The sequence below is a fragment of the Styela clava genome, chromosome 5 (genome assembly GCF_964204865.1).
Source record: "Styela clava chromosome 5, kaStyClav1.hap1.2, whole genome shotgun sequence".
NCBI classification, from domain to species: Eukaryota; Metazoa; Chordata; class Ascidiacea; order Stolidobranchia; family Styelidae; genus Styela; species Styela clava.
Genome location: NC_135254.1, coordinates 9,221,442 through 9,365,620, shown reverse-complemented (window position 1 = coordinate 9,365,620; position 144,179 = coordinate 9,221,442). Strand labels below are relative to the sequence as shown.

The 144,179-nt window shown below is 34.5% G+C and overlaps 9 protein-coding genes and 2 long non-coding RNA genes across 17 annotated transcripts in view; 8 read left to right on the top strand and 3 right to left on the bottom strand.

The window, feature by feature from the left end:
* The first annotated feature begins 3,758 nt into the window (after positions 1-3,758).
* Positions 3,759-5,675, top strand: LOC120344792 (putative V-type proton ATPase subunit G). Its single transcript, XM_039414100.2, has 3 exons — positions 3,759-3,986; positions 4,284-4,384; positions 4,599-5,675. The coding sequence occupies exons 1-3, from the start codon at positions 3,905-3,907 to the stop codon at positions 4,767-4,769; spliced, it is 354 nt and encodes a 117-aa protein (XP_039270034.1). The 5' UTR covers positions 3,759-3,904; the 3' UTR covers positions 4,770-5,675.
* A 494-nt stretch (positions 5,676-6,169) lies between these two features.
* Positions 6,170-9,266, bottom strand: LOC120344790 (uncharacterized). Its single transcript, XM_039414097.2, has one exon. It carries the CDS (start codon positions 9,105-9,107, stop codon positions 8,016-8,018), a length of 1,092 nt encoding a protein of 363 aa, XP_039270031.2. The 5' UTR covers positions 9,108-9,266; the 3' UTR covers positions 6,170-8,015.
* Positions 9,267-20,896: 11,630 nt separating this feature from the next.
* Positions 20,897-22,682, bottom strand: LOC144422952 (uncharacterized). Its single transcript, XR_013475479.1, has 3 exons — positions 22,171-22,682; positions 21,873-21,948; positions 20,897-21,415 (listed from the first exon to the last, which is right to left on the bottom strand). It is a non-coding gene; the product is annotated as an uncharacterized LOC144422952 (long non-coding RNA).
* Positions 22,683-32,873: 10,191 nt separating this feature from the next.
* LOC120345047 (uncharacterized) lies at positions 32,874-44,930 on the top strand. The gene is made up of 16 exons (XM_078113049.1): positions 32,874-33,167; positions 33,371-33,461; positions 33,947-34,214; positions 35,111-35,269; positions 35,595-35,669; positions 36,248-36,422; positions 38,332-38,390; positions 38,888-38,995; positions 39,323-39,484; positions 39,873-39,902; positions 40,009-40,110; positions 40,540-40,767; positions 41,418-41,867; positions 42,571-42,685; positions 43,161-43,219; positions 43,670-44,930. The coding sequence occupies exons 1-16, from the start codon at positions 32,905-32,907 to the stop codon at positions 43,717-43,719; spliced, it is 2,394 nt and encodes a 797-aa protein (XP_077969175.1). The 5' UTR covers positions 32,874-32,904; the 3' UTR covers positions 43,720-44,930.
* A 3,684-nt stretch (positions 44,931-48,614) lies between these two features.
* On the top strand, positions 48,615-75,812 carry LOC120343835 (uncharacterized). Of its 4 annotated transcripts, none has more exons than XM_078113014.1 (27): positions 48,615-48,900; positions 49,490-49,580; positions 50,289-50,502; positions 51,558-51,653; positions 52,375-52,416; positions 52,749-52,811; positions 52,892-53,020; positions 53,461-53,532; positions 53,855-53,918; positions 55,041-55,104; positions 55,322-55,457; positions 55,872-55,979; positions 56,274-56,435; positions 58,067-58,123; positions 58,398-58,592; positions 59,357-59,431; positions 61,410-61,508; positions 61,756-61,929; positions 62,277-62,424; positions 63,577-63,614; positions 67,661-67,759; positions 68,102-68,275; positions 68,640-68,787; positions 70,003-70,034; positions 70,476-70,539; positions 71,020-71,060; positions 71,923-75,812. In XM_078113014.1, exons 1-27 carry the CDS (start codon positions 48,677-48,679, stop codon positions 71,988-71,990), a joined length of 2,877 nt encoding a protein of 958 aa, XP_077969140.1. In that variant the 5' UTR covers positions 48,615-48,676; the 3' UTR covers positions 71,991-75,812. The 4 variants fall into 4 exon arrangements, with proteins under 4 accessions (XP_077969140.1, XP_077969141.1, XP_077969142.1 ...); XM_078113015.1 differs by having other exon boundaries at positions 58,076-58,123; positions 71,923-75,811; XM_078113016.1 differs by lacking the exon at positions 53,461-53,532 and having other exon boundaries at positions 71,923-75,811.
* A 796-nt stretch (positions 75,813-76,608) lies between these two features.
* On the top strand, positions 76,609-88,604 carry LOC144423046 (uncharacterized). 2 transcript variants are annotated; one of them, XM_078113218.1, is made up of 11 exons: positions 76,609-79,693; positions 80,366-80,456; positions 80,906-81,131; positions 81,606-81,725; positions 82,899-82,997; positions 83,291-83,464; positions 84,016-84,163; positions 84,749-84,780; positions 85,119-85,182; positions 86,947-86,987; positions 87,304-88,604. In XM_078113218.1, the coding sequence occupies exons 1-11, from the start codon at positions 79,395-79,397 to the stop codon at positions 87,375-87,377; spliced, it is 1,368 nt and encodes a 455-aa protein (XP_077969344.1). In that variant the 5' UTR covers positions 76,609-79,394; the 3' UTR covers positions 87,378-88,604. The 2 variants fall into 2 exon arrangements, with proteins under 2 accessions (XP_077969344.1, XP_077969345.1); XM_078113219.1 differs by having other exon boundaries at positions 76,615-79,956.
* A 658-nt stretch (positions 88,605-89,262) lies between these two features.
* LOC120345123 (uncharacterized) lies at positions 89,263-99,776 on the bottom strand. 3 transcript variants are annotated; one of them, XM_039414520.2, is made up of 14 exons: positions 99,656-99,776; positions 99,114-99,383; positions 98,665-98,737; positions 98,240-98,384; positions 97,637-97,741; positions 96,847-96,975; positions 96,405-96,469; positions 95,432-95,534; positions 94,793-94,894; positions 93,882-94,043; positions 92,821-92,853; positions 92,454-92,546; positions 91,112-91,300; positions 89,263-90,728 (listed from the first exon to the last, which is right to left on the bottom strand). In XM_039414520.2, exons 4-14 carry the CDS (start codon positions 98,358-98,360, stop codon positions 90,643-90,645), a joined length of 1,188 nt encoding a protein of 395 aa, XP_039270454.2. In that variant the 5' UTR covers positions 98,361-98,384; positions 98,665-98,737; positions 99,114-99,383; positions 99,656-99,776; the 3' UTR covers positions 89,263-90,642. The 3 variants fall into 3 exon arrangements, with proteins under 3 accessions (XP_039270454.2, XP_077969145.1, XP_077969144.1); XM_078113019.1 differs by having other exon boundaries at positions 98,240-98,362; XM_078113018.1 differs by having other exon boundaries at positions 99,672-99,737.
* A 3,106-nt stretch (positions 99,777-102,882) lies between these two features.
* Positions 102,883-110,714, top strand: LOC144422677 (uncharacterized). The gene is made up of 6 exons (XM_078112370.1): positions 102,883-102,998; positions 104,051-104,305; positions 105,005-105,084; positions 105,237-106,760; positions 107,441-107,579; positions 108,350-110,714. The coding sequence occupies exons 4-6, from the start codon at positions 106,616-106,618 to the stop codon at positions 110,166-110,168; spliced, it is 2,103 nt and encodes a 700-aa protein (XP_077968496.1). The 5' UTR covers positions 102,883-102,998; positions 104,051-104,305; positions 105,005-105,084; positions 105,237-106,615; the 3' UTR covers positions 110,169-110,714.
* Positions 110,715-116,959: 6,245 nt separating this feature from the next.
* LOC120343837 (uncharacterized) lies at positions 116,960-126,252 on the top strand. Its single transcript, XM_078112624.1, has 18 exons — positions 116,960-117,032; positions 117,504-117,575; positions 118,123-118,290; positions 118,648-118,809; positions 119,107-119,154; positions 119,498-119,599; positions 120,236-120,397; positions 120,733-120,762; positions 120,853-120,957; positions 121,563-121,721; positions 122,154-122,288; positions 123,153-123,287; positions 123,631-123,786; positions 123,901-123,988; positions 124,213-124,274; positions 124,968-125,072; positions 125,367-125,534; positions 126,101-126,252. The coding sequence occupies exons 3-18, from the start codon at positions 118,185-118,187 to the stop codon at positions 126,250-126,252; spliced, it is 1,875 nt and encodes a 624-aa protein (XP_077968750.1). The 5' UTR covers positions 116,960-117,032; positions 117,504-117,575; positions 118,123-118,184.
* Positions 126,253-126,833: 581 nt separating this feature from the next.
* LOC144422793 (uncharacterized) lies at positions 126,834-128,224 on the top strand. The gene is made up of 3 exons (XR_013475394.1): positions 126,834-126,967; positions 127,344-127,384; positions 128,093-128,224. It is a non-coding gene; the product is annotated as an uncharacterized LOC144422793 (long non-coding RNA).
* Positions 128,225-142,608: 14,384 nt separating this feature from the next.
* Positions 142,609-144,179, top strand: part of LOC120344247 (xaa-Pro aminopeptidase 1-like) — a 2,710-nt gene continuing 1,139 nt past the window's right edge. The window contains exons 1-2 of the mRNA XM_039413365.2: positions 142,609-142,839; positions 143,426-144,179. The exon at positions 143,426-144,179 is cut by the window's right edge and continues 1,139 nt beyond it. Of these exons, the coding sequence (XP_039269299.2) occupies positions 142,668-142,839; positions 143,426-144,179 (926 nt within the window). The 5' untranslated portion in view covers positions 142,609-142,667. The remainder of the gene's footprint in view (positions 142,840-143,425) is intronic.

Sequence of the window (144,179 nt, the reverse complement as noted above, 5' to 3'; positions counted from 1 at the left end):
AATTTAAGTGCATGATGCATGGATGCCTCATTAAGCTTATGAAGAATGGAGTCTGACATACTTGATAAAAGTCTTGCCTTAACAGCTTCGGAAATGCACTGATTTCCTATATCAAATGTGTAACTGTATACAAAGTATTTTTGCTTTTCGAATAGATAATCGAAAGCTATGTATAATTTGACTCTCACACTTTTGCGCGATATCAAGTTTATAAAACTTTGCAGGCTTTTTTTTTTGAAAAAATTTCTTCTGAAGAATTGGTATTATCTTTTTTGTCTTCGCTGCTTCTGCGACAGCAAATGAAACGAACATACCTTATACCACATTTTTTAAGTTTAGTACATTTCGTAAGTTTCGGTCATTTAACTTCTTAGGTTCATATTAAATCAGAAAAAAAGTCTCACTAAATGTGTGCTAAATTTCAATGCATTGACATTTTCTATAGGAATTTTTTTGTCTCATGTATTGCAATAATTAATAAGAATACCGCAGCAAAGTGCCGGGTTTAGATTAATTTTTCATTTTAATCGAGCTTATCCATTCATCAGTCAATGCTTCTGATACAATTTTCACGTATTTTGTTGAATTATTCACGATTATCTTTCTGCAAAATGTGACGGTAGAATGAATTAATCGAATGGTTTCTTTTCTAAGCGGATATTTCTATCTTGAGAAACATTAGACATTTTGTTTTATATCTTTTCTTTATATCTGATAAGATTATGGGTAGTACGGGGAATGCTAGAATGTGCACAAAACCAGTAATCCTCCTACGTTAATCATGTTACTGAATAATAAAATCCTGAAACGCCAAATCTAATTAAAAGAAATTATTAAAAACTAGCAATTTTAACAATTGATTCATACTATGTCCAGAGCCTCACTTATAATTGAACATATGACATGAAATATATGGCCACACTCTAACATCAATATCTAGGCGTAGGTATTAATTTTAAATTAGTGACATCGGCTAACAAGTCTTTTCTAAATAAACTCTACTGCTCGAGAATCTTATTGCTTGGTAGAAAACAAGTAAACACCGAGATTACAACATAATATAATGCTCCGTGACTATGTATTATTATTCGCTTATTTACAAGAAAGTCTGCTTTAATTTTCTCTTATTTGTTTTTAATTCATCGCGATTCCTATAAAACCTGTAGCAACAGTAATACTACTGCTTCACCTCTTGAATATTTTCATGAATATATGTTTTTGATTTCTTCTTTTATATACAGTACACCTATAATACCTGAAAGCCGTATCCACCGAAGCATTGGAAAAAAATCTTCTCCACTGAAAGTTCGTTCGAAACTATTTTTATCCGCGCACACTATCGAAAAAAGTATCCTTTTTATGCAAACACATAATGAAACAAAAAAATCTCCGGTGCACTTTCTACAATAACTCATTCAATTCATATTAATGCCATTTAAACAATACCCGTAAATGCGATACAAACCAAACGAAAATCACTCTCGTGCGCACCGGAAAACGCCGAATGACTAATGCTTGATGATGACATCCAGCGGATGCAGGAATTAGTGATTCACGTTTGCTTTGCGTATATGATTATGAAACTATTTAATTTAACGTTTAATCTCCGTTTTGATCATCAGCCAAATTTTGAACAAACATCAGTGACGATTACATGTGTTAAGTACTTGGCTAAAAGTATATTATTTTTCGGCAGTGGTGACGTCATTAAACGTGGAACTATTTTCCCGACGTACATCACTCGTGTTTTTGTCTTCATTCATAGTTATTTCGTTGGCATCATCATATAATTCACTATGCTCATTCATTATATAACCCGACATGATATGTATTATGTTGTATTCTTCTAAGGATATCTATTTAATACAAACTCTCTAAGAACGTTGAGCATTCATGTGATTATGTTGCTTTTTTGTTGCGGAAACGCTAATCTGCTTGTCTTGTCTAGATAAGATAAGATTTTATTTCGATTCATTCGCAAAAACAAAATAAACACATATACACCAAAGATTAAGGCGAAGAATCTGGAAAGTGAACAAAACCTAATAAAATAGGTTTAAAACGTATTAAACGCGTTCACTTACCAAAGTATATGGTATACTGATTGCTATATAATATATATATCCATGTTTCATTGTTGGTAAACACCTACATCACTATGTCACCTCATTGCTCACATAATGTCCAGTGGCAAAAACGTTTTGTAAAATCCCTTAATTAAGAAGTACAGTTTCCCTGCGCTATTAGTCCACAGTCTACATGCTTGAGTATATGAGTGTAAATAGTTTAAATACTTAATATGTGTTTTGAGTGTTTATGTGTATTATGGTCAGGTATGATTATTAAACTTACAGAATCAAAGTTATGTGGGTATGTAAGGTTTACGTTTAGTTGGAATCTAGAATTGAATCGTTATTTCCTGACGCTTATCTAGAGATACTACTACCCATACACATAATAATTAGGCGAGCTTTGTTGAAGTAAGGGAATCGGGAATACTAGCGCAACGATGCGCGCACACATGCGATTCAAGGGTAAGAAAATCACTACCAAATATTATGCAGTTTTTTACCAAGTTTACGAAATCTTGTCTGTCATACCATCGATCAACCATGATGCTAATTGAAAACTCCGTTATGCAAAGTCTGTGATCTGATAGAAAATAAAAAGTAAAAATGCCTAAAGATGTGAAAACTAGGGTAGCGTATTGTTACGAGTAATACAGTAATATTTGAAGGCACCCAGTTTGTCGAAAAACGGCGGTCGCAAAAATACAAATTATTTCCTTTTATTTAAAATAAAACAGTTTAATTTAGGGTGAACTATCAGGCTCCACATGAATAAATAAAAGCAATACCGTTTTATCAACTTCTTCCATTTTCAAGTACTAAAAATTTGGAATCGATTGGTACATATATATGTTGGGCAGAATATCGATTTTTTTTTCTATCAATAATAACACCGCAACAACAAGAGTACTAACAACGCTAATAATAACAAGAAGTTATCCAAACAATTCACTAACTCATTTATTTGTGTACAAAGTTTTTATAATCTGTAGGGCTGAGAATGATTAACTGGGTTATCGGTTAACCGATTTTAGATGGTTAACGGTTATGATTTATTTTAACTGTTTACTAACATTTCAGGTACAAATCATCTTCACAATGTACATTTCTTCAAAAATGATTACGTTGTCAAATATTTATCTCATGTTCAATTCAAAAGAATATTACTAACTGTATTGCTAAGGACCCAATAAATGTGAAAAATACTTGAAGTACCAAGATTGCTGAATATGAAAATTTGACAATGATGAATTCAGAAGCAGTTTTCCGTAAAAATACTGTATTTCAAAATTGTCTATTCAGTTTGCGCAGTCAATGCTGTTTTTCTATATGATACCTCAAAGTGGAACAATGAATACCGGAATCGGGTTTTACTAAAATACTTCCAAATGACCGAAGAACGCTGCTTAACTTTGCAGCAGAGCGATCTAATCACGAAACTATCTCGATTCGTGAATAATTTTGAGAGATACCGGGATAAGATCACGCGAAATTGCTTTGTCATTATTATGACGTAATAAACAAGAATTATTATGTTAAACTTCACACTGCGGTTAACCGGTTAATTTTACTCGGTTAACGGTTAAAGGGGTTACCCTGAAATTCCCAGCCCTTATAATCTGGCATCATTAAGATTGGAATGCTCTCCAGCGCCAACTTACGATAATCTCTGTCTCGTGATTAACCCGTGACGCGTCTTTTCAGTGACAGGATCGATTTGTAAGATTGATGTTTCGTGGTTTTCTGCATTGACGTTTATTTCATTCCGACGAACGACTGTTCTTCTACTCAGTTCAAGGCTTTATTGGATACGTTTATGAAAGCAGATCTCGGCTATGGCAAGTCAAACTCCTGGTATTCAACAACTTCTTTTAGCAGAAAAAGCGGCATCTGAAAAAGTTGCAGAAGCGAGAAAACGTAAGATAGATTTTTTTTCAATATTGCTGGTACGGTACCGGTAGTTGATCATATCCGTTTAATAGACATGCGGTTATGAGCATACAATTCATTAGTTATTGGCTATTTTAGTATTTTGAATTCACAACCAATTACGGTACAGTACTTAATTCTGTGATTAGCCTGTGTCAGAGTTTGACACTTGGTGAATTGTTTTTTTGTGTGCTCACAAAACTATTGTAATATGACTTGCTGACTTATGACACAATTGTGGTGATACCGGTATGATATTATAACCATTCAATTTTTCTTCAACAGGAAAAGCAAAAAGATTAAAACAAGCCAAAGAGGAAGCAAAAACTGAAATAGAAGAATATAAAAAACAAACAGAACAAAAATATAAACAGCACGAGTTTGAGGTATACGATTCTACTTATAAAATACAAATTTGGAAAATCATAAATAGCTCATTCTGTTTTTCTATACATTTGACTTGATTGATTGACTTGCTTAAGTTTTGAGCTTGTTTTTCTTTTGAGATATCCGCATGTATCGCAGCCTACAACAATTCATATTCCATAATATGTGTTTTTCGAACCAAACATTATAATTATTTTTTTATATAATTTTTAGATCCTAGGTTCTAAAGACGACAGTCGAAAACATATAGAAAGAAATCAAGTTATCCAGATGCAAGAATTAGATAATTGTGTTCAACAGAATAAAGGCAGAGTTATTCAAAGAATTATGGAACTTGTTTGTGATGTTAAACCTAGTTTAAATGAAAATTATGTGAAACAGTAATGATTATAAACATTCATTATTATTATTCGATGTTTGTTGTCATTGTGTCGAGACTGGGCAGTCTTAATTGAATTTTTTATACAGTCAATCGTATTTGTAATCTACAAATTATTAGGTTTAATAGACAGATTCAATTTTAAAATTTTCATAATTAAAGTCATCCTTTCACTACCCAAATTTGCTTCAATTTCAATGAAATAAGATTTATGATAAATTTATGCAAGATTGATATGTTTCAATTATTCAGAATCGAAATTATCTGACCTGGACATTTTCTTCTATTTTCATTAGCTGTATAAGAATGACAAAGGATTTAGTCGTTACATTATTTATATTATTAATGTATGTACCTAAATATCTATCAGTGTGATTGTGAAAAGTTTAAAAATAAATCCCATATTTTGTTATGTCAAACTGGAGAAATAATGCTGTTGCAATTGTTTCTATGCTACTTCACAAATCACATTAGTGTGATCTTTTTGTTTATCGATGTTATTGTCAGTTACTATATTCAATGACAAATGTACGGTATATACATAAAAATATTTGAAGACAATTTTCAAATCTTCAGTCACACTAAAAGCTGAGAAATGTAGTATATGGATTAGATTCTATAAATAGCTTCGGTATGTACAATCTATAACTCGCTACCATTTGGCCTACTAAGCTATGGGAATTTATATATACCGTTTATCCTCGCATATATATATATACTTTGAAGTGAACCAATCCCTGAAGTACACTAATGTCAAATACATTGGTCTCTGTTTGTGTTAAATTGGTTCTCAGTGATTTCTTACTACTCAAATCTTAGGAATTATCTGGTGATCGTCATATTATTGTATTACACAAGATATATATCATGTTATTGTCTCGTTCAAAAAATACAATTTCTCTCTTAAGCAAGTCTATGGAATTTTATTTGTATTTAATATAGGCATTGATGTCTTCATCTCTCTCTTGTGAATCCTCATAAGACTTGCTCAAGTAGTGTAACTGCTTCTAAGGTGATCCCAAATTCACTATTAAGTCGTTCCATATAAGATTCTAGTAATTGCCATAATTAAATGGAATTTATGTTTCCTGGAAGGCTCATTCAAGAACCAGGGCCTGAACCCCCTGAATTTGTACCAAAACATTATTAGCATACATTACAATGGAAGTAGATCCATATTCCTGAAGAACAAGGATGGCCGTGCATCAGTGCTGGATGCTTACGCAGGGCCTGGTTCAGAGTGTAAGTATTTATATATGTATAAAAAAAGAATACACGTCATCAGCTTCTCTTTCTTCTTCCTGAACAAATTCCCAACCTTTGAAAAGCGAGTCCACATGCTTATATGTCTAACACATCCCCTACGCCATATTTCATAACATTTTCAATTCAGATCAACAACAAGTTACATTATTGCTTGTATATTGAAGATGACGTAAGTGAGCTTGCAGTGCACATTATTGCAATATGGTAGAGCAATAATCTCAGAATTGAAATCGCACGCTTTAAATAACAGGTAAAATAATCCTGAATGAAACAAACTGCCGGTAAATACAACAATATTGTTTAAAGAATATATTACCCATATTAAGGTATTTTCTTTTCCCCCAGGATTACTAAGAAAATCTTATTCCATTTATGTAGGAAGTTCATGTACAGCATTATGTTGATCACAAAATTTTAATGCAGTTGCTAACTTGCTACTAATATACATTGTCATGGATCTTTTATAATTAAGGTAAATAAAAATTGCAACGAATGAATCATGGAACTTGTAGGGTAAACATTAGATGATTGCAACAAAAGCAAGTGTAAAACGGCAAGAAATATGCAGCACTATTATAAATGAATTGAAATAATAGGATGAAATAAAATCATGTCAATATTCTTTTTATGTACAGAGCAGGGCTATGAAGTAGGAGACATATTTCCGAATTCTAATGTTGATGAATATCAAAATTCCCAACCAAACTAAAAAAACTTTCACTAAGAATTCTCAACTGAAAATTAAAGATGAATACGTGCATACTCTAAAGTTGTTTAAAACTAAAAGCTCCTTATTAAAGTTTAAGTCCCAGTTAAAATTTTTGCCTAGATTAGAGCGACATGGCTGTTTTATCTAACTAGCTAGGAGTTTGGAGTGTAAATTTTCTATGACGTCACAGCCCTGGTGTGAAAACCTATGTTTACTATTTAATATTTATATGTGTAATGTACAATATGGCAAGATGATACACTGAGATTCAAATACAAAAATCTAGTTAAAATAGGTAATATTGACATTTTGTTATACGCAATAGCCTGGATACTGTAGAAATAATCCCTAAAAGAACGCAACACCTCATAAAAAGAATCTAGTCATGGGCATGAAAAGCCAATATATTAAAAATGATAATATGTAAAAAAGGGAGAAATAATGAATGATAATAATAATCTTCATTGACGCAATAATTTGGGGAGGCACTGCTAAACTGAAACGATTATTCCTCCGAAAATGGTGCTTAAACTGGTCATATACAATGAGTGGTTGCACTTGTAGAATCTGGTTTAGGACAAAGATTACGATTATCACATAAAAAAACTGTACTAAGTTATCTAATGAAATTGTTGCTACATGTAACCAGGTAAAATATTTGTGTTTGCACACTGCCATTGATTTCAGAAAACCTTATCGCAAAGTAAAAATTAAAAAGTATTGACAATTTTAACACAAGAGTAAAACCAGTAACCATAAAAAATAGTTATGCAATTTACGAAGAATTATTTCAATATAAATGCCATATTCCGTTTGCAGTTTCACATAAAATGAGATTAAAATCGATAATCTGTCATGATAAATTTTAGCGAAATGACAATATTAGAAAAAACATTTTGTATATGATATATATATCTACATGCAGTTCGGTGAGTATGAATGCGATTGTTTGTGTATACGTATACGATTTACAAAGTACTTTGATATATATATCTACATGCAGTTCCGTGAGTATGAATGCGATTGTTATACGTATACGATTTACAAAGTACTTTGATATATATATCTACATGCAGTTCCGTGAGTATGAATGCGATTGTTTGTGTATACGTATACGATTTACAAAGTACTTTGATATATATATCTACATGCAGTTCGGTGAGTATGAATACGATTGTTTGTGTATAGGTATAGGATTTACAAAGTACTTCCATCGATGAATTCCATCAAGTTTTAAACCCACACGGACTCAAAACTTCATCTCCAATCTCCTGTTTTAAACAGAAGGGTTGCAGGCTGGTTGTCTCGGATATGTAGAAGGGTTCAGGGGTTGGGTGACTTGCTGAGGCATCGTTGGGCAGGGAGCATTCGGTTGGATTTGTGTAGTGAACGCAGGAACTCCGGGCTGTGACTGTGAGTACATTGGCGGTGGTTGATTTGGAGGCATTTGTCCTGCAGGAATAACTATTGCCGGTTGAGAAGGCATTTGTCCTGGTGGGTAATACTGTGGCCCTTGTCCTGGCATTGATGGGTAGGGTTGAACTCCTGTCACTGGTTGAGGAAACACCTGCCCTGGGGGAACAACAACAGCTTGTTGCGCAATGGGCATTCCTGGGTAGTTCTGTGGTGCATTGATAGGTACCATCATATATTGACCATTTGCAAGTCGAACCATTTGTTGTCGAGAATATGCAGGTCGTGGAACACGGGTGGTCTTCGTGCGACAACAAATACCAGCGCAACAATATGCTGAGTGGACAATACAGATAATCATGCCAACAAATCCAATGATTGCCAAGATAGTGTGGTAAGGTAGTAATATGTATATGTAACTGTGAGGATATACTGTGATGGTGCTAACACCAGAGAGAATACACAGAATAAACATAAAAAATGAGGCTATGATGCTGACGGTCATATTAGCCCGGTACATGCAAACTGTGGGGTAATCTCTTGCTTTTATTCCAAGTATCCCAGATGCAAGTATTACTACACCACACCATATTCCTTGTGCGACAACATTAGATCCATATGTGATTCTGTTTTGATAATATCTTTTCTCATAATCATCATAGTACAGATAGGATGAATTTTTGTCAGCGAGTATCAGTGTAATGACGCATAAAATGCATGATAAAACACCGAAAATTACTTCAGCAATGCCAAGTTTGAACAGAACATTTTTGTGCGTTATCCTCGGCTTGATTTGGGCTGGAGTTGTTGTTTCTGGCTGCGGTGCAGGTGCTGTAACTTGTGATTGAGTAGCTCCATCAGGTTGTTGCTGTGGTTGTATATTCGTTGCAGTTGCTTCAGTTTCAGGTGCAGCAGAATCAAGCTTCACATATCCAGAATCAGTGTTATGAGCCATTGTTTTCAAAAAACTTGAGTTGTCAGCTTTTCTTCAATACATAAGATTTCAATTAGTCCTTACTTAGTGGACAGATTATTAGCAACCGCTGTTTAATCTATATCGCTGAGAAATTAGTAAATATATACAATGATCTAGGTCCATAAAGTATCTAAAGTTGCCAGGTATTTAACCCTTCTGGTTCAAATAAAATGACTTACCATTAGCAAATTATGAAGATAACTGATAAAAAAAAATGAACAATATCATTAAAAGCTTCGTCACCAATCGTTCTTCCTAGAAATCGGGTATTTTTATAATTTTTTAATAAATTTCCAAGGGGCAAAATATATTTCCTGCAGTTAAATTAATGAAAGGCATGATGTTACAATATTGAATTGCTTGCTACATCTCTAAGTTCTAACATTCTGAACATTACTGTGTTGCTACTTATTTATGAATATGTTCATAAAGATTTGTGTAGACCAGAATGTACAACCACCAATGCCAACCAACCCTGAAATCATGAAAGCACAGAAGCATGAAATAGGGGTAAAGTAATACATGTTTATAAACAGTTTAAAGCGAATAAGTGATTGCGTAACTGTTTTTTAAAACTGGGATATGTTAAGTTTTTAATGCTGGATGGTAGATCATTCCGAATTTTTACACCAGTGTATCTGAGGATGTCTTGGGCCCGCTTCGATTGACATCTGGGGACAAAAAGGGACCCTTGAGATGATGATCGAGTGCGATGGCTATGTATAAAATACTGAGCTGTGAAATAATTATCAAAAGCCCTTGGTGCTACTTCAAAAAAGCATAAGTCTTTGAACTGGAATATTTACTTTGTGGCAAATAGAGGGTACAACTAGTACGAGGTGTAGAACTGGATAATATTGTTACAGCTTTATTTTGCAAAACTTCCATTCTTCTAGACAATTCGCTGGTAATTAAGTATCCCCATGCACCAAGACCATACTGAATGTGAGTTTGAAAGAGGGAAAAGTATATCATGCGCAGAACTTATGTGGGAAGAAGCTTGCCAACTTTACCCAGAATACCAATAGCCTGTGACAATTTTCCAAGCACATCTTTCACATGTTTAGTCCGATTTAGTTTTCGTCAATATGTATGCCTAGGTATTTATAGAAGTCTACTTTTCCAAGAGATTGGTTGTCAATTGTAACTTGGAAAGCTGTAAATTTGAATTTTTTGTTTCTAGAAATTATGAGAAATTTTATGTCCATCCAGTTTTGAACTTTAATGAGTACCTCACTTATTTTTTCCTGCAATGATGACATTGATGGGGTGGACATCAGCAAAGAGTTCTGTGAGCAAATTGGAGGCATTTGGAAGGTCATTCACATATAAAAAACAAAACATCGAGCCTTGTGGGATACCACAGGTAATAGAGGGTTTTGAAGATTTTGTGTCATTTGATAATTGAAAAAATTGTGGTTAAATAGTTGGCTAGGAGTCGCAGTGAATAGGGTTGCCACTTCTGGATACATTTTTTTTCGAATCGAATCTCGAATCAAAACTTTTCGAATCGAATCTTTCCGAATCTGATTCCATTAAGCTTTTTTTTATTACATGCGTCAAAAAAGCTCAAATCTAGAAGAAAAAAATTTGAAAATGGAATAGGCTATATAGCAAGGATGATAAGGGTTTTTCAGTGAATTAGCCACACTTATTTTCATCATGATAAAAAAGATGTAGGTCATAGATATCACTAATAAATGCATTGATGAAAAACTTGCTGTTGCAACTTATCTGTGAGTCTTACAATACTGAGTTATTGTGTTATACTTGTATCAGGGCTGAGGCAATTTGATGGAATTCATATGAGAAAATAAGCAGGGAACAGTTGTACTGTTATGTCGTAAACACAGTAACAGCACTGTATTTCCTTGTCCCACACCAGTATATGTGATCGTGGTATTTCCCTTCTTGTTATATTGAATTAAGGCCGGCCTTATTACCGATTCTTTATCTTCAAAATCTTAGTACAATATTTTATATTTATGCTAGCAGCATAGAGTAATACGACAAAAACATTCTAATTGCATCTGAATTACTATAAATGGGAAATGCTTACAAGAATATGATTGAAGACGATAAAATTAACTACGATTAAATTAAATTCGATAAAAACAATCGTTCATCCGACTACGATTGCGAACAAAAATTTCCATAAATATTAGAGAAAGTTTTATTTGTGGCTAACAGCGTTATTGGCTAACTCGGGCTTCATTATTAATGTGGACTACGTTTAATTTCGTAATTCAGAAAGTCCAAATGTGCATAATGAACGCCGCGCTGACGAGCGATAATTGGTTGCCGCTTTATCTCGATCGGACATGGTCGCTGGGGCTAAAGTAAGACGACATTCGCACAGTATGCTCGGTCTGGTATGAAATCTGCCACGTGTTGATGTAAAACAGTGCACAAGTTGCCATTCCTCAAGTATTATTTACTCCCACCTGTCCGTTATGACATTTGCTCGAAATAATTCGAAATGTTTTATTCGCTTGTATCGCGCTAACAAAATTAAAAGTAAATACTACTTTTTTTCGTAACAGCTGAAAAAAGACGTGTATGTACTATTACATTATGTCCCCCTGATTTCGTTTACCGCCACTCGAGTGGAAGCCTGACAAACGCAAACAAAATAAATATATATTTTAGGATGAGAAACATGATTGTCAATTAACATTGCCGGCCGATGAACTCATTCAGTAATAGTTCTCCTCAAAATATTGCTCTCAGAACAAAGTTTAAATTAAATTTCAATCAAAATTAAACATTATCTAGACGTCGGTGGCCGATTCTTTATCCAATCATGCCAGGGCGTACAATAACTTAGTCGCAGCGCAGGTGTGCTGTTGAAAATTTTCATCAAAATTGTCACGAATTTTCAGGTATACGATCCATTTAAATTCGCGCATAATGGAAACTTCGGTTATTTAGTGGAAAACTGAACTCGCAGTTTGCTGGTAATTACGCCACACATCATCTCGAGTGATGCGTAAAAGAGTGTGTTGTGTCGAACTTGAAACAAATGACGGCAGACAAGTAAAAAAGTCGATCACGAAAAATTCATTTTCATTTATTTACGTCCCGTAATTTGTTGCTATTTGGAGTGCCGCATAAACGCATTCGGCAGTTTTAACGCCACCGAAAACAACGATTAACAAATGTTCAATGTTTTTCTTTCGGTCCCGTAATTTGGTGTTATTTGGAGTGCTGCATAAACGCATTCGGTAGTTTTAACAGCGCCGAAAACAACGATTAACACACGTTCAATGTTTTTTTTTCGGTCCCGTAATTTGGCGTTATTTGGAGTGCCGCATAAACACACTCTGGCAGATTTTAAGCCGCCGAAAACGACGATTTAACAAACGTTCAATGTTTTTTTTTTCGCTAAATCGCTCTCTTTTTCCGAATCGCGTAAATCTGATTCGAATCGATCCGGAAAAGATGCGATTCGAATCGATCCGATTCGTAAATCCAAAAGTGGCATCCCTAGCAGTGAAATACCTCGTATGCCGTAATTTGATAATTTGTGCAGAAATACTTTGTGGTCCACTGCGTCAAACGCTTTTTTTAGGTCAATGAATATTGAATAGGCAACAGATATTTGGATACTTGGAAAAGTACAAAGAAGACGTTAATAAATTAGTAAGAACGGCAATTGAAGGTTAATTTTACCATTAAGTGATACAGAAGCTAAATGATTTTCGATTCCAGCATATCAGTCGAGTTTGTCCTATGTAATCTAGAGTAAGACAGATTTGACAGCTAAGCATTTGGAAATGAATTTTGGCGATTTTCAAAAAACATCTCTACCAAGATAACTTTCCACATTTCGATAGTTTATTTTGAAAACAGAATTCTGCCGAGTGATCAAAACCTTTAAAAATTTTAAAACATGATAAATATCATATGGGCCTGCTAACCAGCACACACTAACAAAAAATCCTAAACCTCGTAAAAAAGGCTTGTGCCAGCAATACAAACACAGAAAATGAGCGAATGTATTGAACTTTTGGGTGTACTTCTAAAATATTTATGCTAATAAGGACCAATTCAATCTGATACAAAGATACCGTGTGGAATACAATGTGATAAGGTGACAGGTAGAGCTCGACCGATATTGCGTGTTTGCCGATATATCAAACCAAGTTGAAACGGGCTAGACAAATATTTTTGTCAATGCAATACAATAAATTACCAAAAGTTGGGAAATCCATTCAACAATATGAATTTAATATTGAAGACGCAGAATGTAGATCAAGAACATCATAGCAGAACAATTGCATGTAAACAGTACAAAAGTTACGTGACTTGTAAAATGCGTTCAACGTCCAGATTTCGATAATTTATTTTCGTCGTGCAAGAAACATTGTAAACACAATCATAGTAAATCAAGGCAAAAGAAACAAGAGAGCAATGCTCAAATATATGGACACGTCTAACTCACAAATGTAGTAACACAAGCGATCAGAGTCACTACCGGTAAACACCATATACTCACTACCGGTACGGTACCGCGCAGAGATTTTTTTTTTTTTTTTTTGTGCCAAATAAATTCCAATGCCAAACGGAATTTTCGTATTAACATTTTGGTATCAAATCATTTTATTATAAATATATAAATAGATATTTTTTTGTTTCCATGTTTTTGTTTATCATTTTTTAATTTAATCCCATTCCCCCCAATACATATGAATAGTAAAAATCAAAATAAAGACAAAATTCATACCATTACCATGATGTCATTAATTTAATATAATCCAATATAATATATGTCCAAAAAAGTTGAGTTAATCCACATGTAATCCACTCAGCAGTTAGTTGAATATAATTTTAATTTACAGGTAATCAGTTTTTATTTTAATTTTTTAGTTAGCATGAAAAATACAAGAATACAAAAATTAGACAGAGAATATGGAAAAATCCACGCTTTCATATTGGGTTTTTCCCATTCGCCATCTATGTTTCATAGTCGATACATCTTCCTCTTATGAAAATGATGTACAGATAACATACTTTCAATGATTTTCACAGAGTATGGTGTTGCATATAAACTTACATCATGATTGACCTATGTAAAAGATCATCCATGTGCTCATATAACAATAATTCATTTCTTTCGCTTTCTTTTAGTAAATTTAAAATCCCTACCAGTTTACACTTGAAAATTGAACGCATACTACTTTTCATTTTATCTATTTCATCATATTTTACTGAATTTCGATATTCCCAAATTGTTGATTTCCCGCATAATATTGTGATTAATTTTGATTTGCATTCCGAATCATTTGCTATAATAGTATTTTGATTAATATCTATGCAACACCATTGCCAAAAATCAATAGACCAGTCACATTCTAAAATTAAATGACACACAGTTTCTTCAACATTATTTTCGCATAAGACACACTTTCCTGGTTCATCAATGAACCAGTGTTTTATTTTGTCTCCAGTGGGCAACCCATTATGAATTAACTTCCAGCATAACTCTTTATACTTGTTTCCAATATTTATTTTCCATATTTTATTCCAATTAATTTCCTTAGTTAGGTGAAATTTATTGAAGATGTATTCCTTATGGTTTTTCAAAAATGTATCATTTTTCTTACTTTGTAAAATCCTATAAATTTGATTAGTGGTCAAGTCTTTCGACCCATTGTACCTATCAATTAATATTCTTGTTTGACCAAATTCCCTATTCCTTGATAAAATCTCTCTCCATTCTATTGGAAGTGCTTCCCATATTTGCCGTAATTCATTTTTGCACTTATTTATCAAGCAATTTTTTCTTAAAGTACTTATTGCAGAGTTTTCTAGCTGGGGGTACACTCTTTTGGAAATATCATATATTGTTTTGCCAAAGATATCACTAACAGTAATTATTTTTGCCTGAACCCAATTTGATTTAGCAGTTATTTCAATATTATTTCTATCTAATATTAGAGGATTGTGCCAAATTATTTCCTGTGATATTTCTGCTATATTTTGTGGTTGATTCCATTTTAAGCCAATTTGTTTGAATGAGTTGATTATACTAGTATAAAATTTCGGTATATGTATATTGGTTTCCAATTTAAAGTTCAAATACAAGCATTCTAAGTTACCTTTCGATAATACATCAAAATAGTTATTTACAAAATACTTTGCTCTCTGAGACCATGGATTATTACAACCTTCAAGCAATTTTAACACCCATTTTACCTGTAAAGCTTTAATTTGATTCCTAATGTTCATCATTTTCACCCCTCCTTCGAAAAATTCGCTACTGCTGATATTTCTATTAATCATTTGTGCTTTATCATTCCAAATAAATTTCCAGATTATCGTTTCGATTTTTTGAATATATTTTTCCGGCATAAACTCAAAACTAGCCATATACCATAATTTAGACAGCATCAAAGATTTTGCGACAACAACTCTTCCTACAATGGTTAGATTTCGTCCCTTCCATAGGTTTACAATTTTTTGAACATTTGCAAGAATATTAGACCAGTTTTTGTCTCTAGACTTTTGGGAGTTTCCTATATATATTCCTAATAATTTTATCTCTTCCCTTTTTAAAGCAATATCCTTATAGGTATTATTTATTTGCCAGCTTCGAGAGGATCCACATAATAATATCGTACATTTATCCCTATTAATTTTTTGACCTGTACCACTTTCCAACAACTCCATTAATTTTAATACTGAATCTACAGACGCCATTGACTCAAGCATGAGTGTTGAGTGTTATGTCGTCTGCAAACCCATTATATACATCTCTTTGATTCGTGCAATTCTTGAATCCGATAATGTCTCTATTGCATCTTATATTGGTTGATATTAATTCTGAAATAAATAAATATAACAATGGAGAAAGTGGACATCCCTGCCTTACCCCCCTTGACATAAAAATTTTTTCTGATAAATATCCATTTACATTTATTCTAGAAGACGTGTTTTTATATAAAGTAATTATCCAATTAATAAGGTATTTTCCAAATCCAGATTTTTTTAATAATTTAACAAGTATATCCCTATCTACCATATCATATGCTTTTTTTTGATCTATCGAAAAAATAAGTAATGGTAAATTTTCTTTATTTGCCCAAAATATATCGTCCCTAATCGAAAGAAGATTTTGATGAATTGATCGTCCAGGAACGAACGCAGTTTGATTGATGTCAATTAGGTCTGGTAATACAGTTTTAATTCTGTTCGCAATAATTTTAGCTATTAATTTGTAATCAAAATTTAGCAATGTTATAGGCCTCCAATTCTTTATGTCCTCCTTTTCTCCACTTTTATATATTAATGTTATGACTCCCGTTATTGTATCTCGGGGCATTTCTCTCAGCTGGTGATAACTTTTATATAGCAACATTAATATGGGTTTTAATTTGTGCCAAAATTTAGAATAAAATTCTTTTGTTAATCCGTCTAAACCAGGAGCTTTATTTAATTTGAGTTCTGTCATGGCATATTCAAGTTCATCACCCGTTATTTCATTTTCTAAACTATTTTTTTGGTCATCTGTTATAAGTTTATGATAATTCCCAATTAATCTTTCTTGTACACTAACATCTAATTCAGTATCCTTGTGATATAGATTGCGATAAAATTTAACAATCTCATTCTGAATTTCCCCATGCTCATGGACAAGAAGACCGTCACATTTTCTTATTGATTTGATCATTTTAGCTTTAGCTCTTATTTTTTCCAAATTCAAAAAATATTTTGAGGACCTCTCTCCCTCCTCTGTCCGTTTAATCCTAGACCGAATTATTGACCCTCTTGTTTTTTGTTTTATATGCTGTTTTAATTCAGTTTCAGCATCTTGTAATTTGATTTTAGTTTCCTCATCCTCCGCATATCTTTCCATTTCTTGGAAGCATTCCCTATATTGATTTAGTAATAAAGTTGTTTTTTTGTTTTCCTCATCTTTTTTCAATTTAGAACAATGAATGGCCCAATTTTTGATTTTCTTTTTACAATTATCCCAGAAAGAACCTCTTTCTGTTTCATCAATGTTTTTTATATCAAAATGCCATTTTTTCAATATTGCTTTTATTCTTAGGCAAAAATACTCATAATCATTCAACTGAGAATTGTATTTCCAATACCCGGGTCCATGTTTTAAACAATTCATTGAAGCAATTTTTAGATATACCGGATGATGATCCGACATGACAGCTTCCGTAATCTCAATTTTACTAACATTCGCAATTTGGCATTTCGAAATGTACCATCTATCTAATCGACTCTTTGAAACAATGTTTTGTATATTTTTGCTTTTTTGCCACCATGTGTATTGCTTTTTAGTTTTATTACTGTTTCTCCAAATATCTATCAAATCAAAGGTTGTAATAAACTCATAAAGTTTTTTAATGCTATTATCTACTTTGTATCTTATACTAGGATATTTATCTTCTTTGTTTAAAACACAGTTGAAGTCACCTCCAACATAAATTTGGTATGGTGAATTGGGATTTTGGGTTATACAGCTTTCTATTTTATTTTGCACTGCCAAAAATAATTCACTTCTTTCCCTACATCTATTTGGGGCATATATATTTAGCAAGGTAAAATGTTCATCGAAAGACTTCCACCTAACCAATATATATCTACCAAATTCATCTAATTGTACGTCATCAAAAGTTGCTTCTATTTTATTTGATAGCAGTATCCCTACCCCACTAGAAAAATTAGAAAAAGTTGTCCAAATTGCATTACCTCCCCATTCTTTTGTCCATTTTTTTGCATCGTCTTCACTTCCGCAATGTGTTTCTTGAATGAATGTTATGTTTGATCCAATATTCCTAATGTAATCAAAAATGGATTTGCGTTTCTCGAAATTCCTCATTCCATTTACATTATAAGTTAAAAGAGTAGTGTAGCTGGCTAAATTCATAATTGGTCTCCACTAAACAATACATCCCTAACCCAAATTTGGCATCGTTCCAGAATGAACCTTCTAAACAAAAAGAAATTTTTTCAAAAGTACAAACTATTCTGATTGTTCCATATTACTGTTGTACCACTCTTTTGGTTCGTCTATTTCGTTATTGTCCTGTATAATTAGAATGGGTTGTGTGGTATCATGAGGTTCTTCTTGATTTATTTGTTCAGGTTGTGGGGATTCATCATTTTGTTGTTCTTTTTTCTTCTGCTTGGTTGTTTGGGTGGGGCTTTTCTCATGATGTCTCTTGAGATTTACTTCTGTTCTTGTATCACATATATTAATCACACTATTAATCTGTTGAACTGTTATGGCAATACCCTCCCCCTTCAGATGAATCAAGTCACTTTCAAAATAATTGTCAATAATTCTATCTTCTGATATACATTCAGGTGGAGTTATGTATATCACATTTGCAGCCTTTGATTGTTCTTTTATAACGTTATTTATTCTATCACTTCCATCTCTTGCTTTGTTAAATCCATTCTTCGGCACTATACCACATAAATAGACATTTTTCGAAATTTCTTTCGCTCTTTTGATCACACATCTCACATGTTTTTCCAAATCATCATAGGGTCCTTTATAAACATCGTTTGTACCAGCGTAAATCACCAAATCATTATACTTTTCCTCATGCTTTTTGAGAAATTTTTCCAAATTTGAAAACCTACCTCCCTCCACATGAATAGTTTTGACTTTATTGGTATTCACTTTTGATTTCATTCTTTTTACTTGTGAGTCTCCAATGAATAATATTTCTTTTTTCTGTTCTAGGGTGTTTTGCTTTGATGTATTCGAATTTACTAATTTTTGCCTTCTGTATTCTTCCTCAATCTCTTTTAGTACTTCGCTATTTTTTTCTCGGGGGTTTATTTCTTTTGTTGCAGCAGATCGCATTGAATTCTCATTTTGGTTTTCTGGTTGTGTTGTTTCATTTGTAACTTCCATATTTGCATCATTCGACATGTCTTTCTTTTTTTTCAAACAGTCCTTTTCTAAATGTGGTTTACCCTCACCATTGCAATATCTACATTTCCTTCTCCTTGGACAGTGTTCCACGTCATGCTCTACTGAATGGCAAATATAACACCAATGTTCAAATTTTTTGATGTTTCTTGGCCTTGTTGGATAAAAAATGAATATTTCGTCTCCTGTGTATTTGGCCGGTAGCCTGATTTTTGGAGGTATTTCATTTTGTAAGATTATCTGACATCTTAGTACCCCATTTTCCACTCCATCATCATCCGCCATTCTTTTTATAGTTTTAACCTCACCAAAATTGGAGAGCAATTTTGAAACTTTTTTATTCGATATTTCGTCCGGCATTTTACTTATTGTCACATTTGTAACATTGGAAAATACTTGTTCAATTTCCGCTTTATATTCCACTTCGTTGTGTTTATATTTCATTCCCTCATTTAAAGATTTTTGGAAGGATTCTTCATTGTTGAATTTCACTCTCCATACTCTGTTGTCTAGAATATACATACTTTTTATGGTTCCCTGACCAATTTGTTTATATATCAATTCTTTTATTTGTTCTCGTTCGAGCCAACGGCTGTTATTGAATCTTATATTTACGGTGTTTATTTGCTCCACATATTCATCATCGTCATCATCATCATCTTCACTCATTTTGGTACAACACTCACTAAACTAGTATTACTATATTATTGGCCTACAATGCAACCTTAATCAAATAGCGAATAATCACCATTCCCCACAAACAAAACTTAGCGAAGGGAGGATTAAGGGTGGAGATCAAAAACTTCACTTAACTTAAACTTGGATTAAGACTAATCTCGGGTTAGTTAAACTCGGTTTAACTTCGATAGTTAACCGGAGATCAAAAACCTAGTTTAGCGGTTACTTAACTAATCCTGGTTTAAGTCCGACGCCACGAGGCATTTCATTAAAACGTCGTGGCATGTTGCTCTTTGACCCCGTATTCCCATGGCGATGACAACGCGAACCCAATTTTGTTGTAATTTGCTGTCTTTGCAAAGTCGGTTTTTGATGTATTTCGTTGAATTTGCCGAAGCAAAACAAGCTGGGCGGTAGAACTACGAAGAGCTGACGCGCATTACAGGAAATATCAAAATAATAACACTTTATCATGAATAGAATTCTTCCCACTACTGGTACAGTCTACAACTACAACAGGGTCGGGCCACATGTAATTCATTAATAATTGCGCGGGCCAATTGACATGGTAGTTATGAACTAGTTTTGCTACACTACTACAGGTTAATAATAAAAAAATACCCTCACATCAATTTTTCACAATTATTAGAACAATAAAACTTATGTTTTCCAACCATTGACGGGTCACCATCAGTGGTTATTCCCGAAAGTTTAGCCAAAGACAAGACGCTTAATCATTTTTATCACAGCTGTCGAAAAATCAATGCCTCTAGTCAAACCCTTAACAGGGGCAATGGCTGCGGTCTCCACGGTCATTTTATATCATCATTAACTACCCGCAAAAAGATAGCAAGTCACCAACTGAGCAGTAAACTTAATGTCAGCGCTTCCTCAAGCGCCAAGGAATACAATAAAAAATATCCCGCTTTTGCGATTAAAATTCTCGCAATAGAATTCCCAAGCTCTTCAACAAGACGAGTTATGGTCTGTCTTGACAGGCTATTTTTGCAAACACCTAGAAATGCTTCTACATATGGCCCGAGGGCCACGAGTTGGACGACCCTGGTCTACAACACCAATTGAATCTAATATTTTCTCCCTAAACCTCAGCGTAACAACAAACAGACTTCAATTATAGAACCCACATCCTACTTAGAGTGAAAACAGACGAAATGAACACACTTCAGCTGAAAACCTATCCCTGGCAAGTTCTGGGCCACAGGCTTCTACATATTTAACATTATATTATTTTGAAAATTTGTATTGCAAAAATAACTAATATTCATTTGTTCAAATGACTGCTAAAATGTACTGACATTCAAGAAATGGAAAAAGTATAGAATCAATTCGGAAGAGGTGCTGAATTTTATCCTGGCTCTACAGCTTTGAGACAGATGCACACAGACACAGGTGCAATCATAGTTGTTGCTTTCGTTGCTATTTAAAAGTTTTATTTATTTCTTCTGCGAAAGACTCGCCAAGTGACGAAAAATCGACATAACTACGTTTGCTTCAAATGTTTTAGCATGCAAGAATTATTTGTTTGTTAAGCTTAAGTTAACCGGGTTCCACATATTTGTTGGACACAAAGGCGGGTTCCACATATTTGTTGGACACGAAGTCGTAAAATAAAGCACTGCTGCAACCTTGACTTGACAACACTTTTACTATAATCCTATCCATAACAGTTGTTTGTCTTCATGACCTGAACAGTATAAATGAAAATACAGGGTTAAAGATAGTATATTGATGAAGTGCGCTAGATATTAAAGAAGCAAATTCGACCTAGGCAATGACTAAAACCGAATAATTTGTATTCGAATTTGTACAGATTTTTTTGTATTCTGAAATTATATTTTTGAATTACATAAAATCCAATGTATATTTAATTATATGAATTTGGAAAAGTAAAACAGTAGAGTATTTTTAGTTTTGAGATATTAAATGAAGGCTCTTTTGTCTTCGATTGTGATTGCATGTCGAACAACTTTGCTCTACTCTAAAATCATGTGACACTAGTTTTGCCTGCATGTAACAAGAAATGACTAATGGGAATGATTTTGAAAAGTTTGTCACATCTGATACTAAAGAGGCTGATACGAACATGAATTTAGGACAGTTTACATACAAATAATATGACATTTAAATAGTGTCAAACTCACAAATTTGCTCTTCCAATAGAGCTAATGAAATTGATCATCATCATGGCACTCAGACAGTTTACTTGATTTGAAACAGCTGTAGAAATGAATGAAAAATCAGAAAACAATGTTACATTAAAGAAATGTTATGATAGCATGAACCATTGCATTCATGATAAGTTATTGGCAATATATAGTTATCAATATACTCATTCCTGCAATCTAGCATTTGGTGAAATTCATGGTCACGGTACTACAATATTCTAGTTTCATTTTATAAGAGCAAGAGTCAGAATCATTAATACCATAAATATCGTACATCTGTGCAAACAGCATACCAATAACATGCAATATGATTTTACATTGGTGTACATCAAAATATCCAGTCAACCTTCTGCTATCTACTTCGGGAACTTGCAGACTTGTGAATTAGCCGATGACAAGATACATACACCGGGGCACAGTGCAGTAGTGATACATGGATATCGTAGGTAAATCTCAGTTCTGCTCATACACAAAATATATTTAAAAGGAATCTTTTGGGCACTGGTAGATCTAAATATCTGAAAATATATCATTTTTGTTAAAACATTTTGAAGTTTATATTACTGTATTAGGACTAGGAGTATCTGTTCGACGGTACCACTGCGCAACTGCTTATCAACGAAACTATACTAAAATACTGGGCCCTATGTCTGTTTATGACAAGAACCCATATAGCAATAGGCTACTGGTATAACTGTAGTCTACAATCTAAGCTAAAATAAATCTTCACAAAAACTGCTAGGAAAATTAAAAAACGCAAATACAGAAATGTATCAATACGCTGGGTATGTATTTACCTTACTAGATTTATTATAGTATAGCCCAATTCCACGTTGTAAATAATTTTGTTCGGGCGTAGTACGGTAGGTACTAGGTACAGCACAGGTACCACCGCAAATGCTACATATCGCAGCCTCGTGGTACAGGTATACAATTATTTATTCGTCGTGACGCTTGTACAGAGCTCCCTGCTACTTCTTTCGCCGCCCCAGAATACAATATAGATTGTACGGTAAGCGATAACATCCAACACGACAAGCGCCGCAATCCAAATGCACTCGACAAACCGAGTTAAACCACCTCCAGAGCAGGTTTGAAAAATCGCCGATTTTAAGTCGAGATTTACGTCACAGAAAGTTAAACCACCTTTTTGATCCGGACTTAAACCGCCGATCCAAAGTTAAACTCCGATTCGAGGTTAAACTACCTTTTTGATCTCCACCCTAAGTTGGCTTGTCAGCTGATATGCATTTGCGGAATCGCCATAAGGTGCCGCCATTTTTTATTCTTATCACATCTTCGCATACAAGAAACGAATACAAAAAAAAAAAACGAATCTCTTGAAGTTCACAGAAATTTTTGAAATAAATAAAAATATCAGCCTTCTGGCAAAATTTTTTACCCACTGAAATTTTCGAAGCAATTGATCCAATAATTGAAAAGCAAAGCGACCTTTTAAAACGTGTCAAAGAACAACAACAGGTTGAAGAAGAGTGCCAGCATAAAATGCAAAACGATGTTATGTCCATTGACGCGTCCAAAAGAAGCACAACAGGCACACAATGTTTCGACTGCAATTAACGAGGGGCCGCGAAAGACTATCAAGTCATCGTGTCAGCGACACCATTGATGCTAAATGACGTCAAAAAACGTCAAATAATTAAGCTGGATTTAAATATGTTCAGGGGAAAATTTAGGAAACGAAGATCGGACCGAGAGAGTAAGCCAAAAGAGAAAAGTTTGAATAGAAAGTATATATGGGACCAAGAGAGTGAGTCAAGAGAGAAAAGTTCAAACATAAATCATGAATAGAATCAAGAGAGTCGAGAGAAAAATGTTTAAATGAGAAGAAATATCCATCGTGTCGAGTAAGTCAGAAAAGACGCTATAAAATCAAGATGCATACAAACATAAATCAAAACGATGATAGTAAATTCTATAAACAATTATCAGTAAAAGCACTAACTGACTTATCACACGTAAACATTTATGTAATAATTGAAGCCAGTGTTCTAAAAACAGTATACACAGAAACAAAAACAATAATACGCCATGAAATGAATGTGTGAAAATGTTGCAAATGACCTGGTTATGGGGAATCATGTTGCATTACACCTCTCTCTCTCTCTCCCCCATTCTTTCCGGTGCAGGCAAAAAAGCCCACCGCCCCACATCGCGAATTAGCCGCCGTGGCATGTTGGACGTCAACCTTTGTGAGGTTATGTGAACATTTTTTTCTAAAATATGCGTCATGAAATGGCGCGGCTGTGTGGTTTATCGAGCCATATGTCGCCACCTCACTTCTGATCACTCTGCGTGGGTTCGCAGGTTCGCCATATAGTTAAGCTGGCCCTCATGTAAGAAAGGTTGCACACCCTTGGTGTAGGAAGACGTTTGTTCCCAAACAAGCAAATAGATTGGTATCGATGTTCTTAGATTCATTGCATGCCATTCTTTATATTTCCCACTTTGTACGAATTATCACTTGATTTGCTTTTAAAAAAACGCAAGTTATTATTCAATTCCAACGTGATGTGTCCTCGTATATATATGGTACAGTGATATAAACATTGGGCGTTTCACTTGATCAAAAATTTATTTGTCATTGTTGACGGCGGAATTTTCTTTGATTGAAATTGTGACCGCAAATGTGTGACACTCCACATTGTATTACTAAATATTGAGAATTGTCCGAAGAGGACTACCATGCCCCGACCTGTTTCGCTTTGTCAGTGATATTTCCTTCCTCTTTAAATACTAGTTCACATTTCTAAAAGTCGCGCTCGTTGTTCCTTTGTCAATAAGTTAGAATTAGTCTAGTTCCAGTAGTTGTGACTTACTATATTGTTGCATTCGACATTAAGATTTGCTGCGCGGAAGGAAAGGCGATGAGACGACTTATTCATATGGCGTACCATCGCACCTCCTTGGAAGGAGGCCGTAACCAACGGGCTACCGCAGGACTGGGAATTTCAGAGAAAACACTTTAACCGTTAACCGAGTAAAATTAACCGGTTAACCGCGTCATGACGTTTCACGTTATAATTTATAATTTTAGCTTGTTACGTCACAATGGTTACAAAGGATTTTCGCTTGATCCTATCCCGATATCGATCACAAATATTCACGAATCGAGATAGTTTCATGATCGCTCTGCTGCAAGAGATATGCAGCGTGGTTCGAACATATGGTAGTATTTCAGTAAAACCCGATTTCGTTATTTAATGCCATGTATATGACAAATTTTCAATGTTCGGTGTACAAATTCTATTTGGAGATATCATAAAGAAAAACGGCACCAACTGCGCACTTGTTGGATGACATTGAATATACGATTTTGAAATAAAATCGTGAACAATATATTTTTATCGAAAACTGATTCTGAATTTATCATTGTCAAATTTTGCATAATCAGCCATTTTGGTACATAAATTATTTTTTACATTTATTGAGTCCTTACCAATACAGTTAGTGATATTCTTTTGAATTAAACTCCACAGGAGATAAATTTGTGATGACGTAATCATTTTTGAAGGAATTTTTCATTATAAAGATGATTTGTACCTGAGATGTCAGTTAACGGTTAAAATGAATCGTAACCGTTAACCATTTGAAATCGGTTAACCGATTAACCATTCCCAGCCCTAGAAGCTTGCCAACTTTACCCACAATACCAATAGCCTGTGACAATTTTCCAAGCACATCTTTCACATGTTTAGTCCGATCTAGTTTTCGTCAATATGTATGCCTAGGTATTTATAGAAGTCTACTTTTCCAAGAGATTGGTTGTCAATTGTAACTTGGAAAGCTGTAAATTTGAATTTTTTGTTTCTAGAAATTATGAGAAATTTTATGTCCATCCAGTTTTGAACTTTAATGAGTACCTCACTTATTTTTTCCTGCAATAATGACATTGATGGGGTGGACATCAGCAAAGAGTTCTGTGAGCAAATTGGAGGCAGAGGCATTTGGAAGGTCTATCACATATAAAAAACAAAACATCGAGCCTTGTGGGATGCCACAGGTAATAGAGGGTTTTGAAGATTTTGTGTCATTTGATAATTAAAAAAATTGTGGTTAAATAGTTGGCTAGGAGTCGCAGTAAAATACCTCGTATACCGTAATTTGATAATTTGTGCAGAAATACTTTGTGGTCCACTGCGTCAAACGCTTTTTTTAGGTCAATGAATATTGAATACGCAACAGATATTTGGATACTTGGAAAAGTACAAAGAAGACGTTAATAAATTAGTAAGAACGGCAATTGAAGGTTAATTTTACCATTAAGTGATACAGAAGCTAAATGATTTTCGATTCCAGCATATCAGTCGAGTTTGTCCTATGTAATCTAGAGTAAGACAGATTTGACAGCTAAGCATTTGGAAATGAATTTTGGCGATTTTCAAAAAACATCTCCACCAAGATAAAGATGTCGTATAGACACCCACGAGTGAGGCTTCCAGTAGTCGAGTTAGAGTCGGAAAAGTTTTCTTTAACTTCAAATCTGTCCATGATGACTCAAGGAAATGACATCTGTAACGAACCATTTTCAGCTAGTCTCATACTTTCCTGTATTACTTCTACAACCATACCAATATAAGAGAAGAACATTGCACTTTTATGTTGTGGCCTAGTAGTTAAAGAGAATGGCGGTTTTTCATAACGATAAGAAGAAGATATCAAGAAAAACAACAACAACATAATAACAAAAGGATCAATAGGTTGATTTCGTATCCAATAACCACAGAGCGATGCTTACATATATGGACATGGTGACCAATGAGAAACAGTTACGGCTTCCTCTACCATCAAGTCCATGCTTCCGAAAACAAAAAATAACTACCTAATTCCATACCCGAGATGCAATGGTAACCGGACGAGTGGCCGTGGTTGGCCATATAGATAATACGTCTTATCGGCTTTCCTGTCCCCGGGATGCATATGTACACACTATTCTATCCTGTAGTCTCTACCAGTGAATGGATCCCAACCATTTTTCCTCGGCGGACCGTTAACATCAAATATATTGATCTCGCGGACCGGCCACAAAATATTGAAATGATTGAAGCAAAGCAATAAATTAAGAGAGGTAAAACGTGGCCTTTATATTGAGTGCCTTTTATGTAGGCTTACCATTAGGGTTGCCAACCGTCCTTTATTTCAAAGGACAATCCTTCATTTGAGATTTCTGTCCTTGTACTTTATAAGATGATAATTGTCCTTTATTTTTTCTAATATCGATAGTTATATTACTGTATTTGATATTGTTCCGTTCTTGAATCGCTTCCGTTTATTTGTAGCTTTGAATTATTCTTTTTAATTTCGCTTTGGTCCGGCTCAAATAGCCAAAGAAATACCAATTTTATTAACATTTCCAAATATTTTACATGAATCTTTCGAAGATGGCAAGAGGCAACACTTCAAGATTTGAGTAAATTCTAGTTCAATATCTGAAAATTCCGTTATTTTTTGGCATTCGAACTGATCCTTCAAATCACAAAAACATGAAAATGTTTCCAGTCTGTGTTCAGTATTTTAGCTTGAAACATGGCACAGTTACTTATATTATTGATTTCGACAGTGTTTCACCCCTCCCCCCAGGGGATCCCCCCCCCCCCAAAATATGGAACCAATATCACATTATATCATTTAACAAATGAAACAAGGATCGTCACAAAGCTAAAAGATAAAGTTAATTTGAGTATGAATACAACAACTAATGAAAACTGAGCTTTTATTATACTTCAACTTGAAAGAAATGTGTCGTGAATTTTCGGAAAAAATAAAACGTGACCCACAATTGCTGAAGTCAGCAAAGAGTCCGAACTTTAAGAATTAAGAACAAATTAAGTATCACATGTAAAATCAATTATATTTGGTCCTGTTCGGACGTTCACGTGAATGTAACAATGAACAACGTCAACAGAAAAGCATGTCTGGGCAAATAAGTAAATTCTCAATGCTTGAAAACGGCAGACTATTTCATTATCCTTTTGATGTACATAAAAAATCTAAATTCGGATCATTTGTATCGTTAGCGATGACAATATGGTCAATGAAGACAGTCGGGAAGGCTTTAAATGTAGGCATATGTAGTAAAATCGGAAACTGTAAAGTTAAGGGAGGCGTTCCGCTTTGAGACCAAAAATATACGATGTTTTTGACTGCGTGAAGCACATGAAGCATATACCGATAGTAATTAAATATCAATTTGTCTATAAAACAGTACCTGCGTCTTTATTATGCATTCTGAAACGAGTTTGTAAAATCATAGGAACGTGAAATATCGACGTATTGAAAAACAAACACATAGATAGCGTTGCGACGTAGGATTCAAATGTGAAACCTAATATGCATTTAATAGTAGCACAAATTTTGGAACAAGTAATGTTCTTATCTCCGCGACACTACTTAGGTATTAGATACTTGGCGTACAGTGCGGGCAATATCAAAACAATCCATATGTACATCTCGTGTCCAATAATACCAAGAAGAAGGTTAATGCAGTGTGGAGAACAAATAATGAACTAATCAGTAAAAACCAAACCAGTTCTTGCCCTTCTGTGGGACTCGAATGTAGTAGTACACAAATTGCAAATAGATTCAGTAAACACTTTTCCCAAGGGGCACAAAGCTTGCTTGACAATATGCCGCAACCAGCTAGCTGTGATAAAAATCGCTCATCATATCTAGGGAAGCAAGATGGCTCATTTGTGTTTTTAAGGCCAACCACATCATTAAAAATCAAAAACATCATAAACGAATTGAAGCCAACGTCCAGCTTTGGAATTGATGGTATTCCATTCAAAATTTAGAAATATATTCCAGAACATATTATTAATATCCTGACATATATATTTAACCTCTCTCTATCCACTGGACTATTCATTGAAAGCTTTAAGACGGCCAAAGTTCTCCCTCTTCTTAAAAAGGGTAATGTTTTTGATCATAGAAACTATAGGCCTATCAGTCTTCTTCCATCGTTTTCCAAAATCCTTGAAAAAATAATGTATAGTAGGATGTCAAATTATTTTAAAAGCACTAATATTCTGTATTCGCATCAGTTTGGTTTCCGCAAGCAACACTACACTGCTATGGCTGCTAATGTCTTGGTACATAAACTAACGAAGGCGTTTGAAAAAAAGCAATATGCTATTGGAATATTTCTAAATCTTTTGACACCATTGACCATTCAATCCTTCTAAGTAAGCTCTATCACAATGGAATAAGAGGGATCCCACTCAATTGGATCCGGAGCTACCTGCATGACAGAAAGCAAGTCGTACACCATGACAATTCATTCTCTACTAATATTTGTGTAATGAAGCACGGAGTTCCCCAAGGATCTTTACTTGGCCCATTGTTCTTCCTAGCCTATATATACGACACGCCTAGGTGTCTGGACTCATCTGGGTCAATCATGTTTGCTGATGGCACAGACTTGATTCTCTGGGGAAAATCTGGAAGATCTATTCGCAGTTGCGAACCAAGAACTAGCCAACATTCACAGTTGGATGCTGGTTGATAAACTATTTCTTAATGCCAACAAGACTAAATTTGTACTATTCCATCCTAATAAACATAAAAATTTGAATTGCTCAAAATCTTTATCACTCAATGGCAAAGAAATTGAAAGAGTGAGTGAAATAAATTTGGGAGTTATCTTTGATGAAAATCTATCTTGGAAATCACAAATTACACATGTTATTGGTAAAGCAAAAAAAGTTTGGCAATTCCTGCCAAGGTTTCCCAGTGTGTCAATCAATCGGCTTTACTAGCAATGTATCAATCATTATTACTCAGCCACATCCGATACTGTTGCTCAGTTTGGCTTCATTGAAACAAAACACTAGTCTCAAAATTGCAAAATACGTGTAATAATTTTTCAAGAATTGTCTTCAAGAAAAAAAGTTATGAAAGTGTAGACCATTACTTCAAATCACCAAATATACTTAAGGTTGAAGATATGATGAAATTTGAAGTATTATCATTAGCTTATGACTTTCATAATAACGCACTACCAAATTGCTTCGACGACATACTTATCAAAAATACCTCCAACCGAAGAAGTAGCTCCTTTCATGAGTAAATCTGTGAGCCAGCATTCCCTGTGTTTTGATGGACCCAAACTTTGAAACTCTCTTCCCTCAAATTTGAAAACATTGAAGTCTAAAAAATCTTTTCAAAAACAAGTCAAGTCTTATCTAGTCTCCAAATATTTTAAATTACTGTTTCAAAAACTCACTGATACGTGTTAATAGTTTTGAAGCAATTAAAACCTTAAAGAAAATGAATATCTTTTTGACGATACATGACAAAAAATCGGGACATTCCTCACTTGCACTTTGTTTTTTTGTCAGCTATGAACAGCTATGGAAATCCTGTTATAGTTCCTGCAGCTACTACTGTGTAGCTCTTTTATACCTGCTTCAAATTGTAATTAGTCTTGTTCCAATCGCAATCTGGTGAAGGCACTCTTATCACTGTGTATGTATATATATATACAGTATATATGTTGTTTGCTTTGTCAGATGGTAACTGACATACTTGGACGGTGTTTTTTATGAATAGCTGTTCACTTTCTGACAATTGCATGGTCATGCTTTTTTTGGTGTGGAATTATTCTTATTACAGGTGGATGGCTTTTGTTTTCGGCATGACTGGTGATATATCCAGATGAGGGATGTAGACAGCATGCTATAGTTCCTGCAATATACCAAGTATTGTAACTGGGCGAGCAGTCGAGCTATATTGGATTCTCCCCAGTCCCCTTTAATAAATTTTTAATTTTGTGTTGGTGATTTTAATTTGATGTGGTTTTCTACCTCTCAATGTAAGCATGTACTTTATGTTTAGGTAAGCTATTGCTGTGGAGTTGACTTGTTGACCAAAGTGTAGATCGTGTGATATGATCAAAATTGAGTGTTTTTGCATGGTGTGACAATTGTGTCCCAAACAGAAATTGCTTTTGGATCCTCCAAATACCAATATAAAGGGATACGAATTTAATGGTCCATACCTCTTAAAATCAATTTAACAATTTCATTTATCTGCTAATAATTAATAGCTCAACATATATCCATATATGCAATCTTTTAAACACCTACTCGCAGATCGTTTTTAGGCTACGTCACAATCATCGAATGACGAGAAATATAAGTTTCCAAAGACTGACTCTGATGAATCTTCCGTATTAATCTCAAAGGATCCTATGAAAAAAAATCTTTCATTCCTTTATTCTTGTTCCCACTCACCATAACCAATAAATTACAATACCTACCTCAGTATCAATCCCCTAATCTAATTATATTATACTTAAACTGTTACCAGTAGTATTTAATAATTGATGTAATCTGGACTACAATTTGGCAATATTTTGGCATGTGTTTGGTGAATGAAAAAGTTTGGCCCACTTCTTCCTACACTCAACTTTGGTTGGGCAATTTGGCCTTTTGACTTCAATTATATTCAGCTTGGCGAATCATTTTTTGTCCTTATATCAAATACTGTTCACTCTTCTTTGGGAATATTTATAAAATTATCAAAATGGTGTGAGAAAACAATTTTTTACATTCCATCTTTTAATTTCTTGGTTACCATATAATTTATCTAAATCTTCTGTCTTTTTTCTAATTTTATCACTGCTCTATGGTTGTGTGTGTGTGCGAGTGTGAATGATTTGATTCAATAGTTTTAGGTGAGTGAACACGTACCACTTCTTATTGGCAATACCTTCCATCTTATATCTTGTACGTTTTGGACTTTGTCCAAGGTTTGTTTACTCTCCTGATTTCATAATCAGTTTTTATTATTTTGTAATTAATTGGTGAACCACGGCCTCTCGTCCGGTTACCATTCCATGTCGGTATGGGATTAGTTAGTTATTTGTTTTCGGAAGCATGGACTCGATGTTGGAGGAGGCCGTAACCGACTAGCGTTTACGTTAACCACCTTACGGCTGCGAGGAGTCCAGCAAGCCTTCCGCACATAGACACCCCCGTATGGGATTCGAACCTGCGAAATGCGAACACACGCAGGGTAATCAGAGGTGCGGTGGCGAGCGTATTCCTAACGCTTGGTACGATCGTACGATGAGTCATACCGCCGCGCTACACCTGGCAACCGAAACAACTACATGGGAATTCCCCAGATATTTAAAAAGACAGCATTACGTCACTATTACAAATATTAGTTCCTCAATTGCAGCCTTTCAGGGCTTTTCTTGTCATTTTGTATGTTTGGTATAGATATCTCATAACTTAGTAACATTTCTTGGGCAAATAATATTGTTTGAAATCTATGAAAAAACTTACTTGGGTATACTTACTTCTGTACTTACGGTCAGGCTGCCCAGCTGTCTATGCTGCTAGAGTGCTAAGTGATATCAACAGAGAGACGTGCATACTGTCAGACTATGGTGTTTTTCCAAGAGGAAAGGCCTTCCAATAACTAAATTAGTACACTTTCAAATTGTCACAATCGAAGTTGCACATTTAAATATGGTTTATATTGGTATAAATGTTTTATTTGCTTTGCTCAAATATATAGGAAAATGACGCTTTATACTGTTAATAGCTGTAGGTTTGAATGTATAATGAATGATTCATACTATTATTTATCAGGATTATTGATTCATGCATATTGAGTCAAAATAAGGTTAGTTGAACTACTTACTAATAAACAAACAAACTTAAAATAAACGGATTTATTTATTTTGAAGAGTACCGGTACTGTACTTCAAGTGCGAGTAACACTATGTATGGACACTGTAGTACAGAACACGGCTTTGAAAAATTTGTCATCTAAATACATTCGCTTACGACCCAAATTACCTTATTCCCATGTAGATCTGATTTGATGAAGCATGAATTGCACTATGCAAATCGAGAGTGGCAGAGTAACACTCCCATAATTTTGTTCGGCTAAAAATATCATGTTATGTGTCCTATCAGTTCTGTTCCAAAATGATATTAATTTACATTATTTGTTAGATACATAAGAAGTCAACATGACGGTGTCTAATTGTTTAATACCATTGGTAATAATTTTAACAATTCTATGCGTTCCATCTAAATCAAGTGCTTTGAGACAAAGGCCAAATGATTGGCCAAAATACCAACACGAAGCTTCCACTGCATATCGAGTTCAGTTATGCTTCAAATGTCCACCAGGATTTTTCATGGTAGAACAATGTGAATTTACGAGAGATCCTTCGAAAAATCCAGGACAATCAGTATGTCTTCCCTGTCCTCCAGGACAATTTTCTCAAAGGTATCAATAGTACTATTTGTCTTTAACTCTCTTCTATTTCAACCAGTAATTAGAATAAGAGAGGAACGATATATTGTTAATATGACTTTTTTTGTTTATACATACCATACTTTTTACATCTATGTTAATATGAATTTACACATTATTTTACACTATTGCAAAAATATAATTTTACAAATAATTGAAATTTTATATTAATAAAGGTGGAATACGGATCAAACTTGTTGGGATCATGACACTTGTTCAAACGACCAGGATCAATTATATAGTGGGGGAAGCACAGGACCGACAAAGGTTACATTTATGAACATCTTTGATCTTAACAACATTAGCATTAATTTCAGAGTTCATTGGTCTTTCAAACGATATTTACTTAAAAATTGCCGAAGATTATGGCAAAGGTAAAAGTCATACTAAACAAACATACTCATTAATAAACAAACTATATATATATAGGCTGATATTGTATCTAAAAGAATCTGTTTGAAGCATTTAGTTACATTAGCACTATTTCGGAGCTCATTGGTCTTCAAAACAACCTTGACCTAAAAATTGCCAAAAATTATGACTTATTTAAAACTTGATTTTAAACAAACAGAACGTAAATATTGGCTGATATTTCATCTGAAATATTTCAGTGAATATGGCGTGGTGCAATCACTTCAATTATCATCTAAAATGAAATTCCTAGAAAATCTAGGCAAATATTTCCGACATGCATGTATAGATTTTAATTTGATGACTATTCAAGAAATCTTTTAAACTTTTTAAATTTGTAGTGTGTTTGTGGGCCTTCAAAGTTGGTTGAAAATGGAAAATGTATTGATGGAATTTCGAAGAGGAAACATGATTCACTAATGAATGACCAAAAGATGGAATATCTCATGAAATTGAACGAACAATCTTTAGAATATCTCCGAGCGAAAACTAGCTCTACAACAACGACAACAACAACTATCAAAGCTAGCACCAAAGGAAAAACAGTGGAAGCTCCACTTGAAGTTCCTTGTAGAAAAGATGATGGTATATCATTATCTGAAGCTGAAGGTGTGTTCTTAAAAAAAATAAAAATTCTTCTTTTTTTGTTAAAATTATTTTTAAATAGACATAAGTTAGTAGTATGGTACAAATAGTAGATTTAGTGGTTAAAGTTTTCACGTCTTTTGATAGCCCGGAATCTATATAGACAAGACACAATGAAAACGTATTGAACGCGCCACTCTCAGCCCCTTTGTCCACAAACAAGACACGTGCATAAATCAGCTTCTTCTTTATACACTTGGCAAAGAACATCGGTTTTCTTAAATGAATTAAAACAATTGGTTAACTTAAGTCACAAAGCATATGAACAACAAAAAGGCTAATTTCTTACCAATTGTTTTCTGATCCGGTCGGCTAATACAATTACAGATAAGTAAACAGTCCACAATACGGACAAATATCTGCGGCTCTTACACGACGAATACGTGATGCGAAATGACCGAAAGAAAAACGCTAAACCAGACAACAGATAAAATTACTAATTTACGCTACAAGCAAAGGGAAAAAAGGGTAATGATGGTTCTACAATGATTGGTTACAAGGCAGCGCACGATGCACTGCATACAGAGGCAAAATGTGCAATAAAATTGTAAACAATGTACGTTTACAACGTAACATGTATTGATGTCCATATTCAAATGCAGTTAATCATCATTTCAAATATTTTAAATTACAGTATTTTTATCAAAATATTTATATTAAGTAATTTGGCTAACCTATAGTTAAAACGTTATTACTACTATCAATGGAGACATAAGTGGAAAATGTGAAATTATTGATCTTCATTCCTACAAAATGAAAATCTTTTTGCTTGAAAACCTTTTTAACATCTAATGTTTTATGCTTTTTATCTCTATGGTTTTTCTTCAGCATGTTAAATATTTTTCTTTTATTGCTTCTAGTTTCGACTGCTGTTAAAGAAGAATCAAACTCTTTGAAAGTTCTAAGTGTGGTTTTATGTGTGGCACTGATGATCGTGGCAATATTAGCTGCAATATTAGCTGGTATGTTAATACTCAAGCACAAACAATGTAATGGGTTACTCAAGAAAGGTGGAAAAGGTAAGTATGTTTACCAGATACCAGTTATTACGCAAGTATTGTATGCCTCTAACTGGCTTCTCATGGCTCCCCACTGTAGATTTTGTTAAATATACAATATGTAGCCTATCTCATACATGAGGCAAACTAGGCCCAATATATGAAGTTAATTGTTTTAGGGCTGTATATGGGGGTATTCTTATTTCAACTCACAAAATGATAGTTTTAGACAATTTTGTGGTAGAATTCAAATCTATGTTTTAGGTTACTACATTATGAGTTGATTCATAGCTACGAAACAATGATAGTTCATTTTTTAAATTTAATTTTATCTTTGACTTTATAGAATTTCTGGACAAAAGGAAATACCATAAAGTGTCTGAGGGATCACATGATTCTCATGAAGATATTGCACCTACAGGTTCATAGATTTTTTCAATAACTCCTTAACACCTTTTACTCTGAACAGTGAACACGATTCTGTACATGCAACCATAAATATGTAACGCAGTGGTTCCCAATATTTAATGGCTCGTGGCCCCCTTGCGGAGGTTTTTGGCACTCATGGCCCCCATTTTTATCATTCCAGTGGTATTTATAGTGGTATTGTGTTTAGTAGATTTCAAATCTCATTATGTTCAAACTGTTCATTCTCATTATGCTCAACAAATTGAAAACGTCCTGTGAAATAACTTTATCAGGCAGTGAAACTAAGGAGAATGAAGAGTTTCCTCGTGAAGTGAAATATAAAATGATTTTTTCGCCCCCCCTCAAACTGCTCTGTTGCCTCCTTGTGAGGACGCCACCAGTTGGGAACCGCTGATGTAAGGAGTCAACATCTTTGAAGAACCAGACAGAATATTTCAGATTTGTCATTGCCAACCCAATTTGTAACTTCCTGGCTGTGGTGGGCGATGGATTTGATCTAACTCAAGTTTGTGCAAAGCTTTGATTGCAATGCCACTGAGTTGATGTCTTAAATATTTTGTGTTCATGAAGATTCAAAGACAAGTATTCAAAATTCTGCAGAGAAGACTAAATCTATTATTGTTGGAAGTTTAAAAGTTGAAGATGAAATTTCTCTAAAAAATAAAAAGAGGGAAGAACAACGAGAGTTTGTGGATATTAACTTTGTTGATGAATCCGCAAATTTGATGGGAAAAGCAGAGCTAGAGTGAGTATTGAGAAACGAATTTGTGTCGTCATAAAATGACAAAAATCAGTATGAACAAACATGAAGATACAACATGTTGATGGTAATTTTGAGGATTGCTTGTCTCCTTTCCGTCATGAAGTGATTCGTATAATGGCTTTCCTTGCATCCAAAATAAATTGTTTTTCAATTACTGACATACCTGACATGGACTGATAACCAGACGAGAAATTATGCTTACCGTATATTCGCGCATATAGGCCGAGTTTGAAACTCAAAATAAAAGTTGCCAAACTAGGGAACCGGTTTATTCGCGCATAACGCAGATCAAATCAAAAAATCGGCTCATTTGCGCATGACTTTGATCACTATCGAGATCTTATTATGCTGACTTGCCAGCTGCAGCTACAAATCATTTAGTTCTCACGGCAAACAGCGTGCAGGCACACACAGTCACACACAATCGCTTGTGCAGGTGTGATTGTTTGATCATAAACATGATCGCTTGTATTTGATTAAATTTGATTTTATTATTTGATTTTATTATCTGGAGCGCTATCGCCCTAACGCAAAAACGCCGCCCGACTTTTAATCACCTCTATACTCGTCACCGCTTGTACTTGATTAAATTTGATTTTAACTTTCACTTAAAAGATCAACAGCGTTGATTTACGCCAACTATTTCTGGTCAAAATGTTATCATTTGGTGGGCTATGGGCCTATCGCCGTAACACAAATAACGCCGCCTGACTTTTAATCACCTTTATACACTGAACGCTTGTATTTGATTAAATTTGATTTTAACTTTTACTTAAGAGCAAAAGCGTCGATTTACGGTCAGCCGTGTCGCCTTCTTTATAATTGAATTATTTATCTGTACATCATGCATGACATTGCTCACGCTGTTGAAGTAATGACACTATATTCAAAATCAAATGATAAATAAAAGTATTCATATTATCGAATTACCGAAGAATTGCCAACTGTAGCAACATCGAAAGAATGGGTCATGTAAATATGCCACAAAAAGACATTCATTCTACAAGGTTTGAAAATCCCTTTGATAGCGATTTCCGAATCAGCGATTAATAAGAATGTGTTAAGTTAATACAGGTTATTTCTTTCCTTGAAACAGACATGGAACGAAATTAACCGCCGTTGTGGGCGATCAAAATAATTTGTTTCATGCGGATTCAGGAACTTTCTTTTAAACTCCCGACACAATCCCTTCCATTAAAACGAATCACAACGCATTGAAAAGCAATATAGACTTTATTAACATAAATTTATAAGTAAGAGTTATGAGTAACAATCTACCTACAGCCCTCGCTAACAAACAGAAACGATAAACATTAGAAATGTAATTTTGTTTTCTTTCTGCGCCTTGCTTAAGGCGTCCGGCCGACGTGTTAACGATTTGACGATTTGTAGCGATTCATACAAATGTGTTGATACAACATTATTTCTTTCCTTGAAACAGACATAGAACGAAATTAACCGCCGTTGTGGGCGATCGAAAGAAATTGTTTGATGCTGATTCAAGAACTTACTCTTAAACTCCCGACACGCATTGAAAAGCAATATAGACTTCATTAACATAAATTTCAAGTAGGAGTTACAAGTAACAATACACCAATGGCCCTCGCTAACAGGCAGAAAGATAAACGTGTTAAAATGTTTGCGTTACAGTAATTTTGTTCTTATTATACACCTTTCTTAGGGCTTTCGGTGTGTAACGATTCGTAGGACCGGCTTATTTGCGAATTTTTATAAAATCGTCGTTTTAAGGCTGTTTTCAGGGAGTCGGCTAATTCGCGCGATAGGCGTACTTTCAAGAATATACAGTATGTCATGAATATGATCAAGTTGTCTCAATGATTTTTCTCTCTTCCGGATAAATATGAAAGTTGTGTTATATTTTTGTTTTCAGACAAGCACAGGATACAATTGTTGTACGTGGCGTGAATGTGAAAGATAAATGGGACAAAGGTAATTGATATATATCATCATAACTTTTTTGCTTTAGATGATTTTTTGTCTTCTTGTATCAAAACAAAATTTCGATATTTTTATTTAATGATATTACATTCAAAAATAATTTTAAGTTATAGAGCAGCAATCATTTTGGACAACCTATTATCCCGAATGTTGAAATAACTTTGGAATTTGGTGCGATAAGTACTACACTGTACGTACATGGGTTAGTTCGCAGCCGTGTTTTCCTGTCCCTGTCGTTTCCTGCTAAATCGGCAGAACAAAAAGGTCATAAAACACTTTATCTCGGTTGCCGCCGAAACGGCCCTGAATAGGGAGTGCTTCATGACACCAGTCAGCCAACTTATTGAAACATTGGAATTTGAAATACAGTTGTTTACTGGTTCTTAACCTTTTTTTATATATTTTACCTCTTTATTAAACAAGATTAATCTGAAATTAAATTCGAAACACTGAAATAGATATTCAACTTTACCATTTTTTTTTTCTAGTTTCTCGTATCTTTGAACATCGAATTTTGACAAAAGATGACCGTTATCTATTATCACGTCATGTTTTGCAACTTCACACAGATATTCTCAACAAAATTGATAATATGGGTTGGTGATGTTTCTTAGCAGCTAGAATAGATAGATAGCAATAAATTTATCTATGTACACTTAGCTCCTAGATTTGAACTTCTAATTTATTACTCAACCATATTTGGAATGGCTTGATTGATAATTTCGCCCCAACCCTGGTCGTAGTCTCTTGGTTCAGAGGGAAATCTCTGTTGTCCAAGCATTATTTATAATATAAAAATTAATACACTCACTATCGGATTATGAGGCACATTTTTTCAGTTTCCTCTTTTTAGCACTATTTTGTCTATGAAATGCTATTAAACATATATTTTGGTAATTCACTTTCATTTCAACAATTTTCAGGTATTGACCGAGCAGCAAAAATTCGAGAAGCTGTAAAATGGTTCAAGGAATCCAAACCTGTTGATGCCACCCTTTTCAATGTTCTGGCTTCATTACGTCGACATAATTTCAACAGGATTGCTGATGAGATAGTACAAGAACTAGGATTCACTGAAAACAAAGGTAAAATTTCTTTCTACATATTTTGCTTTATACATTACTGATTCGTTTATGTTGTTTTCTAATGTTAAATTATGTCAAAAGCACCCATTCGACGAAAAAAGAATCCCCAAAAAAGAAATATGTTATATACATTTGTTTTGGTTTGAGAGGAAAGTTGATGAGGTGTCACACCTTAAAAGGGCTCTATGTGTGCAACATCTAATTCTACCAGTTTTTCTTATTTTATGCAGATTATTAATTAACGTCAATGTAATGACCATTGGTCGTTGCAATTTAAACTGTTACCCGTCTAACTAGGCCTAATGAGGTAATAACTTACTAAGCAATAGAACAATAAATTGTTTTGATTGAATATTGTTTTTAATATAATATTCTTAATTTGTTACAGAAAATCACAAGATTGATAGACTGGATCGGGGTGAGTTAATTTATCTATTCAGATTTTTTTCTTTCTATCTTATTGATTTACAATATCCGGATTTCACCGTTAACTGTTTTATAGAACTTTCTTTCATGTTTTTTAGCATTTGCTATTGTTGAGTGGAAAATGCCACCAGAAAGAGCTCGGAACTTTTGTGTAGAGTATTTGAAGCTGAATCAGACGCAGATAAAGAAAATAGAACAAGGTACAATTGTTTGTTTCTTGTTCTTATTGTTATAACTTGAGATGTTGGGCCAATTTAGTTTAAATCAAATTATTACCTATTGCTATATTAAGATTTCAGACGATCAAAAATAGCCAATGGTATAATAGAATACCCATAACCCATAATTATCCCAACTATACCGGCTCAAGTTATATATCTCAGGACCCAGTTGAGTGTAATACTTTATGTATGTGAATTCTGGGCTGTAACAATTCTTTTTTGTTTGGAAAGTATAGCAAATCCCATGATACCAGTAGCTACTTATTCCGAGGTTTGTTCAAATCAGAAAAAACTAACCCATTTTTATTTCTGTATGGATGAATTTTGTGATAATACCACATGGATAAACTTCACATACAATGTCTATTTTGTTCAGGGATATTCTAATATTTTAATTCCATATTCCAGGTAAATCAAATCTGTACATGAGAGATGGACTTGCCTTATGGCGAAGCCAAAATATCAAACCTGCAACTCTTGAAGACTTACTTGAATATTTGGTTGAATCAAATAATGCTGATATCGCTGATATAATTTGCAAGGAATTTGGAATGGAATGGACTGAAGCCATGAAGAATGCGAGGATTATTGCAGTGGAACATCACCATGCTGAAGAGTCACTAAAAGATAATAAAGGTTTGTAGTGTATTTTATATGCAAGAAGGTTACGAGCCAGTCAATGAAAATATATTTCTTATAGACAAATTGAAGAAAATCCCATTATATTCTAAGTGCTTCCACCTGTTTTATGTAAGTAGATCGCCTGGACAAAGAAATTTTATGTCAAAATTAATTTCCAAAAACTTTGTTCATGTGGAATTCATGAATCATAGATGTTTTCCTGATTATACTGAATGGAATAGCTTCAAGTCTTGTGTCAATCAGCATTTGGAGGCTTCTAATGCACTACCTTGAATCTATATTGTTTAGTTTCATTGGCTCTTTGCAATTCAGGAATCACCGATAACTTCAGAGTTGAGTTTAATTCTGAGAGCTTGCTCTCTACCTTGATTTAAGAAAATGCTACATTTAGACCCACTTGTGCTATAGAACTATCTGCTTTAGGGTTTAGTGACACTTGCCTATTGTGAAATATCATACTCTGTTAGTTTCCCATTTTATAGCAAAATGGGATATTGATAAATAGCTGAATAATATTTTACTTTCTAGCATATTCAACAATTTTTTCTTGGGGTGCCAAACTGACTATCATTGCTAATAACTATTTGAACAGTTTAATATTCATTCTGCTGTTTATGAATAAATTTTCTTGTTCTTTCAAAAAGCCGGTCCTATTCATGACGGAATTACAATCAGTGGACCGACTCGTGAAACAGCTGACCCTCGCCCTCCCTCGACTGATACAGTAGTGCCACCCCAAGGAGAAGCTGCCGATGGATTCCGTTATCCCGAACCGATCGCTGGACCAAGTACTGAACCTAATGATAATGGGGCAGTTAGAGAGACTGTCCAATCTCTGCAACCCCATGGTGATACTGGAGCGCAACCAGAAATTGGGGCTTCTGGGGGACTACCGTTCCCCGAACCCGTCTCTGGACCAATTACTGAACCCAATTATAATGGGGCAGTTGAAGAGACCGTCCAACCTCAGCAACCGCTGGGTGATACGGAAGTGCCACCCCAGAGTCGAGCTTTGGATAGACCCCATTGTTCAAAATCGATCCCTGGACCAAGTACTGATCCGAATAATGGTGGGGCAGGGGAGGCACAAGGAGGTAAGTTTTTTCAAATACATTTGTTGCTTTGTATCAGTGATGTGTGCACAGTATAAAATAGCGATTAATGAAACAAATTGCACAGTTTGGAAATAAAGCTTGTACAAATTTATCTATATTTCTGAGTGATTGTTAGGAGCATATTTTAGCTCCTTATTGTAAGGCTTCTACCGTTGCGGTTGAACAACATATGCCGGTACCTAGTAGACTTCGTTCTATAGTAGCACCAGTTATCATATATATTTCTAATTGATTGTCAATGTTAACGGTTGTTCTACTTATACCATCATAATATTAAACTTATCTTAACCAAGGATTAATAGATATAATCTGAAAATTTTTTGTTGTAATTTAATATGTCACTCACAATAAGTAAAACCCTTAAAATGGAATTAAAACTTATATGTACAAATTGTATTTTGTATAATATATTTAATAACAGATATATTTTATTTGACCTGAATGTGGGCCAACCTTTGTATGTAGGTTGTGGTGGAAGCTGTAACTTGAGGAGTTAATCAATCCTTTCACACATAATTATTCCCTACAATATTTGGTAATTAAAGGTGCAAACGGCAAGCATATCTCTGACGTTTTGCGATGCTAACCACATAGCCCTGTTCTAAAAGTAAAGCAACCTAATGAATTTACAAGGCTGCTTAACCGATGAACAAAAGATAAACTCGGTGATTTTTTCAAAAAGGACGACTGATGTCTGACTCAGTGGCTAAATCAGAAGATGATAAAGAAATTATGGATATTGATGTAGTTGATGATAAACCTGATCATGGAGGTAAAGCCAGTGTGGAGGATGAAAGGTATTTTGTTTTTCGACATTATTTTATCATTATTCAAAATAATTGTCCTAATTACCTCAACTTTGTCCTATTTTTATTGACTTTGCCTCAACCATTTTGTAGGGACCTTGGGTTTCTTTATATATTTGATTATGTGAATATTTGAGCTGGATTCCAGAGTAACAATTGTTTATTATTACATTTGTGGCATCATTACAAGGTATAGCAAATCAGTAGTAAATGTGTCATTTGGGTGAATTCTGATAGATAATTATTTTAAATAGGATGTGATGCTTATACACCAAAGATTGTTTGAAACCGAATTCTGTGTTTTCAGTGGTAGAGACAGCAATTCTCTTACATATAACTAAACTTCATACCAATACCATAGACCCCCCTATCAAGTGTTTATCTTACGCTATGTATTCTGAAACTTTCTATATCATTTTGTTTAACATGTGCATTAATAGTAAAACCTGCTATTGTTTTTTTTTAGTTATGGACAAAATGATTCATTTAAAGAACATAAAAAAACGTCAAAATCATCTGGAGCAAGTGAGTCTACTGAGAATTTTTTTTTCAAATTTAGATTTCAAAGTTTTCAAAAGGGAGTTTACATTATAACAGCATCCTCCTAGAATTAACTGACTGTCACAAATTTCAGGAATAAATTACTAAAAAATAGTCTTTTGCTATGAATCAATCTTTTTTCTTTGGTGGCCAACTTTTCTTACACAAAAAGTTCCGTGGAGATATTCAAAATAAAAATGACCATTGGGTAGCTAAAAAATGTAGTATTATTCATTTACAATCCAATTTAAATAATTTATCAATAATGTCTAGCAATTTCTAATAGGTTTGTGGCCCACCTGGAAATGTTCCTGTGGCCCAGCAGTGGGCCATGGCCCAGTGGTCTAATCAAAAGAGCAATCTTGCCAAAATTTCCCAGTGTTCAAGTCTGTCTCTCATCAGACATGAAAATTCAAATTTAAAATTTTTTTACAGGGCCGATAGTTGACGAACACGAAGAAGAATCATCCACAAATTCTGAATAAAGAATAATGAGTACAATGAGATGATATTCGATGATTGAAGTTATCTTTGAAGACTCTTCAATGATCAGGATTTCTGCCCAGATTTGGTATACTCTCGTGATGTTATTGCGATGTATGGGAGGCAACAGCGACACTCATATGTTCCTCGAAAGCATTGATTTTTCCGTCTCTACTATAAAAAGTAAATTCATATCCAGACATTTATACCAAATCATTTCTTGGTTGGAGTGAAATAATTGCTGAATTTCTCACTATAACATGGTGGTTCATGTAAATGCTAGCTGGTTACAACTTCTTCAACCATCCAAATCTTTGCATCTGGATTAATCAACAACTCCTATACCCAAATAAACTGACAATTGATCTCGCTATTCATTGGCCAGCTTCTTTCTCCTTTATAATGAAAGAAAAATCCTTTATCAGAATAAGAGCTTTTTTTTTTCAAGTGAGGGGTAAGGTGATATTATCCTATATAAGTTAATTAGTACCGGTAATTAACTACACCCCAAACAAATATTGATAAAAAAAACACAATTCCAACTTTTAATCTTTTTTTGTTCAATACATCTTCATATAGTAATTCAATATAAGTTCAAGTACTTACCATTACTACTATTTTTTGCATTATGGTGCATCTAGTGCATATAGACATCAAATACTTGTAAATATCTTTTTATAGTTGTTTCTTGTTTTTTATTTACCTTAACAGCTTCCTTCATTATGTAATTCAACATTTTATCAAATCTTGTAAAATTTTGGTGCTTTTTCTTTTTTGTCTGGCTACGCAACTGTTTTGTTTTTATTTTCTCTTATTTTGATTTAGTTTTTTTCATATTACTCTATAATTCGTAATACTCTCATTTTTCATGTTTTGTGTTAATCGATTTGAATCATAATCTATTAGAAGAGATGAATTTTAATGATTTTTCCCTTATTTTATTTGTCTTGATGATGATGATTTATTTTTAATTTTGTAATGTTATATTTCAATACAATATGTATAATTAGACAAAGATTTTCTATTCGTTTAGAAAGGATTCAGTTATATTGTAGGTTGCCATCAACATCATTGTTGCGATTGGATTTGTAGTACGGTTACTCACTAATGACACAGTCTCGTGTCCTTCATTTGCTGGGGTCACATGTAGTATTATGAGGTGTTTCTACTCCATGCAAGTCTTTAGACGACCAATACTGATTCATCATTTCCTACCCAAGTTATTACTCTCTGGATAAGGTGGTTGAACCAAACATCTCCGAACCTGTGATGAAGGATCTGGATGACTGTCACCAGAAGAATAAAAGCTTCATTTACTACCATCATGGTGTATGTCTTTTAGGATCCATGGATAGCAATAATTTTCTTCAATCTTTGAAGCAGGCCTTCGCCACTGCAACCCCTACGACATGGTGAGCCTGCAATACAATAAACCTCATCTGAATTATAAGGGATTAACCGCTTTTCAAAATACTTTCTCGCACTCATAAAATTTTAGAAATTTCTGTAATTTTTTTTTATTATATTCAAAACATCACATTTATATAGACACAATAATACATAAATATCAATGCACTTGAAAAAACGAGCTTATGATAATTTTCCACTTCTTCATATGGATTGACAGTTTATCATTTCTAGTTGCATTGATCTTTTCACAGTTAATAATGTTTTTTATCATATATAAAAATCGAGGCCTCATTACAAAGTTTACATTTGTATATGAAATATCTGGCACATAATAAAACACAATTTATACCTTGGTTTTGCCCTACCCCCAATAAAATTTCTCTGTGTCAAATTGTGGTTTAATCTATACTTCAACAGTTAGCCATGCATTGACTCTTTTCCAAAATTCACAGAAATAAAATGAGAGTAACACAGTTTCCACATACATATCCCAAAAGTACACTTTGGACATGGTGTCTCATTTATTCCATATAGCAGGTCATTCGTGCGCACTGCTCACAAAGCAAATTTAACATGGTAGGAGCAGAGTTTCGATTATTAGAGCAATAAAAAATTTTTTCATACAGTGCCAACCGATTATCCAAGTTCCTGTAACGTACTACTTCTTCTTGGCAAAACCTTCCATCTTACCGTATATTCTGTAAGTTTCAAACTTTATCTAAGGGTTTGTTTGCTCTCCTGATTTCATAAATCAATTTTTATTTATTTATTTGTTTTTATTAATTATTTTATTGCCTGTTACGATGATCATGGAGTCCAATTAAACTTTTTGGTTCCAAACACTTGAGTATACAATTCACAAAGTTAGATTGAACAACATGGCAATTCTCGCAAAATAAATTGTGAAGGTGAAACCAAAACCACCTTTTATAAAAAATCAGGGGAATCCCCAGGGTAATGTTTGTGGGAGCGATGTTAAAATGAATTGTTTCGGAGCTAAGCAGTGAAGTTTGATATTAGTGGAATGAAGAGGTATTATCCGCATAGCATGTAGTAGAATATAAAATAAAGTGATAACGATGAAATGCGAAATTAAAATGGTGATAATAGGGACAAGACAAACAAAACCAACCTCGCATGGTATTTAGTATTGACTAACAAAGGGTAGGAATGGTTGATAACAATTATTATTATAAAAAGGTTTATGCTTAGAAATATTATAACAAAAGTGTTTTTTCCAAAATAATTCACCATAATTCAATAAATTTTGAAGTTAGACAAGGTTTCTCCCTCTTTTGTAGATTGTATAATAATAATGTCCAACATCAGATAGAACTGTAGAATGATATAAAACAGGGTGGTCCAAACCCAGGCCCGCAGGCCACATGTCGCCCACCGCTTCATTATCTGTGGCCCGCGTCACATTCGGAGAGTAATCATTAAATCGCATTTCGTGTTGTTTCGTAATAAAATTGCCCAGAAAAATCTTTTGACATATTGTTACATCACTAATGTCACTGAATTGACTAATGTTATGGCTAGCCGAGGCAGATAGCGAAGTTGAATGATGTGCTTGGCAGTCCAAATTTATATCTGACTTTCTATTTTTTTGGTCGGGAATATATGCTAACGATATAGGCATCATAGAAAACTAAAAATCGAATGCGGATTCTATTAGCCTGGGATGGCTATGTCTGATAACGATTCGTTTGCACAATAAAAGTGTTTGTTTTGTGTTGCACTGTTTATCTATTCTTGGCACTATTGTGGCCCGCGAACAATGAAAAAATAAATTTGTGGCCCTCGGAGCCGACAACCTTGGACTACCCTGATATAAAAGATGATTGCATGAGTGCCCAAAATAAATATACTTAGCGCCACTGTGAAAATTAAACACTGTCAGACTCAGACTGGTCTATCCGTGTATGAAACAAGTGAGAGATTTTGAAAGAAAAAGTGTCCAAATGTAATATTATATCATTATCACATTATAGTATAGGACCCTTGTATAGGGGTATTCAGATCAAGGAAGAGCAAAAACTGAAAAAAGGAAAGACGAATAATAATAATGTAATAGGAAAGTACTACTAATAGCATGATAAGTTTTGTCATCTCTAATTTACTTCATTTTGTTTTCTATATTAAATAATTATCATCCCCATAATCACATTGACAACACACAAAATTTATATACAATGAATTGTCTACGCTGAATAGACACAGTATGTGTGTAAACATCACTGCGAGCTTGGTAAACAAATAAAACTGACTGTATTGTCTGTAAAGCAAACAGAAACTAGATAATGTACAATAAAATGGGGAAAGCATAAGAGTTTTGGATTATAAAAGTAGAATAGACAAAGAAAAGTCATGCATGACTACAGAAGTTTCAGGTATAACAAGATTATTATTCTATTATTCTAAGTTAATGTGTCTCACCACTCTTGTCACACACTTTTCTAAAGTGTTTGAATATCTCTTCATATACTTTCCAACTTTTTGAACAAACTATCTAACTCAGAGTGAAGCATGAATCCCAATTCATTTGCTTACTTCAATCCTTTGCCCCGCATCATATATCTATCTTACAGAATTTACATATTTACCCAAGGGGAGAGGAAAGTCGATAAGATGGCTTAATTATATGGCAAACCATGGCTTCTCATCCAGTCACCAGTCCATGTCGGGTATGGGATTAGTTAGCCAGTTATTATTTTTTGGACCTGATGGTGGAGAAAGCCTTACCCGACCTGCGGTTACGTGAACCATCCTCAACTCAGAACTGTAGGACAGGTGTGCTAAAAAGTGCCACACCTAATTTTCGAGGCACTGCCAAGTTATAATAAAGGTATTTATTGTATACTTTGTTGAAATGTCTTTGTTCCCACCTAACATGTAAATAATAACCATTGTTCTGTCCATATATTATGTTTATTTGTATCGTAATGATCTGGATATAGTTACAAAATATACAATCAAAGTTGTACACAATATTTAATGACATTAAAACATCTCACTCCTGCATACACACAAGTAATTAGGCTTGTTTTGATTGAAAGTTTACTTGCCTTATAATACTCGGAACAAATAGAAACTCATAATAGTTTAGTACTAATAAAATACAAGTTGACTTGACATTTCAAGTCTTCAGGTTTCACATAACATTTAAAGATAATTATGACCAGGTCAAATTTATCATAGTCTTAATTTTTTAATGTTACATGTTTTCACATTTCCGCTGCAAAATCATGGTTTCAAGTTAAATTTTGTACTTAAGATGAACTTATTGTGTTTGAGGCCAAAGGAAAAACCGCCAGAGACAGTTGCAAACTCATTGACAATTGCGTTAGAAAAAATAAAGCGTAGAATTTAACTAATGTATTTGCACTGTTACTTACTCTTTTTTTGTATGACAATTTTCATGCCCTTTGTTCCAAACAAAGCCCTATACAAGCTGGTAATGTTTATCTTCCAATGTATTTTTAGAAATGATTAGGTATAATATGAAAAATAGGGTAGAAGGTTTCTGTCCTTATCATAAGATTTAGGATGAAGTCATGGTTACTGGTTACATTCTTCTTTTGCCTGGAAGGCGGTGTTAAGAGTGAGTTAACTAACAACTGGCCGACATATGAACACCCTGACTACAAAGGCCGCTTGTGTTATTATTGTCCACCTGGTTTCTATTTAGTGGAACCTTGCAAACATTCTTACAAATCTGAACCAGGATATTCTAATTGTAAAAAATGTGAAAAAGGAACTTTTTCAGGCAGGTATGTAGGCTGTTATATGTGTTGAAATAATTAACTATCGTAATCCACTGGGTAAGGCCAAGTCAATTTAAAAGCTTCATGTTGTTTTTTCAATTCAACGTGACCAAGATATAGTTTGAATGTGGGGTAAATCAAACTAATCGAAAACATGCTTGCCATCACATTGCTAACTACCCTTTGCTGGTTCACAGCTTTGAATATTGTGGAGGTACATTGTATAAAAAAGCAGGGGTATGCAACCTGTGTCCCGCAGGTCAAATGCGGCCAGGTTTAATCTCGTATGTGTGGGTGATATCGATCCCTTTGCAATATGCGATGCAAAGCCTATACTGAAGTCCAATTTATATCCCTGCTTATTACGTTACAATACCTGAACAGTTAGCTTGTGTGAAGCGAACAACACCTGTCATCGAAGATCAAAAACCAAAATTTTTTACCTTCAACTGCTAGAAAGACTATCATGGAAAGAGATGCGGCCTGCGGTTTCACCCAGTTATTTGTATGTGGCCCTACTGTAATAAAGGTTGCACACCCCTGTACTAGATGGTTTCTGCACTCCTACTCAATTTTTTTTAATTCTAATTCTTAGATGGAATGATGATCCAAATTGCTGGGACAGTGAAGTATGTTCAATTGATCGAGTGAAACTTTTTGATGGTGAATCAACAGGACCTACCATAGTAAGTATACTGAATATAAATACAGATTTTACTGTATTTTTTGGCTAATGAGACAATTTTCCGGACCCAATTTTTGACCGGTATGCAACTAGGATTATTTCTTTTTTTGGAGTCTGCCCCTTTTTTCACTAAAGGCTTCCTCTAAAGTATAATTCTCTTTGAGTTGATATATTTTATAATGGTATTCATTATTCAACTTTGTAATGCCAGCTGCTTTTGTTTTTATAGTTTTCAAAGATCAAATGGTACTCGTAGCATAGATTCATGTAATGTAGCCCGCTCTTAAGTTAATGGGTTGTTCAGAATAATTACTGTTCTTTTTTTTTATTAGCCGGAAAATTAGTCATCCAAGCTTTTTGCATAGAACGATTTCTTATCATCAAATTTCATGTTTCAATAGTTTTCTTTCCGACATCAAGTTAACCATACCAATAGTATCTATGGCGAAAACAAATATTTCCTATCAGATTGCCAATGCGGTCTAGTCAAGAAAAATATACACTTGATTTCTATTCCAAACTCTGAGCCATTTAAAATACAACTCCAACTCTATGCTTTGGACCGAAAATTTTTTCGCTTTGACTCCAGCTCAGGAAACTGAGAAAACCAAATAACATGAACAAAAACAAAAGCTTTAGCGCATGTAAGTCATCTTTAATTGCATGTTGAAAATGCTTGGTCAACTTGATGAATCCATTTTTATTGTAGTGCACATGCAATTCATCCAGTGTCGTAAAAAATGGAGAATGTGAATTAGGAATCTCCAAGCGTGAACATGAAGCACTTATGCTTAGGCAAAAGCGATCATTTGTTTGCCCAGTCACAACATGTCCACCATGTCCTGATTGCCCCACTAAAGCTGAAATGAAACCTTTACCAACTTGCCCACCTTGCAATGTTACAAACCCTACAATTGAAGCAGGTATGTCAATATACTGTGCAATAATTTTATAGTAATGTAAATGTGATAAGATACAATTTTGCAATTCCTTTTTTTAGTCAGAATTTATGTTGCAGATTGCAGAATGTTTACATAAAATATTATATTATGTATAGGCCAGGGGTTGGCAACCTTTTGTCGCTCACGGGCTAAAATTAAGAGTTGCAATTCTTTGCGGGCTGCACATATTTTCAGATAGGTAAAAGCGTAACGATGAATCACAATTTTTCCACACAGATTAGAAGTTAAACTTTTAGATTTTGAACAGCACGCGAAGACTGTGACAATTCGTGAACTTAACTTGTCTTAGTAAAAAAAAAATTACAAGTGACATTAATGTGACACTTGTTGTTGCATCACGCTTGATAGATTTTTGAACTCAGGCGACATCCTGGATGAAGCCAAGATTAAGACATTTTCTAAATAGGCATCACTAATCTGAGTTTTCAGATTTGTCAAATTTGGATAGAGATTTCCTTCAAGAAGATTTTTTCATAAAAATCAAGCAGTAATACATCTCCTGAATAGAATGTGGATTTTATTTTCTCACAATAAATTCTCTTACGTAAAGAATATTATTAACTCCTCGAGCAAGGATTATAAAACTGATTCATCACCAAAACTGCCTTTTTTCCCATAATTCAGTGAAGCCTCCGTAGTTTGCCGACCCCTGGTATATGTTATACAATATAAATTTGCCCAATTCATGAAATTCATATTCTTTTCATATTCACTTATTCAATTTTATTATGTCATAGTAAACTATGTAGTCCAATAAAGTCATATTCATTTACCTGAAATACTTTGTCACTGTTGAAGTATTTAAATATTAACCCCCAAAAGAAGAAAGCAGTTAAAATGGCTTAGTCATAAGGTGAACGTGTACTACAGCCTCTTGTCTGATTACCATTCCAACTTGAAAATATGAATATAATTAACCAGTTATTTATTATCAATGCATTGACTTATATATACAACCTGAATATACATAGTTTTACATTGAAAAGTTAATCATCAATAATAATTTTTTTTTGCAGACAACCACCAGCAAGTAATCTTGGGAATTTTTCTTGCGCTATTTATTTGTCTATTCCTGGGAGTTGTGAGAGCATACATCATTCTATACAGGGAAAGTATGTAATGAAATCCATATTGGGTATGGGAATAGTTTATCTTTTTTTGTATCAATTATGTGGACATTATAATGGTGGAGGATGGTCAGCCATAACCGACCCGCAGTGTGTGAACCACCCTGCGAGCAAGCCCCACATAAAACATAGTAATATTGATAGACTATGTGTAATTTATACTTTCTATGTAGTTTTGTATTGTTATGGAAAACTTTATTGTTGTTGTAATGTTACTTCACTCTTACTTTGACAATAGCTAGATCAGCTTGTAAAAATAAATGCTGCCAGTGTTGTATAGGAGTATTCTGTGCAAGGATAGAAATATTGTTTGCACAAAGGTTAAGAGAAGTAAACAAAGGTCTATTATATGATAAAATATTCAATTGCTTAGATATACACAATATTCATGAAATCTTGAAAATTATTCGAATCGTGATAAGATCTTATTAATGCCATGTACAGTTTGTAAGCCCCTTCAGGTGTGTATATCAAGTAAAAAAAAAGCGTTGATTAAAATAAAAACAATCCTGGTTAAGATATGTTGAAAACTGTTTTCATAATAAAATTGAAACTGCAACAGGACTTTATAAATACCATGTACATTTTCAATGATTTCGGTAAGATTTTTTGTATCTATCGTAGTTTGTTTATAATTCTGTATTGCTATGATTAATATGAACCTCACATTTTGAGCTTGAATTGATTTTGTTCATTTATCCCACAGATAAGAAATTGAAAACCAAACATAAAAAGGATGTTGAACAAGGTTAATATAATTTTTTTTGCATTCAGATTTTTTTGGTGCTCAAATATGTGCTTTAATATAGACTTTGTACCCAGCATGAATAAATGTTTACTTTTTTTTGTGAACTGTGTCACAATGCTCAACTGGCTTTATCTTATTGATTCATGTTTATCATGATATTGAATATGAAAAGTTTTTGTTCATTTTTTCATGATAAAATGCTCCAGATGCACATCACTACAGTGCAACCAAACTAACTCATGTCAAAGTTTTGCAAAAATAATAAGAAGTTTGAATCTTGACTTTTGCTGCTTGGTCAAAATTCAGCAATTGATCAATTTTACCTTTTTCAGGAAAAAGACAGTCTAATGCACATATTACTAAAGATGGTATCAATACTGGTCAAGATGCATTGGGTAAAGTATATTCATTTGGCTCAACTGACTTTTCATCTTACTATTTACTAGAAGAAATTGACACATAATTCTATTTGCAGGAGACCAAAGAGAAGTTACCGCACATACCGGTAATACAGAACATCAAACTAATAATTCAAATGCAGCGACTCGAAATAACACACAGAATCCTGGTAATGATGATGGTAATAGAAACATTCTTGAGAATGGTAAGAATGTTTTTTTTTTTTTTTTTTTTCGGCGCTCCAGAAATGTGTGTACCAATATGGAGGTAACTAATTTTGTTGGGTTACTTTACATGAAGTTGTATAAAAGGAATGAAACCTATGGGCGAGAGGTATATTCACTTGGCCAAAATAGACAGTCCCCAAACTCGTAATAGAACTAAAATAAAGAAAATCGGAAAATAATTATGACCTAACCCAAACCTGGTACACACACTACGGGAGTACCGACTTTTCTACTTACCGATCGATAACACTGCATGGTATTAGATAGCTGTAGAAGAAATTGAGAACGGTCCACACTTGAAATGAGTAGGGTTCATCATGGATCACCTACTATTGGAAAAAATATGCCTAAGATTATATGAATAGATCATTAAGTATGGTCCAAGGAATATATATATATATTTTTGATGTATTTTAAGATCAATCAACTCATATGCAAGACTTTGCATGTCAAACTATTGATGGAAACAATGCATTGCGAACTAACAGAGGTGAGTATTTCATTAATCAATGTATGTCATTGATATAGCACAAATGTAAGTTAACAATTATTAAAATAATAAAAAAACACTGTAAATCTACTTTTTAGAGATCATTCAAATTTTGATCTAATTCTTAATTCATAGCAATCTGTCTAGTGCTATTCAACCAGACCTTTGAATTGGAACTTTGGGGTTTCTCTATGGACCGGTCTAATTGTCGTTTTTTTTTTTTCAAGTGTATTGTGATACAATATTTCATCCGTCTCAAACTTTTCTAATTTGAAAGAGAAACAAGTATACTTTATTTGAACTAATATGATCTTAATTTTAGATGGAAGTAATATCTCTCGCAGCTCTGACAATTTGACTTCTTCTCAATCTAATACTGAACCACTGTAAGTTTTGGTCAAGTTTTAAATATGAGTATAAATTTAAAACGAAATTACATTCTGGTCCCTGTAAAAATAGTAAGTAACTTTTTTTTATTCAAATCCCAAAAGAGAGAAAAAAATTAGATAGCTTAGTCATATGATCCTCATAAAAAATTATATTAAGAAAGTAGGTCGGCAATGTCCCGCAAATAGCTAAAGCGATTGGAATACACTCGGCACTGCACCCCTGATTACCCTACTTCGCTTTGCTTTGTTTGAATCATGCAGGGATATTTGTAAAAGGATTGCTGGTCTTTACGCTGCTGTGAGATGGTTTAGTAACCACTGGTTCCTCCATCATCAAGTTCATTCATCCTAAACAGATAACTGTCTTATAAATCCGATACTCAACATGGGCTTGTAACAGGGCAAGCTGTCGTGGTTCGCCTTATGATATGATAAAGCCATCTTATCCCTTTCCTCTCCTCTGGGATAAATATGTAAATTCTAAATAGATTGTTTAAAAAATACTCTATCATCACTGTGTGTTGTTGACAAATTGTCAGATTTATCGTGTTGTGCCCACATCAGCATGATTTCATTTTTTCTTCACAGTTTCACACTGACCATAAAAAAATGTGTTTTGAATATATAAACATAAAAATTTCTATATTGCTTCTTGAATCATTTTTTTATTCTCATTATTGTTTTTTTTGTTAATTTGATATCAATCAAAGTCATTCTGTTTTGTTATATTTTTCTTTCTCTCCCTGATTTGAACCGCTTAATTTAATATTCTGATTTATCACCATATACTCTACTCATAACAGGTTTTAAGCTGTCTTATCAGATTCCGTCTCCCTCAAAATGGAGATAATGTATATTGTATTCTTGTTAATTGATTATAATAGTGCTCACACTGTCAACATTCAGAATTCATAAAGTACCGTTACTCATAACCACACCCATTTAGATGAATAAAGAATCAAACTTCTAAATACAAATACAAATGAAATTCAAATTATTGTTTTTCACACATTGCTCAGTTTTTAAATATAATTTTTGATGCTTTTATCAATTTTCGATTTTTTTCCTCTTTTAGAAACCTGATTTTTATTCTATGTTTTTTATTTATCTCATTTTAAGTTCTTCGCATGCCTCAACTAGTCCCATTCCTCAACAGAAAAATCAAAAATCAAAACAAGATAAAGTAAGTTTATTTTTAAAGACTAAAGTTTTTAATTTTTTAATGTTTTATTAGATTTTATTTGTAACTTATGAAACAATACATATTGAGAAATGTGCCATTTTCATTTTGTATGCATGGATATTTCTTTCTTTCCTTATTCTTTTATTATATCAGTTGTGAGACAGTCAAGTGTTACAAATAAATTTTCAAGATTGATTATAGAATAATATTATTTCAGAAAATAGAAGAATCAGAATTGGAGCGAGACTCTTTGAAAAACGAGAATGAAAGGTTGAAGAGATCCTCAATGAAGCTGGAAAAAATAGTGTTAAATAAAGATAGAAGTATAATAGAAGACAACAGTCTGAATGAAGGTAATATTAATTGTATTTAAATTATATCCGATATGTTTTTTATTTATTTGGTTCTGCTTTATCGAATTGGGTAAAATGTTCAATACTTTTAATAAAGTCGGAAAGGAATAAGCATAAGATGCGCAATATATTTGATATTTCCAATGTTTTTATCTTCTTAGTTTAGCATTATCAAATTGGGTAAAATTTTCAATACTATTTTCATAGGAAAAGGATAATATAGTTTATTGTATGGACGAATCAAGGATACAATCAAGAGTTTAGGTGAGATAGGGAATAGCTAAGCAATTGATTGGATGATAACTCAATCTTTTACTAATTGATCGAAACGAGTAGAATTATATTGAATATTTTAAAATCGAGGTATTGTATTTTGTATTAATTTCACTAACCTCACACCATTGCTTTATTCAGCATTCCGGATTATTGCAAGTTCGGTCATCAATCGATCCTTCGATTTTTATCAACAAACTCTCAACTTAGACTCGGATATTTGTATGAAGATGGAAAGGGATAATGAAGGTTAGTAATTATGATGATTGGAGCTAGTTCTAATTGTCGATATGACCGTTCATAAATTTAGCTGGGGGTTCTTAGAATGACTACATTATCTGAATGGTTCAGCATAGCCCATCAATTTTTTTAAACCGTTGAAGATATTAGGTTGGCTGCTGGACACAATTCAGGAAGCCAAATATAATTCCAAATAAAAATGTGAAAAAGATAACGAAACAAAACAAGTAGGACAAAGTTTTTGTTATCAATAATTGATTTTCTAGGAGACTGGAGTCAGATTAGAGTTATTATTTATCACAGGGAGATCTATGCCATTCAAGATTACCGATGGACTTTCAAAATGGAAACAACTTAAAGGATCTTCTGCCACTCTTGATTCTTTGATCAATTTATTACGAAATGGAAACCGGAATGATATTGCCGATAAAATTGAGAAAAACTTGAATATTAACTCAGAAAAAGGTTTGGAATAATTTCATACGACGAATGTCAGAAGTTAATTTTTTTTTTAACTTAGTTGAATGAATTTTCCATTGCTTGTATGTTAAATATAAAACTACATGTTGGCCCTACGATTGGCGCAACATGCATTTGGAATATGTTCGCCATCACAATTGCTGTTACCCTGAGCAAGTTCGCGGGTTTGAATCATGTGGGCGATCATTTTGTGTGAGGGGATTGCTGGAGTCTTTGCCAGTGTACGGTGGTGAATGCTGGACAGTCACGACTTAGTTTATCTGAAACAAATAACTGGTCAACTAACCCGATAACCAGGGGCGGATCATGTCCATTTAGTGCCCTAAGCACTCAAGACTTCGGTGCCCCTTATGTGTCATTCAAAATTGAATATAATAATGTAAAGTGCAAAGTGCATTATCCATCAAAATTAATCACAACCAATTACAGTGCAAAACAATATGTATAAACATTTTTAGGTTTTCTTGTTATTTTTCAACTGTAGAATATTGCACAAATTCTACCACATCTTGTACATTACGATTACATGATAAACCACACACAATTTCATTCATTAAAATAAAAACAAAACTAACAGTAAGGTAGTAACCAATGTCTATTTTCAATACATTCACTCGTATTTTTTTGTGGTGAATTTTCTCATCACATGCTCAAAACCTAGTTCTAGCGGCAGCAACAATCTTTAACCAAAAATCAATTGGTCCAATAGTTAAAGAGAAAAGCGATTTTTTCAAAACAAAAATGCAACATAAAGGAGAATACTAAGAAGAACAGCAACAACAATTTAACAAAACGACCCAGAGGTCAATTTCATGCCCAATAATAAAATCGCAGTGTTAATTACTGATTTATGGCCAATATGATCAAGCCATTGCTCTCCCTCCGAGATAAATATGAAAATCCTATTTTCTTTCGATTATTTTTGTTTGATTGCTTTTATAATTACAATACCAACCAAATATACATTCATTATAGTATATTTTTGAATTTGAGATGAGTAGCCCATACTTGATAAGAAAAGAACTGATTTTGTAACAGTAAAAGTATAAGTTTATTTCGACTCCATTTTTCGACTTGTTTCTAATGGAGCTTATGGTGTAAGTCAGGGGTCGGCAACCTTTTGTCGCTCGTGGGCCAAAATTAAGGTTGCAAGTCATTGGCGGGCCGCACATATTTTTAGAAAGTTGAAAAACCGAACGGATGGTACTTTTTATAATAAAAATCAAGCAGTGATACATCTCGAATAGAATATAGATTTATTTCCTCATTGCATCTCATAAAATCCCATTTGAATAATTTCAGCGTCATTGAACCCTTTGCATTTAGCATCAACTTTTCTGCGTTTTGTTGCCATTTGCTTAATTGTAATTAAATTATATGCTCATTTAATGAGTATTTGTGAATTATATAATTGTTAGGTTATAATATAATTTAGTCTAAGTAATATATTCGTCAAAACGGATGTTTTGTTACTATAATTTAGTGAAGTGCCGCTGGCCGGATTATAGTGCTCCGCGGGCCGTAGGTTGCCGACCCCTGGTGTAAGTGCTGACTCCCCTACTACCCTCAATGGACCTATTTTTTAACATTACGTTAATAAATATACTAATGCTCAGTATTTCCAGAACACACTGAAAGACATCAGGAGGGTGTGAAGATAAAAGATGATAAAGGTGAGTTTGAATTAACCTGAAATGTGCTGATGATGTGTGATATGCGATCTTAAATTTAAGCATAAAACAGCAATTTAGAAACCTTGAGAACTCACAAAAGTCATGGAATTACTAAAATGGAAGATGAAAAATATTTGGTCTTATTATAAATATTGTTTGTAATTGAATTTGAATTGCTTATTTTTATTAAAAATTTTGTAGCTTATGCCATTTGATATTATGAAAAATTAAGTTAACATTGATTACATATTGCGATTATCATTTTTTCTATCAGATTCAAGCATAGAAGATGCTTTTCGAGAAATTCCTAAACGTTTTTCGAATATTTCAAATTTTAAACGATTTGCACGATCCAGTCGAGGTTTGTCACTTAGTTCCGATGAAGTTGAAAACATTTTTGATTCGGAATCAAGACAATCAAGAAAAGAGAAGGAATGTCAGATTCTTGAGTTATGGAAAGAAAAAAATGGTGATTTTCTTATTTTTATACAAACGCAAAAAACCACCGTAAAATAAATTATAGTTATATTGTTGGACCAAATTATTGAAAAAATGTGAATTCGATGACTTAGCAGCTGACTCATTAAACCTAGCTATAGAGGTAGTATCATCCTATTTATTCAAAGGGAGAGAAAAACTGATTAACCGGCTCAATCATGTGGCAAACCTTATCTGGTTACCAGTCCATGTCAGGTATGAGATTAATTAGCCAGTTATTTGTTTCAGATGTGTGGACTTGGTGGTGGAGGAAGCCGTAACTGACCAGTGGTTACTTGATCCACCCTACATAGGTGGGGAAACCAACAATTTGTGTACCATAAATTACTAGATAGGGTATGTGTGAAACAATAAAAAATTTCACTCCATCTATAAATCTAGTAGACACAATAGTGGCATCATAGTATCAATGGATGCCTATATAAAGAATTGTTTAAAGTGAATAAGTTGAGTATTTAATATAAAAAAACTCGCGAATATAAAAGAGAAAGCAGAGTTCTTGAAGTGTTAGACTGAACTGTTTCAGCATTGAAGGTTCAAATTCCATGTCCACCACCTCATCCAGGGTGTTGAAGTTGGGTGGCAATTACCAGTTCAGGAATAGTAGATCTTCACTCATCATTAGAGATCAGTGGATGCCCTTATGAGGCGTGATTGACCTCATATAAAAGTATTTTACTTAAACTTATATATATATAAATATATGTACTTAATATTCATCTCTTTGTTAACCAGGGGATGAAGCAACAACTTCGAAGCTACGGCAGCTTGTTAATACATTCTTGAATGAAGATGATGAATCTGGACAAGGTAAACTAAATAAAGAAAACCTTTCAAACATGGTTTCACAACTTTTTCTAAACGAAAATATTCAAATCATGTTGGACAAAAAATTTCTCAAATTATTAAAATCCCTAGTTTTTTACCAAATTTTTAGAAAAACTTCATCGAACCTTCTTACATTCTTATACAGCTTTGAACTAGAGATTTGTCAATAACATGAATAAAAAACTGGCATTCAGAATAAGACTTTCATTTCTATTCTCCGTGCTCGATCCAAAACCACACTGTAAAATACTTTGAATACAAATCCTCCTACCTTTATTAATTATACTTACATATACTGTTACTGGTACTTATTACAATCTGGACCATAATTTGGCATTAATTGGCACTAATATGGGGAATGGAGTGGTCTAGCCCAGGCCTTCCCAAACTAGGGGCCACGAAACGAATTTTAAATGATGCGAAGAAACCACCAATTTCACACAAAGTACTATATATATATATCTGTTGTACTTTTCACTCTTGATTTAAAATACAATTATTAAAAATAGTGTAAAACAAAAATATTTCACGATTACGAGTGAATACATACATCATCATACGGTGCTTCTCAGAAAATAAGACAGTGTCTTCAATTTTCTTTCGAAAATAACACTAGGGCTCATTTGTGGGGGATGTAGAGAATAACAAGATTTTTTGATATACCAAATATGAATACCGATTTCCATTTACTTATAAATATCACGTTTTCATTTAAAAAAACTGCTACATAAAAATTATTAACCATTTATGAGGTAGAAAAGATTTCTTGCTATCACTAGGACTCAGTGGTTCTCGAACTTCATTGTATTGTGACGCCCTCCAAAAATATATATGTATAGATTAATACCTTTCAATAGAAGACTTTTTTTGCAATGAGTTTAATTTATATAAACGAACAACCAAAACCTAAAAAACTTACGCTTACATAACAATGAAAATTCTGATTGTGAGACCTGGTTTGCGCGTAATTGCAAAACAAAGCAGGCTTGGTTTGCGCCTCGAAAATTAGGATATTTGTGTTAAATAATAACAAATATATGATCAAATATTTCACATATTTTATTTATTCTGAATGTTTTATTGTTTCATTACATTATTATTATTAATTCAAAATTGTGCTTTATTTTGACTTTGAGTCAGCATATTTTTCGTGTAGGTGCGCCGTGAGTTTTTCCCCCTGATAATTTGGGTTGCTGCCTTATGCTCAATTTGATCAATAAGAGTAAAAAAAAAAGAGTAACATTTCCAGATAAGGACCATGCCGTCGGTGGCCAGATATCGTAATTCATCATTCAGGCCTGAATAAACAAACCACAGCTGGACTTGCTATGCAGAAAAAAGCATTCGCACTCATTACACTGAATAATTGAGTAACGTTAATCTAAGTAAATATTAAATATGTGCTTGTTTTTGTTATTGAGCAGGCCTACTAAAAGTTGAGAATTAGCTGCGTCATTAAACTATCAAAAATACCTATTTCGAACTGTTTAGCATTATTAACGTGAACAGAAAGAAAAATTTTATTATATTAAAGGGGCCGCGAGCTCAAAAGTTTGGGAAGCCCTGGTCTAACCCACCTTATCATGCATCCAATTCTGGCAACTTTGGTTGGACTCCAACTATAATCAGCTTGGCAATATATTTTTTGATAAAAGTTCACTGTTCACTCCCATGTAGGAAAATTGATCAATTCGGCAGTGACAACCATTATAAAATTATTAATATGGTGTGGCAAGTAAATTATTTTTTTTTTCTCATCATTTCTGTTACTTCCAGTATGTGATTTATCATGTTTTTCTTAGGTTATAACTGTTGTAGAATTCATTTTTTAAATGACGTTGACCGTTGAGCCATTGAGTTGACAATTGACAATTGTAAAGTTTTGCCAAATCCACAGCCCTGATTAAAACAGGGAACAATTTTGGTATTTAAAAAAACATATTTTATTTTGAATTTTTAGCTTTCACTAACCAGACAAATGATGGAAATAACAGTGCAGAGGTCGTTATGCAAACTGAACGATTCTTTACTCATGAAGATGGTGATGCTGATGACAAAGGTAAAAGTACTGGTATTGTATTTATATTGTACTTTTGAATCTTTATTGGTTTTCAACTTTTCTCTGCACTCTATAGACGCATTGATTTCCTGAAATCTTGTAAATTGTATTTTAAAAAAATGAGTTATTTTGTGGAATTTTTCATTGAGTTAATTTTCCCAATAAATAGTGTAAGATTTTGGTTTACTCATGTCCAAATCTCAGACTTGCTTTTTTGTGTTACATACTAATTTTCATCGTATTTTAGCTAATCCATCTGAAAATGATTGTACACAAGAGAGTGGAACTACTGTTGCAGAAACTGTGCCAAAGTCACATGACCAAGATGCCACAAATTCTCAGGAAACCAGACCCAAAGTACACAGCGATGATATTCCAACATCAAGTGCACATTCTGATATGAGAGTGGAGTCCACGAAAGGTTTGATGCATTTTATATCAATGTTCAAGTTCATAGTGACACAAAATTTAGAGTGAAATGTATACAAATAGGGACTCCTGAAGTATGCAAACCAAGATGGCCGACACTGGAATGTAGTATCTGTACCAGGTTAGGATTAGGCCTTAATTTTAGGTACAAATACTACAGGAGTCCCTTGGCTAGTCTCCGAACTCGTAATAGTACTAAAATAAAGAAAATTGGAATAAAATTATGGCCTAACCCTAACCTGGTACACATACTACCGTATGTTCTGGTGTCCGCCATCTTGGTACACATTTGGGAGTATCTACAAATATATATATTATTCAATTTAAAAAATTTTAAAGAGTCAAATCAAACTGAAGAAGAAGGACTGGGTATTGAACCAGATGGAAATGGAGAATACACAGTGAAATCGAATGACGACGATGAAGTGTATGAAGATGTTGATCATAACGAAGAAGATCCAACAGGGACATCCGGTGATCATGATAAGTAAATATCCGTTTATTTGCTCCATAATCAAAATATCTTTGGTGGAATAGAATATTTATATTCATCTTGGAAAAAGAAAAGTTGGTTTGATACTCTGATCAAGGGGTCCTCATCCTCAGTTTTTTTTAATGCATTTCTCTCTATTTTCAAATACCTCACTTTAAGAGCTTTTGAATGATGCAAACAGCTACTTTGTTGAGTCTGTAAGCATAAAAATGCGTCATTCATTATAAAGAAACGTTACTTGCTTTTGTACGGTTTGACTAATTTAAAATGTTTGCATAAATAAGTATCCCCAGTAGGATGGAGTGAGATGAAGTGAATGAGTATTCAAATAAACCTTGTAACATTAATTAAACCTTAAACCCATTAATTAAATCTCGAGTTTTTGTACTAGATCATCCTTCATGAGACCACTAGATTATGCATCATCAGACCATGAAATCATTACATGCAGGTTGGGGTTCCTACCATCATGATCTGACCAATGAGCTCACATTAGTCTGCAAGCATTTGGCGCATCGTGCTAAGCGTTAGGAATACGCTTGACACCGCATCTCTGATCACCCTTCGTGGAATCGCAGGTTCGAATCCCATGCAGGAATGATCATGTGCGGGAGGATTGCTGGACTCCTCGCCGCCGTAGGGTGGTTCACGTAACCGCTGGTTGGTAACGGCTTCCTCCACCATTAATTCCATGCTTCCGAAAACAAATAACTGGCGAACTAATCCCATAATGACCTGGACTGATAACCGGACAAAAAGCCATGGTTAGCCATAGGGTTAAGCCGTCTTATCGGCTTTCCTCTCCCCAGGATAAATATGTAAATCCTATTCTGAAATGAATATGGTGTGATACATTAAAAACTTATTTTTCAGTAAAGTGATCTGAATATGTACCGTATGTACTAGATACATTCCTAGATATATTCATAATTCGAACAAACTAACTTCAAATTCAGATAGTATTTTATCAATTTGGAATATTCTTCTCATTTATGATTACCGATACATTCTGTTTTAGGTTATGGACAAGTTTGGTTACAACCTGTTGATATCAGTACTTTATCTATGCCTAGAAAATTTATCTTTTAGGTTTGTATAGATATAAGATCAATAGATAACTCTATGAATGTTTAATTTGTTTTCTAGAACATCTGACAAGAAAACTGAAAAGAAAAAAACTAAAGGTAACAAAAAATTAAAATTACATGTATGTAATTAATACTTTGTTACATTTTTATCTTTTCGCTGATACTTGATTGGAAAGTTTTCATTTCATTTTCAAAAATAGGAAAATTGGGTACTCTAACCCAGTGATTACCAAAGTGGGCGATATCGCCCCCCAGTGGGCGAAAACGATACAGAGGGGGGCGAAAAAGTCTAAGGGGGCGATAGGGGGGCGATTTCGCGAAAGCTGTTTTATGTTCGGCGCACTTAATTCTGTACTCTGTGTGCATTCGCAGGCTTGAATCATGTGGGCGATATTCACACGCGAAAGGATTTCTGGTCTCGTCTTTGCAGTAAGGTAAGGTAGTTTGCGTATCCCCGTGGTCGGCAAAATACTGCCGAAGTAAAATAATCTGGCCCGAGACGATTTACTGAATGGACCTTTCCCCGCCGACCTTTGACCGCGGAAAATTCTTTCCATACTTTACCATTTTGAAATTTTCGGTGCTTATTTTAGGAGTGGTTTCGCGAGCTGTGGCCTGTAAAATGGGGTATTTGATTCAAACTATCATTCTAATACACACCATTTAACAATCTGTGTTTTAAAAGTACCGATAAAAAATTTTAGCCTAGTCTATCACAGCTATTTCTACACTAATTTTTGATTGCTGTATTTAAACTGAAACTCATAGAAAGACAAAGTAATCATTGACTTATTTCATTTATATTTAAATTTCCGAAAAACAACTAAATACTAACGAATATAATTCAAAAACGCGAAAATGAGGTAGGGCTCACGAGTCACGACCACCCTGAAAATCTGTCCGAGTGAGAGTGTCTGAGCGCCTGCGAAAGGGGGCATTGTTACGTTTTTTGCATCTTGCTGATTGGCCAATGTCACGAAGTAAACAAGGAAGTCTATGCCCGGGAAAATATCTAAACGGCGGTTTTGACGATGAAAATTTTTTATTTATAATCTACGCTCGAGGAGTAAATTACATTTTTTTATGTAACAGAATTTATCGTGAGACACGTTTAGAGTAAATTATACTATATCCTAACAATTTAGTGAACAGCCACTCGTTTAACGAGCCTACAATTTAATTATAATTAGACAAATGGAAACACGCAGAAAAGTTGATGCTGAGTGCAGGGGTTCAATAGCGCAGTAAATATTCGAATATATTGCAAAGCAATAAGGAAATAAAATTCATATTCATATTCGGGAGATTCATCACTGCTTGATTTTTGTAAGAATGTATCTTCTTAAAGAAAATATATATTTATCAAAATTTCACAAATCGTGCGAAAATATTCACTTCGATGTTTGGAAGTACATATTTGTGCAAACCATTATTTTCGAAAATGCACATTACAAAGAACAAGCAAAGAAGTGGGTTTGGTGACGCCCATTTAGAAAATATTTCAATCTTGGCGTCGTAAAGCTATCCAGCGCGATGCAGCAACAAGACAGTGTCACATTAAATGTCAGATTCAGATTCAGATTCAGATATTTATTTCCGTCATGCAAGAAATATCGTACAAATAAACAGTAAAAATAAATCGAGAGAAGAAATAACAGACGTACAATAATTCGACTGCAATAGACGAGGAGTCGCGAATAAACTATAAAGTTAACGTGTCAGCGACACCTAAATAGCTGTAAACAGCAGCAGATGAAGTTAAATAAACAGGATTTAAACATATATATTTTTTGAATGAACACAATTTGGAAAATGTAAGTCGAATTGGGGAAGTCAGTTAGGAGAAAATAGTTAAATCGAAGATAATCATGAGAAACGAGAGAAAAACAAGAGCGCGTCAGGAGGGGAAAAAATGCTCAAATCGTCAGCGTCATGCTCGGGTCGGCACCGTCACAGCTGTCGGGCTTCTGATTGACATGACGCTGCCTTGCGGAGATAAATTACGGGGAATTCCCAGCAAACCATAATAAGGGAATTAGTTTTGGAGGTATAAATACATAATGAAGTTTGGGCAACAGAATCACAATACGAGAGGTTAAGTACACGGCGAAGAGATTTGGGGTAACGTAGCTTGTGGAAGAATAGTGAAAATATTCAATAACACTGGAAATGAATGATATGAACAAATAAGAAAAACATCACATTCAGCAAAATTGTCATCAAATACAGGATTGATGACCAGTGAATTAGACTACTGGATGTTATAAGCATTGAGGTAGTGATTTTTTAATTCTTTTTTAAATGTATTATAGTTCTTAGAGCGTATGGTAACTGGAAGCATATTCCATTGTAATATTTTTTTAATAAGACGACTGAGTTGAGTTCACGATTGTCGCAGTTTTCGCGTGTGTTCCGTTTTTAACTCTCAAAAAATATATGCGACCCGCAAAAGACTAGCAACCCTGATATTTTGTCCTGCGAGCGACATAAAATTTGCCGACGCCTGGGCCGTAGCCGATAGTCAGTCACGGCTTCTTCCGCATCCAAGTCCATGAATCCAAAAAAAAATGGCTGGTTAATTATGGACTGGAGGCCGTGATAGGATGAGGAATCGGGGATGGATTTTTCCGAAGTATTTTGGTGCAGGTCATCAGGCTGTACGAATGAATGAAATGTACGAAAATCATTATTATAAGTTTGGGAAAATTATCTTTGTTCTTATTATTTTAAATATGAAATGGGGTGAATTTAGGAAGTGAAATGCTATAAGGCAAGAGTGCACGGCGGTTTTTGAAGAGGTAGGACCCTGGATTCTTTCATTTCCGACCTATTATATGGTGAAAAAGGGGTTTTCAGCCGTGCTACTATTGCTATTAGAACAATGAAATCACCTTTCCATCAATAAATGGGGTAATTTTAGATATAATAAAAAACTCGCTGAAGAACACCAAGTTCATCTATCTCATTAAAAAACACTATAAACTATGATTTGTCTTCTTATTTGGTCTGTAATAAATTCGTTTCTGACTTTATATTTTTTTGTAGTGCAGGGGGGCGATGAAGTTGTATAAACTACTTTAGGGGGGCGATGGTCAAAAAAGTTTGGGAACTACTGCTCTAACCTGTTACACAACCTGAGTTCAGGTTGTGCGCCATCTTGGTGCGCATACTTCGGGAGGTTCAAAAATTGATTTTAACAGTGACACCCCCATTCATGTACATTAATCAATGGCCTATAAGGTTATTCACATATATAACTTAGAATGGTACACAGACCAGAAGTCTGTGTTTGTGCTATGAACGAGCACTTATGTTTACTTTTCCCTATATCAAAGATGACAATTCTGAAATGATCGGACTCCTACTTTGAAACAACATCTAAAATAGAACTGAGAATTTTTATTTCATTTTTTCGATTAATGTCATTCTATTATAATGATTAAGTTTGAGAGCTCGAGCTTGAGACTTTTCTTATTGGACACATTCGTGCCTAATTGCTGTTGTTGAAATTGTCGAGACAGAAACTTGTGGTTTTATTTACTGGAATATTTGGTGTAAAAGTTTTTAGTAGTTGTCCTCCAGTTTAAATATTACCTTTGATGGGTTGCAAAAGGCTTCAATGGGGGTCACCCATTACCCATTATTGTCAGAACTAGCCATACTTACTCTTCTTTCTATAACCTTTACTTATCTTTGTGAAAAAATTTTTTAACACCAACTTATGTTAAAATAATATATCGGTCAAATTTAAAATACTTGGAACCAGTACTGAGACATACCATCATTGTAACAGGTCCAAGATTCGATATTTTGTTCGAATATATGCAAGTACAATGGCCTAAATAAACTTCCAGAGGGTCCCAAAAATTATTCAAAATTTCAGAATTCATGGCTTCGTATCCTTCAACAAAAATGAGTTTACTTTTAGCATATTTTCGTTAGCTATTTTACACACCATGTTTTATTTTTTTTTGCTCGAGCCAAGACTATTCTAAAAGAACTACAAATACAATCATATATGAGCATATGTAATCATAATTCGGTTTTCTGGCATTCTGATTCCAATCTCAATTTAGGGTAGAGCGCGAGTGAGAATCAAACTTTTTTCAGCTGGGACTTTATTTCATATTAAATTTGTTTAGCTTCATCTAACCAAACCAATGATGGAAATAATAGTTCAGAGGCCGTTATGCAAACTGAACGATTCTTTACGCATGAAGGTGGGGATGCGGATAACAAAGGTAAGTGTTAGACTGTTATCATAATTATCACATAAGATAACAAAAGATCCTTCCTGCTTGATTATTTATTTTCTTAAATTGTTGGCAAGTTGCGCTCAAAGTTTCAGGTAGTTAAAGGCTGGAATGATTTTTGAATCTCTATATTCGTTTTTCAACTTTTCTCTGCACTCCATTGACACATAGATATCCTGAAATCTCATAAATCTTTTTTTATAAAATGAGTCATTATGTGGATTTTTTAATGGGCTAATTTGCCCAATAAATGATGTAAGATTCTCGTCAACCCCTGTCCGAATCTGAAATTTGATTTCTTGTTACATACAACATTTTATCGTATTCTAGCTAATCCATCTGAAAATGATTGTACACAAGAAAGTGGAAGTACTGTTTCAGAAACTGTGCCAAAGTCACATGACCAAGATGCCACAAATTCTCAGGAAACCAGACCCAAAGTACACAGCGATGATATTCCGACAACAAGTGCACATTCTGATATGAGAGTGGAGTCCACAAAAGGTTTAATGCATTTTATATATTATTGTTCAAGTTTATTCTTCTGGCCATTGAAATAGTGACACAAAATTTAGAGTGAAATGTATACAAATAGGGACTCCTGAAGTATGCGTACCAACATGGCCGACACTGGAATGTAGTATCTGTACCAGGTTAGGATTAGGCCAGGTACAAATACTACGGAGGTCACTTAATTAGTCCCCGAACTCTTAATAAAACTAAAATAAGGAAGATTGGAATAAAATTATGGCCTAACCCTAACCAGGTACACATACTACGTTCTGGTGTCCGCCATTTTTGTACGCATACTTCGGGAGTACCTACAAGGCTACAAATATACACATTATCTAATTTTGAGAATTTTTAGAGTCAAATCAAATTGAAGATGAAGGATTTGGTATTGAACCAGATGAGAATGGAGAATACACAGTGAAATCAACTGATGACGATAAAGTGTATGAAGACGTTGATCATAATGAAGAAGATCCAACAGGGACATCTGGTGATCATGATAAGTAAATAATCGTTTTTTAGTTCCATTATCAAAATAGATTTGGTAAAATAGAATATGTATCTTGGATTAAAAAATATTTATCTCAGCGCGGCGGTGTGGCTCAACGGGCTAAGCGTTAGGAATACGTTCGCCACCGCACCTCTAATTACTCTGCATGGGTTCGCAGGTTCGAATCCCATGCAGGGATGGGTATGTGCGAGAGGATTGCTGGACTCCTCGCCGTCGTTGGGTGGTTCACGTAACCGCTGGTCGGTTACGGCTTCCTCCACCACCAAGTCCATGCTTCCGAAAACAAACAATATAACTAATCCCATACCCGACTTGGAATGGTAACCGGACGAGAGGCCGTGGTTCGCCATATGGATAAGCCGTCTTATCGGCTTTCCTCTCCCCGGGATAAATATGTAAATCCTATCCTATATAGGAAAGTTAGTTTGATGTTCCGATCCAGTGGTTCCCAACTTATTTTTAATACATCCTTTCCTTTTTTTAACTTTTCACCCCTCCCTTATGCACTTTTGAATAACATAGCTATTTTGTTGAGTCACTAAGCATAAAAATGGGTCATGCATTATATAGAAACAATATTTTTACTCTCGCTTTAGCCCATTTTGATTAGTTTATAATGGAGTAAGCTGAAGTGAATTAGTAGGTATTCAAACAAACCTTACAACATTAAACAACATTAACAACCTCAATTTCTTGTATTAGACTAGGTCATCCCTCATGAGACCACTAGATCATCCCTCATGACACCACTAAATCATCCCTTATGAGACCATGAAAGTTCATGTTCCTTCCTAATATCGTGAACTGGCCAATGAGCTTACATTATTAGTCTGTCATCATTTAGTTTTACTACATCAAGACCAGGTCTCTGATCAATGTGATTTCCTATAATTCAGTAAATATAGTTAAAATACTGAATCAGATTTCTGATCTTGTTTGAAATGAATATGATGTGAACGATTCAAACATTTTCTTCTATATTTCAAACAACCTAACTTATAGAAACAAAACAAATTAACAGATAAAAGCAATATCTTATCAATACTCTCATTTATGATGCAGACAACATCCTGTGTTAGGTTACGGTTATGTTTGATTAAAACCTGTCCATACCAATACTTTATTTGTGTCTAGAAAATTTATCTTTTAGATTTGTGTAAATAAATGAACAATAGATACCTCTAAGACAGTTCCTTTCATTTTCTAGATCTTCTGGTAAGAAAACAAAAAAGAAAAAAGGTAATAAAATACAAGTGTATTTGATATGGCTGGGGAATTTGTTTCAATACTTTAATCATATTATTAATCATGTTTTGTCAATTTTAAATTTAAATTTCGGGCGCTCCGGAAGTATGTATACCAAGATCACGCACTACCTGAATCCTAACCTGGTACACATACTATGTTCAGATTGTGCGCCATCTTGGTACACATACCAGATGAACAGACATTGTTCATGAATGAGGGAGGCTGCTCCAAAATAATCAGTGACGCGTCGTTGGTTAAGTAATGCTTCTTTCATTTCTTGTGCTATTGATCAACCATGTACATTATATTTTCATGTTGGTGAAACAAGGAAATTGAAGTTTAAGCAAAATGATTCTTGAAATAGATAACTCTAGGCTGCTTCACAAATCATGCCAACAGTAATTTATAATAAAAAACGTTATTTATATTTAGATGTTCAGGAAAATCAAGATGACGGAAAAGAGAAGGAACCATTACTGAAGGGTCAAGACAGAAAGTAGGATGTGGAGTCTTTTATTCTTATTTCGATTTTTTTTTAATAATAAAAAAACAGAATGCCTTTTATACTAACCAGTGCTGTCATGGCACCACTCTGATTGGTAGGTCTGCAATTTCTCGTATTGTATCACCGCCCGCATGATTCGAAGTCTCTCATGCTGAGTATGAATCAGGTTATCCTCCATTTATGTAATTCAGTACGATATTTCATATTTTTCACTTGGAATACAAATGGTGTGAAAAGTTGAACAGAATAATCTAGGAGTGTGAATGTAAAGCCTGTATATGCTGTCGTTTATTTTTAAGGTTAATGCAAATTGCACCTGAGATATTTTGATATTTTCTCAGTTTGAGATTTCCCTCTCCCGAATATTGTGGAGATGCTCTGGATTGTGTATTGTGTTTTGGAAGAGCATGAATGCAACAATTTCATTTATGTCCAGAAAACATGATTTAAAAGATTTAATTTATTTCACAGATCAACTGATAAGAAAAGAAAAAAGAAGAAAAAATCTAAAGGTAATAAAATAGAAATTATAAAATACTATAGTTAATGCTTTGCTTGCTGAGTGTGAATTTTTTTAATCGTTTTTAGTAACGGATTCGAAAATATTTCTTTTAGAACATATAAAATTTTAAAGTTATTTCTTATTGCATTTTGCGCATCGCACATGTAACATGATTTTACTATATCCAATCTGGAATGGTAAACAGACACAAGTTGTTATGTTATCCCTGGGATGCCAGTAATCGATTTTCAACCAAGCGTTTTGTGCTTTTGCGCATCGCACATGTAACATGATTTTACTATATCCAATCTGGAATGGTAAACAGACACAAGTTGTTATGTTATCCCTGGGATGCCAGTAATCGATTTTCAACCAAGCGTTTTGTGCTGTGTCTTGGTCCAATTGTAGTTGAAGAGGTTTGCATTACTACCCAATCATTCAATATGCTTTGATCTTACAGGTAACAAGAAAATTATTTATTATCTAAATCGTATAAAAATCCACAGTATTGCAATCTATTTGAGTGGACAGTGCTAATGAATAAGGCTGTTGGCGCAAAATACCTTCTGAAGACAAACAAATAAAAAACCTTATCGCTAGGGATTACCTTTACGTGTTTCAGATTCGTCATATTTCCATAAAATTATCTGTGATGCGTCACACATACATAATAATTTATGCCCTTTTAGTTTATTCCATGCCTATTCCCTTGTCTGGTAATGAATCTTGTTTATAGTATATTGCAGTCGTGTATTCGTTAAACAAAAAAACTTGAGTTAAAATAATGCTTGAAATTTACAAAAGCTCTGTTTATAGAGTTAAATGATTCACATATCATAGTAACAACAATTTGCACTAAAACTTGTATTCAGACATTTTGCAAGGACAGAATAATCAAAAAGAAAGGAAACCATTATTAAAAGATCATGACAATACATAGCAGATGGAAGAACTTTTTGTTGACTTCTATTTTATTCTGATATGCTGCCTACCATATATGTCAACCGGAAGATTAAACCTGCAACATCAACTTTGACAATCAATAATACTTGGAAGTCTAATAACTAATAAAAACTAAAACATTGTTTTTCCGCAACATAGGTTCAATATGGTTATAGATGGCTCAACTGCTCAATATTGTGGGTATTACATAATGCATAGCATGAAAATGTGTTTACTGCAGTAACTGCTGTTCAAATGCGTAATAAATGCAACCAATCATAGATCAACTGTATCTCAGCAATGGGAGTAGTATAAACACTCCTATTCATCAAAAGTACCCATAATTTGAAACAGTGACTCAAGTGTCATTTTAGTTTTTCAAGATTAGAATGATTATTATTTTTACATCTATTTTTTGATTTTTTTTGTGGCAAAAAGCACTGATACCCTCCATTTAGGAGATTTTGTCAAGGCTCAATTCTTGGAGTTTCATTTTTTTGTCTTGTAAATGACCTCCCCAATTCTTCTCACAAAACTGTGTGCGGATGACACTGGATTGTCCACTAGCTCCCCTTCTATGTCATTATTCCAGGCAAATATAAACAATGAACTCATCAAAGTTCAAAACTGGATGGCCTGTAATAAAATGTTGATTCACATTGCTAAATCAATATTTCTCATAATTGCTCCAAACATTCCATCCAAATCTTCCGTTTTTCAGGTCACAATTGACAATCAACTTATTTGAAGAGTAGAATATTACAAATACCTAGGCATATATTTTCATGAAAACCTAAACTGGAATAAACATATTTCAGATTTGTTAAGAAAATTATCACAGGCTATCGGAAGTTTGTAAATTTCTTCCCACTCGAGTTCTTTGTATGATATATTTTGCCCTTTTTCAGTCTCATATTCAGTATTGGTTTGATTGCATGGGGATACTCTGATACCAGCAAATTGTCAAAGAGAATTTTACAAAATAAAGCTGTAAGAATATTATCTAATTCTTCACTCCGTACTAGTTGTACTTATTTATTTGCCAAACTAAAAATACTCAAATTCAAAGACTTGTCTCTCTTCGAAGTTACAAAAGTAAGGCACCAATACTTATCAAAATGATTACCAAGAGCTTTCGATAATTATTTCACAGCACAGTCTTATGTACACAGCCATCACACCCGATCATCATCCCAAGGATCTCTTTTTATTCTTAGATGTATATCGAAGCGAGCGCAGGGCACTCTGAGATACACTGGAGCAAAAATTTGGAATGATTTACCTTCTAGGGATAAAAATTTAACATATCCAAATTTTAAAACTTGTTTACGCAGTTACCTACTCTCCTTATATTCTTCATAAATCTGTATTGCTTTTCCCCGATATAATAATTTTATGATTGCACTGTCTCCTAGACATGATTGTGAATCTTTACTATTTTTTGTCTTGTTCATAAAAGTATTCTTACATTCATGAAGTAGTCTTCTCTCTTTAACCACCGGTATGAGTACTGGTTAGGATTTTCATATTTATCTCGGGGGATAGAAAAACTTGTTCAATCGGTTGAGTAGATTTCATAAATTTGCTTGCAATACTAGGTATTATATGTTGTTTGATATTTTAGTCGTTATTGCTTTGATCGGCTGCTTTGAAGCTAGCTATATTGGTTTGACACGTTTTTTTATTCCATATACCATGTTTCCCCGAAAATAAGACTGGGATTTTCTTCCAAAAAATAACAATATGGCTTATTTTCGGGGGATGTCTTTTATTTTCATTTATCCAAAACAAAATTACAAAGTAGAGAATTACGAGATTTTCAAATGTACAAAATATGAAAACCAATATCCAATTCCTCTAAATAACACGCTTTCCTCTCTCACACGTCACACGTTTTAGCTCAATCATTTAAAACATGTAAAAGAGAGATTTTTTGCTTTTGACTAGGTCAAAAAAATTCACACTATTGAATAGGTCTTGTTTTGAGGGGAGGGCTTATATTAAAATCATTTTTAAAATTCTGGCTAGGTCTTACTATCTGGGTGGGTCTTATTTTCAAGAAAACCCTGTACTCATGGTAGATATATTTAAATCAATGCTCCAACATCAAATCAATTAGGATATTTTAGTTATGCTGGTAAAGCTTCTTAAATAATCTAATAACTTGTCACTGATTTAACATAAGTTAACTTTAGTGATCTAATCCAGCGTTTTTCAAACTTTTTTTTGCCTCGGAACACCAACGCTTTTTGTTTCACCTCGTGCAACACGAAGAAATTAGAAGGTAAAATTGATTGGTGGTTTTCAAATATAATTAAGCCTATGTAAAAATCAGGCCGAAGATTATCGATATTGTACGGTTACAAGAAACTCCATGTTTTCCAGACTGGCACAAGGCCTGTCTGCCCATTTAGATACCGAGACCTGTCCGCCTGTTTGTTGCCAGTTGGAAAACAAATTTAAGACCCAGAGTCGCCAAAATATATCGAGATCATCATGGCGATCAATTTAGTCGCAATTTTGATCCCTGTTCCGCGGAATGCTCCAAAGAAACTCACATAACACGGTTTAAGAAAAGTGAAATAAACTGATACAAATGTTCCACGGACATTTTTTTTATCGACTGTTTGAAATCATATCATATTGACGTACAATAGTGGGTGAAAAAAGTTCATGAATGAATGATGTAACAGAATTACAATGGTTATTAGTTGATGACTATTGAATCATGTATTTTATTCCACACTGATATTGAACAATCAACATATTATAATATAAGCTTCATCTACCTGGCCGTTATTATTTGAGAATGTAAATAATTGTGTTGAAACAAACATCTTTCTTGTAAACTTCTTACAATACCTATATATTTAAGATTTTTATATATAACTGACGTTGCTATCACCCCTGCTGCAAGATGCCAGTGTTCCAACTTTAGAATAGAAAGCGCCACACTTGTTCATATAGTTATTCATAATTAATTATTATATTTGTGCTCCAGTCATTATTTTAAAAATTTAGCCATTCAATACAATCACAGCGGAAATAGTATATAACACCAAATCAATGTATTTTTGCTATGCCATATAGCTGATTGAAATTTTGTCCACATAAAATATTATAAAATGCAACAGATTGAAAAATGTTTCGAAAATAACTTTAATAAGGTTAGCTGCGTAATAAGAATAGAAGAGAACAAATTTTAGTCCAATGTGAATAGGTCTCTAATATGCAAATATAAGTAAAAGATATAATGTGCTAGTGAACACCAAAATTAAATTTTATATTCATATCAAACATGGTATCTTCTTAAATCTGTTGCATGTTTAAATCTAAGCTCTTCCATTAATTTTAGATAGTAAAATTTTGTCATGTACCTCCAGTATGCTTTTGAATTTCAGGGCATGATGGGCATAACAAAAAATCATAATACCAACTATTTCGGTATTTTAATATCTTATTTTGTTTTATCCATGTACTATTTCATGATAAGTTTGTGTAATTTCAGCTTAACAGCCTTAACAACTTGCGAGCCTTCATGTTTCTTGATAAAATTCAATAAAAGGCAATGCTTGTGGAATTTTGGTGCCTTTTTCTTTTTTGTGTTGGTGGATTGTTTATTATAATAATATTCATATCATCAATAATCATAAATATAAGCGCACTTCCAACTTCTCTGCATTCTGGCAATTGTATCTTGTGATCAAAGAAGCTTTCCCCACAAATGGATCTAGAATTGGTTTGACGTCAAGATTCACAAAGTCAAATAAAATAACTTAGCTATTTTTGCCACTGAGAGTGAGCTATGCGAGTAAAGTCATAAATTGTAAAAACGAGTTCTATTTCTATCATAAATTTTATTTTTACTCACAACCCGTTAGATTTGAGGTCTTTCAAAAATTTAAAGTCAGATCTGATATGGCGAGTACGACTAGCATACATGGTCGTTGGCTGTGGATGATCTGTGGAAACAAGGGGAATCCCCAGGTAAATGTCTCAGGTGTAGTTGGCGGAAGGGCTTGCCCCTTTAGATGTTCTAGACTAGATGTTTTGTCCAAGATCTAGATGTAAAATTTGGAGTCTAGATGTTAGCTATAAAGTCTAGATACATTTTTTTCAACATTCTAAATATTATCCAGTGGGAAATGAATAAGCGATGTGTATAATTGTTTAACAGATTGTATTTAGAATTAGATGTAAGGTTAAATTAAACTCAAATCATATGCCTGATATGAAATCCAAGGGATTTTTATCACAAAAGAGAGCAATATAACTGTATAAAGCAGGGGTGTGCAACCTTCATTACGGGTGGGCCAGACACAACGACTAACATACAGACGCAAGTAACGGGCAAAGCCGACTTTCGAATATCGTTTTTCCTGTTGATAAGAATAGGTACTGAATATGGTGCTTATATTCTAGCTAGTCCATGTTTTCTTTTAAAAAATCTCACAATTATTTCATTTTTTATCGTAATCGAAGGCAGCCGTGTACGGCACGGCAAATATTAATATATGAATTATATATATATAATATTATATATTATTATATAAAGTATCTGTCATACAAGTAAACTGTGGGCCTACTTACATAATTTTCTACCTAAGAAGTGGCTTCCGAAACAAATCAATGTTTTTATAGCATTGTGTTTTTCGCAACAGGATTTTTCTAGCTAGGTTTGCTAATACGACAGTGGCACTCAGGTACTGGTCTAGGCACGCAAAGAGATTAGAATTATTCACATATACCAGATTAACTGAACTGAAAACTCATTTTGCGGGCATACCACAAAATTAGCACTTCTCCGCAGGTCGCACAATTTTTCTTGACGGGTTGCATTTGGCCCGCGGGCCGCAGTTTTCACACCCCTGGTATAAAGTATACACCAAAGTTTTTTTATCTTCAGTATCTCACATAAACAGCTAAAACATAGGCTACCTGCGATTTTGACTGTTTTGAAGAGCACGTCTTTGTTTTCTGTCTAGTAGCATATGACATACATTCGGTCAGCTGTCATAAAACAGTAAAACATAACTATACATGATGCTACTAGAAAATCTTGATCTTGTAAAGTCAGAAAGTGCACGGCAACAGCAATGTTACTACGTTATTCAAATGCTGCTGTTGAAAAAAATTTAGTGCAATAAACTGTGAAAACTAAAAAACAGCAGGAAGACAGATTCACTGAATGCAATACTAGTTATCATTAAATTTAACCCAATTCCAAATAAACAATGTTGCACGTCGTTTAAGAAACCTGTTTCGGTTTCAAAAAAAATATGTACAGCAGAAACATTTGAAAATCTCGCTAAACAACTGTATAGCAACAACATCAACTTCAAATGAGCTTCGAAATCTACTAGGATGTAATATCATGAACTATCTGTACTTTCTTGTTTTGTTATTTTTAATAAATTTAGTAACTTCATATTTAGATATATTTTTTAGATGTTTTGTTTTTCAATCTGGATATTTTTAGATGTTTTTTGAGGTTAATCTAGATCAGTGCTCTTCAACCTTTTTGTTATTGTGGAACCACTGATATAATTTTTCGTTTTTTATGGAACCCCAATTAACAAAATTGAAAAAAACACGAAATACTCGACACGAAATATTTGTAATTCAAATTTTTGTACTTCAACAACGAAACAGAAAGAAGGTAACAAGCGTGAAATTCAATGATTAGTTGTTTTTGCATTTCCTTTGCAATCTTCTTGAATCGTGGCTCCACGGCGCTCAATGCAATTCTCATACTCATGTCTACACTCTTTAAACAACTTCTTTTTTGTTTTTGATAGTTGTTAAAGCAGAAAATGCCTCTTTTTATATTTGAACTACTTTGCTCTTTGCCGTCCTGACCTTCACCGTTGTTATTATTTCGCCTCACATAAGAAAATATACTATTTTGCTTCATCTGTATTGACTAAATATTAAAAAGTTGGGTTTCACACTATTTTTACTATATTCCAACAAAAGCTGAACAACAACTCTAGTTTGTAGTATCTACTCTCTCTAGTCTCGACCAATAACTACATACTCTGAACATCATGTAATTATGGTGCAACAATAGCGTTCTTGTAAGTTGCATAACAATGAATAAAGTGACGCAACAACCGAAAATATTTCTTTTTGTCTATTAACTGCACTGTGACCAAACCTCCTGTTTAACGAACTAGCCTACTTGGAGTTTGAATGAGACACGATGGTCTAAGAATATTCATAATGAAGCATCAACATGATGAAGCAAGAAATGATTTTCCCTGAGAAAAAAAAAATGCGGAACCCCTAAGGAACCCTATAAACTCACGGAACCCCACTGCATGTATTGCGGAACCCCTGTTGAAAAGCACTGATCTGGATGATTTTATTCAGATAAAAGTGGCAGCCCTGGGTCACTTGGCAGTCGCCAGGATTAATTAATGTTCAGATGCGGTAACTTTTTGGTGTTTTGTATTTCAGTAAGGTTTATCTGCACAACGTAGGATAGACATAGGCTAAAATATAAATTAACATTGATGAAGGCAGAAGTGAACTGAAATATGTCGATCATGAGGCTGGTTAATACAGTGGCGTAGATGAACGGCAAATTTTAGGTTACAATTGCCTTTAATAGTGACATGTTATGCTTTTGGCTTATGTCTAGGGTTTTTAGGGTCATTCCACGAAATATTTTACGGGGGGCCCACGAGAGTCTTGCTAGGCCACTGCGTTAATAGTACAGTTTTTTTTAAAAGTACAGCAGTAACGGTGAGCAATAGTTTCCCTTCATCAGTATTGCCTTAGATTTGGTTAGTTAGTACCGTACTGCCGGCCATATTGGTACTGGAGATTATCTGATTGTCTGGGGTTTGTTCGTATGGTACCATATGTGTCCATTTCATTACCCCCGGATGATTACACATGGAAGAATAATATCAGTGGGAGGAGGGGAAAACCGAAAAAGGTCCAAACTAAATACTGGATATTGTTTTAGGACAACACTAAAATACTGGGGGTGGTTTAAGTACGGTAACTAAAAGGCTAAACTCTAAATGGAAGAAGTAAAAAAACAATATCTTATTTTTTATTGTAATATCTTTTTCACGTTTTTTTTTCCTTTGCCACATAATTTATCCAAAGCTCCTCTCTCTCTTTTAACTTTATTATAGCTCTGTGGTTGTGTCTGTGAATCGATTCAATAATTTTAGATGAGCGAACACGCACCACTTATTTTTGGCAATACCCACCATCTTTTATTCTGTATGTTTTAAACCTTGTTCAAGGTTTTGTTTGCTCTCCTGATTGCATATTCAGTTTTTATTCATTTGTTTTTATCAATCACTTCATTTCCTTTTATGCTGATTACGCAGTCAAAATAAACTTATCTTATCATTTTGCTCCAAACAAGGCCCTTTACAAGCTGATGATGTTATCTTTCCCTTATCATTTTAGAAATTATGCTGTAAAATATGATCCTGGCCATAAGATAAGTTTCACAATGAAGTCTTGGTTAGTGGTTACATTTTTTTTTTGCCTGGAAGTAGGTGTTAAGAGTGAGTTAACTAACAACTGGCCGACATTTGAACATCCTGACAACAGTAGCCGGTTGTGTTATCAGTGTCCACCCGGTTTTCATTTAGTGGAACCTTGCAAACATTCTTACGAATCTAAACCAGGATATTCCAATTGTAGAAAATGTGAAAAAGGAACTTTTTCAAGCGAGTATGTGGGCTGTTATATATGTTAAAATGCGTAAATGAAATTGTTATCGTAATTCACTGTTCAATGAAATAATGTTAATTTAAAAGCACAATGCAGGATTTTTCAAGTTATGTGAGTAACAGTGACCAATATATCTGTATATATAGTTTAATGTGTACATAATTCAAGAAATCTAATTGGGTGCAGGGATGCTTCTCTTGCAACACACAGACCAGAGAGATGATAGATTGAACCACTTGGAACCTTGCTTGCGCTTCTGCATGGTAATCTTCATAGTTTGAATATCAGCTTGGAATATAGATATGCATAATTTTGTTCATTGTGGTATGCTATGTATTTAGTTATCTGGATTTTCTAATCTAATTCAAAGATTGAAAGATTATTCGAATTGTTTTCTGTTTTACTGTTTAATTGTCAATTTAAAAGCTTTATGCAAGTTTTTTAATTAACTGTAATCAAAATTTGAATGAGAGTGTAATCAAAAATATTAAACCATCCGGTGCATAGATTTGAAAATGCAATTTGTTGTTGTAATTTCTTTACTGTACATTTGGAATTGCAGCATCAATACATCTCAACGCTTTGTTAATTGAAATAATCTTCATGGTTTGAAAATCAGCCCATGAATATGGATATGCAGGATTTTTTTTATCTTTTTATTCCAATTCTTAGATGGAATGATGATCCAAATTGCTGGGACAGTGAAGTATGTACAATTAATCAAGTAAAACTTGTTGATGGGGGCACAACAGGACCTACCATAGTAAGTATTCTGAATTAAAATACAAATTTTACATAATTTCAGCATAAAATCATTTACTTTCCATCAAATTCTAGGTTTTGATAGTTCTCTCCCCAACTTGTGTTATGTTGGAAATTCTTTCATAACCAACAGTACAAAGCAAATTCTCCATTGCAATCAAGGTTGGGGAGCCATGGAAAAACATTTGGCTAGAAAGCCGAATTCCTATATCAAAAACTTTGGCGTATGAAAGTCTTTATCAATTGCATGCTGATATGCTTAGTCAATTTCATGATTAACAAGGTTCTCATAAAAATTCTGACTTTAATTATCACCATTGAAATTCTGACTTCAACATATTTCGGAAGTTCAACTCTCGAATTTCTGTTCCAGACTCTCAACTTATGATTCTGGTTATCTCTTCACAGCATTGAATAAATAAACCCTTTTAATTTCTATTTTTATCATAGTGTGCATGCAATGCATCCAGTATCCTAATAAATGGGGAATGTGAATTAGTAATCTCTGAACGTGAACATGAAGCACTCATGCTTAAGGAAAAGCAATCATTTGTTTGTCCCATCACAACGTGTCCACCATGTCCTGATTGCACCACTAAAGCTGAAATAGCGTCTTTGTCAACTTTCCCACTTTCAACTTTCCCACGCAATGTTACAAACCTCACAACCGAAGCCGGTATGTCAATATACGGTGCAAATATTATATAGTAGCATCATACAGATGTATTGATGATGGTGATGGTATTGCCTGTGGTACATTTTTGTGCAAGTTTTGATTTTAAGTCGGGTTCTGTAATACAGAATGTTTTTATGGAATATTATATTATGCATATATAATATTTGTATTACTGATTCACGAAATTTATACTCTTTTCATTTTCACTTTTTTAATTTATGACCTAAATTTAATCACATGCAATACATTGCAATAGTAAACTATAAATGGTTAAACAGGGTATTATTCATTTATTTAAAAGACTCTATTACTGTTATAGAAGTAATCAGAAATGGAGATTAATAATCTTACAATAAACTATAGGAAATTACTATTCCAATGCATAGGATATTATTTTCATATTTTAACCAGAATATGCATGGTTTTCCATTGAAAATTCAATCATCAATAATAATTTGTTTTTATTTTATGCAGACGAGCTAGGTGGCGTGGCGTGGCAAGTGACGATTATTGTCATTTTCCTAAATTTTGTGATATTTCTAGGCAGTATGGTATGTTCGGCAATATCCATCCGTAAATTCAGGAGAAGTACTGGTAAGTAATGAAATCCATATCAGGTATATAGGGTTCCGGGGTGCAGTCAGAATTTTCATAGCGAAGGATGGATTTCAAATTGGAAATCATCATTCCCTTTTGAAACGGTCGCCGTGATCGCCATCATTGAAAGGACCAATTTTTTCTGTGTTTAATGAATTTTTTAATACATAAAATATATCTGTGACAACTACGAAAAATTAAAATGTCTTCCTATATTAATTTAATTGTGTTCACTAGAATCGCGGTTGCGTCTTCATAAGACAAAATAAAAACGAAAATACCACAGCAATCTGTGGATATAAAAATATGAGATAAACAGCCTATTATATTTAATTTTGATATGTATTTTGTGATTTTTCGATTCATTATCGCTGCTAGAAAAATCCTAAGATCTGATATTTAATTTCCATGAAATCCATTTTAATTTAGTACAATAAAAATACATACAAAACATATTCGTGAATCAAAAATAAATTATGCGATTCACAATACCTAAAGAAGCGTTTTCAATCTTTTACGAGCCTTCTACAACAAACTTATATTGTTTTATTTTTCTAGTATTTTATATTGCTGCTTCTTGATCAAAAAATTCGCGTCCCAGATTCATTCCTTAACATGTAACACTGACTCCGCTCCATCTCAATGCAGTCACTCAAGATTATTTTTACAGTATAATCAATGGAAAAATCTATTATAAAATCCCACACAATAAAATTTATTTTAATACAATAAAAATTGATTGAATGTACTTCAAATTAACTATTTTAACTATCAACAGCAAAATCCCGCACAATTGACTGTGTTTCGTGATGATATGGACAACATGGTCTGTGCTTAACAATGCCTAAAGAAGCATTTTCAATATGTCGCCGACAACAAAACATATATTGTTTTCATTCTTATTCTTTGTGTTTTTTGTTGCTGCTTTTCAATCAAAAAATTTGCGCTGGATTTTCTCCTTCAGTTGTCTTTATTATTTTGCCCCCGATGAACGTATAAAACTCACTAGATTCACAATTATGCGCGAGTACAAAAAATTTGTGAATTTTAAGCCAGTGTTTCATTAATAACCTGAGCAGAACACATGAATGAAACACTGGATCCTTTTTTTGCCATTAGTCTGGAAGTTTTAATGACTCCACATCTATTTTATTGTAAATTTGTATTTAGCTCTGCCTAACCAAACAAAACGTAGAAGTAGTAGTTCAGATTCTGTGAGGCAAACTGAAACATTCTATACGCGGGAAGGTGGGGATTCTTTTAACAAAGGTAAGTATTATTTCTGGTATCACATCACATAAGAACGTTCCTGCCTAATTACCGTATTCATTTATTTTTTTAAAGTTTAAGGTAGTTATAGACGGGAGCATCTTTTGAACCTCTATTAGTTTCTATTGGTTTTTAAATTATTTTGGCTCTTCATGGGCCCATTGTTTAACTCAAATCTTCCAGATTTTAGGGAAGGAGTCAAAACGTGGATTTTCGAAACAACTATTTTAAAAAGCATGTCCAGATTTTAGAATTGATTTCTTGTGTTACATACTATATTCATTGTATTTTAGCTATTCCATCTAAAAATGATTGTACACAAGGAAGTGAAAGTTCTGTTTCAGAAACTGTGCCGAAGTCACATGACCAAGATGCCACAACTTCTCAGGAAACCAGACCCAAAGTACACGATGTTGCTATTCCTATGATAATTGTACATTCTGAGAGGAGAGTGGAGTTCAGAAAAGGTTTGATGCATTTCATATTAACTTTCAAGTTTTTTTTTTCTGGCCATTCAAATTGACATACAAAATTAGGAGTTCAGGAAGATTAACATGCTGTGTTACTGGAGATAGAAATCTCCGGGAACTAAACTAGGTTATCAAATAAGTTTATAAGGTTTTTAAAGTATGGGTTGCCCCAAGGTCGTAAATGCAAGGCCTATCTAAGAGGAGAGGGACGAATTTTTCAGCTTGTCTTGTTTGTATTTGAGTCAAACAGTTCTAACATTAAAATACATTTTGCGATGTTTAGGTCTGGGTCGTGAGTATTCATGAAACTCAGATTTGGGTTGTGCTCAAAAAAGTTTAAGAACCAGTGGCCTGTGGCATTGCAAGTTACATGTCTCTGGTTCAAATCCAATGTCTACCACCTTACCCAGAATGTAATGAATTCAAAAGATTTCATTACCAATGAATAGTAAGTAATTTCTACACCTCGTTGAATAAAAGTTCATGTTTTTCAAAGCAAACGACATGAATAAGATGTATGGAAATATTTAATTTAAAATTTTTTTCAGACTCAATTCAAATTGAAAATGAAACACTCGGTATTGCACCAGATGAGAATGGAGATTACACAGTGAAATTGACTGATGAAGATAAAGTGTATGAGGATGTTGATAATATCGAAGAAGATCCAACAGGGAAATCCGGTGATCATGATAAGTAAATAATCGTTTATTTGCTCCGTTATCAAAATAGCTTTGCTAGAATAGAATATGTATATTTTTCTCAAAGAAAGGAATGTCTATTGTTCCTTTCAAGAGGCCCTCATGTTTTTTAATGTATGTCTCTCTTCGAACATTTTCAAATACTTCACTTTACATAAATAACACACATAACTATTTTGTTAATTCACTAAACATAAAAATGGGTCATTCATTATATAGAAATATTACTCGCACTCTGGCTTTTGTGCAGTTTGACTAATTTATTTTGTTTGCATGAACATATGTTTCCGGCTAGGAAACGCTGCTCTAATGATAAAATGACAAATAACCTCACATTATCAGTCTGCTATCATTAAGTTTCAATACATCAAGTTTAGGTTTCTGATAAATCGAGTGATTTCCTAGAATTCAGTAAATATAGTCAGAATACTGAATCAGATTTCTGATCTTGTTTGAAATGAGGTATGTCAACTACGGTTGGACATATCATACTTTATCTCTGTCTAGAAAATTTATATTGTAGGTTTTTGTAGATAAGTTATCAGTAGATAACTCTAAGAAAGTTATTTTTATTTTTTAGATTATCTGAGAAGAAAGTAAAGAAGAAAAAAGGTAATAAAAATACAAGTGTTTCTGAGATGACTGGGGGAATTTGTTTCAATACTTTAATCATATTAATAATCATATCAATTTTAAATTCAAATTTTGTACCAGATGAATATACATTGTTCATGAATGAGGCTGCTCTAAAATAATCACACTGATGCATCTTTGGTTAGCTAATGTTTCTTCCGCCATCTTATTTCTTGTTCATCAATCATGTACATTATGTTCTCATGTTGGTGAGAGAAGGAAATTGAAGTTCAAGCAAGATGACTCTTGGAATTTAAACTCTAGGCTGATTCATAAATCATAAAATTAGCAATTTATAATAAAAAACTTTTATTCAGACGTTCAGGAAGATCAAGATGATGCAAGAGAGTTGAAACCATTACTGGATAAGCAAGACAGAAGGTAGGATGTGAAGTCATTTTTTTTATTTCGATTTTATGTTGATAAAAAACAATTTGCCTTTCATACTAACCAGTGCTTTTATGCAGGCGCACAGCCAGGATTTTCAAGAATCATAAATAAACATTGCGGTCTGTAACAGTCTTCGCATTACGCGCTCGTTAAAGGAACGTCTTTTCAGCCTATAATGATTATTCTTGTCGCGTGAAATATTCAATCCCTGACAACTACAAAGTTCTAAAATGTTTTTATATACTAATTTAATTGTGTCCAACGTAACTCGCGGTTGCTTCTTCTTACGTCAAAATTCAAACATTAGTTCTCTGAAATGCCACGGCGATCGGTGGACATATAAATATGAGATAAACGGTGTATTTAATTTTAATACGCATTTTTGGAATCTTGCCAACTCGTTATCGCCGTTAGAAAAATCTCAATAACTGATATAAAATCCCGAAAAGTACAATTTTATTTCGTACCATGAAAATGCATATGAAGTGTATCGTTAAATCAAAAATACGTATTCATCGCCGCGATTACGCCACTTGTTAAAAGAGCTGGTGTTTACAACGAAAAATGATTTTTTTGTTGTGCAAAGTAATCAATTCGTGACCGATAAGGGCATATTTAAAATGTCTTGCTTTATTAATTTAATTGTCTTCAATTTAACCAGCGTTTGAGTCGACAAAACAAAACAATTTTTTACAATTCACAATTTTAAAATACCTCGGCCATTTGCCGACATAAAAATTTGTGGTAACTGCCCGTCGCCTATTATATATTGTTTTGATCCCTATTTTTTCTATTTTGCAAATTCGACAAATTTAAGATGTGCTTGTAACATTGACTTCGTTCAATCGCAATTCTGACACTCCGATTATTTTTAAAGATAAAACCTCCTGAAAAATTCGTAAATCTGCTGTAAATTCTCATGGAGTAAAATTTATTTCAGTACAATAAAAATTGATGGATATACTTCGGTTTAATTATCTTATATATATATATCATCACAAACCGGGAAAAAATCGCGTTTTCAACCTTGTTTAATGATAACACGAAAATTTTCTAGGACAATTTTAAAGTAATGGATAAAAGGCAAATCTCACCCACTATAATGTCGCTTTTCAATCAAATTGAGATCGCGGTTTTTAAAATAAAATAACCATCATGTTTATCGTGGCACAAATTTATGATTTAGAAAGAATAAAAACCGACGTAAGAGTGTTTACGGCCTAAATATCACGCTGATGAACACGCCACGTTGATGAAAACGAACGACGATTTTAGCAGAAGGCAATTGCACGTGTTATCGGCAACTTTTTCACTTTTCAGAAAATTCAAAAGGTGGGGTTTCGACCCCGAGCCCCCCCCCCCCCTGGCTGCGCCACTGCTTTTATGTATGTTGTTGTTTCAAATGCACTGCTATCAAAGTCCACAACAATCTGATTGAAATAAAACATGTAGATTTGAGAAAGGGAAGTTCCTATGCGAGTTTAGTCTCAAGGTGGACAAAATTTAATTTTCTGGTTACCAGTCCAGGTCGAGTGTGATCGAGTCCAGGTTGAGTGTGGTCAGGACTTGGCAGTGTGACACATCGTGCTAAGCGTTAGGAAAGCGTTATACTGCATTTCTGATTACCCTGTGTGGGTTCGCAGGTTCGTATACCATGCGGAGTGGTTATGAGTGAGGAGATTGCTGTGAATTAGGCCTATACATTTTGTTAGGTTACGGAAGAGCTTTGCTACAACAATTTCATCTATTTTACAGATCATCTGACAAGGAAAAAATGAAAAAGAAAAAACCTGAAGGTAATAAAAATTAATCACAAAATACTATATTTAATGCTGTGCTGGCTGAGTGTATGGCTGAGGGATCACCTTGACATGTTTCTAATTCATTGTATTTCGGTGATCTGTCACACACACATTATAATTTATGCCATTTTAATCTATTCCTTGTATGTGGATGAACCTTGTTTAAAGTATATTGCAGTCATGTATTGGTCAAATAAGAGAACTTGATATAAAATAATGCCTAAAGTTTATGAAAGCTTCATTTACGAATTCGAAGACTCTGATCTGATCAACAAATCATAGTAGCGACTAATTATAATAAAATATTTAGACTCAGACATTCAGCAAGAAAAGGATGATGGAAACGAAAGCCAAGCATTATTGAAAGATGAAGGCAAAACGTAGCAGATCAACTTCGATTCTATCCTGTATAATAAAACAGTACATTCTGAAAATTTGTCAACTGCAGTTGATGGTGAGAATGAACCAAGGGTGTTGCACACTCCCATGCTAAACAGTTCATTCATAATGAGAAGTACCGTATATTAATATCTATCCATCAAATGTATCTCCGATTGATGGCACCAACTCCGATGCCGGATGGCAGCTAGATGGTTATTTATTATATTGGTATATGAATAGCATGGAAATAGATTGAGGAATTGTTCAAATCTGTTTGCAGTCTAGCTTTATTTTATGTCTTATTTGTTGTGTTAATATATGGATCCCAGATTTCTTTGTTTCTATCGTTCATTGTTTTTATGTAATGTAATATCACTTTTTTTAGAAAGAGCTACTGTTCACATAATTTTATTGCAACATTACAAATGTATTCCTGACTTGGAGTATGTGCAAATTTACTTTCATTTTAAAAATTCTGTTGTCGGTGACTTTTGCACCAACTGTTTTTATGCATTATTAATATGCTGAATGATTTGATCCCGGATTGGCATTCAAATATTTTTACTCCAATACATAACTTAATTAACTCGGCTCGGCGGTGTGGCTCATCATGCTAAGCGTTAAGAATATGCCACCGCAACTCTTATTACTCTGCGTGGGTTCGCAGTTTCAAATCCCATGCGGGGATGATCATGTGCGTGGGGATTGCTGGACTCGTCGCCGCCGTAGTGGTCGGCTACGACTTCCTCCAGCACCAAGTCCATGCATCCGAAAACAAATAACTATCTAATCACATACCCGACATGGAATGGTAACTGGACGAGAGGCCGTGGTTCGCTGTACGGTTAAGCCCACTTATCGGCTTTCCTCTCCCCCAGGATAAATATGTAAATCCTATCCTATTAACTAGAGCAGTGAGTTTCTGTGCTACAGCCTGGCTATGAATCATTATGATGCCTTGGCCTGACTGCCTGAAATTCTCTCCACATTTCTAAAAAACATTGAGAAAAGTTTGAGTTTGGTTTTCAATAAGATCAAGCTTTCTCATCATTTTTCCTGTCCCAAAAGTTTAAATTGTGATTGTCATGATTCATGTTTTAATATAGCCATGAAATTCGGCCTTTTTTATCAATTGCCGAGTGATTGCTAAGATTTTTGATTGTTGGTGGTCTTATGATATAGGTATATAATATATATGAATATTTGTCTCATTTCTGTAAATATATATTTTTTTTCTGCATGTTGGATGTGGCAACTGATGTATGATGTTTGCATTGTTAGTGCTTTGGTCATTTACGTCAGACTTATGCATAAGCAAGGTAAACAAGCCAGTGGTATTAATTTGAAAAATTTCATTTACTCATGGTAGATATGTTTGAAGAAATGCTTCATCATCAAATCAATGAAGATATTCCAGTCATGCTGGTATACTGAACTTCTTATTCAGGATACTCATGTGCCGTAGGGTGGTTCCTGTAATCGCTAGACAGGTTATGGCATCCTCCACCATCAAGTCCATGCTTCCGAAAACAAATAACTGGCTAGCTAATCTCATACTCGACATTGACTGATAACCGAATGAGAGGCCGTGGTTTGACATAAGATTAAGCCATCTTATCGAATCTCAGAACAAATATGTAAATCCTAGTTCGGCCTTTCTCAAACATTTTTGCCCCCGGAACACTTGTGCTTTTTATCTCAAATTGAGGATCATCAAGCAGTTAGAAGATAAGTTGACGGTTGGTTTATTGTAAAATTGAAGATTTCTGCCCTTAACTTGGCAATTAAACGATTATGCCAACGGGTTAAACTCCATGCACTCCACTGGCCAAAGGCCTGCCTGTTTGTCGCCAGTTGGGATACAATTTGAGACCAAGAGTCGCCAAAGTACAGCCGAGATCGCCATGGCGACCAATTTATTAACAATTTTAATCCTTGATGGGAAGAAGCTCACAAAACACTGTTTGATAATCGAGCAACTAGTAATTCCATGAGCATTCACACTCACACTCATATATCAGGATTAAAATGTGAAATAAACTGATAGGAAACATTTCACGAACAATTTTTTATTGACTGTTTGAAGTCTTTTCATATTTATATACAATAGTGGGTGTGGCTTATATAAAGATCAATTATTGAAAATAAGAAAAAATTCGTGAAAAAAAGTTCATAAATGAATGATGTAACAAAACTACAATAGGTATTGGTTGATGAAATTGTACATAAAACTGCATGAAGAAAAGACAAATAAAAAACAATTCATGAAGTATTGCAATCATCTGCAATATATGAAAATAATAATATGCTGAGATATATAAAATGAGATATGGATAAAATATTTAACATGGCTTTAAAATATGTGTTAAATATAGCTATCACATTAATAAATGGATATGGTTGATACATAGAAAGTCATGACCGGACGAGAGGCCGTGGTTCGCCATATGCATAAGCCGTATTATCAGCTTTCCTCTCCCCCCAGGATAAATATGTAAATCTTATCCTATATATGCCAAAAACGAAGCAATTGTAATAACCTATAAATCACAAGGTCGATCACAAATTGCTTGATAATTTATTGAGATCGAAGTTGGAGTCACAATTGCAGATTTCAATCGTGATAATCAAAATGTATATTGCTGCCAGATTTTCAAAAGCAGAGATGTAAGTTGACTATATAACCTCAGTGTGGAGTGAAAAAGGCTTGCATATGCAAAGATTTTGTGATGAATATTCAAGAGCCAGAGTTGAAATCTAGGACCTGCTATTGCAAAGTTTTTGTGGTCACAATTTCCGAGAAGTTTGAGACGTTTTCAAATTTAAAGAATTCGTCCCTCGACTCTACAGCCAATTTTCTAAGTTAACAATCTCAAGTTTACACAACTTGTGTATCTTTCAGAGTATATAAAAATGAAATATCAAAAGTTCAAAGAAAAATGTATTAGCATTTGGCACAAGAATATTGGATCCCACTTTGTTATGCTATCTCACTTGCTTAACTCAATCTCATAAAGATATTATCACAGAATTCAGTTCCTAAACCTAAGTAAAATAACTGGAATCGCATACGATACCAAAGTAGCACAGAAGATTGATGAACTATATGATATGTATATTAACAAAAGTTCATTTTTTTGAAGCCCAGTCATTAGATCAAATTTTTTCTTGTCATGATAATGAGAAATTTAGGATTAGTTATGCTTCCTTTCTGCGACTAATTCCAGGAGTTTAATATGGTTGAGGCAAGTTTGAAAAATGGAATGATTCATGTGGTTGTTGGAGGCAAAGCACCGACATCATAGTTGTGGGACTTGGGATGAGTTTCATCCACTAACACAACTGGTTCGTCACCTGCGGAAATACAAATGGATATCAAAACTTTAAAATGAAAAGGTATTCATAGCATTATTTAAGATAGCATTTTTATATTTATCCTGGGTGAAAGGAAAGACAAAGAGACTGGTAATCATATTCTGAATCGCCTCTTGTCCCGTTACCAGTCCTGGTTGGGGATGGTATTTGTTGATCAATTGTTCATTTCCGGTACACTGACTTGCTGGTAATTAAAGCTATGATGGCAGGCAGTCCTGCAATCCTCTTGCACATAATCGGCTATCATTGGATCAGTTCAATTTTTTCTCTGCATTTTAAGTTTTATGCAATCTTATGATATCTTAATTCTGAAGGTGTCCCTCAATTTTATAAAAATCATACAAACAAAAATATGGCTATACCAGCATGTGAAAGCATATCTTCTTCATTGGAATGTGATGAATCCAGTTTCAACTTGAGACAAATTTTATCATGTAAATCCATCAATCCTGCTTCTTTTAAACAGGTCAGCAGGAGCTCAACTGTGGCATATTTTCCTTGCTTAGCCTTCCATTTGCTCAGACCATCTCTAACACAGTCTGAACGCTTTTCTGTTAAATAATATAATATCAACAAATTGATGAAATAACTTGACTATGACTATGGTACACTATGTGTTTATAAATTATTTTGTTTTTCTTATTTCGCAGGCACTGACAGGATAAATTTTCGAAGTATAACCAAATGGTTTATGTCACATTTTAAGGTTTAGTGGAAATTACATGGATCTGTGCAGCCAAACCTAAAATTAGACATATTGTATTATCTAAATTATCTATCTATTGTATTGTATTATTATGGCGTGGTGGTGTCTCTCATCCTGCTAAGCGTTAGAAAGACGCTCGCCACCGTACCACTGCGTGGGTTCGCAGGTTCGAATCCCACGCGGGGAAGATTATGTGCGAAAGGATTGCTGGACTCCTCGCCACCGTACGGTGGTTCACGCAAGCGCTGGTCGGTTACGGCTTCCTCCACCATCAAGTCCATGCTTCCGAAAACAAATAACTAACTAATCCCATACCCTACATGGAATGGTAACCGGACGAGAGGCCGTGGTTCGCCATATGGTTAAGCCATCTTATCGACTTTCCTCTCCCCGTGGATAAATATGTAAATCCTATCCTCTCCTAAAATCAAGACAAAGACAGGTACAGCTTTGAAACTCTGACCAAAATCCATTTCTGAAGTGTGACATAAACTAATTTGGTTTTACTGTGGTGAAATAATAGAATACAATTATTGTAGAAACCACAATATGAAAATCAGTTTTGGATGTATGGATGCATAAATGAAATTTGGGCAACAGAATTAACCATATAAAAGATCAGATAGAAGTAAAGCATAACAAGGCGATTCAGGGCATCAAGGCTTGTGTAAGAATGGTAAAAATATTCAATAACAACCAAAAAAAATAATATGGTCAAATAAGAAAAACATCACAATTAGCAAAATTGTCATCAAAAACCTGTCAAAAAAAGGCCTGATGACCGGTGACCATCCCGGATGACCATTCAAAATAAAGTCATGGAGAATGGAATAAATTTCCAATTTAATTTTAAGATGCGATTAATTAAAATCACAAGTTTAAAGATTGTTGTCAGTGATAATGAATCACTCAGTATTTCCATATTAATATTTGATTAAGGTCTTTGGGTAATTTATTAGCACAAATTATTTAAAAAAATCATGAATTGTTTTTAAAACCTGGAAAACTTTCCATTTCACCCAACTCCATTTGCATTCTGAATAAAGGCAGAGCATCTTCGATATCCAAGTGTTTCTCACATAAACTGATTGCTGAAAAGAAAAAGTATAAATCTATAACAGGTTCAAAGTTCATGGATTTGTAATTGAAGCTCTATTGTAAAAAAAAAAAAATTCAAACATAGCACTGGGAAGATTTTTGTACAGGGTGACCTGAAACAAAAAGGGGACCCATAAATTTCCCAATTGCTTCTACAAAAAATGGAGTCAATTATTCACTTTTGTCTACACTTGAACTTTTATTTGTGTATGACGGTCTAATATTCTTGTGAATACATGAATGTGTTTTTTGATAAATATAACTTACCTATATCAAGTTCTGCTTGCATGAACAATGTTTCTAAAAAGATGATGATATGTAAATGTTAAATGTATTTGATAGAAACACAAAATAAAAATAACACATTACCCATTAGGTTTGAATAATACTGTAACCCTAGGGTTTCGGCCCGGTCATAAATGGCTGATCTGTGTCATAATTTGGGTTTATGGCTAAATTAAATGTATTTTGGGGGGTCAATAGTATTTCATAGTGGTCTGCATGTGAACAAAACCAATTTCAAAACTCAAAATGTTTGAGTTTAAATTATCCATGCTTGATCCGAGTGTTCTTAATTACGGTGATGTCATCATATTTTTTTTATGTATAATTTTTATTTTGCAACAAGGTCAACTTTATTTGTATGAGTATTTCAAAGCTTAAAAATAACCAAATAGTCTGTTGTTAGTTGAAAACGAAGTATTTTGAACGCGCGAGCAACGTTCTTCGGCTCATAATAAACAAACAAAGATACCAGACAGCACGCGATCAAATGCTCTTCGATAAAACGAATATCACTTCACTTACAAATCCCAGTCTTGTTTTATCTTGAAGGTGACGTATAGCTCTTCTAAAAGAGAACTCTTTCTCTCGCATATCAATCACGTGTCGACCACAGCGTTAAAAGTGAGAAACTTTTTCTCGAAATTTTTTGAAATTTCTCTCTTCTTACTGGCATATGGTCGGACGCATTTACGCTACGTAATGTGGGCGCGTTTTAGTGGAAAGCGACGAAAATAAGCTTTTTAGGGACACATTAATGATGTCTTTGGCATTTTTGGTTGGTGAAATATTAAAAAAATTATAGAGGGGTGTCAAAATGACCCAGGAACACCAGGGGTCATTAGAAATCAGACATAGATTTTTTTTATAGATTTAGTTATATTAAATATAGCAACAACAATAAAACAACACATCTCAGTACACAATTCTTTGCCGCAACATGTATGAAAATCCATAGATAAACGCCATCCCAATGTTGAAAAATATCAATGAATAAAATGATATGCTACATCCCAAACTTGATATACGATGAAGTTTTCACTCACCATACATAGAACTGGTATCAAGCTGATTTTCAATTGCATCAGCTACATCTTTTCTACCACCCTGACGTAGGAGATTCATCAAACAATCTACAGTGGCATTTGAACCATTTATTTGTTTCCAGGTTAAAAATCCATGTCTTATTTGAGAAGATACATCTTTACCTAATATAAAAAGTCATATCAAATTTCCAGTACTTCCAGTATGTGTGTCGGATTAAAGTTAGGCCATAATTTTATTCCTCTTTTCGGCATTTTAGTTCCATTATGAGTTCAGGGACTGTCTGTGTTAGCCTTTTGAAGCGCCAAATTTCCTGCCTTAACTTCATATGTGAACAAAGTTCCTGTCTAATAAAAAAAAAAATATCTGTGGGATTAAATGGTGAATGTGGTTTTCTAAAATAATCATGTTCATTACACAGTAACAGTAAGTAAGCAGGAAGTATGCTGCAGAAAATTCACTCACCTTTAAAAGGTAAACATTATGAAACACATTCAATTCTAAGCGAGACAATCACAATATAATTAAATCTAGGACTGCTACCATACTCTACAACCTACAACACCGCTACCCAACTTGGCAAGAATTTTCGTGTTTTTGAGAAGGAAGTAGAGAAATATTACTTTGTATTCTGTGTAATTTTCAAATATATTTGAGTGATTTAGTATTGTAAAGTATATTTATGGACAAATTAGAAACTATTCGAATTTGTCAAAAAACAGTGCAATTTGAAGCACTAACATTAGCTAACAATTTTTTTTAAAGATTGCACATATGGTTAAAAGCGTTTTTTGGGTTTCAAAATAGGCAACAGGAAAATGTATCAAAAACGGTTTGGAACCACTGCCTACAATTTCAACAAATTGAAGTACTATTGTGTCACATGAACTAAAACAATTTCAGCTAAAGTTACCATGATTTTCAATCCTCAGGCAGTCTTCTATTGACAAACCCAAAACCTGTCTGTTGAAATCAGTTGGATCACGATCAACCAAGCGTTCCATGATGCGACATGCTGAAAATTAAAGATTTTTTCAGAAATGTTAAATTTTTATTAGAAATGCAAACTGGCAACCATATAATGACAGTATGGCACAATGTGAGTTACTTCAGTCTCTTCATATGAACACTTATCAAAAAGCAGTTTTCAACAATAATATAATGTAAATCCAGAAATTATCTCAACTAGAAATGAATTGAATTCCTATTTTTGAATACAGAGGCAGGTATCTAATTCCCCCCTGAATCACATATCAATGAAAATTGACTGTGTTGATAAGACTACCCTTTTCAAATTTCAACTAAAAAATCTTATTCTACGAATGGTTTTGAACTTATATTTTAATCTACTGGTAATATAAAATTTTCATTTGATATCAAATTTCCATTTCATTTTAGAAAACCCACCCACAGGCCTTAACTTATGACTGACGATTCTAGGGAGTTCAAAATAGTATAATCTAAGTTTCATATCATCATTTTTATGTTTTAATTTCGTAAAAATATATGAAATTAATTTTACATGCATACAACTTAGCGTCCGTCAACTTACCATCATCTAACCTTGCATCTTCACCACTTAGTGGAGTGAAATCATCATTTTCGATCAATGATGAAAATATTCTTTCTCTGAGGTTTTGCTTGAACATGAGTTGCTGGTTAATAAAAGTAAACTTTTATATATAACATCAATAAGTTAGATAAAAAATAGCAAAATGTTAAAATACTTCATTGCTGAATGTTGCAAGTTATTATTCACAATTATCTTTGACCTGGGACGTCCTTTGAAAGATGAATGCAGTTGTCTGTTCATATCTTCAACTAAAATTTTCATGGGCATCAAAAAAGCTTAGAAATGAAAGAGACACATCGTTGAGCAATGTTACGCAAGTCCACCGAATGCCATGAGCTTCTTGAAGAATTTGTTCAAAGCAAGTTCATACTCGTATGTTAGACTTTACTAGGAATGTAGGTTAATATATTGGCTTCATAATCCATGACCATCACCCCAACCAGGGAGAAACAAATTGAGTAGAAAATGTCAAACTTAAAAGATTCCAGTCCTCCCATCGAACTACATGACTTAGCAGTGGTGTTTTGTGAAGAGCTTTGTTTGAAATACCATATACCAATGGTGTGCAACATTCGGCCCACAATGAAAAAATTCTGAATGACAGGCTCGCGAAACAAGGTTTTTATTTAGTTCAATTTGGTCCTGCGAGTAATTATGATCCTTACGAGTTACAAAGCATAAAGCCAAGTCCAATTTATTATCTATGCATATGATGCTACAATGCCCTAACAGCTAACTTGTACGAAGCGAACAACGCATCTCATTAATTCAAGAACCAAAATTTTTGTGCCTGTAACTACCAGAAAGCCTATGTTGGATAAAGGTGCGGACTTCAATTTCACTCAGTAATTTATATCTGGCCCTGTTGTATTAAAGTATGCACACCCCCGCCATATACCCTACTCTCGAAAAGGCCTACTGTATTATCATTTTCTATGGAATTGATACATACATCATCATGTGAGTTTATTGAACTTGTGGATCCCATGATGCTGATAGAAACTCCTGAATCAGAAACTGAAAAATTACAAAAAATCTTGAGAAAAGTTAAAACAAAAGTTCAAGGATAACTGAGAGAGTGAATGCAGTAGAGGTCAATCTGATAGATACTTATATTGTGAATCTCTCTATTCTGCATTTGGGGTGCTTTCGCATAAACAGACTTCCTAGCCCAAAACTGCTTTCATTATAAAGTTGTTTTAAAATTATATTATCTGCAGTCCTTGAATCCTCAAAGGAATTCTACTTTCCGATCTGGATTGGCGTGGATAACTCAGTTTTAGGCTGTTTAATCATTGTCTTTAGTCAACTCTGATGTTAAAAATAACATCAATATTGTTATTAAGCTCTGGCTTTTATCATTTCAGAAGTTAATTAATAGTGTTGAAACAAACCTCTTTTTTGTAAACTTTTGACTACAAACACTGGACTGCCTTGTGTACTGTCATTAATTGGAATAGCAATATCATTTTCTTCGTTAGTTTTGATACTTGGTCCAGTGCATTTTTGTAAATTTACATTACCTGAAAAAATATTATAATGTAAGCTAGAATTAAATTTGCCTTCGACTCAAAACAATACTGCAATGGTACTCAAAAAGCTATGATGTTAATAGGATAGGATAAAATTGGGGATGACAGTATCCTGATTTTTTCAGATTTTTGTAATATTTCTCATTCATGCCAAGGTGTTTTTTTGGTTTTATAGAAGAAAAATTTATACAAGTCAATTAGGTACATCATGAAGCAAACTCATTCTTTGCCTCTTCCCATTTCTTTGAGATTCGCGCCAATATTAAACCATGATTTATCCTAGTCTCAAGAATTTTTAGAATTCTTGAATAAATCAAAAAATATATTGAATTTTGATGTTTTATGCAGAGCTTGTATATGATATTTGTTCAACAATTAAGCTGCCACTGATTTAAAGCACAGAAATTTGAAATAAAAAAAAATACAGCAGTCTGTAATAGAAATATAGCAGACAGTATGAGTTATAGATGAAAAGGTGCTCCTGAAGCATGCGCACCAAGATGTCGCATAACCTGAACCCTAACCTGGTACACAACCTGCGTTCAGGTTGTGCGCCATCGTGGTGCGCATACTTCAGGAGGTCCGATATTTCTTTTTATCAAAATATACTACATATTTCACATATACTTATATATAATGAAGACAAACTTACATTTTGCACTTCTGAAACAACAACATGTGACTATGCCAGCTAAAATTGATGTCACTATCATCCCTGCCATGAATGCTACTGCAAGATGCCAGTATTCCAACTTTGCTATAGAAATAGTAACACCTTTTTATGCAGTTATTGATTCTAATTGTGCCCCGATCAGACTTATGAAAATTGGTCATTCAGAATAAAAGTGAAAATATTCACAGTGAAAATAGGTGGCACTTTGGTATGCGATCTCAGTGGCTGTGTGATCGCAGTGATTTTAGTTATGGTTAGGAATGAATACTATAAAAAAGTCTGAGTTAACGATGAGCATACCAAAGTGGCACCTACCAAATCAATGCATTTTCGCTATGCCATATTTCTGATTGAAATTTTTGCTGCATAGGATATAATAGAGAGGAAGAAGTTTGAAATTACATTAACTACCGTAAATTGAACAACTTTTAAAACAATGTGTATAGAAATAGGTATCTGATATACATATTGGAATGAAATTTTTTCTTGTAGGTGAACACAAAGTAAGTTGAAATATGGGCTCATATATTATTACAAGCTTTCAATTAGAAAAATGTATTGCTCAATTTTTCATGAACCTACTTTCCATATTCTCTTGAATTTCAGGGCATGCTGGACATGTTGTTTGATGTCTTTGACATTTCACATGATGAGCTCTATGCTTAGAAATTCTTTGAACACAATGTCCATGTTCTTCAATCATTCCTACGGGACAACAACAGTGATCCTTAAAAAATATTATTGTGTTTAGTACAATAACACACTTTTTTAAATTTGTAAATTGAACAAAAAAAAATGGGTTTAGTATTTTTTCTCAATAGTCAAAATATATCTGATTTTGTTGTTTTATGACGACATAAAGAATGTCTACTCTAAATACACAAATAATCTTGTAAAGTGATATCTTACAATAATAGGAATTATCTACTGCCAATCGTGATACACATAATAATCAGACATTCACAAATTGTTCATGGTTGAATGTGCATAAAACATTGTGTGATTACCTTTTCCTGATCCAATTTGTTGTCAGTGGACTTGCATTTGATTCTTTTTTTACAAGATTCATCTTTGTTCCAGCTTTGAGATAAATACATATTATCATTTAATTGACATAGTCACCAAAAAGAAATTATAAAATGAAACAGAAATTGGAAAATTTAAATTTTTAAATTATTTATCAGCACAGTATTGAGAATTGCTTACATAACTCAAGTATTTCAAATTTATAAATTGTCCAGTTGAAGGTATTCAACTACAATAGATAAGAATTAAGATTAAGTCGAAACGAAAAAAATACCAAACGTTTTTTACACTGAAAACTATGTGCTTGAGTCTCCATCTTGACCAGGGCCTCTTTTGGAGCAAAAGTGTGAACATCTCATGTACCGTACATATTATTAAATATAAAAACGATATTATACTAATTATTTTTAAACAATAAAAAAAATCAAACCTTCTAGTGAAATACCCTTCTTTACATTTTTTACAAGTAGAATAAGCCGGTTTTTGAATATTCGCAGTGATTCACTAAATGGAATCCTGGAGGACAAAGATAACATAGTTGTGTGGTATTGCCTGGGCGTTCATATGTTGGCCAGTCATTCTGGATGTCTTCTCCAATGGTAAAACAAATAGTAAAAACTAGTATTCCGGTGGACCAATATATCCCCATATTCAACATCAATAACAATTTGAATACACTGAAAGGTAGCTAAATCTCATGCTGTTGAAATAAAAATATAAACTAATAAATTCAGAAATTACTCTTAATATACCTCGTATTATTTTGTCTTGATATAAGTATTTTATTATACATTCACGGGTCAACGCTAAAGTTTAAACTTCTTTATTTAACAAAATAAAGTTTAACGAAATCAACTCCAGCGTCATATTGGTATCAATAAAACAGAAATAACGATGAAATGCTAATTATTTTCGATTGTATTTTTAATTATCATAAAATCGAACGGACATCGGTCATATTTATTGACTCACTGTCCTTTGTCTTCACCTTTAAGCACCAGATCTCACAAACTTCAGCTTCAATTCGAGTTTATCAAAAGACGGGAATGGCGTCAGGAAAAGCATTTGTTCCTATCTTCTATAGGCTGCGTGTGTCACAGAAATGCGCTTCTGAACCGGAAATCAAAACAGAATTTTCGGGGGATTTCCCTGGTTATCTGAGAAAAAAATTGACCAGACGGATAGAATTTCTTAGAAGTATGAGTCACAAAGCACTCAAATAAACAAGTGGCATTAAAGTTCACTATATATTACTTATGCTTGGCCGAAAGATTTCAGGTTAACATATTTATTCTGATTTTCGTATTGAGAACAACGACAATAATTTTAAGTTACGCTTGTATACCGCTAGTTGATTGGAATGAACAAGATTATCATGCATAACGTGGTTGCAAGTAACGACAAGATTCCATTTATATACAATCCACCTCAGCTTCAACACATTTTATAAGTAGATAAAACTGAAATTCAGTCAAAATCGATAAAAAAATTTAAAGAAGTTTTTTGATAAAAAACTGATTTACAGTTTTGAGTGAAAAACTTTTTTTGATTGAATTCCAAACGCACTATTGGTTCTTCTGCTGCATCATTTTCACTTTCTGCAAAACAACAGCGAATTGTCGTTAGTTCGGTAGTTTCGAACGAGTGACGCACAGTATTATGCTCGTAGTGAAAATAATCAACCTCAGGTCCTAATATTGTTCATCACTGCTTTCTTTTTTTTTTATTTGTTCAATACATTAAAAAACTATTATTATAAATATAATAATAATTTTTTATTAGAATAAAATTTTCTTCCAATAGCTAAATTTAAGAAAGAATAACCCATAACGTGTATGCTATTTAAAGGTAATGACTTCAAAATTACTTGAAAATTCAATGTATTTTCAACATCAAGTTTCGAAGTTCCTGCTTCAATAGCAATTTGATGGTAAAAGGAAGGATACATGAAAACAATCGCGTACACATTATACATAATATACACATACGCATTCTATAACATAGAATGGGTATAGAATGTATATCTGTTTCCATTTGTTATTCTTTTTTTTATGCAAGCATACTGTCAAAAATTTCTATATTATACTACAATTTATTGGACAGGCTAATGCCAAGCCGGAACGATTTTTGTTCTTCTAAAAATAGTTTTTTTTTCACTTAGCAGTGATAGCTCATCCTTGTTCTGCTCAGAGTAAAAATCTGAATACTGTTCATAAAAATATGTATGGTGTCCATAAAGTCTTGAGAATTTTTAAAATTCCAAAAGGAATTTAAGAATACCATATATTGTATCGGCCCTCACAGATGTATTGAATAAAGTAAAAATACTTAAACAATTACTAATTAAATAAATAACAACAAACCTGGTTGAGATATATTGAGAACTGACTTCACTATAAAATTGAAATTGTAAAGGGGTGCTTTATGGGTGCTCCAGAAGTATGTGCACTAAGATGGCGCGTCACCTGTACATAGTATGTGTACCAGGTTAGGGTTAAGGATGTGCGCCATCTTGGTGCACATACCTCTGGAGCAAAATGGCGCACAACCGGAACATAGTATGTGTACCAGGTTAGGAATGAACACCCTGTATATCGATGAAGGACACAGCCGAGTGCGAGAAGTAATGTGAATATAAAAAATAATTGAACGTGTATTTCGTAAGCTATGAGGGCCCGGGCATTTTCAAGGACATTGTAGCTATCCTACGTAATAATTCGAATACGTGACCCATACACATGCGTTAAATAGAATACCTGAAACTGAAAATAAAACTTCAGCGATTTTTTTTTATAGGAGTGAACTATTGTTATTGCTCAAAGATAACTTCAATTGATAAGTTCAAACGATCTTGCATATGAGGAAAGATATGTATGTGTTTCATTGTAAGGTTTTATTTCAATGTAAGTTAAATACGTAGTTGAAGTGAGTAAGTGAAAGGATACCTAAGTAGTATTCAATGGTATGTTCTAGGATAGGATAAGTTTTATTTTGAAGCAATAGTACGGTAGACGGCGGTTATACCAAATCCATATATGGTGAAAAGTCGCTGTAATTTTGTAAGCTTGTTGTTATGTATTGCTTGTTTGTGATTTTTTCTTCAATAAGCTGAGGTGTGTAAAAAAACTTAAAAAGAAGCATATATATGGAGTAGGATTCGTGATATATGTTCTCGATTAGAAAACATATTAAGGCAAATGGTTAGTGTAAGCGGCGCTCCAGAAGTATGTGTACCAATATGTAGGTAACTAATTTTGTTCGCCTCCTCGCCTCCGTTGTGTGAAGGGACTGAAACCTGTGAACAGGGGGTATATTCACTTGGCTAAAACAGACAGTCCACGATTCGTAATAGAACTAAAATAGGGAAAATCGGAGTAAAATTATGACCTAACCCTAACCTGATACACATACTACGAGAGTACCGTGTGAGCATGGAAAATGAGATGAATAATAAGTACATGTTCTGGTTTGAAATATATATATATATATGAATCTTTAGGAAATGGTTTGAGTAAGAATATGAAGTAGTAGGATTCATGGCAAAATTGTCACCGGAATGTTTTGATAAGCGACCAATGCTCATACAACCTTGCGATCTCTGTACTTATATAGGGATATCACTTTCTTGTTTTATCCGTCCATTAGCTCCGAGTAATATTTGCTAGATGATTTTAAGGCTTTACGACCTCTTTAATTTGAAACATTTTTTATGAAAATCTCAATGCCATTTTTAAATCAATGTGACAAATCTGCTTCGGGATATTTTTTGGACACGGAATGGACTTATGGATTATTTTGTAAAATTTCTTCCATTTTTGTCATTAATATTTTTGTTAGTATTTTTGCTGTTGTTAATGTTGTTGTTTTGAACAGAATTGTTCTTCGCAAGTTAAACGTTTAAACGTTTAATACTTGAAAAATTAAGAAGTTCCTAGAAGGTTATGGGCCCGTAATTCGTTAAAATATATCGACTGTTATGTCCATTTTTGAGCACAGCGCTCTTGTTTTTCAAAATAGTTGCACAATATATGTTTATTCATGAAGTAAAAATTTCTCGTTAAAGAGGTTCTTGGGAAATTGAGTTCTTCCCTCCCCAAAAAGAATTTTCTCGCCGTGGTTAAATCACTTGGTCCGAATCATTCCTTTTTGTTGAACTAAAATCCTTCATATCAATACTGTAGCAGGATCTTAGTTAGGACCTTACTTATAAGATAAAACTAGTAAAATGAAGACGTTTTAATGATTGACAATATCAAGACAAATTCAACATAGGACAACATGTTCAATCTCGTTTACAAACTTGTACTGATAGCATGTGAGTATTGGGTGAATTTTAGTTTTCTGCGACGTTTAAATGCCCACATTCCTGAAAATTAATAATCTCATTTTATCAAGAAATGGCAATGCTGCAATATTAAGCGCAATAGAGTCACCAGTTCCCATTTATGTCGACATACCGTAGCTTATCAGTATCCTTTCAATTAAGATCTCATCGATAAGAAAAATAGAAATTTCATCACTACAATGCACAGTTGCATATTCAAACGAAAATGTTTCATTGATTCGCCCACACTATCTCGCTTATGGTTCATAAAATCGATTTTCATTTATTAATATTGCTACCCATTAAACCAATAACCGCATTTTTTTCTAATAAATGTATTACTTTGATAAAGCGCTACTTCGCTCCTACCCTTACTGCTTAAGAATATATAATTCTCCACCATATCTTCGTAAACACCGGATCTCTCCTCTGAGGTTTGAGCACAGAATCTTAACGCGGCGAAGAATGAACGATAATTACTGTCTTACGAAAGTATTAACAATGCAACTCTGTCTTCAGCTACACGCAAATGGAATACTCGCAAGTAAACTGAGAAAGACAACGGCGATCCAATGTGTCAACTACTTACTATGATTTTTAAATATCCATTTTTCTGCTTCTCTCGCCCATATATTTATATTTTACCATTCATATACCCCATGAACTCCCATACAAAGAGACAAAACTTGCTTACGAAGGGTCTCAGAAAACGTTCCGTTAAATAAGCTTGACTACAGCAAATATTTAACCGCCATCAGATATTTATTAAACATGAGACATGAGGCGTCTAAAGCTGGGCCAAATGCAAATAACTGGGTGAAACGGGGGTCGCACCTTTATTTAAGATAGGGTTTCTAGTAGTTGCAGTAGTTGAACTCGTTTCACGGGCCATTCAAAATTGGCACTTTTCTGAGGGCTGCAAAATTTTTCCTTGTGGGCCGCATTTGGACCGCTGGCCGCAGGTTGCACATCTCTGATCTAAAGCAACAGCTATTCCAACAATAAGCAGTCTTCTTATGACTTTTATCCGCCCGTGTTTTTAGGTGCTACTAACTATGTCGCAAGCAAAAAATGTAACCGGACGCAGCAAGTTGAGGACATGAATGGTGCAGTACAGTCACCTGACTATTCAAGTGAAAATGGGCAGAGTGTAAATTGCACATGGAATTTTCCTTCCCGTGAGAACCGCGTTCTGGTTCTAAACTTTGTCAAGTTGGGGCTCTACTTCACAAGAGGTAACAACGCTGCAAACGCAACAAAATATTGTTCACCTACACACCACTTGACTATAAACGGAGGTGGGTTTCTATATTTACCCCATGAAAAAAAGGCATTGTAAACTAACCCTTCGTCTGGTTATTAGTTCGGTAAGTGTGTATGAATAATCCGCCAGTTATTCGTTTTAGATATGCGTACTTCCTTAGATTTCAACACCAGAAATTAAAAAACAAAACATTGATATTAATCAAGTCAGCTTTGCCTGCAGAACTCGATGGTCCCTAGCTAGGGTGACATTCATATAGGGGCCAATTTGTTTGAATAGTAAAACCATTTTGAAGAACATATGTAGAATTTGTAATGATACCGGACAACAGCTAGCCTATATTGTACTACTAGGTAATCCGTAGTAGGATACTGAAAATATTTAGGAAGGAAAGATTTTTTTTTACTATTCTGCTATTTACGAGTCGTAGTCAGTTTTTAAATATCTCGTAGATGTTATTTTTATATCTATTACTCGGCGTGAAGAAAGTCGACAAGAATCCTCAATTAGTTGCTGATCGCCGGTTTTTGGTCTGTTCAGCATTTTATTGTGCTTCGACGTTTCACAACCAGATTAAGGTGTGTGACAAGCGTGCTCATGTTTACACCGCTTACATTGATGTGCTAACAACGTTCAACGTTTAGTTTAGAATGATGTTGAATGACCCATTGAGCCAAATACATGGCCGGAATTATATTTTCGTGCTCTTAACTCTACAATATTCACTTTTCAGAAGCCATAAACTGCACTCGGTTGGTTTCAACAAATACCATCCCCTTCTGCAAAGCTTCGACGTTTCACAACCAGATTAAGGTGTGTGACAAGCGTGCTCATGTTTACACCGCTTACATTGATGTGCTAACGTTCAACGTTTAGTTTAGAATGATGTTGAATGACCCATTGAGCCAAATACACGGCCGGAATTATATTTTCGTGCTCTTAACTCTACAATATTCACTTTTCAGAAGCCATAAACTGCACTCGGTTGGTCCCAACAAATACCATCCCCTTCTGCAAAGCATATTATAAAAACAAGCGATGTGAAAACCAAGCAAGAAATAGACAATGCGAAACGAAGAAGCAAGTAAATGAAGCTGTGTCAGTTCACTACGTCTACAATACCACGGACGACATAGATAGTAAAGAAATGGGACCGGTTTTCGGGTTCGAAATAGACTTCTATCACATTGAATGTGAACCAGGTAAATGAAGTAATATAATATGCAATTTATACCAAGTTACAGCACGCACAACACAAATTATATGCGCAGAGTCGCGCATTCTGTGAATCAATGTCGGATTCAAATTTTCCAACACGCGGAGTCAAAATTATTATCTAGTATTATTAAATAATAATCTTAATTCTAAATATAATATTATCTGAAATCGAGAGAGGCCAAAAAATTTGTCTAAGGAAGTTATCGTTATCAAATTGATGTTGAGAGAGCTGGATTCGGAATAAAATATTTGAAACCCGACGTTCGTGCCCAGAGTTAATAGTCTGTTACTCTTTTTCAATCTAACTAATTGAATAACAATAGATCTATCAAATTATTGACGTTCCCGGAAGAAGGCCATTGGGCAACAAAAGGTCATGTTTTTCATCACAACCTGAACGGCATTATGGCGTCATTATGACGTATTTTTGTTTCGCTTATTTGCTTCTCATCGGGATTTTAAATTTAAAATTTTACAACATCAAGAGACATATGACTCCAGTCTATTTCTACCATCCAGTCATATTTGCCAGATACAGGCGAAATCTTTTCTACAATAAGAGGTAAACATATATATATAAAGTTGGCACGTCATGCTCGCTCTTTTTTACTCCACAATATCACATGTTTTACCAATCACGACCCCGCATCTGTAACGATTAAAAATAAACTATACGAATGCGAAAACTGAACTAGTGCCAGTGCGAAAGAACGTGGTTGACCGTCATGTCAAGGCAGTACTCGAAAAGTAGTCCCGGAAAAACTGCGATAGATATAGTTTACTTTTTCTAACAAAACTTTTAAATGGCTTGTGTTTGAACAGTTCGAATCAAAAAGCTGCTTAGGAATATGTAAACTATAACCATTTTGTTAGCACCTATTCTCACAACAACCGTGAAAACGCATCAAAATTTTGCAGTGGTAAAGAGAATTTTTTGGGACTGAAAGGCCGAGGAAGCCGAATCTATGGTGACCAGCCCTGGTCTTTCGTGGCTACCTATAAATTGCATTCAAATTAGGTATTTAAATGTATAATGGTTCATGTTCTTGAATAGAATTTATAATTCATTACATGGCAATGTAAAGATATTTTCTCGTCGACCACGGCCCATCTATATCACATATATATGCGACATTATAATATATTCACAGGAACTGCAATTGCATCCGATGCCACCGACAGCGGAACATCTTCGATGGGTATTGAGACTGAAAACGAACAACTGGATACCCATTTACCAAGTTCAGGAAAATTATCCTCTACTAGAATAAGTAAGTATATCAATAGTTGGGATATGATTCAAATCGTTTAGCACACTCTATTACTTCGCTGATTATCCTGTATGGTTCTCGTGATGACTAGTTCATGATGTCCTAAGTCAGGGGTGTGAAACCTGCGGGCCAAATGCGGCCCGCGGATAAATACCATTTTTGAATGCTTTGCGACCCGCGAAACGAGTTTTTGATTTAATCTGGTACGTGCGAGAAATTCCAACCCCTTTGCGTTGGAAAGACTATACATTAGTTTAATTTATTATCTATGCCTAGTACTTTACAATGCCCTAACAGCTAGCTTGTGCAAAGAAAACAACATATGTCATTAGAACAATAACCGAAATTTTTGTGCATGCAACTACTAGATAGCCTATGTTGAATGAAAGTGCGGCCCGCGGTTTCACTACGTTATTTCCATCTGGCCCTACTGTATTAAAGGTTGCACACCACTGGCCTAAGTCATCGTATTAGCTCTATGTGGTTGGTTACCAGTTAAGGTAGGGTACGGGAATATCTGTCCTGCAATGTAAACCGGTTTAAACATTAACAAGACTCTATCTCCTTGTAAAGGTATCGGCTAATCAATATTTAATTTCTTATTACCATTAATTTTTTGTAATAAAAAAACGGATCAAAATTACAACAAACTTCAAAACAAAGATGCCTTTCTTTTGCAGACAAACTCGTGGAAACAACCACTGTGAGTCAAACCAGCCTAGCCGAGGTCAACACAACTGTGCTAGTCAGCATTCTTGTGCCGAGTCTTCTCTTCCTTCTAGTGGCCATAGTGATTATTGCAGTCGTTGTTGTAAAAAGGTTAGTATATGTATATCTACTCAGGGCATAGTTTTATTGTATTTTTCAGTAAAAGTAAATTTTAAAAGATATGCAACGCTATTTATAGGCTCGATAATTTAGCAGTCCATCGTTTACAATTCCAGAAAGCATTAGTATTGTCCCTGAAATCTATCCCTGATTTGTTATTTTCAAACTACAAAATTAAATATTTTCACTATTGTGAAAATTGGGAGTCGGAGTTTCGTTTTATGCGATCGTGATGTCTGAGTGTATTGCACACACGCTGCCTTTCTGCTGACCAGGGCGAGTTTCTGATAATGATACCCCCTGATGCCCCTAACTTCAAAAATATTTCCCGAGAAAATATGTCATAGATATTGGTATACATGAAAATAAATAAATTAAAGGCCAAGTAAGAGTGAAATGTTTGTATTAGCAATCGCATCACCAGACTAAGCAACATATTCATATTTATTAGATGAAACTCATTTATTAACAAAAAGCAAGTCACTTATTTTGATGTTCAATCGTTACTTTGCTGTCAACAAATGTCTGAACAGCTTCGTTCTACTGCACTATTTTATCGATAAAAATATGTTGTATTGTATTTTGTGCAAATTCAAACTCACGACGTAATAAGGTAAGGGGTATTCGATCTTCAGTTCCACGAGGGAATTTTTCCTAATACAGGGTGGTTAAAATATAGCCTACTGATAACTTGAAATCAGTTTTTTTCAATTTCGATTATTTTATATTATTTATAATTAGGATTTTGATTTTATATTTAGAAGGAAAAGTCGAAAAAACAGAAATCCAACCAATAGTGGCCGTTCAAAGAATCAGGTTTCTTCATCCAATGAACCAGGAGGAAGAAACTACACTGCTGCAAAAGACATCAAACAATCGAGCCCACAGCAAGAGGAGGATGCCGTTATAATCTTCCCATCGGAGCAAGCACAAACTAGCCACATGTCTATTCCTGACGAACCGGATAATACAGACTCCACAGCGCAACAAATTCACAGCAAAGTGCAATGCTCCACACCTAAGGCGGACAACAAATCAAATCCACAGCAAGTGGAGGGGGCGGGTACAAAAATCAAATTAAATCAAGCGCAAAACAGTCACGTGTTAATTCCTGAAGAATCAGAAGATACATATTCCACAGTGCAAGAAATTCAAGGCAAAAAGCAAACAGTGCAAAATCACAAACCGATTGTGAATAACCAATCAAATCCACAGCAAGTGGGAGATCCCAACTCAAGCACCCAATCAAACCAGGTACAGAGCAGTCTCGTGCCCATTCCTAACGAATTAGAAGTTGAATATTCCGCAGTGCAACAGATTCAAGGCAAAGAGCAAGAAGTACAACCAGTGGTGGATAACCAATCAACTCTACAGGAAGTGAGAGGGACCGACTCAAACATCCAATCAGAGCAAGCACAAAGCAGCCACGTTTCCATTCCTGACAAATCAAAAGATACATATTCCACAGTGCAAGACATTCAAGGCAAAAAGCAAAGAGTGCAATGTACCAGACCGATTGTGAATAACCAATCAATTCCACAGGAAGTGGAAGGGTCCAACTCAAACATCCAATTAGATCAAGCACAAAACAGTCACGTGTCCATTCCTGACGAATCAGAAGATACATATTCCACAGTGCAAGACATTCAAGGCAAAAAGCAAACAGTGCACTGTACCAGACCGATTGTGAATAACCAATCAATTCCACAGGAAGTGGAAGGGTCCAACTCAAACATCCAATTAGATCAAGCACAAAACAGTCACGTGTCCATTCCTGACGAATCAGAAGATACATATTCCACAGTGCAAGACATTCAAGGCAAAAAGCAAACAGTGCAATGTACCAGACCGATTGTGAACAACCAATCAATTCCACAGGAAGTGGAAGGGTCCAACTCAAACATCCAATCAGATCAAGCACAAAACAGTCACGTGTCCATTCCTGACAAATCAGATTATACGTATTCTACAGTGCAAATAATTCAAGGCAAAAAGCAAACAGTGCAATGTACCAGACCGATTGTGAATAACCAATCAACTCTACAGGAAGTGAGAGGGACCGACTCAAACATCCAATCAGAGCAAGCACAAAACAGTCACGTGTCCATTCCTGACGAATCAGATGATACGTATTCTACAGTGCAAATAATTCAAGGCAAAAAGCAAACAGTGAAATATACCAGACCGATTGTGAATAACCAATCAATTCCACAGGAGGTGGAAGGGTCCAACTCAAACATCCGATCAGAGCAAGCACAAAGCAGTCACGTGTCCCTTCCTGACGAATTAGAAGATACATATTCCACAGTGCAAGACATTCAAGGCAAAAAGCAAACAGTGAAATGTACCAGACCGATTGTGAATAACAAATCAATTACACAGGAAGTGGAAGGGCCCAACTCAAACATCCAATCAGATCAAGCACAAAACAGTCACGTGTCCATTCCTGACAAATCAGATTATACGTATTCTACAGTGCAAATAATTCAAGGCAAAAAGCAAACAGTGCAATGTACCAGACCGATTGTGAATAACAAATCAATTACACAGGAAGTGGAAGGGCCCAACTCAAACATCTAATCAGATCAAGCACAAAGCAGTCACGTGTCCCTTCCTGACGAATTAGAAGATACATATTCCACAGTGCAAGACATTCAAGGCAAAAAGCAAACAGTGAAATGTACCAGACCGATTGTGAATAACAAATCAATTACACAGGAAGTGGAAGGGCCCATTTCAAACATCCAATCAGATCAAGCACAAAGCAGTCACGTGTCCATTCCTGACAAATCAGAAGATACATATTCTACAGTGCAAGAAATTCAAGGCAAAAAGCAAACAGTGAAATGTACCAGACCGATTGTGAATAACCAATCAATTCCACAGAAAGTGGAAGGGTCCAACTCAAGAATCCAATCAGATCAAGCACAAAACAGTCACGTGTCCATTCCTGACGAATCAGAAGATACATATTCCACAGTGCAAGACATTCAAGGCAAAAAGCAAACAGTGCGAAATCCCAAATCGATTGTGAGTAAACAATCGAATACACAGGAAGTGGGAGATTCCAACTCTAACATCTTATCAAATCAAGCACAACGCAGTTACGTGTTCATTCCGGACAAATCAAAAGATACATATTCTACAGTGCAAGACATTCAAGGCAAAAAGCAAACAGTGCGAAATCCCAAATCGATTGTGAATAACAAATCAATTACACAGGAAGTGGAAGGGCCCATTTCAAACATCCAATCAGATCAAGCACAAAGCAGTCACGTGTCCATTCCTGACAAATCAGAAGATACATATTCTACAGTGCAAGAAATTCAAGGCAAAAAGCAAACAGTGAAATGTACCAGACCGATTGTGAATAACCAATCAATTCCACAGAAAGTGGAAGGGTCCAACTCAAGAATCCAATCAGATCAAGCACAAAACAGTCACGTGTCCATTCCTGACGAATCAGAAGATACATATTCCACAGTGCAAGACATTCAAGGCAAAAAGCAAACAGTGCGAAATCCCAAATCGATTGTGAGTAAACAATCGAATCCACAGGAAGTGGGAGATTCCAACTCTAACATCTTATCAAATCAAGCACAACGCAGTTACGTGTTCATTCCGGACAAATCAAAAGATACATATTCTACAGTGCAAGACATTCAAGGCAAAAAGCAAACAGTGCGAAATCCCAAATCGATTGTGAATAACCAATCGAATCCACAGGAAGTGAAAGGGTCCAACTCAAACATCTAATCAGATCAAGCACAAAACAGTCACGTGTCCATTCCTGACGAATCAGATGATACGTATTCTACAGTGCAAATAATTCAAGGCAAAAAGCAAACAGTGCAATGTCCCAAACCGATTGTGAATAACCAATTGAATTCACAGGAGAGGGAGGGGCCAATTCATCCATTCAATCAAGTCAGGCCAAAAGCAGTCACGTTTCCATTCCTGGCGAATCAAAAGACACGTATTCTACAGTGAAAGAAATTCAAGGCAAAGATCAAACAGTGCAATGCCCCAAACAAGTGGTGGACAACCAATCAAACCCACAGGAAGTGGGAGGGACCGGCTCAAACATCCAATCAGAGCAAGCAAGCGCAAAGCAGTAACGTGTCCATTCCTGACGAATCAGATGATACGTATTCTACAGTACAACATATTCAAGGCAAAAAGCAAACATTGCGAAACCAAAAAACAATGGGAACCCATGTATCATGTGGAGAAATAAGAGTAGGAAGCAGCGATTGTCCACAAACTGCACCAGATAGTCCTTCTGGTAAGAATACCAAGGTGTTATAAACCAATTTTATACAGGACTACAATATAATGAAGTTAATGCTATTTCACAAAGCACAACGCAAACAACGCATTACCTCAAGACAATGGTGGACAACGTAATAAATGGGGGAAACAAGATCAGGGAGTGACGATTTTCCAAAAACTCCATCGGATAGTTCGTAAAGTAATGATTCCGGTTCAAAACTTTCATATGATACCACAAAGTGAAGAGGTATTTGTAGTGGTGGGATTCACAATTTTAAAAACGGGTCTCTTCTGTATCAAACTCATTAACAGCAGGTCCCTCTAATTTCATGAAATGGTATCCATGCCGGATAGCGACTGTCGACTGTCGTGTGGTCGCTCTATTGACAGTCGCTGTTCTGACAGTCGCTATTTGGAACTCGAGGCTCATAAAATATATGTAGGTACCTACATAAGCTGCATTAACAAGTCACGCTTCACATAAATCTAATCCAAAACTTTCGGAACACCAAATATACCGATAGTCGTCAGTTGCGGTGTACGTGGCCAATTTTAGTTACCAAGTTACCGATATGTACGAAGTTACTATTTTAAAAATGCCCGGAGTTTTTGCTTCGGCTTTGCCTACTTATAACTCATTACATCCAAAGTGAAGTGGTAGCTCATTGAAGAACAGTGGCTTTTTCGTTTGTTTGTTCACAATGTGCATACTTTTCTCTGAGGGTGGAAAGGGGTGATGCTTATTGGTTTAGGCTAAAAATATAGGAGTTACAGATTAAAGACCTTGTATTTGAATTATACTGAGCATTAAAATTGAGTAGGCAAGATTTCAACAGTCTTTTCAAATAAAAGTAGTATTTCTTTTAAAAATAGAAGTCGATTTCGTATCTGTGACTGCGTATCCATAACCCTCTATTTCAAGTGAAAACTCCGCATGAAGACATTGATATTTCTTATTTACTTTCATCAACTTAATATTATTAACTATTATTAATTATATATATCGTGGACTTGTAGGGTTATCATAGTTAGTAGTTTTCGTGTTTTTTTTTCTTGTCGTTCAGGGGTTTGATTTTTTTTTTCATTCTTTCTTCCTTTTTTCATGTGCTCATAGGCGAGCGGGGCCGAATTGATTTATTTTCAGAATTCATGACGACGATTTTAACTCTCGTTTCTTATTGAGTTTCCCCCCGCGTTATAAACTGTTATTATTTAAATAAATATAGTATAGACTCGTAGTGTGATTATATTTGCGTGCATTTTCTGCGTTCTTTTTTTGTCATTTCGTGGTTTGCTTTTTCTATTTCATTCTTACTTTCGTTTTTCATGTCTTATTTTTAGGATTAAAAAGGAATGAATAAAAATTTGATCCCAAAAAGGGATTACCAGAATTTTTTGAAATAGGATTTTTGTTATTCTAAGATATTTTTTGTATATAAGTGTACATATGGATCGTTTTGCCTAATCGTTGTGAAAAAATGTCTTCCCGATCAATGGACCACTTTATTTTCATTTTCGGTACGTAAAAATAATAAAGTTGCCTTTGAAGACCTGCTTTAAATTTCCCCTGAATCATATTCGACTCGATATTTCACCCAAAATTCTATGTTTAATTTTTTTTAAGGAATCAACATTTTATTACAAATGGGAATACTTATATATGACATGTGACTTAAAACTTATTTGACATCTACTTTCTCCGTCGAACCAGTTAATTAACTACTCTCCAATTCTCCTTTCCCGTGCCTTTATTTGATATATTTGTCACAAAATACACATCAATATATATATATATATATAACGAAACCAATGTGTAGTTACGACAGTCCGGAAGCTATTACGTCCATTATACGACCATAACCTTGTTCTGCATTATATACGAATCAACTCATTGGATAATAATTATTAAAGTGAATGACTGAATTGATTGTTGTCTTATTGTTAGTGATTGAAAGTAGCAGGTTGAGGTTAGGTCATCATTTTAATACGATTTCCCTCTTTTAGTTCTATTACGAGTTCGGGGACTGTCTGTGTTAGCCGAGTGAATATTTTCAGAAGTTAATAGGTTTCAGTCCCTTTATACAACTTGATGTGAAGTATGCGAACAAAATTAGTTACCTCCATATTGGTACACATACTTCTGGAGCGCCGAAATAGGTATGTATCGGTAGTGAACGGCGACAGTAAGTTAGTATCAATAGTAAATTGTAATAAATGTACGTAGTGTATCGGTTGGGAGTATAGAATAAAATATTAAGCATCGGATGTAAAAAACTAAAATGGTAGGTACCAATATAAGTAACTGGGTTTATAAAGACGCGCAAAGTCTAATGCCGCAGACAATATTTATGTATCATTAACTGATAATGACGGCATGGCTAAGTTAGCGTTTGTAACAGCGACGCCCAGTTAATGATTCTGGTAATTGCTTTTCAAAAGCATTGTTCATTGCACATTTTATTCGACATATTTTCCAATAAACAATATTTTATTCGGCACAGAAACATAGATATGATATGAGACCCGAATATTATTTGATATCATATTAGGTATGATTTGAAGCCCGAATTTTTGACGATGCTATGACTCCCAAACAGTTATTGTTTCTGTTGCCACCATATCTTATTTGTATGTTGTGTGATGCTGAGGTACAACAAAAGTGGCCAACGTACTATTTCAAAAGCCAAAACAGCAGTTCACTATGCTACCTATGCCCCCCAGGCTACCATTTGGTGAAACATTGCGAAAATGGTGGTTTTGATCAACCTGGATACCCGCAATGTCGACAATGTGGACATGGAACATTCACGAGTAGGTTAGTTTTGATTTTGCAAATTACTTATCCATGATGTTTCAGTACTCCCGAAGTATGTGAATGAAGATGGCGGACACCGGGACGTAGTATGTGTACCAGGTTAGAGTTAGACAATAATTTTTTTCCAATTTTCCATATTTTACTTCTATTACGAGTTTGGGGACTAGTCAAGTGTATTCCTTAATATTTGTACGTGAAATTATGACCTAACCTGGGCTGGTACACATACTAGGTCCCGGTGTCCGTCATCTTGGTTCACATACTTCGGGAGTACCGATGTTTCAATATATATATATATATGAATCTTATATTAGATAAGTTTACACAGATTTTTCAAAAAAAGTTTCAAAACGGTAATACAATACTTGGTTCCCATGCCTGACATTGAATATTCACAAGACGACATGTTCCGATTTTTATAATACGTCTGATCGGCTTTGCTCTTCTTGCGATAAATGTGAAAACATTTGGTGTGGTGTATTGTTAAATTGTGATATTGCAAATGAAATTATCAAAGGGATTTGCTACAACATTAATAAATACGTATTTTAAAAACAGATGGAATGAAGACAAAAAGTGCCAGAAGCATGAAGAATGTGCTTACAATAAAGAAGAAATTTATCCCGGTGAATCAACGTGTCCAAAATTGGTTTGTATAATTTAATTTTAACTGTTCATTTATCTGCCTATCATTGTGTTTATACTACGATACCTAATACAAATTACAAGACAAATTTGCCATTGGATTTGGTCAAACAGAAATTATTCGATCATTTATAGTTATACTATAGAGCAGGTATGGCACACCTTTGTCATCCATGGATCGAAAATTATATTTTTATAAGGAAAAGAAGACTGTGGGTCATTAATCAATGAGAAACTTGCTGGCGCATCTTTTCCGAGAGTCTTATGATTTGTGTGGTTTCGAGTATTAATCATGCATGCATATCAGGACTGACGCGATATAGGGTACTCAATTTTATAAAATCGTGACGAAAACATGGATTTGCATGCATCTCAATTACAAAAATACATTTATATTGGATGAAATATTATTTCGCGGTTTAGAAAGACTTTGGAAGAAATTGTAATCCAAGAGTATTGTTTTTTTTATATCGTCTTTCAGCGCATTTAAGTCACTGCCCTCCTGCTTCATTGTTATTTGACATTTTTGTAGTCGATAATTCACAGGCTTGTCCATGGGACATATTTTCATGTCCCATTCCCATAGCAATTATGCCTGTCCCATCCCATCCCATGGGATTCCCATTGGAATAAAATTCGATAAAAATTGTTAAATTTTGGTTTAGCGTCCACTAAATAGAACTACATGTAGAAAGAGACATGCAAAACAACGAAATTTACGGACTTTGTTAACTTTATATTCATAACTATTATACATGCGCCCATCAGCCCCATTCACAAAGTATATTGTTAATGCAGAATATATTTTGCTCTTTATAACTAACAAGAGAGCTATGCTCGAAGACATGGAACACGAAGTCCATAACAAGTTGTTTTACCATCATTTCCTCTAAAATCATACGGCTTTCGTTTTCCATGGGAAATACAAATGTATGCTGTCCCATCTCATGGAACGTTTCCCATGGGATTCCCATTCCCATAGACAAGCCTGTTAATTCAAGTCTAAACAATTTTGTTCTTCGACCGGCATTGTACGTGGGAAAAATAAACGGCAAAGTAGCGTAAAGTTCCTGTTCCTTAATACCTTTAGTTGACCTTTGCACTTTCGGATAAGAATCTCGGTAACATGACAAGTTGCGAGAATAACAGATGAATTGTATGGCTCACTGTCTTTTTTATATAAACTCGGTTACGAATCCGGATTTCTAGACCTTTTTCTTCTTACTTTTGCTTGAGTTTTTTGTTGTATTTACATCCTTATAATTTCAACGTCTTGTGCAGTCACTTCTATGAACCATTTTTTTTTATCAAAAAGGACAGCCCAATATGCCAGAGGAGACTATTCAAATGGCGATTTGGGCCATTTTAACCATTGCTATACCAAGTTGTTATGCCATAAACATTGTAACAGCTTACAATATGCCATTGTAGATATTATATAGTGCTTTATTATCAATTTTTATCACTAAAATATTAGTGAGATTTTTGCACTGATTCGTAACCCGCGAGCGAGTCAGTTGTTCGCCATCACTTCTAGAAGGCATGGCAATTGACAGACTGTATGGGGGAAATAAAATTTGTACTTGCTTTATTTATTATTATCTTTATATCAAATTATATGTTTACTAAAAATCTTTATTTCTTTAAGTGCGGGTGTAGCAGCTCAACTATAGATGTGAACGGACAATGTGTAAATATCTCCGAAGTCGAAGGTTGGTATTGTATTGAAATACTCTTGAAGGCACTCCCGCAGAGTGTGTGCCTGGTGATGGGTAAAGACCTAATTTTATTCCGATTTTTATTTTAGCTCTATTATGAGTTATTTACGCCCTATCAATAGGATTCAGTCCCTTCACACAACTTGATGTAAAGTAGGCGAACAAAATTGGCAATACCCCCATATTGGTGAACATACTTCCGAAGTGCATTGAAAAAAAATATATATTAACATTATATTTCCTCGATCTTTGACTCCAAAAACCCAGTTCAACAAAAATACAGATAAATATCCGTTTTGATAATGAACTTATAGTTCGTTCTTTCAAAACACATTCTCTTTTCGCATAGTGCAAGGAGGGCATGGCTTGTTTATTCTTTCGTGATACCATTGTTTGCACATTACTGCACTTGAAAGTTAAATTATACTGAATTTGCTTACTAAGTCTTTTTAATGTTGTATTTAGATAAGCATTGCACAGCATTCTACATCTCATTATCTGTAAATTTCTTCTTGTTCGTATTTGTCCTAATAATAGGTAAGTAGAAAATTGGTAACAGAACATATTATGATTAAGATTGAGATTTCATATCATCGCATTCATCAATTTAATATCAATCTCAAAATAATAGACATGAGAGCAATGCACAATGTATAAGTTGCCAGTAAGATATTCTCATTGTACATTGCTGTGGAATTTGAAATAGATAATATATCTCGCATTTCAGTCGAGAAGAAGTGACAAACTTCGGATATAATTACGCTTAAATTATTAATTTCAACAATAACGCCTAATTTACGCTTTACAAACAGAGCGACCATTATGGAGTTTAACGATACCTATTACACCGATGAAAACTTATCCCTAACTCTTAATCACTCGACTGCGCGCCTATTTGCTGAGAAGGTACGCGGAGAAAGGGTGACTGACGGAGGCAAAAACAAAAAAAACATTGGGCGAACTATCCATCCGATCCTATAAAACGCATAAGACATTTGACAACATTTTAACTAATCCAAACACGATTCGTTTAGTATTTGACCAAAAAAATAAACGAAATAGACATGTGTATTATGTATAACAGGTTATCTATTGTGCCGTAATCAATCAAGTAATTTTACTCAGCAAGATGTAGTGAATGCTGAAATGCAGTCTGTCGAAGTTGGTTCTTTTGGCCAATCAGAAAACGTTGTGAATTCAGACGATAATGACGTCATAAATAATGATGCGACGGACAAGCCAATCTGTGAAAGTGAGTAATCGGAGTGAAAGTACTTTATTAAGATAGAATACTTTATTTTCGAAATCAAATAAGCAAACAAATTAATTTTAAAATCTGATACTTTCGAATTTTTGAACAACCGTGTTTCCAGAGGCGACTTTTTATTCATATTTAACAATAAAAAACTAAACTGTAGTCATTTTAACTCATATTACAATATTTAAAAGTTTGAAGGCACCAAATAAATCAACTATACTTCAAAACATTGCCAAAGCTATTCTGAAATATTTCTGAAACGATTCCTTTATTATCTAACGAAGAAAACTATCGACCAGCGCGGGCAGTTTATATGCAGTTTTAAATACAGATATCTGTTATTTATTACAGGTTTTCCATTGCTCTCCCAAGAATCTCAACAAATGGGGGCAAATGCTGAAATGCATTCTGTGGGACTTTGTTTTTCCTCCCCCTTCCAATCAGAAAACTTCGTGGTTCCAGACGGTATTGACGTCATAAATGAAGATAGGACTAACGGGAAAACTGGTGAAAGTAAGTAATAGGAGTGAACGTATTCAAATAAAAAAGTTCAAATTTTGAAATCAAGCAATCAAGCAAATTGAATTAAATATGATACTTCATAAATACATAATGTTTCCAGTAATTAATCAACAAAAAATATGAAGATTACAAATGTTTTTATTTGATTTAAGATTGTACTTTGTTTGTAGTCGACTAAAGGGGTCTCATTTGTTTGCTTTCCACATATGAGAGCTTTCGAATTGATTGTGATGTCAATTTAACCAAGATGAGACGGGAAAGATGGCCATATTATTTTTCTATTTTCAGATGGATTGCCATCCACAGCAATATATAGTTTATCCGATTTGGACATAGGTATTGTTCAATTTTGTTTATTGTCATACAAAGCATGTAAAATTGTAAATCATTATTGAAGCTTATTTGCTGTAATATTTTGGTGTCATATTAGCATTGGTTTTGTTTGCGGTATAGGAGGAAGTAACGGGAAAGGGCTGGTGGGTGTAACAAACAGCTTTACATAGTATCAATAGCGATCTCCAGGTTAGGATAGTTTTCATGGCAAGCTGCTGCGTGTTAACTTGTTAATGAATGAAAATTTGCATTTTCATGAAAGAAATTGAAGTATTGTATTATTTTAAAACAAAAACTAATGCTAGCTTGTAGAATGCAAAAGTGGAGTAATGTTATTTTCATTCAGCATTTCAGATTTTAGACAAAAACGTTAGGAAAAATGTTATGGGCTTCAACACGCATGTATTTTGTCTGCCTTTTGAAGAATGTGACAAAATAGACCACGCAGGTTTGTTTTTCGGTTCATATATTGATACAACTATTTGCATAGTTTCAAGGTTGCTTGCTTGTCAAGCTTACCAATCCGTTTTTAATTTCGAAAACTTCATACCAATCTTATTTATGCTTATTGAATACTATAAGCCAAAGGTTATGTGATATCATGAGTCCTAATTCACCCTAACGCAAACGTTTTTCTTTGGTTGTTCACGTTTAGACACTTAATAGTTGGCAAATGCCTGTTTCCTACAGAAAGCCGGGACGCTACGGAACTGCATCCATGTTTATTTGCAGTAAGACTGAACTTGGTATCATTACATTCATTCTGGCTACAGTATTCTTACATTATAGGCATATGTTACTATTTCTTCGATTATACATCACATTCAAAATCAGCGTATATGCTTTTTCCAATATGTGTTTCCCTCGTTTTAAGGTTTTAGGGATTACAACTTGGTGTTATCCGCTATTTCAGTCCAATTTATTTCTGATGATATTCTAAACTTCATATTATATCGTACATTCACACTCTATGAAAGGGCATTCATGAACTAAGCATAACGGATTATGATTTATTCCTCCGTGGTTGATCAAATTTACGAAGTGATTATCCAGTGTTTATAAAAAAATGAATACGCATTTTTAGTAAGCACGTCATCGGGGCAGATTCGTGCTGGATTTGCCAAGTGGAAAGAAGTAAACGGCAAAGAGGCCACTGTAGAATTACTTATCAGAATGTTGCGCAGTCATGACAGAAACGATATTGCAGACAAAATGACGGAGGAATTAGGCATCGTTTATAATACAGGTAAAACAAGATGTAATATGTAAATACATGGTGCTCGCTAAAAAAGCAGGAAATTTTAAAACCAGATGAGCTCACGAATAGAAAGCGTGATTAATCATTATTTTTTAGGTTTTCAAAATACTATTCATGCTGAATTGTTTCGCTGTTCAAAAAGATGGATGTCAAATAATAAAAATGCTTGCGCTATATAAATATGCAATATTTGCACATATAAATTATTCGCCCTCATCACTTTAACTCGTTTCTCTTGGGCGTTAAACTCTAACCCTACGTGCATCACAATCAGAAATTCTCCGAGAAGCAATAATAATTACAAATTCTAATATTTCTAACAGGTTTTTTAGATGTGAAACTTTTGAATAAAGGTAATAACTTCTTTTATTGAGTTAATTTCATTCAAACGAAAACCATTGTTTCTGTTCACACAATTTGTAATGTTTTTATTTAAAACACAGCTTTTCAAATCTTCGAAAGAGCGATCAAAGATAAAAAGCATGCTGTGAGGTTTTTCCGTGTTCAACTTCAATTGAATGAAAGGGAAATTTCCGACTCGCAAAAAAGTATGAGCGTTAGTTTGTGCATAAAATACAAAAATTAAATAGGGAAATTAAATAGTACGATTTTATTGTGACATTCACTTATTATTACGATGCAATTAGGAATTTATAATAGCGAAAACCAAACAAAACAATTTCCAGCCTTGAGTCCTGTTATATACACCTCAATGGTTATATAACGATTAAATGTCGTCCAATGTTAACGTTTAAATTAGATTTATCTGAATCTATCTGTATTGCTAAGTACCCTGTGTTATTATGTTTTTCTGGTGCAAATTTGAGTGTCCCAATATATGTTTCAGTAAAAAAATGTTGGTAAATTAAAAACTGAATGTTTATTATCAGTGAAAATAACAAACCCATTCAATTATTCACCTTCACACCAAGCCGACTCGCCGCCCAGTACATAGTCTAACATTGTATTTAGGATCTAAATTCTGAAAAATAATCATGTTCAACAAAGTGCCTTTCTTCTATGACTCACCACTTAAAATATTACTTTGTGACGATAACATGGTGATTACTAATGCTTATACTAAAATCATACATATATATATATCCATGAAACTAAGTCAATTTTCTAAATAATTTATGCTGGACATTTGAAGGAGACACTACGCATTTGGTACTACAATGTCTCAACATTTGGAAAGAAAAGCAAGGCAACAATGCAACTGTTGGACACTTCATGAAGCTATTGAAAAATGCATCATTAACGTATATTGCTGAAGAAATAAGCCGAGAGGTTCAGGTTTCTTCCAATGAAGGTACGGAAAGTAAAAAACCGAATAATAATAAAGTACTCTATTTAAAATACAATATATATTATTTTTTATGAGAGTGGCAAAAATTTGTCATTTTTAAATAACATATTAGTTTTACACAAATATGAACAAAATCGTGTCGTTGGGCTAATTTCTATCAGATAGAAAGAAGATTAGGAAAAGGTACTGTGATGCCTCTTTCGATTCTAAATAAATCATAATATTTTTAAAATATTTATAAAATGTTTTTTTTTTTATATTAAAATATTTCAATTTTAGAATCTAAATCCCAATACAAAACTCATTATTAGAATACACCGACATTAACAATGTATTCTATTTGAAAAATTATAATTATTTAAAATTTGTCGCATGTGTGTTGGATTTCTAACAAATTTCCAAAACTTCATTTCAACTGAATTTTGCACTTTGCAGGTGAGCCTAAAGATGCAGTAAATACAATAATACAGTCTCCCGATATTGGAAGTTCTCATAGACAGTCAACAGAAATTGCAGGTGATGATGATATGCCATCGTCCCACAGAGGAAACATAATACCAGAAATCAAAGGTATTACTTGATATATATTTTATACAATTAGAAAATTGACAATAAGATTACAGTTTACAGCCATGTAAACACGGAGCTTCAAAGTGGCTAAATGATACAAATTCGAAATGTTCTTCGGGTGCACCCGAAGTATGCGAACCAAGATGGCGGACATCGGAACGTAACATTGGTATCAGGTTAGGGTTAGGCGATAATTTTTTTCCAATTTTCCTTATTTTAGTCCTATTATCAGTTCGAAGACTAGCCAAGAGCCTCCCGTAGTATTTATACCTAAAATTATGACCTAACCCTAACCTAGTACACATATTACATTCCGATGTCCGCCATCTTGGTTCGCATACTTCGGGAGCCCCGTTCTTCGTATCCCGAAAATAGGTAACAATTGCATATATATATATATAACTCAAACACGGGGATGAGCCTTAACTGTCGTATTTACAGTGCGGCGCAGAAGTGAGTATTTGCAGGGTACTTGAGATGAAAATTCAAAAACAAAACTGTCTGCAGTAAGAGAAATATAATAAAGAAATCTGAAGAAAAGTGGGAAGAGCGTGCGATGAAATTTAACAGAGGGACGCCAATAGATGTTCATTTTTCGTTAAACTTTTTTTAAAACACCAATGTAAATGGTGTTTGCTATTATGTTTCCCTCTCTTGCTGAACTATGACATTCTACTAAAAGGATGTAGCCTGTGAAATCTCTGTATTGGCGGTGGTCGTTATGGTATTTTATTTATCATTTAAAATTAACCTATGCGTCATACACAGCATTCGGTACAATAGTGATACATTCCATTATGTAATATGCGGAATGGTTTCGACAAAAATGGCAAGATCAAACTTTTTATTTCAATTGAATATCAGATAAGAATTCCGAGGACGCATTAGGAACGAGACCAAAATTTCAAGTTCTAAGTTCTACAAGACAATCTCAAAGCGTCACTGCAGACGTCGCTAAAATTCCTCTGTTCAACAGTGGCGTCATAAAATCGGGAAAAGGTAATATAGACTAACAAATACATTTCATTCTTCTCATCATTTATATGCAAATTTAGCCAGAACCAGTTTAGTCACAGAAAAAATTTGTCTTGTCGGCAAAACAAAATGAGTTTTATTACTTTGGTTGTCTTAAGGCACCGAATGATTTGGAGCTATTCTATCTAAGTTGTAGTATTTTATATACCGCTATATATTTTATCTATCATCTTGTTATCTAATTGTTTTTCAGAATATTTGTAGAATAAAATATTTCAAAATCTGAATTCCAACACAAAAGTCGTGTATAGAATGTCCAAACATTGACATAATATTCTCTTAAATATGATAACTATAATATTTGCAGGTGGAATGTGCAAAGGGTCGTACAGGGGAAACACTATAGCAGAATCAAAATCCTATGACAGATCAAGTTCTGCAAGAGAAGCTCAAAATGTGACAGAAGAATTCGGTGCTAAATTACCCTCGTTCAACTCTGGCGACATAAAACCAATAACCAAAGGTATTAATCTAACAAATAATAATATATTTATAATATTTATATGAAAAAGGTTTTTTGAGTTGAATTCAGATAGCAGTTAACCCATTACCATATTTTTTTGGTTCTGTGTAAAAGATTCTTATACCGAAGATAAAAAAATCGAATATAAAGAAATTGATTTTATTGACGAAAGTGGAACCGGGAAACGTAGTAGAAGTGCCAGGTAAGCTGATTTATTAACGTTTACAATTCCTAACTTTTGTTACCGTAGTTCTAAGGAGTATACTCGGATCGTGGAACCATTGTTTGAAATCAGTAAAATCCCAATAGTATATTTGTATTCTTCTTGTATTCGGCAATGTCTAACGTGATCCGAACCTGTAGCCAGTAATATATATTGCAATACCACGCCCTCTCACTTTTCTTTCATTTTTTCGACATCTTTAGTGGCTTTACACATTCGACAAGCATGAATGGAAAGGAACCACGGAAAAAGCAAAATAAATCAAGTAAATAAATTTTGTATTCAAATTTAACATCATGAGTTCAAAATATACTTCATTTATTTCGTAGTTCAGAGACTATAAGCTAATTTATTTCGAACAACTTTCGGCATATGACTGCAGCTGAAATTTAGTTGTAGTTTATATTGTAATTACCTAGCTATTTTTGTTGGCACAAACAAACCAGCCATTGATAAATGTAGTATGGGTGGCCCCAAACAAAGCAAATTCCCTTATTATTCATATCAAAATGATGAAAATTTATTTAACACTTGGATATCTGTTTTATATAATTTTACACAAGGGTTTCAGTAATCTAGTAAGCTTCGGAAAAGTTCTCTATCAGTGATTTCAATATGTCGCTGACCTCATACAACAAACCTATTATGTGATTTGAGAATTTTGAGAAAGGGGTTTGTCAATAACCTGAGCGGAACACAGGAATGAAAAACTGTGGATACTTTTTTGCCCTTAATCTCCGACATGCACAATAAGACATTCAATTTTTTTGCTTGAGCCAAGACTACTGTATAAAATAACTACAAATACAAAAGCATATGTTATTCTCAGAATTGGAGTCCAATCCCAATCTGGTGTTGTCGTAGCAGTCATCCGGAAATGGCATTGAGTATGTACTTAGAGACAAGTGTGTAACGTATTGCGGACTACACATGTATTTTATAATAAACTTGATTTTAGTACAGGCTGCTCTGCTCATAACAAATCATGGAAATAATAGTTCAGATTCTGGGATACAAACTGGAACATTCTCTATTCATGAAGATGGGGATGCTTCTAACAAAGGTAAGTACTAGATCGGTATCACATCACCAAAGAGAGTTGCCGCCTTATTATTTATTCATTCAATTTTTCAAAGTTCAAGGAATTTATAGACGGGAGCATCTTTGGAATCTCCACTAGTTTCTATTGGATTTTAAATTGTTTCTACTCTTTATTGTTCAACTCAAATCTTCCAGGTTTGGAAAACTGAGTCAAAACCTGGATTTTCTAATCAGTTATTTTGAAAAGAATGTACATTCATGTCCAGATTTTAGAATTGATCACTATTGTTACATACCATTTTCGATTGTGCTTCAGCTAATCCATCTGAAAATGATTGTACACAAGAAAGTGGAAGTGCTGAAACTGTGCCAAAGTCACATGACCGAGATGCCACAAATTCACAGGAAACCAGACCCAAAGTAATTGATGATGATATTCCGTCATCAACTGCACATTCTGATATGAGAGTGGAGTTTAGAAAAGGTTCGATGCATTTCATATTAACTTTCAAGTTGATTTTTTCTGGCCATTGAAAATGTCACACAAAATTATGAGCTGTTCGGGGAACAAAACCAGGTTACTAAGCTATGGGGGTTTAAAAATAAGCTATGTTTTTTTAAACTGATTTATTTGTTTTCCTTTCACTTTAATATTCGTTAAGTGATTTTCCTTTTTTTTAACCAACATTCACTGTTGTAAGGTTTGTTAGTTTCCACTTGCTTTATTTTTCACGTCCTTTCATTATTGTTCATAATATTAACTTGTATCGTGTATGAAATTTGGGTTCGATGGCCTAGTGCCCTTGTGGTTAAAGTGTTGGATTTAAATATGTTGACATTGCAAGTTACACGTCTCGAATTCAAATTCAATGTCTACCACCTTACACAGAGTGTAATGAGTTAATAAGATTCTATTACTTCGAATGAGTTAATTCTTACATTTTGATGTAATGATGTAATTCTTACATTTTGTTAAACAAAAGTTCATGATTTTCAAAGAAAATGACATGAATAAAATGTATAGAAATATTTAATTTAGAATTTTTTCAGACTCAAATCGAATTAAAATAGAAGGACTTGGTATTGAACCAGATGAGAATAGAGAATACACAGTGAAATCCACTGATGACGATAAAGTGTATGGAGATGTTGATAATAACGAAGATGATCCAAACGGGACATTCGTTGTTCTTGATAAGTAAATAACTATTTGTTTGCTTCGTTATTAAAATAGCTTTGATAGAATAAAATATGTATATTTATCTTGGAGAAAGGAAAGTTAATTCGATGTTTTGATCCAGTTGTTCCCAGTTTGCCAATTTTGTACCGTAAGACTAAGGCTGTACACTTCCCTTTCCTCAATATAAAGATTCTATTTTAATCAGATTATTGGCCGCTCCATAAGTATGTGTACCAAGATGTCGCACAACTTGAACCGGTATACACACTATGTTCAGGTTGTGCGCCATCTTAATGTACATACTTCTGGAGCTCCGATTTTTGTGAAATTTTGCACCGTTCAAATAGTTCATATTTTTGCATTAATGTGTATCCCCGGTTAGGAAACTGTTCTAATGATTTGATGGCAATTCAATTCGATGGCAATTCAATTTGATGGCAATACAATTCTTAACTTTTTTGTTAGTGTCAAATGAGTTCACTCAGAACGGTACCGGTACTGTCCCGGGGAACACTTAGTTTGCTGAAAAATATCGACGGAGAAGCTTGACGAAATAAAGTATTACATTTTCCCTAAATAAGTGTCCGCGTGAATTAAAAAAGGAAAAACTTGGGTGGATAGGACTCAAAAAAGGTCAAAAACCTGTTACTACAGAAAAATTACTTACGTGGAAATTCCATTTGTGCAAGAGCTTTTTTTTATGCATCATTAGGCTGTGGCGAATGGACGTTTATGCAGTGAGTTTCTTTCAATCTAACATCTACATTAAGAAAAGAGATTTATGCTCAAATACATGGACATGAATGTTGAGATGCAATGGATGTTGCATCCAACTATGAATACCATTAAAAGTTCTTGGATGCTCTTTTTGAGCGTGTTTTATCAAATTAAAGCTTGGGTGTATTTCTTTAAAAGCATAACTTAATTTCGGAATATTTAAGCAACTGCTATGAAAAAGTACTGGCAGCTTATTTTATCCTAGTCCAATCCCTGGTCCAGCTTTTTCAGTATTGAAATTCTTCAGTAGACATATTTAATTAATAAATACCTCTAATTATGATGCATAACTAAAAATACCACGCCCTCCTACTTTTCATCTCTTTTCTTCTTTAGTGACTTTACACATTCGTCAAGCATGACTGAAAATGAACCAGGTAAATATTGTTTTTATTTATTTAACATCATGAGTTCAAAGTATACTACTTTTTTTCGTATTTCAGAGATGATAAGCTGAATTATTTCAAACAACATTTGGCATATATACGACTGAAACTGTTGATGTAGTTCATATTGTCCCCAGTGGTTAGTGATTTGAAGTGTTAGTCTTAAAAAGCCATCGCAGGTCAAAATATCATGTTTAAATCCTAACCCGACCACCTTACGCAAGATGATAATACTTAATACAGATCAATGATGTTGAACCAGAAAGATTCCGTTCTTCCAAACTAAAGTGGCTCTTTGCCTAGCAATGGCTTCTCTTTTTTTGAAGAGAAAGCAAAAAATTGCTTGCAATAAATGATTTAAGCTAGCTGAGCCAATAAAAATGTAAAATATATATATAACAGGGTGACCAAAAACAAAACCAACAAATTTCTTAATATATGAAAATGAAGAAAATTTATGTAACTCCTAAACTTCTGTTTGTGTATGATTTTATCTAAACGTTTCTTTATACTTGCACTTGTACTTGAGTATACTTTACACAGATACTATCAGGAATAATCTAAGATGACCTAGGTTCTGTTTTTGAGCCACCCTGTAAATGAGATATTGAAAGTTGAGAATGCCTAGTGATTCTCACATCATGAATGCAATAGCATGACCTGAATGTGCATTGTGGCGACAATATGAAATATTTTTAGAAGTTGAACGGAATGAGGAAATTGAAATGGAGCCACTTATTTCTTCAAACATCGAAAATAACAATGACACACAATTTGTGCAAAGTCAAATATGAACAGGATATGAAGAAAATTATTCGCTCAAGTGCTGATTTCAAACAATTTTATGCTGTATTTGTTTTTAAATTACAACATTTTTATCATAGTCAATTTTATTTTAATATAGTAAATACTTGCTTGATTTCTCTCTCGTTGCATTTTGTGCCTATTTTCGATTAGCCATGCTTTCATAATTAGTTTCGAAAGTTACGTTTAACTGTGTTTTAGATATATTCTTTGCCAATCTGTGTGTTTCGACAGTTAAACAATGTTTTATTTGCCTCTTTATAATGTTGATATCATGTCGCGGGTACAGGTTTCAGACATGCGCCAACAGGTTAGGTCTTCCAGTGCCAGTGGGATATTTAGAGCAGGGCTACTCAACTATTTTCTACCAGAGATTCGCATACAAAACGTCAAAGTTATTCGGTTCCGGTCTATCCAAAAATTATATTTCGGCATCCTTGAACGGGCACTTCCTCGATCGGCTAATGATTATTAGCAAATTTAGATTGTTCAATATGGTGTTATAGTTCATTTCATATATATTCAAAACTATTAAAGTCATTTTATGGAAGGAAACTTGAAAAGTGGGGATAACCGCGGTCCGCCAGTTGAGTAATCCTGATCTAGAGGGTGCAAAAGGGATTCTTTGTTTTAATGTTTGAATAAATAAAATAAAAATTTGGAATAACTGGAACTCATATTTTGTCTTAATCAAATAATAACATATGCGTATTTCAATTCAACAACAGTCGTAAATAGTTGGCAGTCAGCAATTAATGCAATTTGTTCTTTCACTGATCGCAATTGGCAAATGACGTTCGTTATACTCATGTATAGATGAAATTGTAAATTGATAAATAATAGTGAAAATTCATTAACATTCGAACCATGAAACGTGGGGCTGGAGGGAGAAAAATATAGAATGCAAAATTAGCTGAAAAATTGAAACAGTTCTTTGTGCTTTTTTTCTGGAGATGTTCTTCTGCTAACAACGCTGACAAGACGGTTTCAAAAGTGCAAAATGATCAATCTGAGCAAGCACCTGAAGAAAATGACCCAATGAAGCAGGAAAGTGGGGAAATTGCTCAATATGAGAAAGAAGTGAAGAAAGTTGTGATCGTAATATTGCAATGCATACCGTTGGATTGCTTCTATAAAAATTTATTTCATATAAGAAGTAACATATAGAATATATCATAGGCATCGAAAACAATATATGTTGGCCTACCTTGGTACACACGTATGTATTTCTGGTGATTTTCCCCAGATTGAATTGACTGTGAGGCCTACCGTTATTGCATGTGTGGCGGGACTGGAATTGTCCTATTTTTTATTATTTTGTATTTTATTTATATTTAGTGTCTAGTTATTGCATATGCATTGGTGTGTGGAGTCTGAGCCCTAATTCGCCCAATAGTTAGATTCAGTTACTCGACTCCGCCCACCACTGCATATGTGAACTGTGCTGCGTACGCAGTGTTCGCTCTTCTTGCTTTTGCTGTCGCTGAGTGAGGACCGTATTTTGTCGCTCTTATATTATCTGCTTTAAGCGTGGATTTTACACTATTTTAATAAAGTCTCTTCGTTTGCATCGTGAACTTCGAACCTATTTGTGTGTCTTTGCAGCACATTGGATCTTCTGAACTAATTATTACAGTATTACTAGACTGTATCAGTGGCGAGCACCTACCGGTATTCCGGTTAAGTCGTACCGTTGCAAATTGACGAGCTAGCGCCAGAATTGAAAAATCAGACGATTTTTTGATTAAAAGTTCATGATGTCACACCGAAGAAAGAATTGCGACCAGGAACGAGATGTAATATGGAATAAAATTTCCCAGATGGAAACCGAAAATAAAGAAATTGGAGATAAGAATAAAGTACTAGAAGCTGAAAATAAAGAACTGGCTAGACAACTGCAAATAGTCTATGCTAGTGTTGCAAAACTTGAAGAAAGAGATGTTGGCATGAAGGAAGTACTCGAACGGGTGTTGTGCCGTCTGGAGAGCATTGACGAGGCCATGGCTGAGGGTGAGGTGCCATCATTTATTCCTAAACCTATTCTGAAAACCCCTGAGGTGCCCAAGAGTGTTGATAGGAATGGTGAACCTGACTGCCCTGATAATGAATGTTTGATGAATGGTACCGGTACTATTAAAAAATTGAATTTTGCTGATGAGTGTGTGGTTGACCAGTCTACACCTATGCATGCAAGTGTGAATGGTAACGTTACTGATTGCAAGGCAGTTCCTTTTGGTATGAATAATAGTATGAGAGTGGATATCCAGCCTGATACTTTTAATGGTGATGGTATGTCTTTGGATGATTATTTGTGTCATTTTTCATCCATTACTACCTGTAATGGATGGACTGATAAAATTGCTGGTGTTCATTTTGCTGCATGTATGCGTGAGAAGGCTTTGTCCTTGTTGAATGAATTATCCCTTCCAGATAGACACAGTTTGAGTGTTGCAGTGAATCACTTGAAAAAGCGTTATTATCCAGAGGGTAAGGAGTCATACTTTGCTACTTTGTTTAATAACAGGAAGAAGTTGGCCACTGAGACGCCAACGGAATATGCTACTTCTCTTCGTGCATTGTCGAGGAAGGCTTATCCTTCTTTGGATGTTATTGCTCGTGAGAATCTGATTAAGCAGCGTTTCATTTCAGGTTTTCCTGATTTCGAGATGTGTAAGACTTTGACTATCAGACAGACTCAGAGTTTGGATGAATTAATTACTGTGGCTGATGTTTGTCATTCTATTGATGCTACGCACAGTACACCTGGTTGTAATCGTGCTAGTAAGCCCATGGTAGCTGTTGTGAATAATTCTGAGCGTGATGATGGTGTGTGTGAATCTGAATTTAGTAAGCTGCGGAATGATATTAAAGAGATGCTTGACAGTTTTCGTGCTATGAGTGACAAAGGTCATCAACTCCGATTTTCTCGTCAGAAGGGTGGGCGTAGGAATGAAGGTATTACTTGCTATGGCTGTGGTGCCAAGGGTCACATACGTAGAAATTGTCCAGAGAATCTGTGCCAGATATGTAATGGCAGGGGTCATATAGCTTCTCAGTGTGATAGATATTATGTTCCACAGAATTCGCAGCCTTCTGCTTATTCGACTCAGCAAACGGTCAGTGGCCCTGTAGGAAATTTTTCACCAGGGAATAGCTCAAATTCTGCCTGGGGTGGGAATGGCCAAACTCCTCGTGACGGTGGGAATATTCCCCAGTTTCACCCTGCTCCCAAGAATAATGATATGCCTTTAAACAGAAATCAGTAGCACGGGGGTCCTCAGTTGCTACTGGGAAGATGACGAATGTATGCATGGACCGTGATTTTGATAATTTGATTTGTTCTTTGAGATTACCCACTAGCTGGTATGCTATGGTTGATGTGAATGGCATTACTGTACGTTTTCTTATTGATTCTGGTAGTGCTGCTACACTTATAGATTATGCAGTTTTTTTGTTCTATTGGTGGAAAGGAGTGTGATTTGTCTCCTTGTGATGTTTGTTTTCAAACTGCTAATGGTACTTCTCTGAAAGCTCGTGGTATGATTGATTTGAAAATTTGTATTGATTCTGTGTGTGCTTTTCAAAGAGTGATTGTTGCTGATCTTGGTTCCCCCTATGGTTTGCTTGGTATGGATTATTTCCAAGAGCATGACTGTGTTTTGCATATGTCTGTAGGTCAAATGGAGGTTGATGGTAAAACTGTTTCCCTGACTAAGCCTGTTTCGTCTGTTCCTAGTTGTAGAATTGTTGTAGATAAATGTGTGACTGTTCCCAGAGAGTGTGAGATGGTGATTTATGGTCGTTTGAATTGCCCATGGAAACCCAATAGTGACGTCATAGCTGTGGCAGAGGCTGCGTGTGTGTTTGAGAGCGAGTATGGCCATCGTGGTTTATTTTTATTTCCCGGAGTTGTGGACGCCTCATGCTCTTTAGTGCCTCTCATGGTGGTCAATGTTAGCAAGGAAGCGGTAGAAATACCTGCGGATTTGCTAATCGGTTTACTATGCCCAAGAGAAAACCTGACTGTCTCTTCTCTGGAACAAGTGGTGCCTGGTGATGTCATGGACACCAGGGAACTACCTGAACATTTGAAGAAGCTCGTCGACGATCCAGAAGATTTAACGGTTGAACAACGTCAAAGTGTTCATGATTTGCTCGTCGAATTTCAGGATATTTTTGCTGGTCCTGATGGCAAACTGGGACGAACTTCTGTAGTCAAACATAAGATTAAAACGTCAACATCTGAACCAATCAAAGTTCCACCGCGACGTATGGGATGGGCGAAAAGAGAAATCGCAGAGAAACAAGTACAGAGCATGCTTGCTCAAGGTGTAATAGAACCGAGTGAAAGTCCCTATAATTCGCCTATTGTTCTCGTTCCTAAGAAAGACGGAAGTTGTCGTTTTTGTATCGATTTCCGGAAAATTAATCTGGTAACCATCAAAGATGCCTACAGTTTGCCAAGAATTGATGATATTTTGGATGCATTGGGTAAAGCAAAGTGGTTTTCATCGTTGGACTTGGCGAGTAGAACTCGACCCAGAAGATCGGGAAAAAACAGCATTCAGCTTGCCAGGAAATAATCATTTTCAATTCCGTGTTCTTGCCTTCGGTCTGGCCAATGCGCCATCTTGCTTCCAGCGTTTAATAGACAAAGTTTTGGCTGGAATTTTATGGAAAATATGTCTCGCATTTTTAGATGATATTTTGGCTTATGGCGAAAACTTTGATCTGGCCATGAGCAGCTTACGTGAAGTTTTTGTAAGAATTCGTGCTGCTGGACTTAAATTCAAGCCGGAGAAGTGTAAACTTTTTCGTCGTAAAGTGGAATATTTGGGACATGTAATATCTGAATATGGTGTAAGCTGTAGCGATAGAAAAATTGCTGCTGTTCGTGATTGGCCCAAGCCTGCTAATGTCAAAGAATTGCAGTCATTTCTTGGATTTTGTAATTATTACAGACAATTTGTTGAAGATTTCTCTACCATTGCACATCCTCTTGTTCATCTGACAAAGAAGAAAGTAGAATTTGCTTGGACAAAGCAGTGTGATGTCGCTTTTCTTCGCTTGAAAGAACTTTTAGTTCGTTCTCCTGTTTTATCATTTCCACAGGAAGATGGAGACGAATTCATTTTAGATACTGATTGTTCTGGTTTTGGAGCTGGCGCAGTTTTAAGTCAAATTCAGAATGGCAAGGAAAAAGTCATTGCATATGCCAGCGTTACCCTTAACAAGGCACAGAAGAGATATTGTGCAACGTATCGAGAACTTTTTGCGTTGCAGTGGGGGGTCAAACATTTTCGTCACTTCCTGTGGGGTCGACATTTCAAACTGAGAACTGACCATGCTTCACTACGTTGGCTTCTGAATTTTAAAGATCCTGAAGGCATTGTAGCTCGTTGGATATCAGTTCTGGACACTTACGATTTTACAGTTGAACATCGTGCTGGTTCCAAGCATGGCAATGCTGATGGTTTGAGTCGTATTCGTCGCCGATGTAAGCGTGATTCCTGCACTAGTTGTGGGAATGGTGATCAGCCGTGTGAATTGGAAACTGTCAAAGTTGCTGCTTTGCAACCGAGTCATGGTAATTCTATGGAATGGCTCGCTTCTTATTCATCGACCGATATGCGTGAGATGCAGATGAAGGACGATAACATCTCTAAAGTACTGACAATGAAGGAAACGTTGGATCAACCACCCCCAGCTGCAGAACTCTTGTTTTTCTCCAGAGAAGTTCGGATCCTGTGCAGCCAGTGGAAATTATTGAGAGTCATCGATGGAGTGCTTCATCGGGAGTTTTTGCCATCCGCGCCTGTAGGGAAATCCATTTTTCAAACTGTGTTGCCTTTAGTTTTGCGTCGCGAAATGTACCGACAACTCCATGAGTTGCGTACTGGTGGACATTTGGGTAAAGAACGAACTTATAAAAAATTGAGGGAACGGTTTTATTGGCCTAGAATGCACAGCCAAGTATCTTCTTGGTGTCGTTATTGTAAAGCTTGCACTGCTACCAAAACCCCTCATGGGAAACGACGTGCAGAAATGTGTAAAATGATTTGTACTGAGCCACTTCTCAGAATTAGTCTTGATTTTGTGGGTCCTTTACCTGAAACTGAACGGGGCAATGAACATCTTTTAGTAGTCACAGACTATTTTACTAAATGGGTTGAGGCTTATTCTTTGCCTAATCAAAAGGCCAGTACTACAGCCGATGTGCTTGTAACAGAATTTTTTAGTAGATTTGGTACTCCTAGAATTATTCATTGTGACCAAGGGGTTAATTTTGAATCTCATTTGTTTAAGCATATGTGTTCCTTATTTGAAATTGATAAAACCCGTACGACTCCTTATCATCCTAGGTCGGATGGTCTATGTGAAAGAATGAATAAGACCTTGCAGCAAATGCTTAAAGCATTTGTAGATTCTAGCCGCACAGACTGGGATGAACACATTCCTTATCTTTTAATGGCTTATAGATCTACTGTACATGAAAGTACAGGTTTTACTCCGAATCATTTAATGTTGGGACGTGAAATTTCATTGCCGACTGATTTACTTTTTGGTAAACCTCCTGATCATAATGTCCCTAAGTGTTATGATGAATTTGTTGAATGGTTTGATAATGCTACATCTGAAGCTTTTGAATTTGCTCGAGAACAGTTGGGTAAATCAGCTGTTCGATAGAAACGTAATTTTAATGCAACTGTTAAGCCTTTATCCTTTAATGTTGGTGATCTTGTGTGGTATTTTTATCCTCCTAAGAGTAGAAAACTTTCGACTGGTTGGATAGGTCCTTTTGAAGTGTTAGATTGTTTTTCACATTTTGTTTATCGTATCAAGAATGTTAACACTGGTAATTGTAGAATAGCTCATGTTGATCATCTTCGTTTATATTTGATGGAAGATTGTGACAATTTACCTAATATTAATGCCGATTTCCCAGACAATATTGCTATTTCCAATGATGATGTACAGGATGTTGTTATTGAACCAGAAGTTAATCCTGAATTGCCTGTTAGGGATTCTGATCATCAGACTGTTACTCGTTCTGGTAGGACAAGGCGTAGACCTGCCTACTTGGATGATTTTCATACTTGATTTATGCGCTGTAACATTTTGTTTTGAATTACATTGGGAATTGTGCTATAATGTATATGGTTAGGTAGGACTAGTTAGTGTTTTTAGATAGGGTTTATTGGATTTTGTAGTTGGGACTTTTTTGTATTTTTATTGTGTATTTTGTAAATAGTATGCTTTATATTTGTTATACTTTCAGGAATGCTTTCTACTGTTTGATATTTCGTTCCACTGTGTTTCATATTTTGTTAATACCTGCCGATGGACATACACATTGTGTTTTTTACGAGTTTTGTATTCTTACTGTTAATACCTTTCTTAGGGGATGTTTTTATTTTTTTTTAAGAGTAAATTTTCTTGTTAATTTTCTCTAATGAAAAGGGGGGTATTGTGGCGGGACTGGAATTGTCCTATTTTTTATTATTTTGTATTTTATTTATATTTAGTGTCTAGTTATTGCATATGCATTGGTGTGTGGAGTCTGAGCCCTAATTCGCCCAATAGTTAGATTCAGTTACTCGACTCCGCCCACCACTGCATATGTGAACTGTGCTGCGTACGCAGTGTTCGCTCTTCTTGCTTTTGCTGTCGCTGAGTGAGGACCGTATTTTGTCGCTCTTATATTATCTGCTTTAAGCGTGGATTTTACACTATTTTAATAAAGTCTCTTCGTTTGCATCGTGAACTTCGAACCTATTTGTGTGTCTTTGCAGCACATTGGATCTTCTGAACTAATTATTACAGTATTACTAGACTGTATCAGTGGCGAGCACCTACCGGTATTCCGGTTAAGTCGTACCGTTGCACGTGCTTTTTTCCACCTCATTGCTTTTTGACGGTCGATATGTGGTTTAGGAAAAGGCACAAATCCTACTCCATCTGTCCGGCAGGGGTACCGGTTGTCAGACCGGAAAATACCAAGCAGCGTTTAACTATAGTTAGTCTATCAAAATATTGCACTAATAGATTCTGTTTTATAAAAATGCAACATCGCATCGATGGCGAATTCTTCCGTAATGACATACGGTAGGCTATCGGTACCCTTGATTTCACCAGCGTGACTGTCTAGTGTCTACTATTTTTTGATTCGAAATAGCAGTTGCAGAGTTGGTTGACCTGTACCTGTAAGGTGCCGGCCTAGGCCGAAACCTTTCAGTATAAATTTATATAGATTTCGTGAACGTGATTTGCAACAAGTAACATACAGTATTACAGCTTTCTGATTCTCGCAGAACAGTGAAAAAGGGCAAATATTTGCCTAGACCGCCAGCGTGCGGACTGTAGGAACGTTGTCTGAGCGACTTTCAGCGATGAATGTTTGTTTACAATCTGCTCGCTTGTGATTGGTTGGGAATACGGATGTTTTGATGCCAGGGAAAGGTCCATTAATCCCATATCCGATATGGAATGGTAACCGGACGAGAGGCCATGGGGTTGTCTTAAAGTTAGCTGTTAGCAAAACGCGAGAAACTTACACACATCAACAGTTTCGCCGCAAGTACACGCCACGAGTGCATCCTTCGCAGAAAACGTTGCGTGATAGTTGCGTACCGGTAGAGAATTTTAGCCTATTTTATCACAGCTATTTCTAGACTAATTTTTGATTATTGCAATTAAGCTACAACTCCTAAGAAGGCAACATAATGGCTGCCTTATTCATGACGTGAGGTTGACGTCAGACATCGGGGCGCCGATTCATACTTAAACTTCTGAAATGCAGCAAAAAGAAACTGAATAGCATTCAAAATCGCGAAGGAGAGAGAGAGAGATTTATCTTTTCGTCAACCAAAAATAACAGTCATCGTAATAAAAATAACAATAAGAAATAAATTAGTTTGGTATAGACAGGAGGGAGTGATACGACCAGGCGGTCATCAAAGTCACCCCCCCCCCCCCCCCTTCTCCCCTCTTCAAGCTATTATGTTTAAGATCCACAGTTTCAGATGACTAAAATATTGGGGAGGAACATTCTAGAATTTAAAATTATATTCTCAAAATGGAAGAATAAAATTGGAAAGGAGAATGCTAGAGTAAATCATTTTTATTTATTTATGTGGAGCGGGATTTCAAAATCTGAAGAGAACTATTGTTTACAAACAACGCCGAAAATCTTCTTGAGTGATAAAAGTGTCTGGGCGGATGTTAAAAACTTAATGCTACGTCACTTTTTGCATCTTGCCGATTGGCCAATGTAACGAAATAAACAAGGAAGTCAATAAAAACATCCATTGAAAATAATTTTCGCCATTTTTTCGTGTTATTGCGTGCCAGATAAAAGGGCGCAAAAGGCCGGATCTAGCCCATAGGACGTAGTTTGGTGATCCCTGGTGTAGCCGAATAAACGCTGCTCTGTTTCAAAGAGACAAAAATTTAAACGGCCATATCTCAGATTAATTAAAAGCGCTGTATTTCGCCAGTTTTAATTTTTATGGCCAGCGTTGTTTACTCTACTTTCACATTTTTTTTTAATTTTGCATAGTTATTTTTGGCGCATGTTTACTAAACGCCGTAAGTACTTATACTGAAGCTATCGTCAAAATATATCATTCATATATCATATATAAAATACCATCATTCGATAGTGGCTCGCAAAAGGAATCTTAGTGGGTCGTGAAAAGATGTAGAAAGCTTTGATTAATTATACTGGCTATTAGAATCGGTGGCGACTACATAAATCTTCAAAAAAAAAAAAATTGAATTTAAATTCTAATCTGTGGAAGTTTCCTTCTTAAGATTTTCTCGACGGAACAAAAATTTGCTACACAAAGGATGACCATGTGGCTTCTTTACGCATAGCAGTTTTGTACACTGTACAGCACTTCTTACCGTGTTTCTCTAAAATTTAGACAGGATTTAGATTTATTTTCTTTTAAAGAATAACACTATGTTTTTTTTTGAAAGAGGTCTTTTGTGTTCATACATTAAAAATAAAATTACACTGTAGAAAATCGCGAGATTTTTCAATAAACATTATATAAAAACCGACATCCATTGTTTTAATTTGTATTTCCTATAAAAAAAATCAAGTGACAAATATCATAAATGTGATATCACACAATCTTGAATAGTGGTGTGATCTCCACCTTACCTCAGATTATTGAACCTTTCCTCTCCCACACATTATAAATTCATTTTAAGGGTAGGGTTTAATTAAAATCATTTTTAAAATTCAAATTAGGTCTTATTTTCAGGACAGGTCTTATTTTCGAGGAAACACGGTAGTTTTGCGACGATTAGTCATTGCTGTGCTCTTTGTTATGTTAAAAAAATTAAATGGGTCGCCATAAGCTATGGTAATAAATAGTGGGTCCCAACTCCAAAAAGTTTGGGAACCACTGATATAATATATATATTAGAGTGATCGCACGGTGTCGTACGAGATTCCGATAAAACCTAAAATTCTGATTTATAAAATCCATAAAAATAATAGAATTTGCGTCAATGGGAACGCCTTTCACGTCGAATCAGACGTCATGTTGCGTTTATGACGTGAAGTTGACGCCAGACATCGGGGCACCGATTTAGCTCATTAAAATTCGTAGACATGAAGAGGGCTAACCACCCAGATAAAATATCAGTATCGGTAGTGTCAAAGTCAATGATAAAAGTACAGAAAATAATTTATGAAAATGACATACATGCACCCCTACTCCTCAATTTTCAAAAATAAAATTAACTGCGTTTTTGATCTCCACGAGGAACATTGTGAAAACGTATTTGGATAAAAAAAAGGGGGTCGTATCGTCATTTCCGGACAACAAACCAGGTATTAAGTGGATCAATAACTTCTGTAAAAGACGGCGGTTAACGAAACATCTAGTTTCAAACATAAAAAGGGCAAGGACTGCTGTTGGATGCGAGGAAATTCAGTTATATTTCGCTGACATGAAGGACATATTATACCAAATTTCACCAACAAACATGTTTAACAATGATAAATCCAATTGGAACAAATAGGGTCGAGAGGATTCAAGAGTATTCAAAACATCTATTTCTCTAATGTTTTTAGTTCAGCCGCTTGAGTCCTGCTTCCCCCGATTGTTGTTTACGCCAGTATGTTCCCCAGCTTTTCCATTTAGGGGGGGTGTTTCGAAATTTAGGGGGTATGGTAAATAATTTGCTATTTGAGATAAAACTAGGCTATTTGTATTCTTAAAAAAATGGTATGTATTTAAGAAACGATGTACAAGAGGGGCTCCCCAAGTTGATTGACGGCGATCCAAAATCCACAGCAGAATAAAATTGTAGGGCCAGAAAAGGGCAGCGAGGAAAAGTGCGGGACGGCACGGCTGGGGTTCAGGGCGCGCCTAAGCGCCCTGAGAAAACTTTGAGAAATAGGCACCAAAATAGGCTCTAAGCTTGATTTTAGATACACCTAGCATCGCGGTTTGTTATGTAATGAAATCAATAATTATAATATTTAGCTGATAGAACTCCCGGGAAATAGATAATAAAGCAAGGCTTTCAACCGTAACTTTATACTACTAGGTTTCAACAAGTAATTTGCAACTGATAGTGACTAATGAAGTTACTAGCTCATCTGGCATTGTATGAATGGCTACTTATGGCTTGTTTTGTTACACATTTCACATTTTTTTGGAACATGTTTGTTTGAACTTTGTATGAATTATGCAATGAATTAAATTTTTTAAATACGCGCGTCAACTGATCATAATGGCGCATAATGTTGTATTCCTTCAGAACTGAAATATTTTGTTGGTAAGAAGACAAATCGCTGAAATTTGATTCTTTTCAATAAAAAAATAAAAGCGCTGTCATTCATCTAAAAAACGTCTGTTTTCGGTGCCTAGTTTTCGTTTTGTGACATTATTAAGCTTTCCTAATATACGGCTGATATCTAAAATACTGCAGTGTGTAATCCTAATACCCATACGTATACATAAGATACCGATATAATTCAATTGTTACGAAATAAACGTCCTTAAACTGTGATAATGATGTAACAATAGACGGTATCTAAAACTCAAAAGGTACCACATGAAGGATTAAACTATTTCACTCAAGTTCGGCGGGCCATTTTAAATCGTCACGCGAGCCGTAATTGGCCCGCAGACTGCGGTTTGGAACCCCTCATCTACACTGATGAATATGCCATAGGCGTTATATTTGAATACAATTATACTAGAGTTAGGAATTACAGTGTGGAATCGCACCTCAAAATTAGGGGGGGTGTTTGAAATTTTAGGGGGGGGTGTTCACCCCCTATAGGGGGGGTGTAGGGAAATCACTGGTTTACGCGGCCATGAACGTATATAGATACTGGACAACCGATGGTCAACCAGGCACCATCAGGACGTTTATTAGATGGTTCAAAGAACTGTTTTTGCCGTATTGATAATTACTCGGAGGAAAGAAAGTTCTCATGAGATATACGTTAACTTCCCATCTCAGTATAGAAGTAATTGGCCCATCGGCACAATATTTATTTTACATGTTTACCACCAAACAGTAGGCTACACACAGGTGACCGTACATTTGAACCCATGTACATTTGAACACATGCGTATATCCACGGGTTCAATCTATATGCGGGTGCTAAAACCCATGGGTTAGGGTTAGTATGGGTTTAAATATCCGTGAAACAAAAAAATTCCATAGGTGCAATAGCATACAGGTGCAATTGTCATGGGTTCAAATGTACGTGGGTTCAAATGTAATGGAACCTACACACATATTGCAACCGCTAGACTGTTTGTTTTTTTCTCCGCTGAAGTCCACCTCCACATGAAAAAAATTTTCATCAGAGAGGAGAACGGGAACCCGATTGAGAGGATTTCCGAAGGAGCATTTTCCTCTGCTATTGAAAACTTTATATGCTGAATCGGAAAAAATGCAGCAACAAATCTGAAATCTGGATTCAGAATATGCGGACTTCATCCGTTCAACCCAGAAATCGTTTTGGAGAAATTGCCACAAAATACAACTGCAGATTTAGAGATGTCAAAGGACAAAGAATGTGAACCCGACTATACCAAAGCGTGCTTTATCAACATATTGAAGTGAACTGCATAAACATCACACAAGTCCAATGCGCCGCCGTAAGGTCGAGAGGCTCGAACATTACGGGGCCTGATTTATGTCTACTGGTCTACCTGATCAACGTCAAATTATTGAAAATAGGGAAATTTATGTCAGTATGTTGTGATGTTGACATGTTGTACCTCCAAATCTGTTTAATTAATATCTACCGTACCATTTTAATAATTTGCAGATTGTGATTGATAGTATTACAGGATTAAGTTGTAGGCTACTTGAGGTACATCAACAGAAAAAACTTGGATGGCTCTGTTCCAAAAAGCACAGATAAAAATAAAACCAGATAACTGAATAAGGACTGAAAGGATTTGCCTGTAAATGAAAATCTCTTTCAATATTAAAATTTGTGATATTCTAGTTCACCATGCTATAAATTCTCACTGTATGGTAGGCTACTATTGGTTTTGTACTCTTAGTGTCTTGCAGTTACGGTATACTTATTTGGTAGTTAATGATTAAACTGCAAACTTAGTTCTCTATGCAGCTATAGCATATGTGTGTAAACCTTTTGTTATCTATAATAAGTATAAGTTTATTTCGACTCCATAATCAGCATAACAATACATTTGACAGATAAAAACAAATAAATAAAAACTGATTATGAAATCAGGGGAGCAAACAAAACCTTAGATAAGGTTTATAACGTACAAAATATAAGATGGAAGGTTTTGCCGAGAGGAAGTGGTACGTGTTTACTCACCTAAAATTATTAGGTTATTTCACACACGCTCACATGCACCCACCAGCCACACACACACCCACACAACCACTGAGAATTTATTTAAGTAAGAATAAGACGCGATAAATTTAGGGTATACTATACAGTAAACAAAAAAAATAAATAAATAAATACAAGGAAAGAAAAAAAAAAAATTTTCTGCCACACCATATTGATATTTTTGTAATGATTGCCATTGCCAATCTAGTCAAACACAAAGATCCAATTTAGCTTACATTTTATTGATGTGTACTTATGTCCATTCATTGCATACAGAACATTTCATCGCTTTATAGAGTAAATGTAGGTATTGAAAAATGAGGGTCAGATTCATAATAAAGCAGAATGAGTAGTTCATATTTCTTAGTGGCGGGCTTTTTAAGGTTTTTTACATAATTTACTGATCATAAAATTTTCACATAAATTTCCCAATTACAAAATCTCACAGCTTCAGTTTAACAATTTTTAAATTTGGTGAAATCTATTTTGTCATCTCACAGTAAGTAACTAAGTTAGGGATGAGCGTAGCAAGACTGATATGATTTATCAATTGATTAATCTCTATTTGATTGCTTTCTCAGTTCTAATTACATGTTCATATGAATAAAATCCAAAATGAAAGTGAAAGATACAACACAAATTTTACAAAACATAAGAAGAGTGATGATCAGTGGAGAAAGCTCTTCTGCTCCACTGGAAGCAATCATCATTCCATCATCAGATGCACATCAGAGTGAATATCTCGCTCCATGCGATTTAAGAAGAAATTTTGTGTCAGGATTTACAGGTGTTACTAGTATTACAATTTAAATGTGATACTTTATATATGTTTATGAACTATTTCATGAAATACCTAGATATTAACGGCCTAAATTCAATATCTTGTTTCAATATATTTTGTTTATTATTTTACTCACTGTGTATATTTCTAGGATATTAAACTGTACATTGTTATTTTATGGTCCTTATATAGTCTATTTTCTCTCTTTTTCTCTGTCTGAAGTTTCTAAATTAGTTATATAAGACCAATCTTGCACCATGTACCAGGTTTTTGGTCATTGTATTCTTTTTCTCGAATTCACATATTTTATGAGTTGTTGTATTATCATTTACTAAGCCAAATAAATGTACAAACGTTCATTCATTCCAGTTTGAAAAATTATTACTGTTGTTTTTAAATCTCAGTTTCCTAGTCAATGTTTCTGATTTTATTTGACATTGAGAGACTTGTTTCGTTTGATATAAAGTTAGCAAAAAGGTGTATTATAATTTTGCTATAATCAAAGTATGGCACCCCCCTTTTGTATTAAGGTCTATATCAAATTCTCACTGAGGTTTTGTTAACGCAAAAATTTCAATTTTCTCAAATTCAGGCTCTGCTGGAACTGCGGTCATTACGCAAGAGAAAGCAGCTTTGTGGACAGATGGGAGATACTTTCTTCAAGCAGAGAGAGAACTTGATAATAGTTGGATGTTAATGAGGATTGGAGTGAAAGAAACTCCATCAATTGAAGATTGGTTGAATTCAACACTGCCACCCAAATCAAACGTTGGTGTCAATCCGTTATTGTATGCAAACAGAAGCTGGAACGCCATGAAAAAGAAGTTACAGGTGAAAGGTCATTCTCTCTTAGCAACGAAGAGTGATGTCGTTGATGCAATATGGAAAGATAAGCCTGTGAAGCCGTGCAATGCTCTGATTTTATTGGATGACGAGACAACTGGTATGTCAATGGGAGAAAAAATTGCATCCCTACGCGATAAAATGCTGCAGAATTCTACAAAGTGGCTCATTCTCACAGCGCTTGATGACATCGCTTGGGTTTTAAATATGAGAGGTTCTGATGTTGAGTTCAATCCAGTTTTCTTTGCTTATTTGATAATTGGAGAATCCTCTGTAGAAGTTTTCATCAATAAAAACCTTGTTACCGAAAAAGTTTCCACTCATCTTAACTCCCAAGTTAAAATCAATGTTCATGATTACGACTCTGCTTTGGAATTTATTCAGCAGCATTGTGCAACTGCTGATGTCTGGCTAACCAGTGGTTCAAGCTATGCAATTGTCTCTTCAATCAATGAAAACCACAGGGTCATGGCAGCTAATAGTCCAGTTGCTTTAATGAAAGC

What these genes read in the sequence shown, in the direction of transcription:
- LOC120344792 (XM_039414100.2), top strand. Translation starts at nt 3,905, where the DNA reads ATGGCAAGTCAAACTCCTGGTATTCAACAACTTCTTTTAGCAGAAAAA. An exon ending in AGTTGCAGAAGCGAGAAAAC is followed by an intron (nt 3,987 to 4,283) that starts GTAAGATAGATT and finishes TTTCTTCAACAG; the next exon opens with GAAAAGCAAAAAGATTAAAA. An exon ending in ATAAACAGCACGAGTTTGAG is followed by an intron (nt 4,385 to 4,598) that starts GTATACGATTCT and finishes TATAATTTTTAG; the next exon opens with ATCCTAGGTTCTAAAGACGA.
- LOC120344790 (XM_039414097.2), bottom strand. Translation starts at nt 9,107, where the DNA reads ATGGCTCATAACACTGATTCTGGATATGTGAAGCTTGATTCTGCTGCA.
- LOC120345047 (XM_078113049.1), top strand. Translation starts at nt 32,905, where the DNA reads ATGACGGTGTCTAATTGTTTAATACCATTGGTAATAATTTTAACAATT. An exon ending in CAACAAAATTGATAATATGG is followed by an intron (nt 38,996 to 39,322) that starts GTTGGTGATGTT and finishes AACAATTTTCAG; the next exon opens with GTATTGACCGAGCAGCAAAA. An exon ending in GCCAGTGTGGAGGATGAAAG is followed by an intron (nt 42,686 to 43,160) that starts GTATTTTGTTTT and finishes GTTTTTTTTTAG; the next exon opens with TTATGGACAAAATGATTCAT.
- LOC120343835 (XM_078113014.1), top strand. Translation starts at nt 48,677, where the DNA reads ATGAAGTCATGGTTACTGGTTACATTCTTCTTTTGCCTGGAAGGCGGT. An exon ending in TGCATTGCGAACTAACAGAG is followed by an intron (nt 53,533 to 53,854) that starts GTGAGTATTTCA and finishes TCTTAATTTTAG; the next exon opens with ATGGAAGTAATATCTCTCGC. An exon ending in TGAAAAGAAAAAAACTAAAG is followed by an intron (nt 63,615 to 67,660) that starts GTAACAAAAAAT and finishes AAATTTGTTTAG; the next exon opens with CTTCATCTAACCAAACCAAT.
- LOC144423046 (XM_078113218.1), top strand. Translation starts at nt 79,395, where the DNA reads ATGATGTTATCTTTCCCTTATCATTTTAGAAATTATGCTGTAAAATAT. An exon ending in AAAGGAACTTTTTCAAGCGA is followed by an intron (nt 79,694 to 80,365) that starts GTATGTGGGCTG and finishes TCCAATTCTTAG; the next exon opens with ATGGAATGATGATCCAAATT. An exon ending in TGGGGATTCTTTTAACAAAG is followed by an intron (nt 82,998 to 83,290) that starts GTAAGTATTATT and finishes ATTGTATTTTAG; the next exon opens with CTATTCCATCTAAAAATGAT.
- LOC120345123 (XM_039414520.2), bottom strand. Translation starts at nt 98,360, where the DNA reads ATGATTGAAGAACATGGACATTGTGTTCAAAGAATTTCTAAGCATAGA. An exon ending in CAAAAGTTTACAAAAAAGAG is followed by an intron (nt 96,470 to 96,846) that starts GTTTGTTTCAAC and finishes GTAATTTTTCAG; the next exon opens with TTTCTGATTCAGGAGTTTCT. An exon ending in TGAAATGGAAAGTTTTCCAG is followed by an intron (nt 91,301 to 92,453) that starts GTTTTAAAAACA and finishes ATTATTTAACAG; the next exon opens with AAAAGCGTTCAGACTGTGTT.
- LOC144422677 (XM_078112370.1), top strand. Translation starts at nt 106,616, where the DNA reads ATGCGACATTATAATATATTCACAGGAACTGCAATTGCATCCGATGCC. An exon ending in ATTATCCTCTACTAGAATAA is followed by an intron (nt 106,761 to 107,440) that starts GTAAGTATATCA and finishes TTTCTTTTGCAG; the next exon opens with ACAAACTCGTGGAAACAACC. An exon ending in GCAGTCGTTGTTGTAAAAAG is followed by an intron (nt 107,580 to 108,349) that starts GTTAGTATATGT and finishes TTTTATATTTAG; the next exon opens with AAGGAAAAGTCGAAAAAACA.
- LOC120343837 (XM_078112624.1), top strand. Translation starts at nt 118,185, where the DNA reads ATGCAGTCTGTCGAAGTTGGTTCTTTTGGCCAATCAGAAAACGTTGTG. An exon ending in AGGCATCGTTTATAATACAG is followed by an intron (nt 120,398 to 120,732) that starts GTAAAACAAGAT and finishes TATTTCTAACAG; the next exon opens with GTTTTTTAGATGTGAAACTT. An exon ending in GAGAGTGGAGTTTAGAAAAG is followed by an intron (nt 125,535 to 126,100) that starts GTTCGATGCATT and finishes GAATTTTTTCAG; the next exon opens with ACTCAAATCGAATTAAAATA.